The sequence below is a fragment of the Ciconia boyciana genome, chromosome 5, assembly GCF_034638445.1.
Source record: "Ciconia boyciana chromosome 5, ASM3463844v1, whole genome shotgun sequence".
Classification (NCBI taxonomy): Eukaryota; Metazoa; Chordata; class Aves; order Ciconiiformes; family Ciconiidae; genus Ciconia; species Ciconia boyciana.
In genome coordinates, this window is record NC_132938.1 from 49,781,971 (window position 1) to 49,926,149 (window position 144,179).

The 144,179-nt window shown below is 40.9% G+C and overlaps 1 protein-coding gene across 10 annotated transcripts; it reads right to left on the reverse strand.

Annotated features, from left to right (window-relative positions):
* Positions 1 to 387: 387 nt before the first annotated feature.
* On the reverse strand, positions 388 to 97,649 carry TRIM2 (tripartite motif containing 2). Of its 10 annotated transcripts, none has more exons than XM_072861434.1 (13): positions 62,917 to 63,529; positions 61,523 to 61,659; positions 41,310 to 41,491; positions 38,944 to 39,181; positions 32,424 to 32,575; positions 31,564 to 31,744; positions 27,612 to 28,335; positions 18,458 to 18,561; positions 16,983 to 17,150; positions 10,449 to 10,629; positions 8,695 to 8,765; positions 5,880 to 6,020; positions 388 to 4,852 (listed from the first exon to the last, which is right to left on the reverse strand). In XM_072861434.1, the coding sequence occupies exons 3-13, from the start codon at positions 41,441 to 41,443 to the stop codon at positions 4,700 to 4,702; spliced, it is 2,247 nt and encodes a 748-aa protein (XP_072717535.1). In that variant the 5' UTR covers positions 41,444 to 41,491; positions 61,523 to 61,659; positions 62,917 to 63,529; the 3' UTR covers positions 388 to 4,699. The 10 variants fall into 10 exon arrangements, with proteins under 10 accessions (XP_072717535.1, XP_072717534.1, XP_072717539.1 ...); XM_072861433.1 differs by having other exon boundaries at positions 61,523 to 61,663; XM_072861438.1 differs by lacking the exons at positions 61,523 to 61,659; positions 62,917 to 63,529 and adding an exon at positions 97,379 to 97,649.
* Positions 97,650 to 144,179: the final 46,530 nt, after the last annotated feature.

A 144,179-nucleotide genomic window follows, 5' to 3' on the forward strand; every position in this document is an offset into this window, starting at 1 on the left:
GCAGCAGACCCTTGAAAGATTATAGCACAGCATAGCTGAAAGGTACGGTATACTTCCATGATGCAAACGGAAAAGCTTACAACTCATAACCTACTGCCACCAATGAAAACGTTAGTTTTGATTACTGAACTGAAGAAGGAAGGGAGGAGACAAGGAAGCTCCAACTCCCCACCTTCTTCCCAAGAAGCACCCAAGTCCCTCTTTCCTCTGTATCTACATAAAAGCTTAACACCCGTGAAACAATCACAGTTTTCTTGGCTTGTGACCCGTGGCATCAGGGTTTCCTTTTGGAAAAAAATTACCCATCTTCCTGCATTATGGGGCTCTTTTTAGGGACAGTGAGTATGAGACATACGAAAAATAAATCCTCAGCCATGAAAATAACAGAGGAAACAAGCTTTATTTTTATTATTTGAAATTTTTGTGCGTGGTAAAGGTACACATTTGACTCTGGTTTTCCTACATTTCCAAGACAGAGTAATTCTTTTTTAATCGTCGGCTAAAGCATCAAGAATACCGTGGCACACAGGAAGCTAAAACTACACACACACACACAAACACTTTGATGCGCATCTTTCATCCTTGACCTTAAGGAGACAGAGTTTGTATTTAGCCTCACAGGGATTTAACAAAAACCAAAAACAACAACAAAAAAAACAAGTGAGAATAATATTTCATTATGAGTGTCAAGAGAGTGCAAGGCTTACACGTACACAAAACATACAAGATTGACTTACAAAGATGGAATGTGCAAAAACTTTTAAAAAAAAGAAAGAAAAAAGACAGACTCGCTCCTAGAACCGGAGAGCTGCAGCGTATCAACTGGTAGAGATTTCTAACAGGGGCTACTGCCATACACTATGCAGCTTAGGGAACATTCCCATGTCATAAAGCCAAAGCAAAAGTGTCAGGGTTAAGGCTGTGTTGCTCACAAACATCAACTGAAGTGCTGTACATTCAATCAGAAATACCACAACCCGTTAGGAACCTTCCTACTCGGTAGCACAAATACCTTTCGCGCACTCTCCACAAACAGGCCAAAACAATCACTGCTCACAATTCTTGAAGAAAATTTTCAGTGTACATCATGATTTCAGAACTAGCTGTCACCCACAACCAAAAGTCCTTTCTTTATAACAAACAGAACATATTGGGCACTTATAGTTCTCATTATGGCAACACTAGATCCTTAGTTATAAAAAATATTGACATAAAAATCGAAAGCCCTCTAGCTTTTACAGAACAGAAGAGCATTTACTAAGAAATAACTCTCCATCTACATGAGGCAAATGCTTGCCTAAACCATTTTCCTTTTTCAGCTACATTGCTGCTGGTTTAGCCTATGTAAAAATCCCCTACTGTTTATACTGGATTTATCAGAACAGATCCTTTTATTCTATTCACAAAACAATGAAAATACAGTTGGCTAGTTTGTCCTAAAATGCTCCAAATTACACAAGATCTGATAACCTTTTGAGATGACTTTCGAGTTGAAGATTAGTTAAATGAAGCATATACTTTCACCATTCATGCTGTGCTGCTAGTCAATTAGCATTCCAGGGAGGTCAAGGGAACATTTGGTTATACCTGAAATCTGGCAGCAGAATGCCTATAAAGCCTTTAATAAACGCTAACAACTCAGCAAATCAAGTAGTGCAATTTTGACGTTCACTTAATTGGATGAGAAAAAAACCTGCCAGTTTTTTAGAACAGAATTTCTGCTTTGGTTGCTCTTTGTAAGGTTTGTAAGCCAAGCATTTTAGCTAAGTTGGCTTCAGAAGCACACCATAAAAGCCATGTGTTTCTCAGTTTCCCCATGCTAGGCAGATAAGGTCAGACCTTGGAAGGGAATGCCCTGTGCCACTGATTTGAAGTTGTAGTTGGCAGCATTTGCTATCAGAAGGAACTCCAAATGAGTGACATTTTTCAGGTGCAGTAAGTGCTGCTCTGGTGAGAAGGTCTGAAAGCCCAAAAGACTATTCAGTCTTTAGAAAAAAGCCACATCACCCCTAACAGCTGTTAGCTGGGTTGTAAGAGGGTTGTGTGCAGAATTCCGTATTTCATCAGGATGCACTGGGTTGACATAGGTTATATAAAATCCTGGTAAGCAATACGGAGTCAAAGGGACTGAAAAGCTTTTGAAGAAAAGTGTATACATGGAATAGTACAGTCTTAAGTATATGTTTTGATATATAGGTTGGAGTCTGATTTCTGTGCTTCTCAGAGTTCCTGGCAACAGAGGATTTGGCAATGTTTCCTGAGTGGAAAACATGCAAGTTTAGTAAAATGTTATTATAAAAATCCAAATTTGGAACTAGATTTGATTAATATTATCCCTAACTGACAGCAACAGCCCATTTCTCATTTTCTTTTTAAATTTTTATCTCAAAGAACCTGTGCAACCTCTCATCTTTGCTAATAAATACAGTTAAAATGCTACGTACCTTTTCTTCATTGATAAATTCACTGTTTAAGGGCATTCTAATGTCAGAAATTGTTTGTTTGCCAGAAGGTTGCTTATAAGGACACTTAGAAGGAAATTACTTGATCATCAGAAAATTTGATCTACAACTTTGTTAAATTTTGATAGGACAGTTTATTGTGTAATGACTGAGATACCATCTTCAGAATTTTAGGACAAACTCAGTTCAAGCAGAGGATATTTTGTTCTCTTGATAATAACAAACTTGAGTTTTAACATTTCAAAAATGTTACCACCAGTTTATTAGCTGCATTATATAGTCCAAACCTTAAGCCTTATACACAAAATATTTATTCCAATGAAATAAGGAAACTTATCTTTGCACAAGAATTTGTAAATTGGCTCTATGTGCAAAAAAATAAACAAGGGAAAGAAGAGGAAATATCTTTAAGAAACAGTAATTAAAAAACAGACAAACTCCACATTTAAGAACCTTGGGGGTCTGCATTTTTACAAGTGAAATGCATCTTTACAAAAAAACCATTAGTTTTTCTTAAATTCATTGAAACAACAACCTTAACCCTTTAGAAATAAGACAAATACTTATAACGAGTAATTTAACACAGATTTCTTTCCATTTTGCAAACATGCTTAAAATACTCCCTTGTTCCTGACCCAATACCCTTTTGTTTCAAGGCCCTAAAAATGAGAAAAGAAAGACAGTACTTCCCAGGCTATTGTAGGTATTGGCAGCAAGCTCACCAGCTCCTCAAAGGAGGTTTAAGAGTGAGCACCACTCTATCTATATTAGGCTACAGTAGCAATTCATCCTTTGAGCACTGGATTTAGAAATAAGAATAAAGCCAATACTACTTTAAAAAGGACAAGTTCACACTTAAAAAAAACATTAAAAACAGAACCAAGTCATGTGATTGTAAGCATTTCCAATTAAATTAATACTTCAACAAAGAACAGAGTAGAGAGATCCGGCAGGAAGAAGGAGGGACATTTTTCAAAGTACTGCCATTGTCAAATGGCATACCTATGTTCCAGTTTGCTGAAATAACCTACATTTGCTTTTTTTTTATTTTTTGTGTCAATCAGTCATACATACATACATACAAACAAATCGGAACAACTCTCACAGTCCTTATTTTGTCCTCTAACAAAATTCCCTTTGATGAAGGACTTCAGGAATTGGTTCAAATTCATTCTTATTTGTAATGTATTTTTTCTCATGTAAAAACAAATAGCTTTGGTAACCCTTGGCTTTCCTATACAACCTCTGTTTACCACAGTTCCTTTGGTTGTATAATGTAGGTCCTCCATAGGGGTACCTCTCTGGCTTTCTGTCCTGTGTGATGCTGCATTTTATTTTATTGGTTAATACAATGAGTTGCCTTAAGGAAACATGGCAATGAACACATATGAAAGAGTGGCACACATGAGGTTAATTGAGTTGACATTGTAATAACCCTGATCCTAATGAACTAGTTTGGTGTCAAAAGGTCTGTCGTTATACAGAAATTCAGCTCTCGCTAATGTATCACTACAATTAAGTTTTTCCAGAGCTTTAGAAATGTCAGGTCTCTGCAAAGTCCTTCCAGCACATTAAGCAAGAGGAGGAGTGAAAAACAAGCACATGAAACAATCCTTCATTAATCCCACATGAGTAGGGACTTTGCATTGATTCTCATAGTGCTAAACGTTGAGCTGTGTTAGGTCTGATGGTTAGAGCTATACGGATTTTGTGAGACAACCTTATACTAAAAGGACCTACTTTTTATAGATAGTAAGACTGAAGAATGTTAAAAGTGTAATACCTACCATGATAATGAGATCTAGAAGATTCCCAGGATCACCTCTGGGTTAAATAATGCATAACAATGATACTTCTTCAAATTTGGAAGCTCTGAGCAGGAGCTACCCTTCGCAGTCTTCAAAAAGCTTTGGGGACTTTTCCCAAATTTTTCTCATTTTTGCCTGATTAGATAATTCCAGTTCCATAAGTTGCAGTTTGCATTTAATATCACATTGTCTTTATGAATTCAGTTAAAGAGGATTTTGTGTATTAACCCTTACAACAAAAAGTTCAGTGAGAAACGTAAGAGGTGCAAGTCCTATGTAAACAAGGTAAGTTTGGAAATTAACACGAGAAGTCCATAAGAGACTCCTTCATTATTAAAAATGAACTCAAAGTAGGAGATATCCTGCACTGGATCTCTAGGACCAGTCTTTTCTTGAGTGTGGACGATTATCCAGCTCCAGAGCTCATTGCTACTGTAAGTATCGATAGACCTTGAAGCAGTGATTTCCAGAGTCTGCAACTACAACATGGCCATCTGAAGTAAGGGCCAGACCTTGGGGACCATAAAGTGGGTCAGCAGAGGTGTTAATGTAGGATAAAAATGATCCACTTCCATCAAAAACCTTTGAGGGTGAGAAAGCACAGAATAAATGTTATGAATAAAAAAGAAAAATAGCGGACACAAATCTGCTCTTAATTATCCCATTATACTTCTCATTTCTGAAACAGTTGACGTAAACTAGAATAAACAAGGGCAGAATCTGATCTGTTATTCTCATAATACACAAGTTTATAGACAAATGTATTTTCTTATTAAAAAGAACTAATTAAAGCTCCCAGGATCTTTGGCAAGAATTAAACATGCAATGAAATAATAAAAAGAGCACCTCGGCTGTTCGTTGTTCTAAAAATAGCCAACTACAATAAATCAAACTCAATCAGGAACTCAACCAACACCTTGTTTTCCTAACAAATATTAACTGTTGTGGCTAGCATGACTTTTAGGCTCCCACACAGAGAAAACCAGGAATTTGTTTACAGTGTTGACAGTGCTTCCTGAGAACAACTCATAAGCAGCTCCCTCATTTTTATATTCAGTGAAAATAATGCATATCCTTAGTTATTTATTAGATATTCTTTGGCAAATAAGAAGACTTTGTGATTAGCACTTGAAAGATAAAAAGAGTACAACTCTCATAACATAAAAGCAGAATATTTTCTCAACATTTAAAAAAGATGAGAAAAATCTGCTCCATTTGCCTTAGGGTCTATACAGATCATTTGCTTTCTCATATTTTCCACCATGTCTCCAATCTTCTGTTATGGTGATTATAAATTATTATCATCTCAGCAATGCTTGTAAGTCTCGTAAGTCATCAAATAGCTTTTGGGGAACTACTTGGAGACAAGAGCCTTGGTCACAGAAACCATCAGAGTTGCTAGCAGTCACACTGGAAAGTTCATGGTCTGACACCACCACTTCTAAAAGTAGACAGGCCAGCAATGAGGCATATAAAAGGCTGTGTTAGAAACCACATCACTTCTAATGCTGCTATCCTGTTTCTTGGGAAGTCTGAAGAATTCAGTGGCCAGAGTTATCAATCCATTAGTTTTCCTAATCAAGCACCTTTGAAATACACAAATCCCTACCTGTATTCGGCTGTTTCCCCAGTCTGCTACGATAATATTTCCGTTAGAATCTACAGCTACTCCAGTTGGTGCATTAAATTGTCCATTTCCTTCTCCATTTGATCCAAACTTCAGTATGAATTCTCCCTCCTGGTTAAATACCTGTATGGGTTAAAACAAAAGCCTGAATATTGCATCATATCAAATATTAGTCATCTACTACTATCAGTTCACCTGTTAACAAAACTGGGAATTGAAGAGTTCCCAGGAACACACACACCCCTACGCACACACACACACACACACACTGAAGATGGGAGAAAAGGTGCCCATCTCTCCCTCCAGCTCCATTACACCATACAGTATTTCCCTTCTCACTTAAGATCAGATTCATCTCAGACACAGAGGTGGAGGGCCCCAGGAACCCTTCTGCAGCTTGGGCATCTTGAATTAAGAAGAGCTGAGTGCAGATATGGCACTGGGAGTCAGTCGTACAGAAACACAACTGAGCAGATGCACTCTTCTCTGACTTTCATAATCTAACACATATTGAGAATCACAGCATGCTGGTCTCTGTATAGACAGTTCAGCAACTGAATTCTCTGGTGGTGAGTAACACGCTTAGACAGCAGAAAGATGGAACCAATCAATGACTATTCTGTCAGTGACCTGGATGCGCCAATGGGACCAAGTGAGATACAGGATGTGTCATTTACATAGTACCATAGCCATCTCTATTTATTTTGGTCCATCTTGGACCCAGGTCCAGCTGTGCCACAAGGTCCAACAGCATTCTTAGAGACCAGCTGTGGGTTGCACAAGAAAATGCAAAGACCTGACAAATGCCAAGTGCACAATGAAGTGCTAAGAAGCTGGAAGATGAGAGGAAATCATCCTATTCTTGAACACCCACAGTGAACAGAGAAAAAGCATTTGGGGGAGGAAATTAATGAAGTACCAGGTTGGTGCCTCAGATGATGAAAGAAAGTAGAAAAAAGTCAACTAATAAGAAAAAAAATCAGGCAAAGATGTATTGCTCTCTCCCTGGGTTAAAATGGGGATGGTGAGTGACCGAATGAGAGAGAAGCCTACATTGAGTAGGATTTTCCATAGAAGATGCCTGAAGGAAGCAACACGCTTGAAGGTTAATGGGGGAGAGAGGATAATGTTGCTGAGTGAGGATGTTTAATTCAAGAAGGTGGCAGATGGCAGGAAGAGGCTTTGGGACCCATAAGAGTGAAATTTATTTGTTTGTTTATAAATTTATTTATTATTTAAAACAAAATTTACTCTCTGCTCTTTCCCCACCATCTAACAAAAGATAACAGCATCATCCAGATTATAAATTACTTTCCAAAGTGTCAACAATTATCTGTACTGATTTAGAGAACACTACAAAAAAAAGAATCTTTTCCAGTTAGTACCAAATTGTAACAAATAACATTTTTATCCCATTGAGTCACACCAAAGACAGACGGGAACACTCTGTTCTCATTAGGAATGCAGTAATTATAAATTCACTAAGATGCCACACTTCTTACATCTCTTCACTTGCTTTTTTTCGTTTTAGTTTGCCCTTGTTGTTAACTCTCTCCAGGCATTCTTGTTACCACAGCAAGCCCTGCTGGTGGAGGGGTAATTTATGGAGTCATAGGCCTCCTGCTGCTAAACCACATAAACAATCTGCTTTAGGGCTCCTGCAGCAGTCTTGGTTGCTTTGTTGTAATCCAAACCACATGAGTTGCTTCTTCCTCTCTAATTCCAAAAGGATACAAAAGCAAGGTCACTATTCAAAAGCTAGATGATTCAACACCACTCAGGACATGAGGGTGTCTATGCTCAGACAGTGATTTCCTATTTCAGGTGAATATATAAGATTTATCATTTCAGTTATGAACACTGAAGAACTGGACTGAGGGTTTATCTTTGTGTTCAATCAGAACAGGCAGCCATTAGGTGAAATCCCAGGGATTTCACGGGTGCGTGGGACTGGTGCACATGGCCTAAGAACCTGTGTAGGACAGCATTCTGCTGCCTGTGTCCTCCTGCTGCTGCTGCTGCATATTGAGGGAGGGAAAAAGAGCACAGAAAGTGACTGATAGGGAATGTCACAGCCTGAAAACAAACATGCACAGGTGAGTAATTTCTGAAATGGCCTGTAGCTCCTTCGTATACATTTTCTACCACATGACATCCCAACATGTATCCTTGTTTTGGTTTATTATTGGGACAAACAAATATACCACCCTATCTTACCATAACTGTTTAACAGGCTGTAAGTCAGGACTTCCCATGGGTGTAAGGACTGGTGGCCACTTCTGCCCAGTGCAGGAGGTACTGGATGAAAACTGATGGTCTGTGTTACACAGTTGTTAAGAATATCGGGTTGTAAATGGATCCAGTAATCTTAAAGCTTATAGGTATGGAATTAAAGATTGTCAGGTACTTTTACTTTGTTATAATTTTTTTCAACTAGAAATGTAGGAAGCTTTTACTGGGAAATTCAAAAAGCAGTTACCAGACTTACTTAAGATAGGAAAGAACATAGGGTAAATAACAGGTGTGGCAGAGAGCGAATAAAAACAACTAAGTTGATATTATTTATCTCAGGTACAACTTATATTTAAGCAATTGAATTAGAGAACATTATAGTGGTACCGGACTATATCTCCATTAAGCAATGCACTGCAAGCAAAGGTCTCTGAATGTGCAGTCCTTATATCAGACCTCATACATACAGAGTGTGATCTCTTTGTTTTTAACAACACTTTATTTTCCCCAAGAAAGTGCAATGATAAAATAAAAAGCTTCCCAAGTTGCCATTAATTGACAGTACCTTGACAGAATGGTTATGAAAATCTGTAACGATAATTTCATTGTTGCTGTTTACAGCTGCAAAATGAGGACCTGCAACGCAGAGGAAGAAAAAAAAATAAAAATAATAATACCACTAAATCAAAAAGTTTGCTTAAATCAAAAAAATTATTCAGCCTGCCAGAATATTATACTTGGCTTCTGAGCAATAATAGTCAATTTGGGAATATAAATTTCAAATTAAGAGTAATTTCATTTCATGTTTTAAAAAGCTCAGCATGCCTTTTTGAAACACAAATATTTTCTTTTTCAACCATTTGTCAGCTAGTGTTATCAGTAAGCATTGTTCATTCCTTCCTCTCTCATATACAGATGACCATGTAGATATTTATGTGCTTATTAACAAGAGAAAACATATAGTGCTTAGGCATAAAGTTGTGTATAAACCAAAAATAGTTCTCAAAAATGTTCATGTAAAGTCTTAATTGAAATCTTCTATGCTTTGTGTGCTCACTTCTTGCAGGCATTTGAGCAAACAAGTTTTAGGATAAACACAAAAGTTACTTAGAAGAACACTGTCAGGGAAAAAAAGTGCATTTTTTGTTTTACTTTGTGTATTGAACTATGTGCGCAAACTTGAAAAAAAACCCACATGGTAGCTTGAAAACCAGTAAGTACCTGAATCAAAATACTTGTTGCCTTTTTGACTTATTAAACAGATCAGAACTCAGTTTCAATTTTCACAGTAAATCAGTGTAAACTATAAAAAGGGTGAAAACCTTTACACTGAAAACATTCTAGTAATCACAATTCACCTATTTTATGTAGCCTACCACCAGGAAGAGGCGATACATTTCTCAAATGCACTCTTACGGAGTATTTGCACACTGATTTTCAGGAGGTTTTCGTACAAATTTTAAAATGAAAGAAATTGGACATACCCAGAAAATTTTGGTGACACTTAGCTGTGTTAGAGCCAAAGCTCTCATAAATTATATATATGGCACTTGTGCCACAAGACATTGCAAGAGATCTCAAGTAAGATAAAAGCAGTTATACCATTGATGCTATTTCTCTCTTGTGCTGTGAACCAGTCGGAACATCAGACCAATCTAGAACTACTTACTCAGAGTGACCCAACACCTGCAAAATGACCTGCATATGTAATTTGGCACCTTCATTTCAAATTTTGAAAGAACAGCTATTCACTCAAAATATATTAGGTTTTTTTTTTAAACTTAATTGCATGTTCTAATTGAAAGACACCATGTGCAAGCAGTCAGTTGAACGTAAGTGGCAATTTCCCCAAACTGGCATTTTCTGTTTGCATAACTGTGTCTTCCCAATCTCAATCTTAACACTATCCCATTACACTCATTTTCTAAAGAGAAGATACCACTTAGGGCATTGGTTAATGTGTATCTGATCATTGGAAACACAAAGCATGGTGTTTGAGGTGATTATCATGAACAGCTGAGTGTGGGCATTACAAAGCATTCATAAAATGCTAGTTAAGATCAGTCTTTCTTGGGTCACTGATCTGAAATGCTTCCAGGCACAGAGAGGTAGATAAAACAATCTGGTTACAGCTACATTTGCAGAACAGATGTTGCACTCTTCCTGACCAATTAAACAAATGGTGAAGTGAATAGGAGCTGTATGTTCAGTAGAGCGTTTCCACCCCAGGAAAAATGAGTAGGACATAGCGTCTTCAACATGCTCAAACATCATGCAAATGTGAGCAGAAGAGGCAAGAAAAGGCGATTTACATATTACCATCAAGTGTACCTGCAAACTGCTTGTCACCATTTCCTCGACTACCGAACCTGGTGACTATTTTCCCGTTCGGCTGGAAGATGAAAACACAGCATGCTTTATTGTCCACTACAATGATGTGTCCATTACGATCCACAGAAACACCTTTAGGGCCCATGAGCTTTCCAGACCCAATTTTGGCCTAAAAGGGAAAACACAAAACAGGAAAATACGTTAGCATGATAGAAATAAGTTAGTACAGTTCAAAAATTGTATTACAGGCACACAGCAGGACGGAGAGACATTTTTGTCATCAAAAGTTTCCCAGAGGGAAGTGATTGTTATCAGCTCTTATTGTGTACTTCATAATTTTTTCTTCAGCTGAAAATAAAGACTGTTTTCTGCATGTCCTTTCTAGAGTGGAGAATCTGCCACCTCAGCAACTGTGTCCAAATATACAATTCATGAGAAATACAATCATCGCATTTGTATGTCTTGATAAACTACAGCATCTGTCAGAACCCACCACAAATAGCTGTATAGCCAGCACTGGTGTACCAGTAGGACAGGCAGACAGGCATAAAGGACTTCAGCCTCGTACTGCATACTATTCCTGCATCCAACAACCACCTGGTTATGGACGGGGAAACATTCCTTTACCACTGCCTGCTACATATCAAAGCAGTCAGAGCTCACTCTTGGAGCATCAGAGCTGAGTGGAATGTAGGCTATGATGTCCTCTGTTGCCCTTCTTGGGTGAATGAGACACCACGCAGCTTCTGAGTGCTCTTGGAAAGAATTTGAGCAGACCTAAAGCTCAGGCTAACCTCTGTATCTTCCACCAGATCCACATGAGATTGCTTCACTTGCTGCTTAGACACATGAAGTGTCAGCTGAAATCTGCAAAGGAGATAGGATCGTGCTGCCAAACAGCAAATAAAATAATCTTTGAAACACTAAACAAATCAAAGCTTGCTCCTGTCTTAGGTAAATAAAATTATTTCCATCATTTTAAATAGGCCTTGTGACTACCAAAAACATCTGCCAGCATAATCAGCAACAGCAGGGGAACTGTATACAATATTCCATATTGTATCAATGGAAAAACCTTCAGTGGAGATGAGGTGGATCTCACACACAGTGAATTATTTGGAAAGACTAGAGAGCTGTCAAAATAGATCAGAAAATGTTACAGGCATTGTTTAGTAGGATCAAAAAGAAGGGGATCTAAGAAGGGGATCTAAGCAACAGCATCCCATCCAGCCCAGAGCAAGCAGAAATTGAGGCAAAGCCTTCAAAGAACCCATGAGCTACTTGCGCATATACCCAAGAAGATTCTAGGATCACCTCACAACCCATTTCGCATTTTTCACCACCCTGCTCTTTTTTCAGGCAGAGATTCTAGAAACTGGTTTAATCTACATAAAATCAGTTGAGTTTGGACCTTTCAGTTAAAAAAAAGCTATAAAAATACCACCTAATTGGTGGTACGTTTGGAATGCAGCAACTTCCTTTCTGTTTGTTTTTTGGGTTTTGTGTTTTGTTTTGTTTTCTTTTCTTTTCTTTTAAATGATGGACAGAGTTGGAAGCAGTTATCCAGGTTGCTTCTGAAAGTCTGGTCTCCTGCCAGCCTCTTTACTGTGCTGGACAGGCAATCCACTAAACAGGCTGTGTTGAAATTACGGATCCCAGAACTTTCAGATCCTGTAGTAATTTGTGAGATAGACATCCTACAAACTGAAGTCCACCTCTTTGGCGGAGAACATAATTTTCTGTTTCCATAGAAATTTAATGAAATAGGTACTAAGATATTCATCTTTATGAAACAAGACCATTTTTTCACCTCACTGCCTTTGCAGGGTGGGACAGATCAGCACCTAGAACAAGCAATGCTTGACTTCTCTGCCCTTTCCCCTCCCTCTTGCAAGTGGTGAGGAGTAGCTGAAGCTCTGTTAGTCTGTGACTAATTATCAAGGTGGGACAGATTACAGGGCATGGAGAAGATCCATTACCTAACTCATTTCTCTCAATTCCCTAATGTTTTCAAAGCAAACAACCACGTTAGTATCTGAAGGAGCTCAACTATCCTTAGTAAGCCCCATGCTCCTGTTCCACAGAACACTCACATGGGTGGGGATGCAGGAAAAATAGGACCCATCCCAAAATAAAGCCATCTAGGTTCTCTGAGGCTGTCTGGTACAAAGTCACCACTACACAACCTCTTTCAGTCTCAAAATAAAGAAAACTCCAGGAAGTAAATCTTGCAGATTCAAGACTATGCTTAGCCAACATGCAATGATCATGTGTCTGTTTTACATTCAGGTACATATGCTCTTATAAATTGCTAAATATTTAGGCAAAAAACACCTAACTAAATCATGCGAAAATGAAAACGATTAAAAATGACTTTGTGTTCACCAGGGGAAAGATATGAGCAGACCTACAAAATGTATTCAGGTTTGCATAAAGACAAAGCAGCAAAAACATAAACCAAATGCAAATCAGTAGATTTATTTCCTTTGGGGTGATTAAATCATATTCCCTTCTTTCATCTGGAATGCCCGTGTGTTTGTCTGCTTGTACATTGCACCACCTCCTTACCATCGTTCCAGCGTTCCTATGGAAAAATGACTCAGACTCATGAGTACAGTGTCTTCCTGCCCATATAAATACATATGAAAAAAAATCATGAATAAATCACATACTACATTAATGGGCACTCAGTGCTGAGAAGAGTAATAAAAATAACTATTCTTGGGCCAGGATTTAAATTATAATTTGCAGGCAGCAATAAATTATGCCCAGCTAGAGTTTGCAGTGCTTTTTACTAAAAATCTCTGTTTCCAGTTTAGATCAAAATATGCTGATGACACAGTACTGGGTCTGGCTGAACATATGCTTTGTATATTTTTATTTCAGAAGGTTTCTTAGAATTATAGGTTTCATTATTTAGAACAGAACATTATGAAACCCAGTCACCCCTGTTAAGTGTATGAATGGAAGTATTTTCGAACTTTTCTGCCATTAGAAATGAATAAAGTAGAATGAATCATCTGAACCCTTAATACAAATAATGCGTTTAATTTAATTCAGTCAAGGACATTATGTCCCTTTTTTATAGGCTCTTATGAATTTAGACTGGTTTTCAAATGTGTGTTTATAAAGTCACCCTACCCAGGTGGAAAATATTCTACTGTGGGATATTCCTAGAGGTAAAAAAAATCAGCTAGCCTATATAAAAATTTATAAAGGCTTTTCCACTGTAGAAGTAAGTGTGTTAGGGCTTTAAGTTTAACCACCAATCTTGTTGCTGTCTGAAAGGTTTGCAATTGTCAGGAATTAATTTACAGACTTTCAACATACCTTCTTTTCCTGTTTGAGAACTTCCCTAATACGGAGATACAGCTTTGTCACACATTGCAATGTCACACAATAAATGGATTTATCATTCATGTGACTGTCTTAATTCAACTGTGACCACTTAACCACATTCCACTGAACTATTCCTATCTGAACATGCAACCAGCTTCAAGCAGCTGCCTTCTTAATGCTTCTAATGAGACAAGAAAAAATAAGTGTCTGACAGATAAAATGTTTCCTTTCATCTTTTCCCACTCATCTAAACTTGATCTTAACTTGACTTGCAGCCCTGTTTGGCTGATAACAAGGTATCTTAGGTACAACCCTTCAAGACTAGAAATAAAGTAATTCTCTCCTCAGAGGACCAAGAATCATTCTCTTGGCCCTGTTCTCCAGTTCCTTCACTAGGCTTGAAGACTACCACTGGTGCAGAAGCTGATTCTCCTGCTTCAGCATGTATTCTCTCCTTAGCCTAGCAATATGTCTTCTGTAACAGTTTTCTTAAGCAATTTCGGAGTAATTTACAGAGGAAGCCAGCACTGTTATCTGCCTTTTATAGATGAGGAAAATAAAGCACTGGGAAGTGAAATGGAAGATCACTAGTCACCTGTGAGACCCGTGGCATAGCCAGAAACAGAAGCCCCAATTCCCAAGACCCTATTCTGAGGCTTTATCATTCACAGGATAATACAGCCTTTCATTTTAAGAGAATCGTGTTTTGGTGTAACCTTAGATTAGGGTTTGTCCACCTCTGCATTATGCAAGTTTTACAGCCTTGAGAAAGCGGAGCTCTGCCTCTGTTGCTACCAGCGACTGAGGAAGGTGACACTTTTCTGCCTGGCAGTGGAGATTGCTGGGGTGAGTCAGGCCAGTGCTGTAATCAGGGAGATGCCTGGGCCTGGCTCCAGGGGAAATTTGCCTTCTGGCTCACATGACTATTAAAATGCCGCTAAGGGAGAGTAAGTGTAAGTAAATACAGAAGGAAGGGGACAACAACAAAAATAGTTAGATTAAGTTAAAAACATCCCCCTGATAATGCTGAATTAACAACTAGCAGACCACCTGCATCAGAGATCATATACAATGACTTGCAGGCACAGTCCTTTGAAGGGAAACACCATTATCCCTTTATCTGTCTCTCTGTATATCTTAGCAAGCATTGCCCAATGTAATCTGACAAAGCCTCTGTAAGAATTACCATTGCCAACACACAAGAAATTACAAGGCTTTGCCCAGATTCCCCCAGGCTAGATCTGTTATATCCATGTCTTGTGCTTCAACTATACGATTATGCCTTCCCTCCATATATAAAATGCTTCTACAAGCATTTGTATATTTTTCTCTCATAAGTAAAGCCTGTTGCATTCAATCTAAAAATAGTATTTTATATCATTGATGTTTCATCTCTCATTTAATCAGTCTACTCCCAAGAACTATAAAGTCTGATGCATTAACTTCTATTAACCACACAAACATTGCCAACTTTACATAGCTCTTGCAATCCAACAAAAACATTGACTAAAACCAAAGCTAGGCTCCATGTCAGAGGAACTACCTTAATAATTTATTTTTTTCAATACCTGTCTCCCTGCTGGTAGTGTATAGCACATAGGGTCCTGGCTCCTCCAGAGTCATGGCTTTTTCCTCCACAGCTGGCACCATCCGAAATGCTGGATTTACAGCATGTCTTGAGAAGGAAGGATAACAAGCCCTCCATGCTCTGTGTCCAGATCAAGCCAGTTCACATTAAAGATGTTAATAATTATTTAAAACACATTTCGGTTACTCAGAGTATTTGGATTCTTAACTAAATTACACCTTTCTTTGGTTTTGTTTTGGTGTCTTCATTTCATTCAAGGACTTCAGCCAAAATCAAGGTTTTCCTGTGTAGCTGTACATTTTCAAAACTACTTGACAAGGAAAATCACATATTCTGCAAATGCAAGTACTTTATATTTTTTTAAGACTTGCATTGCATGCTAGTATTGTTTTATTTTAGCTTCACGTCTATACAGGATCTGGATACTTTTAAAATACACGTCTGTTTCCCAGATGGAGGTCACTGAGGACTATGCAAGCACAATTGCCTATTTGCTATAGCATTTGTCACTTTGCAAAGGCTACTCAAAGGAAGGCCGTTTCTTGGTACACAAGTGAGCAGCTCAGGACTTGAGTTTTTTGGTCATTAGGCTGCCAGAAAGTTAGCCAAACAGGCAATTTCTCTCCAATGCAGGACTCTAGAACTAAGTAACTATGGTAGAAATTTCCCTGCAGGTCCTTTATCTCACTGACCAGTGTGTACTGCTAACCTCTGTATAGGTGGCTGTTTCTAGCATGCATTACCGGACTTGGTAACATGCATTCAGAGAACAGTAGCAAATGGAGGCAGCCTTTAATTCTCTCTGGAATTGCACCTGAACCCAAGCAAAACAAATATTGCAGGTTGGCAAGCATCAGTGTAGTGTAGCAGCTGCCTTCTTTTTTTACTCTTATTAAAGGGATCAGAGTTGCTATGAAAGTAAGAGGTGTGCTTTTCTCAGAACTTCTGATTTCTGAAACCTAAGATATTATTACTGCCTTTCAGTTTTTCCAGTGCACATCACCCCACCTAAACCACTCCTGTCTATGCTGTGGCACTGGAACAACATCCTAGGTTGCCCTTCCTTGCATTTATTATCAACATGATCATACATGAATTATATACTTGATTTGCTGATATGAATGGAGTAAATAGAAGAAGTCACCATCAGTCTGCTACCTTATTTTTCTCCTCCATATGTTACTGAAGAGCCTCATGTCCTCCTCATAAGTTTTTATTTCTGTCTGCATGTATATGCATATACACCTTTCTGTATAATCAGAATACTAATGATATGAAGGTTGTTGAGCTAGTCAAACTAGACTTGATTACATTAGCTATCCTTGACTATAAGTTATGGAAAGGCATCCAAGCACCTAGTATGTAGAACTGTAAAATGGAACATATTGTCTCTATTTGGTATAACATTAGCATCACAGCTGTGACCTCTTCGTATTAATTATACAACGTGGCTGTGTCATGGGTTTCCACATCACAACAATGGAATTTGGACTGAGTTACAACCAAACTATGTGGTTTCTTGACAAAAAACACATTACTTTGCATTCCTTTGGAAGACAGAGAAAGCTCAGGAGAGTTCACATGGTAATTCGTACCTTAAATTTTCCATCTGATGAGAATATGCTAACCCATTTGTTATCATAATCTGCAATAATGATGTCACCACTGGGATGCACAGCCACTCCTGTTGGCCGCTGCAACTGGCCGGGAGACCTTCCTCGTATGCCAAAACGGCTTTTGAACTGACCATCATTGGAAAATATCTGTAACAGAAAACATTCATTTTAAAATTAAGTCTGCATAATAACATCATCTATTTCTTGGAGCTTAGATTTTAGCAAGTCACTAATGAACACTATAGTCAGGAAGAGAGTTAGAAACGTGAAGCACTTTTACACAGTCCATATTTGAAAGTGATACGCCTAATTTAAGAAGCGGCTTCCACCTGGACCCTTATTTCAAAGTAAAGAAGATCTCTGCACTTACATTGCACTGTTTCTTCAGTGACCTCAAAGTACTTTACAAACATTAGTGAATTAAGCTTCACAATGTCCCTCTTAGCTGGAAGGAAGTGGTATTATTCCCGTATTAGAAATGAGGAAACTGAGGCACTGTCTCGGCCACAGTCAAACACTAAGTCTGTAGAAAAGATAGGAATAGAAGCTAAAAGAGAATTTCAAAATTTAATTATTTGACTTCGGAATAAGTACTAGGCCATTTCCTGAGGGATGCTTTAGCCACACAAAATTCAGTCCACTGGTTGTGTCCCCAAGCCAGGTAATTAGACACTGAAATTCCTCTGAAGTGGCTGCAAATTACAAAGTGTGAGGGTGCTGATGAATATTTGACTCTGTCTCTTTGAAAAGGCCTGGAAACGAGTTCTTAACGGCATGTGGCTTGCTGGTTCTCACATACTGAAGAACAAGCCACACACTGCTGCCTTGTTCATTGCTACCACATGGGCAGCTTGAAGAGTGATGACAAATTGTTAATGGTAAAAAAGATAGATGGCAAGCAAAAGAAAAAACACAGCTTGATTTTCACACAGGTTACAGAAGCCAAGACATCATGTGTGTCAGGGGTGCTACCACAGAAAAGATTTGATCATGATATCAGACAGACAAGTCAATTAAGTAGACTAAAAGCCATTTGAAAATGACATCTACATGTTTATTTTTCTATTTGTATTTGCTTAAGAAATTATATTTGTGGCACCTTGCCCTAGATTTATATTTGGGAACACGGAGTGATAAATTTACAATATAAAATGATATTTACAAAAAGGCATTTTTCCAGATTATTGCACCACTTGTTTTCTTCATTCATTACCAAACATCATAAGGAAGGGAAATAAACTCTGATATACATACTAGATATAGTGTAGATCTGAAAAAGATAGCTGCAGGTCAAGAAGATGGAATGATAATGGATGATAAACAAGTTGAGCTTCCTCTGTATTTTCTATATCTGTTTGAATTGTATAAAATGTGTCTTTCCTGGACTACAAAGAAGGCAGAGGTGTGCAGGTGGGGAGAAAAAGAAAAATACTGGAAGTGGCATATCCTCATACCTGCACACACTGGTTGTTACTGTCTGCTATTAATATTTTTCCATTTGTAGATGCAGCTACACCTTGAAGATTTGTAAATTCCCCTTTGTTTCTTCCTTTGGTGCCTAAAATTGAACACAAAGCACATAAGAAATCAGGTTAGACAGGACTAATCAGTTAGGACCTAAAAGGCAATGCATGCATTTATTACATCCCTGATCTATAGATTTCTATTTTGAAGAGTTCTTATCACTGCTACAACTTCAAAGGACCATCTCAGTAACAGATCCACAATTCCAAGTACAAGAAGGGATTGTTCTTACTCTTTGGCATGTATGCCATCTAAGCCCCCATCAATGTAATTACCTCTTTGGCCTTCACAAATCACCATGTTCACAATTTGCCTCTTGTGTGAGGGAACTAGTAAAATGTTTTCTCATAAGTGATGGACTTTTTTTAAATTGCAGATTTTTATTCAACTGAGAAGGCAATGAATGGGGCAGTACTGTAGGAACATACAGACAGAGGCTAAGATAAGAACCTGGACAGATTACAAGGTTTGCGTACAATTAGCTAAATCTCTTCGGTGAAGTCACAAAGTTGACATAAAACATATTGGTGATCTCTTTGGATGGGGCCATTTCAAGACAGGGAAGTTTCCTATTCATTCATACACAGTTTTCAGTCATAGGTTTTTTAAATTCCCTTAGAAGGGAAACTCAGATGAAGAACTGATTTTGAATGATTGGGACATGTGGGCCAATGAAGACCAACACCTGGAGAATGAATTCTTGCTTCTGCAAAGACCTTAGGTTGTTCTAACAAAGCAGTATACACACACGGACGTCCCATTTTTACCCAGGACAAATGCAATAGTGATTTACATAGAACTGTAAGTGTTTTCCCCGGTGGCCTAAGGGGATAAGGAGCTGTAAAATGTCAAATTTTCACAAAAGTTCATTAAGTTCAGATGCCTCATTACTTGGATGTTTGTTCTGAGACGTTCTGAGGAGAGTCACACAGCAAACTGATGTCTTTAAAAGGTCAGTCCTAAAGTGGCTGGTCCACATTACACCTTGAGCATAGGAACAATATCCAAATTCCTGCTTTGTTTGTAAAGGAGGCTCAGGGGTCTTTACACAAGACTGCAATTATGATCTTGGACCCCAAGGTTATTCATAATGAATGAATGAATTTTGAAACAAAAAGACTCTAAGCTGTTCTTTCCAAGACTTGGATGCAGCACTATTTTTCCTGGTGAAGTATTTTTACAAGCATTCACTGGCTGCATATCAGACATTAATTGGTTTCAATATATGGTTTTAGCTCAAAAACTTATATTTTATTTTAGTCAGTCCAAAATATCCTGCAGCTCAGTGATTAAAACTGACTGTGATGCCCAATATAAGACATACGTATTTAGCTCTAATTTGTATTTAGATTTCATTAGGGATGTGTATGCTCTTAACAACCCTTCTTTCTGCTGTGGTGATGGCTGTGGGTTGCATATTTCCTGTCACTGGCTAACAAGTAACATTTAATTCCTCTGCACTTGGTACTGCGAGCATGTCCCTTTGTTTCAAGGCTTGTTTTCTCGAACTCCATATGCTTACATCCTCTGAACAAGGCAAATACTTCTCAATTTTTGTACTGCAAGGGGAAAATACATATTCAGGGAATAGTGAGTTACACACCAATTACATTACCCACACTTGAGCCATTTCTGTGTATTCTTTTAATGAGCAGTGCCTGAGGGATGCATGCGGTAATTTTTTTCCACCATATGCTAATGATAAGTTTCCTTTTTGCCTTTTAGCCAAAGAGAATGGATGAAAAGGGAGAAACATTCCTTTTACTACTGAGAGTAAAGGGAAAACATTTGCTAGAAAAGAGGAGGCGTAAGCTAGAGCATCTGGAACCAACTAGCACAAACATTATGGAATGTATGCTCTTTACCCTTAGAAAAATGTTCTTGAAAGTCAAGGAATTTAATTTTTAAAGATAAGAGAGACCTATATAAAGAGTTACTCAGAGTGTTCTTCAGTGGGACCTTGTAAACATACATCAAAGGATAAATAGAATAAATTACCCAGGAATGCCACAGTCACATTTCACAGTAAGTTTAAGAAATAGTAATTTATTAGCACAGCGTGCAGATGAAATTCAGCTCCATGCAACGTCCTTGTACATAGCACTTTGCAGCTATTAAACCCATCACATAGGTCCTAATTTGCACACAGCCCTTTTCTACAGTCCCCTCTGCAGTGGCACAAATTTATCTGAAGAAGAAAGCTGAGGTTAGTGAAGCACAGCTTATTTCCTAACTTATGTTCAAGAGGAAAATAGATAACTTTGAACTTTCTGATTTGAATAATTCACTGAATTATTCTGACATTGAACAATGCCAGCAAAGATCTGAATCCAAGCACAAGCAGTGGCAGCAGTTCAGATGATGAGAGGAAAGCCTGTAGTAAAGTATGTCAGCCTCTGGAAAAGCAGGGTCCTGCAACTGACTCTGTAATACCAAAGGATGATAGCTCCTTCCTGTAAAGTAGAGATTCCTGCCTTATAAACATACCTGCCTGACAGAGAGTCTTCAGCAAATCTTTCACTGCAAGATACCACCCCTCTGTATCAAGGCACCCCATGCGTTGTCTTCTCTTCTCTCAGTCACGGGCAGTCACCCATCACTCCTTAGCCTAGGGAGGCACCATTATTTCAAATGCACAGGGCTGGGGCTAGGGAACAGTTGTGGGATCCTCATTCCAGCGTTTCCCAAGCAGGCTGGTTTGGAGATCAAAGCCTGCATCTTTTGTGCCTGTCTTTGCCCAGCCTTACCTCCCTCCTGTTCTGAGCTGCTGCGGGGCACAAAGGAGGAAAAGACAGACAATTTATTGCAACTTCTGCTTGGGATTGGGAGAGGACAGCAGAATGTTCAAAAGAGAGGCTGAAGAGAGTTACTAGGAAGCAGATCTGTGGCCTGTGGAATAGCTCCTTTTAGACCATCTTTGTATACAATTCTCTAAATAAACAATCAGATTTGCCTTAGCCCTATCTAACTCCTTCTGGTATTATTGAGCATAACCTGCACAAAACAATTAATTTAGCTTTGAAGATCTGCTTTCAACAAGAGACTATCCATTTTCAGCTCGAGACAATCTAGCACACATAAAATGCTTCATAACTTCAATCATTTATTCTTACATAATACGGGCCAGATTGAATCTCACCAAAAAGAAGGGAAAAAAAATCTAGAAGCCCATTAACATCACAGGAGATCTTAAAAATTACATCATGTAACTGCAATAAGAATCTGCTCTGTAAGTGCTGGGCATCTGGACAAACCTGTTGTACAATGTACGTTTTTGATGCTCATAGTAATAGAAGGAGCATTTTTTGCTTTCTAAATTTTACTAATATGAATAATAACGTCCCTGCTTGCTAACCTAGATTTACCAGCTTCCTAAAACACAAAGAAAAACCATGTCACTGCCCCCAGCAGGAAGGGAATGGATTCAGAGGGACAAAAACCCTGCAGAAAGATTACAGATTAAAGAGGAGACTTTAGAGGTTGCAAGTAGCTATAATATGTTGTGTAAGTATCATGTCTTTCCTGCCTACAACACTTCAAATACTTCTTCTTGGACTGTTCTCTACGTGGTACTGAAAAAAAGGATAAAAGCAAACAGCATGGAAAAGTCTACGTACATACTGCATAGACAGGTATCAAGGAGTTGTTTTCTTGTTCCCTAGCCTTGCTTCTTTTTTCCTCAGAGTGCCAAAAGATACTTAATGAAATCTTACATGTTATTAGGATGTGATGCCCTCTCCCATAATAGATACAGCTGAAACACAAAAGGCTCTGTAGTAAAACTGCACCGAATCAGATTAACAAGCTATGTGCTTATTGTAAAATAAATGTCAGTAATTCTAATCCAAGTTCCCATGCGAATCTAAGTTTTAAAATCAATCTGTCAGTTGGATGAAGGCACACAATGTTTGTAACCCTTAAAGAGGAATGAATAATTCAGTAGGAACTCTGGCAGATACTCCCACACACTGTTGGTAGTGAAGTTTGGGCTGATTTGTATTAATTTGCTTTACACAGCATCTGCCCCTAAAAGCTCAGCCAAGACCACCTCCAAGCCTTGCTTGTGCAGCAGAGCCCCTGCTGCCACAGCTGGGTATGCACAAACCCTAGGGGTAGGTGCACCTCAGCAGTTCTCTGCCAGTAGAGCAGCAAACCTCCCAATGACATGAGTCGAACCAAGACCAGGTCTCTGTCATCAGGACATCAGACCCACGCTGGGGATTTTGCCAGCAATATGATGTCAGAGTTCTTCAGCCCCCATCCAATATAGGTATGACTGCAAAACTATGCAATGTAGGCCTGGCCAAATTTCACACTGGCCATCACAAACCCGTAAAGAGTTCATGACAAGCCTCAGGGATTTGAGCTAATAAACTGGAAAATGAAATTCTGTTTCCTCTTTAATAGACTTTCCTATTTCTACAGAAATATAAATTCTGTATAGAAAACATCTTGCTATTTCATACTACTTATTAATGGGTTTGTTCCAGAGTTCTGAAATAGAGAATGAAGAGCAACTGATTAAAGTGTGTCAGAGGGGCCTCTGCATTTCATGTATCATAGTTCTGCACTACAGGGAACAACTACACATACCCATCCCTTCCTTCTCCAATGTCCTTAGCCAGGCTGTAATTTGTCCAGAACAGGACCTTGCTGGAAGGGTAGAGAAGGGATGGGGGAACGGGAGGAAGCAGGTGCTGCTTGCTACAGGGGAGAAGGTTCCTCTGGACCATCCATACAAGGAGGCTAACTGCAGTTGGAAAAATACATGGTTTTTTCAGGAAGGCGTGTACCCATATAACCCCCATGTATTTTTGAAAAGCTCAAAAAGTATATATCTACAGGCAGCCCTGTTCCCTTCAAACAGGACAATTCTATACAGAGTTTCAGGCAGAGGCCTTCAGAGAAAATTAAAGAAGAAACACCTGATCAAGAATCCCTTTGCTCCCCCTAAGCCTCCTTTTAAACTGCACTAAAGCTATTATTACACAGGCCTTGTTCATGTGTTTTTATGTGGAGTAAACTCACAATAAGGCTCCTATTTGCTTTCAGTATTGATAACAGGAGAAGATGACATCCGCACCTGGTACGAAGGCTGACAGAAGGTACTGTTAAAAGCACTTTTTTTTTTTTTTAAATCAGAGTCAATTACACACATTAAATGTACCAGCTAAACTTAGATGCTCAGTTGAACTGACAACTAAACACAGTCTGAGAAAAAGGAAAATTGAACTTTCTAGCAGAGAGCCAGCTCTCCATCTGGCTGTATCTGGTGCCAATCCCAAGTATAAATAAATGAAGAGAAAAAGCAGTTAAAGTGGGAAATAGCACCACTACTGCTAAATGGTGTCAAAGAACCCAGTCATGAAAAGTGCCAAAAGAGAAAAAATACCAAGGCATATGGCACAGCATGGCAGAGCTAGAGCACAAGATGGTGTCCTGGACAGAGTAGCTAACTGATGCCACCCATGGCTCTTAACCCTCCTTTGGAGGACATGGGAGAGATTTACCAGGGAAGGTGGAAGTGGCTGACACTGTGAACATCCCTCACTTCCATTTACCTCTGCTCAGCCTGGGTCTAAGGCACAAAAGCAAGGTAACGGAAAAGAACCTTCCCTCTCACTTCAGTGCTTCCTACCACTTGTAGAGGTAGCAAAAACCATTGTGCAACAATTATTTTCTGGGTCTCATAAGCACATTATTGTTTTCGTTTGTATAAACTAAGTACATGCTACAAAGATACTGCATGGACACATTCTTAGAGATCACGGCTGCTTAAAAAAAAATTTTAAAAGGTTGAGGATATAAATTATTGAGAGAGAAGAGGAGGAAGCAAGAAATACTCTGTTCTTGTAAATAATTAATTACACGAATGTATAGTCAATAGCTTGACCTTAAAATGTATGAATAGAACCACATGCCATTTTAGAAGTCATGAATAACACGGAATTGGCAAAAGATACAATGCACAATTCCCCATGAACGAAAGCACTTAACTGTACTAATGTTGTATTAATGCTATCTCTGTTAATACTAGCACAAGAACAATCTCCTGCTAGGAGCTGATCAATTCACTTGTGCATAAAAGCCCATATATCAGCATATATACAATAGCATACTCTGTATGCTTGGATGCCCATAGGAATATTACATTGTGGCTCTCCAACACAGCTGTATGAGCTTCTGGCAGCCCAAATGTAAGATTTATCTTGCCCAGTTTAAAATACAAATCCAGATTTGGCCAGGGCTATCAGAGGAATTCAACAATGGGTTCAAAATAGAGATACGCAGTTGCGTTGGAAAACAGCGATAAACTTTATTTTACATTACCTCATCAACAAATGAACCAAACCTCAACTTTTCGAAGTGAGCTGAAACTGGAACTAAACGAACTCTTAAATCCATGAAGGCAATCCCTGTGAACATGTCAGAAGTTTTACCTGTCTTCATTAATTTTACATATTTTGGAAGAGTGTAAAAAGCTAGAGCATTATGGCTGCAGTGGCTTAAGAGACCTTTCAGACGATGCATACATAAGCCCACAGAAGCCCAGAGGGACATCTCTATGTAGGGTCATTCTGTGAAATGAGTGGCTGAGAACTGAATGTGTAATAGGATGAAGTATTACTCTCAGATCAGTTTTTCAATAAAATAGCAATCCATATATCCCAAATGTGGACACTCCTGAGAGGTTTCATCAAGCAAAAGCTCTGAGACATGCGTAGCTCTTGTTCTAATTATTTTTTCTTCTTTTTTTGGCAGGTAGAGTGGTGAAGAAGGGGAGGAGGCAGAACTCAAAAATAAAGCACGTGGTCATGATTGCATCACAACAGAAAGAAAGGGCACTGCACTTTTTGGAAAAAATTTAAGACTTCTAGAGTTTATGGTGTGTTAGAGAGAATAGTTTAAAAAAAAAAAAAAATCAAACAACCACCACCACCACCACCAAAACCTAACCAGAGCCATGCCACTATTTGGTAGTCAGGCTAGAAACTGCTCACTAAAAGCATGGGATACAGAAGCAGAAATTACAAGCTGAAATCACTTTAATCCATACCAAAAGCTTTGTAATAAGAATATTAACAGCTTTTAAATAATTTCAGGACATGTCTTCCCCCCCCCCAAGTATTTAGATCTATAATTTCCACACCGGGACAAACTAATGCTTGATATATGTGAACAAGAGGGCTTAGCATTCAGTGAAGGTGTCAGCCACAATGGGTAACAGAGCTCCCCTGTTACTCACAGGCACAGTGTACCTGTGCAGGCTTTCCTATCCTGCTCCTACCTGCTACAGACCCACAGACTCTTTCTGCCTGAATCTGTCCAACCAGCCCCTTCTCTGTCTAGCATATAATGTCACAACTGTTCCAGAAGAGATTAGAGAGAGGTTTTATTTCTAGACAGGGTTCAGACATTATTCTTAACTGTTTTGTTTAACCCTGTCTCAAAACAGGGCCCAAAAAAGATCTAGGCTACATTTATACATACCCTCTGCCACTCTTACCAGTACCAGCAGTGAAACTGCATTTGGGAAGAGCCACAGGTCCCTTTCCATTCCAGCAGGACCCTGAGGCTGATCACTCTGCTCTGTGCAAGGGCTTCTCTCCCCATGGGATTGCCAACAGGGGCTCTTCCAGTGGTGACTACAGCAATAGCTTTTGCAACAAGAACACCCTCCTGCTAGAGGAAGGGCTATGTCTGGGTACTAATTTAACAAAGGTCACCTACCAGTTTTGGACGATAAAGCATGGTTACTGCCAAGTAGGGCTGGCTCGACTTCAGTATGAATTGTTCTACATCGTCTTTCTAACTTTTGACTCAGTAGTCACCATAAAACTTAACTTTAGCAACAGTAAAGCTGGGTATCACTGCCTCTGTAAAAAATGCTTTGAGTTGTTATATTTATGGGGTTATTTATCTTACTAGGAAATGCACTGGCCATCTGGGAAAGGCTGGTCATTTTATGAGTAGCTTCATCCAAAGCTTACATTGTACTGTCCTATTCAGGGAGCAAAGCATGCTTGCTGAATACATTTTCTGATATAAAACCATTATGTTATTGCATGTACTCTCTATCAAAGCAAGGAATCTATTAGAAATACTGACAGATGAGAAATCAGATGGACCAGGTTAACCAGCTGACAAATGGTGTCCAGATGAATTTTCAATAGAATTACTAAAAACCCCTCCAGGATTAACCACCATCCATTCTCTGCTACAAAGGGGAAAGCCACCTTGCTAACTGGTTGACAAACTTGGTAAAACATACTGCTGAAATCCTGACTTGTACATATGAAGAATTAACTTGCTTTTTTCTTTAGTCATGCAAAGTGAAAAGTATTTTCTAACTATATAAACAGACATTATATAAATACAATACCCCATGGTACAGACTTTTAAAATGATGAATTATTATTATATAGCTTAAAAGCAGAGTACATCAAAAGACCTGAAAGAAAATCACAGTAAATGACACCAAGATGTTATATTTTTACCAAGCATTAGAAGTCCACAGATTTAGAGATAACATTACACTATATAAAGAGCCAAACATATTTAGATATTGGGGGGAAAAAAGCAAATAAAGGAAATAGTAATTTTGTCCTGTGCTGACATAATGAAATAACTATATATGACCACAGGATTTAGCATGTATAGTTCCAGATTAATTAATTAGATAAAACTTTAGGGCAATAGTTTTAGAGAAGGAGTCCTCCTACTTCCCTTCTTGCCATGCAACTTTTTAAAGAAGTAATTTAATCTAACCTGAAGCATTGATCTTATTATATTTTCATTTTATGATGCCCAATAGAGTACAGGAAAGGTGGTAAAATATTTTATCCTAAATCAAATGTATGCATTTCTCAACCCAAATTCCAATTAAATATTTGCTGCAAACAGAATTTCTGAAGTATGGTCTTGTAAAATTTACATATAAACAAAAGTCAAGAGGCCTACAGGTATTATCAAGTTGCTCTACTTACAGCTTTAACCTTAAAATAATTTAACGTCTAGATTTTTTCATCCAGTTTCCCTGAACTATTTTTAAGTATGTCAATAGGTAGCAGACAAGTCACCTACCTACTCTGAAGATCAAATCATCTTCAATGGGATTCTCTTTTCTTTTACCGGTGCTGTACATGCTCGCAGGTCTTTTCACAGCTTTCTGCTTCACATGACCACTGCCAGGAGATTTAACACGCCTCTTAACCCCTTCAGTGGTAGGGGACACATCTGCTGATCTGACCACTTTAAGTTTGAATGGGCTGCCCTTGATATGTTGATCATAAAGTCGCAGTGACAAAGTGAAGTCCCCTTCTTTCTGAACAGTATATAAAAATTCGTAAGTGCCATTTTTATTGTCAAGTATTTCTCCATCAGCTACACTCCCATCAGGCGTGCTCAGTTCAGCAGTGAGGTAAGCATTCCCAGATTTACAGAGCTCCCCATCTTTGTCCTTAGTTGTGATGGTAACGGACATGGGCTGTCCGATCACTGTCTGCCTCAGTCCCTCACCGGTGGCAACTGTTTCAGAGGCAACAGCATTGGTGGTTAAAATAGTACCCAGATTGTGAATGGACTTCTTCAGGCCTTCTGTTTCCACTATGAAGTCCAACTGATCATTTTCACGTGGCTGCAACGGGAAGTCCCGCTCGGCCAGTTCATTCAGCTTGTCACTCATTTGCTTCTTCACCAGCAGAACTTCGGTTTCAGTGCCGTGGTTGAGGGCTTGGGCTGTAAAGTTGCTGCAACTTTTAATGCTTTCTTGTCCTTCAAGTAAGGTATCCAGCTGTGTCTGGAGGACCTGCATGCATTACCAAACACTAGATTAGCATCATGTTACAAGAATTATCCTAGCAATATGTAGCACGTGTTATATCTGAAGGCCTTTGTAGAAACCCAATTTAGAGTGCTTTATTTTAGAGTTTATTTTAAAGTTTCATTTTAGAAAAGTACCACACTGATTCCTTACACGTTCTTGGAATGTCATGCTGCAACGCAAAAAAGGTACCCTGTTTTGGGTCTTCAAAGCTTCACAGATCCACTGTCACACTACATTGAATTATTGCCCCACCTGTCTGTCTTGTCCTTTTTAAAAAAAAAAAAAAAACAAAAAAAAAGGAAAAAAAAACCCAACCAAAAAAACAAATGTAGAAGTTTGAACCCTGCTCCATCTATCTCTCAGCAGTCACAGTTAATGAGATAGTTACCCGGAACTGAGCTGTGTGCACAGAGATAGAGATATTTTGGAGTCATCAGGCCCATTAATAAGGGAGGCTGCAAGAAAATTCTTGAAAGTATTTCTTCAGAGCCAAGGGAAACCTTGGGTTACTCCTCTATGGAGATGGACAAGAAGGCACTCTCAAGATGTCAAGATCATCCATCCTGAGGAAAACTGTGATTCCTGATCTAAATAAGTAAAGAAAGGAAAAGTCTTCCCAGCAGAAGCTGGTAAGTTGATTCCCCAGTTTCAGCAGGCAGAAAAGCAAAACGTAAAGGATGGGTTGTGGATATTGGGAAAAGTTGGGTTGAGTAGCCTGAAATTTTGGTGGGCAGCAAGTAGCTACTCTATATTTAAGACTGAGAAAGAATTTTTATTATAGGCTCAGTTCTGGCCCTCAGTCTAAAATCCTTAAAACAGTATTGACCTCAAAATTGTTAGGTGTGGGCTGGGAACAAGGCTAACATTTTTTTTTTAAACCAGTTTTGCAATGAATTGAAAAAAGGATCCCTGAATTATAACAACCTAGCAGAGAAATTCATGACAGTCAGGAAAGCCCAAACATTCCAGCTACCCCCCACATGCTCCACTGATGAAATCCCCAAACCAAAGTACCCAGTCACACATGTGGTATGTTTTTCCTACAGAGACGAACTAGGGCACAGACATTGCTGTGGACCAGAGAAGTTATTTTGTTGATGATCACTGTAAAGTAAATATTTTTGAAATATTTCAATTGAGTTGAAAGTAAACTTAGAGACTGGGTGTATTTATTGCTACAAGGTACTCTTCCCTTGCTGAGACACACCATGTAATGACACTGCATTCTAAGGGCATTTTTCTGAATCTTACAAAGCTATCTGCTTTTCACCCACTGGAGAAAATCCAGGCTGATGAGTTACTAATACGGGAAAGTGATAACAACACAACATCTTTTGCAAGCAAAACAGAATGAACAAATTTCAAGACTACACTGAAATTTCAAGTTATCTGTTTTTCTAGGCATCTCTAAACCTCTCAGGATTCAATACAAGGCATTTCTAATCTGCCTTGTCTTTATTCCAGGACATAAGTAGTTAAACAGATAGCATAGCTAATAAAGTCCCAGGATAACAAAACCCCATGTGCTTGGGGTAACAAACCACAAACTGAGGAGGAAGACAATTTGCAGCTACGTTTTAAAACCATTATTTTCTCAATATAGTTTTCTTTCATTACAAAGATGGAAAATATTCAATCCTACCATAACTAATATTTAAAATGTGTTTAGAATATTTTACACAAGGCCTCTTTCAGTCCATTGGACAACTGAAACTGAATTGCCAACTTTCTTTTTGTGAAGTGTAGCCCTTTCATTTTTTCATTTTTGCAAAGTACATGATCAGAATGGTGGAATATTTGGGTTTGAATGATTTTGCAGGACTACTATTCATTCAAAAGCAAAATCCAATTCCAATCACTCTTTTTTATACAAATAGGGGAGATGCCTCTTTTACTGCTTATGTGCAGCTTTGTAAAAATTTGGTTCTCTAATGCCCAAAATAGTTTTTAAACTATTTTAAATCCCTTTAAACAACAATAAGATAATTTTACATCATATTCCATCTTGTGTGAACTTTGTACATACCCTGAGTATATTTGCTTGCTAAGAAAATAAGTTTTTGTGACATCTTGGATACATTTAGATGAACCTGGGATCTAAGTTCAAATTTTTGATGCTAAAAGCTCCTCAGCTGCTACTTAGCTCTGGAGATGACTAAATTCTGTGCCCCAAGGGTTTTGGGCTCCCTGTGTTCCTGAAAGTACACATCTTGTGCACATGTTAGAATTCCTCCATTTTCACAGCCCCAGCAGTTCAATACCTTCCTAATGATCAAGCCTGTTCCAGATCCAGGAATGCAGCATTCCTCCACTTCAGACATCTGGAGATGCTCAAGCTGCTCAGTAATCACAGAGAATGCCCAAAGATGCCAATATTATCAGGCACTCTTGAAACTCCAGTTTTTGATGCTACTTTCTTTTAAAGGCTACTTTGAGGGAAGAGATCTTTCTCTTAAATGAAACAGACAACTGATGCCCAGGAAGAAAAGGACTAAATTATTTCATTTGCCTGATTCAGACTTACTAATCCTCAACAAAAACCCTACCCACCAGGCTACAGGTTTCTCTTTGTAAAAGGGCAGATTTCTGTTTTCTTCCTCTGAAGCTTAGTCTACGATACAGGGGGAAAAACGCAAGATTCAATCATTAAGATAGGAAGTAAAAGAGTGAATACAGCTCGGGAATCTACTGCTCTCTGCATTCCCCTGAGGAAGTGAGATGTCCATCCAATCTTTATGTGTTCCAACCAGTGACATCTAACATGAAATATGTTACCAGGCATTTGAAAGTAAAACAGTGCTTTAAAGCAAAACAGTAAGCCTTGCTCAGTTCTTCAGGAGAAATTATTTGGCCTGTATCTTCATGGGGGAGTTCACAGAATTGCAGCCCAAGGATTTCTGACTTTCCTTTGCTGTTCCCTTATTGTCATCTGCACATCAGCATGTTGGCTTTAAGCAGATGCCTGCTTAGTATGTTGGCCATTTTAGATCCTCACACACCATGCACAAAGAGCTACCTGCCCATACAGGATCTGGATTCCATTTATAAGGCTGGGCACCTACAAGCGAGGCTCTGCAGCACGTGATTTCAGGAAAACAAAGTTCTCCTCTGGATCTCAGACACAATTTGTCAAACTGGCGTCCTGCATAATTTGTAAAAACTGGCTGATTAAATTAATAGCTTTTCATTGAAACAAAACATGCATCTTACTTTGTGTTTAAGGCCATAATTCACTTCCAGTTCCATAAGCAGCACACTCTTTCGCACATTTAAAGTCTTCTGGAGTTCATCAAAAGTGGAATGAATGTCATCTACAATGCTAGCCTTTTGGTTGGTTAACTGGTGTATGATTTCGGATATAAAATGAAGTGCTGAGTCCATCTCTGGAAGCCTGAGGGAGGGATTAAATTACAAAGATTGCTGTTTCAAAAGTCATTAAACATTGGCCCTTGCCCTGATATCTTTTGATGAAACAATCTCATCAGCAGGCTGTCTTTAAACTCGGTCATTTCCCAGAAGTAAGTTCATTCCTTTTATAACCTCATAGTGGTTTTGGTCTGCTAAAATAAGGCTAAGCCAGGGCCCTCCCTTGTGGAAATCCATTAGACTTTAGGCATTTCCAACAAGGAGGCCTTGGATCCTCTGTCCTTTATGCAAATGTATCTACTTGGGAAGATATAACTGGATCTACCCCACTTTTTCTTTTTTTTTTTAGCCTTTCTGGCACCGTAGTGTTTGTACTAATCTTTTAAGCATCCATTATTACTTATTTATCATGAAATTAATGAGTGGCTAGTACTTTTCTCCTTAACATTTTATGCCCCTTCTTTGGAGGACACTTGCATTTCTAATAGCCTCTGTTTTGTGAAAGACAGATAGGAATCTTTTGCTCTTTTCTCTAATCCCTCAGTGCATCACACTCAATGGATTTTTTTCCTTATGCTAGCCTCACTATCTCTGTTTTCTAGGTAAAGGTCCATAGCACCAGCACATTAAAACATCTACCCAAGGTAACACAGGAAGCCAGTGGTAGAACTGAAAATGGAAAATAATCAGTGGAGTCTCCATACCTTTTGTTGACGGCATCCAACTGGACTTGGAGGGAAGCCTTGTGTTGCTCCACCACATCCTTAAGTGGTACTGTGGGATGCTCTGCGTGTTCTCCCTCTGTACACTCCCGGCACATGGCTGTCTCGCAGGACTGGCAGTAAAACTCCATCACCTGGAAAAGTGCACAACTCTAAATTCAAACATGGCAGCAGTAACATCACTCAAAGCACATCTTACCGGGTCTTGAACTCATGTTATTATCCAAGCTCTGAGACAAAGTTTCTCCTTTCTTAGATACCAATAATTTACTGCCTAAAAGATGGCTGTTATTCTTATATATTTCATACCAAAATGCTGGTTTAAATGCATTTTATTCTATCAGAAAGTGTCAGAACAGCAGCCTGGGAAACAGAATGCTGGATTTCAAGGCTGGCCCTAATATCATCTTCATACTGTGTAATAGTAAGTTTTGGCGTCTCTCTCAACTACTCCGTGAAACAACTCAAAAAACCAGGGCATTCAAGTGTCTTCGCTAACTCAATCCTTAGTCTCCACAGAGGGTCTGCCAAAGAAAGTGTAAACTTAGGCTGTTTTTCATAACAGGGCCATCCATGGAACATTAACTCAACGAAGCTCACCAAACAGCATGCTTATTTGCTAGAGAAAAGCACCGTAAATGAACCAATGTGCTGCAGGGAAAAATCTCCATATCCCATTACTAGTCCCTTAAAACCATCAAAACCTCATATCTGAGATTATAATAAGAGTGCTGATCTACACTTGAAAGAGGAGATTGTTTCAACCTGTTACGTACCCAGTAAGATGCTGTCTGGAGATAAAAAAAGATCTTTACATGTAATAAATACCCCAAATTCTGAATATATTCATGAAAGGATAGAAACAGAAAAATGCTGTGCCCAAAATCATACGTTGGTCAAAACAATGCACATATATGCAAATTCAGCATGAGACTTTCTTTTACAGCTAGGAAGTCCTTGAGCACGAAGCATTTTAGGCTTATTAAAAGTATATAAGGAAGCTCATAATATATGCTTCAAAGCAAGACATTGGCAGCTCTCTTGCATTCAGAACAGAGCATCAGAATCTTGAATAACTTGGCTGATGCTTCTGGCACTCAGACCTCTCGCACAAAGATGGTTGTGCTGGAGATGATGGTTGACAAGAAGATGGTTGTATAGAACTGGCTGTTTTCAGGTGGGCAGAGGGACCTGTAACAGCACCATGCAAAGTAGCTGGCTGCTCCAAGACATCTTGAGAATTAGGAGGGAGAAGTAAGAACCATGATTTGCATGTGGCTATTAGCATTAATATAGGGATTTGCCTCTGATAAGCTCCTTTCCATCTTATTCCCATTCTTCCCTCTTATCTCAATTCACAAGATACAGGATTCACATGCGATGAGGGTTTAGTCACTTGTTGGCCGTTCATGTAAGCCACTATAGAGAAAATTTAAAAGCTGCTCCAAATAAACTGTGTAAGATCAAATATATCAGCAAGGAAAAAAAAAAGTAGACCTTCTAAACAATGACAACCCCCATCAACACTACTCCACTCCACAACACTACTGTGAATTTAGCAGTCTCACAGTAGTAGATCCTCTGAGGCCTGACAGTTACTTTGGTAGGCACTAAGATGTGATGCAGTCTTACAGTGCATAGAGGAAATGAGTTCAACAGAGTTTAGGATTTAAATTCTTTTCAAAGGCTTCAAAAATTTGCAACCAGAAACAACCAAAAGGAATATTTCCCAATATTTTATTAGGAAACTCTTAAGTCTTTTTATATGGTCAAAAAATTTCATTTCTTTGTAAAGTCAAAAGTTGTCAAAAGTTCATCTTTCTGCCTCTTCATAAATTCATGCTTAAGTTCAAGATATTTTAACAAGCCCTTTACTTATTCAGTATTTTTATCTTTGGATACAATGATTAGAATAATTTAATATTTCTGTTTCCTATTGAACACCTCATAATAAACATCATTATATTTGCAGCAACATATATAAGAAAGAAAGCATCTCATTGGCATATTAAAGTTTAGCCTAATCAACTTTCTTCCTCTTTATTCCAGCACCAGAGAATCACATAAGCTAGAATGGTAAAAGCAAGCAGACCACAAAGACTTAATATGTATGTCTGCATAGAAATAGTCTTCTTTGCCTGAGTCAAATTCAAAATCTTTTGAGTGAAGCAGCTATCATTTCCCATTAAAATCTTTGGATTGTGCCATAGCTGAAGGAGAAAGAAAACCTAGTATTAATACGATTCAGGCTTCAAGTGCCTAGATAAGCTGATTTCCTAAGATTTTGTCTGACATTTCTTAATCAGGTAAGATTAATTTCTAACTACAGACAGACATGTATTACTGGCTTTTCCTCTCTCCCCTCAGTGCCCAATCATGGGCATCACATTTTGTGACACTCCCAGAGAGCTTTTCATGGGTTTGCTTTCAACAGGTTTGCTTTACAAAACATCTCAGAAAAAAATGTTTGCCTGAACCCCTCCTTTCCAAATTGAAGAGAGCTCTTGGGCAGGATATACTATGGCATCCAACACTGGCTTCAGCTGTATTTCCACTGAAGTCAACGAGAACATTCCCATCAGCTGTAATGAAATGTGAATTAATACCCACTGGTTCTGAAATCCCATCCACTAACTCCCACCTTAAACCAGACCAGCATATTTCAGCACAATGATCTAATTAGAGACGCACACATATCTTCACTCTGTAATTTAACTGAATTTACAGAAGCTTTTTAATTTGCATAATCAAGGATGCAGGTACTTCTGAATTAGATTTCACAAAGCCAAAGCATACTAATTCCAGCCCTTCAAAGTTCAGGTCTCGAGAAAAAGGCTCTCACTAATCACAAGCCCCCCTTTACCTAAAATCACATTCAAATAATCTCATTGTTTATCCTCTGCTTTCTTTTTGTTTGAATAGCAGTCCAGAGAAAAAGAATGAGTCTGCTCTTTGCCAGCCTTCTTCCTCATCTCACATACATGCTTAATTCCTCTGTCCCAGGGCTCGTGTACCTTAGCTTTGTATGTTTTGGCTTTTAGAAGAATGTAAGTTTAGATTACCTGAGGGCACTTCCCAGATATCTGGTAAAATTTAGAATGTGGGCTTTTGTTCTCCCTAGTCACAGCTTTTGCCTTACCCATGCAGTAAACCTGAAAGCTTTAATCAAATTTTTAAAACACTTTTGTAAGACTGTCATGACTTAGACAACATGCTTACATACAAGTGAACCATCCAAATCCCTTGTGTGACTTTCCAATTCAGTCAGATATGATTGTATCAGTCACACTATTGCTTCCTAACTGTATTAAATGTTACTTGTGAGGCAGAACAAAATTTCACTAGCAGTGAGCTCAGTTTATTGGTTCTAATGCTCATTAAAAGTCTAACTGACATTCTGAATTTTGTATTTAGCTTCAATGACACAGTGAATATTGCAGAGTACAGAAAAAATTAGATTACACTTTAATGGGATACACAAGTAAGTCACATGGTGGGAAGCCCAGAAGTGAGGAGAAAAAACAAGGTTTAAAAGGTATGTTATGAAGTCACTTCATCAGAATATCAAGGATATTCTTTATTTTTCTAAGAGAAAGTTCAGGAAATGTTTTTCTAGACAAGATCTTATACCTTTCAAGTTGCCAAGCTATTCCGTGATTTTTTGAGAAAAAACTAGGCAGAGATAAGGCATGCTTTCTTGTTACAAGCGTTTAATTTAATATTGGGTATGCTCTCTTGTTACACTCTATAGGCAGAAAATACACTGCACCTGTAAAAGCATGGATGCTAGACTCTGGGCTGGCTTTCACTTCAAATTCAAATAAGACCCAAGCATGGACTTTTCAGAATGGGTGACTGCAAAGAGGCTACACCACTCATTACATATTACGAAGTAAAGGATGTACAATTTTACAGCCTTCCCTGTCTTGGCTGTTGTACCTGGTCCCTAAATTATTATAGACCAATGTTTCCAAACCGGGATGCTTATATCCAACAAGAGCTGCAGGTGTTTAGCAGCTGAGAATAAAGCCAATTTTATTTTAATGTATAGATAGAAGATAAGAATCTTCTGTTAGGTTCAAAAGTTCCATAACATATGCGCCCTATTGCCCCGATTTAACAAGAACATGTATTTGTGTTCTCTGTTGGGTGAATATGAGGAAGCATTTGTTTATAGTTCAAGCACAGGAAAACATCTCTCGTGTTAAGATACTACAAGCTAAGTTTCATTTTCCGTAAGAACACACACAACAAAGATGCCACAACAGAGGATGAGAGGATGTGTGCAGAAGGAATAGGATACACACACACACATGAAAAATATGAGTAGTGGGAATAAGAAACCAACTGGAAGGGAAAGGATCTAATCTACATGGCCTGAGGAAGGCTAAGTTACAAGCAGACAGGCAAGCCAATGAGAAAGTATCTGCGCATCAGTTTCTATCTGATCTTAATCAGAGAGGTTTAAATCTAGCATGGCTGGAGAGATTGAAAAAACTTGTTTAAACAGAAACTTATTTCCAAGCTAATACAAAGAAAATCTGGTAATATTTAAATTAAATATACTTGATGCAAATTTTTCCCTTGATAGTAAAAAATACAATGAGTCTGACCTTACCCCAAGCAATATGTAAAAATTAATGGAGAGAGGATTCAATGCAGAATGACTGCTGGTTCTGTGAAGGCATTCTTCTCCAGCTACCACCTCAATCCTCTCTCGCTCCCTGAAGCCCCCAGCAAAGCTGCTAGCAGCCAGGCACTTCCCTACAGTGCTCTCGTGCTGTGTACCCATGAAGCCAGCAAAAGCCCATTTCCTCAGTCAGGCCCAAGGTGCCCAGCACGTTGCCCTGTGCACCCTGCCTTTCAGCCAGACCCAGCTGGCCAGCCTCAAGCACCTCTCCCCAGAGCTCATCTCAGCTCCTCCCATCACAAGGACTAATGTATGCACTTCTGCTTTTAATTTCCTAGCTCACACAGCTTTAAATTGGAGTCACCCTCAGCCTGCCCCAACCGTCCCAGATACTTACAGAAGCAAGATGATATTCCAATCACACACTACTCATTATCCTAAAAGGCACTCTATGTTTCAAGGCAAGCCAAGTAAGTTTGGTTTAGAGGACTTACAAACCCACCTTTCCTTAGAAAGGAGTTCTCAGAGAGGTACAAGGTGATGTATTTTTAATTGTAAGCAAACCAGTTTTTTCTAAGCACACCCAAAGGATCATCAGCTGATAATGTAAAATGCAAAACAAGTAACATCTCATTTTGACTTTTTTCTGCATTTCACCATCAAATGTCTCCTATCACAATTGCTATATCAGAAAAGAACTATGATTCATTTTAAGGAGAGCCAATAAAATGCAAATAAAACCTAGGAATGTATTAATCAGTAACCACTACACACACATAGGTATCGCACACATTTAAAAAGTTACACCAGTTATTCATTAATCAGAGTGTACAGCAAATCAGTTCTACAAGTCCACCTAATTCCAGCAGGTCAGTAAAGGAAAGGGAACCGAGCTGTTCCTTTGTAAGAGTAATCACTACCTATCAGCTGAATTATTCCTATACAACCTATATACCTAAACTAAATATCAAATAAAGCATACCCAGAAAGTTGTCTTAAAATACTGGCACATATTTCTTGGCTTGCATAGAAGCACAGTATCCAGCTTACAACACTGTGTTGCTCAGCTTTGCAACATGGTCTACTCACATGTTTGCATAAGCCTGGCTATGAAACAGGAGTTCATATCCCTACCATGAAGCCCACAGGTTAAAATTGAAAACTGTGAAGTAAGCAGAGTTACAGCTGTTCTTGTAATAATCTGGGGATACTTACGCTGTTGGGGGTACTTGCCAATTAATACACTGATATGATTTGAGAGTGTATGTCAGGGGATGCTGTGCAAAAAAACAAAGCAGCCTCCAAGGACTGATACATGAGATGCACAAAACACTGCAGAATAAAGAGAAGCGTTCTGTATCTAGCCTGTGCTGACCCAAAGTATCCTGAGCTAGGACACCCTTTTACTTGGCTCCATGTTAATATGCTCACATAGCTTTTGGTACTGCCTCAGTGTGCAGGTCAGTTAAGCTTATAAGGTCCCTGACACATACTGCCTAAACAAGCCCACATGCTCCCACGGCAATAGTTGAGTCTACAAATAAGAGCACTATGGAAAGCCACCCCAAAGAGGCAAAAGCACAAGGTTCAGTGCTTGCAGGACAACAATTTTGACCACATGTGCTAAAAGACAGTATCATCCAAGATGACTGGTACGATGAAATAATATCCTGACTACTTTAAGACGCTCCACTAAGAACATTTGAGTTAATTTTAAGAATCCCTTGTCTTTTGTTGACATATTATAAAAATCAAAGAACTAGTGTGATTCCAATTCCCCCACTATCTTTTTAGAACGAAATAACCATGACAAACCAGACCAGTCAGTACATATCAGTACCTGTGCATATCACAGGAGTTCATCTCACTTACATTTCCATCGTGATTGGGGCAGGAGAGCGGTTTGCCCGCAGCAACAGCGGTGACAGTCTCCAAGATGGAGGACTCTTCAATGCTGTTGTCCGGTGTTCGTTGCAGGACATCCATCAGGTTGGTGATAAAGAAGTTGTTCTGGAGTGCAGAAACCCCCTTCTCTGGCAGAATAGAGGTCTGGCGGCACACGGGGCAAGAAAGGGTTAAGCTATGGGCTGGAATGTAATTCTGTAAGCACCTACGGGGAAGGGAGGTGGAAGGGGAGAAAGAGAGAGACAAAATATCAAAGAGGAGAAAAACTCCCTTCAGTTTAAGAACTGGTTTGAAATAGTGCTACCCCTACTTAGGAAAGCTACATCACCAGGCTTCAGAAGTAAAAGTGGTTATGGGGATTTTTTTTCCTTTAGATGTTTTTTTCCTCTGACACATGAAAAAAGGTTTGATAAGCTGATATCATTTTAACAGTTATGTGCCTTTCTTTGAGCTATTTATGCAGAGTAGATCCATGCTTCCAGACATGTACTGCATCCTGCTCACAGTATAGTAAAAATTATAAACTATCAGATTTGACAGACATGAAGTTACTGCATCAAGTATTTGAGCCTATGTCTGACTAACCGATGGCTGACCCTGGTATTTCCAATAGAATCTCCTTTATTAGCTTGTATCTGTGGGTTTAGTGTTTCAGAGCTAAAAACTGGTCCCAATGAAAGCAATGGAAATTTTTCCATTTATTTCAATTAGGAAAGTTATTTGGCAGTTAGCCAGAATCAACAGAGCTCTCTTTACTACATAGAGAAGCATGTCCTAGGTTATCACAGTTTATGTTAAGGGGAGTTTTGGGGGAAGATTTTTGTTTGTGTTTGATTGGGGGGGGGCGTGTTTGCTTTAACAGTTTTGTTTTATTTTTAAGAAAAATTGAATTTCACAGAATATAAATCTGACACAAAAGTTCTACGATCAACAATATGCAGCAGACTGGTCTAGGTGATAGTTAGTGCCACTTTTGGCCTTGAAAATCAAGTTAACAGCTGCTGGGCATGCAACATCCAACTGCAATTGGCAATTCAGTATAGTACCATAAGCTTTGCAGAATGCAGTTCTTCAGGAGTCTAAAACTCCTCATGAGATGCCAACCAATAAAGTGTGACCTCGCACAGCTACACAGCTCTCATCCACTTCCAAGGGCTTTGCTTGCACCACTCTATATCCTCCCTTGGCAGCCCTCCTCCTGACCCCCCCAGTAAGGGCTCTGTGAAAGGAGAGCTTAGGCTTTGTACATCAGCAGTACATTGGAGGAGTTCTTCCAACCTCTCTCCATAACCAGATCAGCATAAGAGGATTACAGTGAAAACCAGAAGCTGACCTTAGGATTTACACATGAACTGAAGTCAAGAAACTTAAGACATGGTGGTGAAAATCTTGACTTCACTGACTTCAGTGAGAGTTGCGCTGCTGACTTCAGTAAAGTTGGGGTTTCCTATTCTTCTGCAAAAGACCATTTCATCTGATACACTCAGAGATCCACAATTTTTCTTGCACCCTGTGCAAAATTAGATATGCACACCACAATTCTAACTAAGAGGTGGAAATCTTCTGAACTAACTGTTCATGCAAAATACCATTTATTAAAATTCTCCTGCCATTCAGTATATAATCCAAAGAGTTGCATCCCATCATCAGATAAAGAATTCTAACCAATAATTCTTCAGCTAACTTTTCTGCAGATGCTGTATTTTCCCCACCAGTTGATGGATAATATAACATTAAAGTATCACTATGTATATTCAGTTCATTCAGCTGAATACAGTAGAAGGCAGGTTGCTGTTTTATCACATCTCTTTTCAGAGAGTTTTTCCACTTCAGTCAACCAAGCTGCAGAATAATGAAGACATTTAATCACAGGTTATTAATAATGTATATATCATGTCTAACCCTTGGATATTAAAGGATGGGATAATTATTTCGCTGCTTAGTAAATCAACAAAGAAAGGTTTTTATAGTTTCTAATTTTAGGCTAATCACTATAAATTTGAGGCCATTAATTTGAGGTCCAAATTCTGACTGCCATCACCTTTCACATTGTTGTAACTGTATTCATTAGTTTCATTGGATTTACTTTTTATTTACTCTTGCATAAAGGGAATGTATTCCAAATATTCCACTGCTGTCTCCTCTTCTTGCCTGCCTGCCACAAATAACAGCGTTTTTCTACATCCCTGCCTTTCCAGCATTCCCCAACTTTATCATGCCTTAACATGACCTTTACAAGTAAAGCGAAAAGTCCCTGTCCACTAAAGGATGCATTGTTCTGTGCTTGTTGCATGACACAAATACCTAGTTACCAGCATGAGGAAAGGACTTACCTCTCACAGAAAGTGTGCAGGCAGGGAAGTACTTTGGGGTTCTTGTAACGGTCCAGGCATATGCTGCAAATCAGAAACTGCTTGTCAATCTGACGGACCACAGGACTTGGGATGTTGGAGCCTTCACTGGCCATCCTAGACCACTGACATATGGGTCCTGTTCCCTTCTACCCTGCACACTGCTGGAGTGGGGTGGGGAAAGAACAAAAGAAGAAAAATGGCTTATAAACTCCATGAAACAACAAAATCAACAACTAATTCACTCATGTTTCATCCTTATGTAGGAATTCATATTTCCATATAAAACCAAAACAGTGAAGAATTAAACTTCTAAAATGGTTTATCACAGATGAGAGCCTGGGAAACAGTCAGCCAAGTCTACAACACCACACATAACACCTTTGTCTGAGCAGGCATTCTGGAAAGGCGTGTTGCCTCTGGACTGAAAGAGTTACAGGGCTGTCTGGTTTTCAAGAAATCCCACGATAAAAACGTTCTTGTGCCAGTAGGTTTAGCCAGTGCTAACAAACATAGGATTTCTTACATCTGCAGTACCGCTGGCAAAATGCTTAAACTGGAACTGCACCAGCCAGTCAAATGGCTGCATCACAGACAGAGTTTGAAAATGGTTCACCTAAAATTTTTTCCCTTATCAGTGCTGGTGTTGCCAAAGATATGGTAGGTTTGGACTCCCAGAAGCACCCAAGAAGGAACCTCCAGAACCAGCCAGCCCCTGGGAAGGGAGTGCTCAAATTCTGCATCAGCAACAGGGGTGAGGAAGGTGAAATGAAAAATCCTCATGATAAAAGAAACTGAGCAAAGAAGAGGCAACTGATAGCTTCTAAGAATCAACAAAGGTAGGGTGAAGGATACATGAAGCACATCCAAATAATAAACACAAGAAAAATGGCATTCTAGGCAGAAAGAGTAGTAAGAAACATGTTTCTAGGACTGAAGACTCTTCATAACCCTGGCATATAAAGCCATGAAATAAAAGGGTGAGAAAAAAGCCTACTAACTGACAGAATTAAATTTGCAGGTTAAAGGAACGCCAGCAGGCTTGAAACACCTCCTGTCCTGGAACAAGGCACAGGGAGAGAAAAACTTAGTTTCTTTGCAGCTGGAGGTACAGATTGTAGCCAACAGAATTAATATGTGGAAAGAGAAGACGGGAGGAAAAGGAAGGAGCAACCTCAGAGAAAAGTAAACTGCCTGCTAAAATAGTTTAGGAAAACCTGACAAGCAAAGGCCCTGGCAGAGTGTCCCAGCAAGAACTCCTCTCCATCAGCATTTCTAGTGGGTTGGAGTGCTGGGAGGCACAGGGTCAATCCCCGGGGAGCCGACCGCAGCGTCTCTGTCGCAGCACTTTCTGCCAGTCCTCCTGCACCCACAACAAAACAAGGGCTCCTCTTCCATGTGAGCAGTGAGCCCAGCTGGGCTCCTTCACTGCATGTACACTCCTGAGGCAGTAACTTCTTCCCTAAACATTTTCTACCCCAGTTTTTAGTCATCCATTTCAGATAATTTGATATTTGGCTTGAGGGCAGTTCAGGTTTTCCAAGACAGAAATAACAAGCCCTCTGCCTCAGTGCTGATCACGCTCATTCAAAGGTCACTCAATTCCACAATGATTTGCATGACCCATAGTATTTTATTGGCAGCGTTACATCAGATCTTCTTCCTGTACTGAATGCACGACACACTAATCTGGCAGAGTTGAACTCATGCTGTTCTTCCTGAGCTGTGTATTCAGCCGTACAGGTATGGTTTACTTACTACATTGAGCATTTTCCTACTATTTCTAGGACAATGACAGTGATTATGGAACATGCTATACTGATTTCCCTGATAACAGGTTCCTGGGGACTCACTTCTGTGCTAGCAAGTACAGCAGCATAAAGTTATTCACAGTTAAAATACCCAACAGCAGTAACTGACATGTAATTCGATGCACAACACTTATGGTGGGCCCTTTTGTTTCCTTTTTTTCCAAGAAAGGGGAATCCGCAAGGTTAAAAATTGCTATAATACTTGTAAAATACAATGTTTGTTCATGACCCAAAAATGCATTATTTCAGAACTGATCATTTGTTTCACTTTTTTTCATTTCTTTCCCATAGTAAGATAAAATGTAAATATTACATAAACACAAATTAATTTCCCCTATTTAAATGCCATAAGTCACACACAATAAACCTTAGGAGATCAGTTAGGAACCTGTCTTACTTTTTAAAAGCTTGAGTTAAAAATGGCTTTACAAGAAGTAGAACCAAAATATCTAGCTTTCACAAATGCGAGTAGAAAGAGCAGACTATCAAATATGCATTAATGTATTCATGCATTTGGCAGTATAACATGCAGAATGTCAGTGATGTGTTTCAAAAGAAAATTCATTTCACCACCGATGCAGCTGTGTTTGCCTCCCACTCTCCCTACCCAAAAGTTAGGGGTGGGGACCCAAACAAAACAGGCAAGATAATCAGAAGCAGGAAGACTTCTTTGATAAGAAGGACACCGATGTTATGAATAGTGTAATTTTTTTGTTACAGACTAAGCACAGACTATTTAAAAAAAAGTTGTACTTAAGATATGAAAGTTCTCCAGTGAATGCTGCCTGTCATTTAACAGAAGAAAGTTCTCTAGCACCCAGATATTTTCTGTAATTTCATCTTTTCACCATCAAGTACAGCTACGCCAGCAAATAGTGTTTATACAAGGAAAACTCCTGCTGCCTGAAAAATTTCATATTGATTTCATCCGATCTTCATCTTAGTCTTTTACATTCGCCCAATCTCATTGCAAGATCAGGTGATTCTTAGCATTTAATACACAAAGCTCATTCCAGTCACTTTAATTTTCAGATGTTCACGCTTTAAGCTTTGTCAGTGAAAGAAACCATTAACAATTCAGAAATAAGTGCTTTTAATATTTGATGTTTTGTCTGGAGCCCAGCAGGCCATGATTGTCATTTATCCCCTGTGCTAACATAAATCAGGTTTAAAACATGCACCTGAAAATAGAATTTCAACAGTACATTTCAAGCTTTGGCCACTACCTGGTACAATAACTTCTTACACAAGTTTAAAAAAGTTTTTTGAGTATGGAATTTCCAGGATTCTGCAGCCTCCCTGAGCCAGCTCCACCTTTGATGCTATTTTGATGAATGTGATGTAGCTACGAGAAGGATGGTTTCGCCCATTGACTCACTGAAAGCAACTGTACAATCAAAGACTATTTGAGGAAAGGCTGGAGATTTTAGATGATGCTTTTGAATTTTACCAAAGACAGCATTTATTCTGATTTACTGCAGTACTCACAGCAGTTCCTCAAAGCAGCAACATAAGTTTCAGACATATTAGCAGTGGGAGATTTTGCAATGTAACACTATTTTTACAAGAAAAAACATTCTTTTTTGTAGTAGCATCTTCTGAGCTTGGAAACTGCCAGAGCTCTTTTTGGAGGTTCATTCTGTCTCACAATCTAATAAAGAGCAGCTGAAGCATGAGCTTTGAAAATAAGTCTGAGAATCACTTCTCTATATATTTATACTTCATAATTTAAACATGCAAAGCCAACGGTTGTGAAACATTACACCAAATGACATAAAACCCTACCCATTTATCTATAAGAAGTGCACACTGGAAACCCAGTTCAGCTTTGCTAGATCAAGTGCAGAAACGGGTTCTGAAATGTATAGCCTTTGTGATCCCTTTGAGGCTCAAGGGTTGCTACCTTTCCAGCCACCCCAAAAGTAACATTGTTCTTTTTCCTTCTGCTTGGAGATACGACTATTGATTTTCATTCAAAATACGCTGCACAGCAAAGAGAGGAGAAAACAATGGCTCTCTAAGCTAGTGGAAAGCCTTGCCCTGCTATGCATGCATGCCTTCAGGAACGAAAGTCAGGGTGCGGCCCCACCCATATGAAATGAACTTCCTATAGTATTAGAAAAAGGGAAAAAAAATGTTAGTACAGCAAATAACAGTTCCAGAAGAGTTCTTTCAGATAAATAGAGCCATGTAATAGGAAAGTGCACCCTTTCTACAGGTATCTTCAAATGAACTCTGGAATTCCTCAGCAGTTACCAAATTCTCTATTAGTCTCTGAGGCCTGGCCGAGAAAAAGACATTGGGAAAACTTATAACTGTCTGTTCAGTTCCCAGGATTTATTCCTAAAAGAGCAGAATTCTCTGTTGCTGATACACTGCTATCACCGAACTCCACCCAGCCAGAGCTGCAATGAGCCCGAAAGTACAGCCTGAGGAGAACAAATTGCTTGCAGCTTGTTCATCCTCTTCTTATCAATGGTATTCACAACCCAGAGGGTCTATTCATGTATTATGAATGAATAGGTTTCCAATGGCAACGTTTCCAAAGGAACGGTTAGGCCTTGAGAGCCGTAAGAAAGGGTGGGGAACCTCAATAACGTTACTTCAAGGATTGGGGGAGCTGGGGTTTAAAAGTCCCTAAAACAGACATATCGCCTGTCCACAGTCTTCAGGAATAAAGAACAGATTAAAGCCATTTCTAGCAGCAGCCCCAGGATTAGCCAATACAGAACACACCGAGCAAATTAATAATCATAACCGCCACACGGTCCACTTGTGTAAAAGGCTTGATAAGCTAAATTTGCATTCCTTTCTCTCCCACTCTTGCAATCAGCTTGGTGCCTTGTTTAAAACACAGCAACCCTCTTCATTCTTACAGCATGCAGAAGCATAATGAACGATCGGGGGCCAAAACAGAAGGAACAACCCAGCAGCAGCCACCAGGAATAACACTGAGCAAACTTGAGCATTTCAGACCTACCCATCTTTGTAGAAAAATAGCTTAATCAGTGCAGTGCTGAGGATAAAATCCTTGCAGGGACGGAGCTGCAGTTCCGCAGTAATCCAAACGAACAAACCATCATCTGTTAATATTTCAAGCCTCACAAGTAAAACTGCTTAAGAATCCCTACCACAGCATCGTCATTCTTAGATGCACAACAGATTTTGTGCTCTAAGGAATGATGCTCCATTCCACGAAGAGGACAGGTGGAAAGAAAAATGGAAGAACAAGAGGAGGCCCAGTGAAGTCGTCATGAATTTTTTTTTTCCCCTGGGTCATTTACAAGTGGGAGACCCCTTCAGGATTCAAACCAATCAATCTTTATTTAGCACATCTTTTTCTCACTCAGCCTGTGTAGAAAGACTGCAGCAAATGGTGCAAGGGATTGTGGGATAGGGATGCAGCAGAGAGCTGCAACGAGATTCGCTGGGTTATTTTTTTTTCCTCCCTACTCAGCAATCAGCTGTTTCGAGGCTCCGCGCAGGGCCATTGAATTTGGTCACCAGAATGTTATTACAGGATTAGCAGGCGGAGACAGCTACCACTGTGCATCTGGCATGTCAATGCGGCTAAGAAAGACATATGCAAATATTGCTCGCAAATCGGAAAAAGGATTTAACTCCGAAGGGGAGAGTAAATATTACGTAAGATCCATTACCAGGACATTCGCCACAGATGAAACGAAAGCACTTTCGTTTATAAAGGAGATTAAGCTTAACGCTTAATGATTCCACCCTGATTTTTCCAGGATTCAGAGTATTTCTTGGAACACAATTCTTCCCTGCTCCAACTTTCAGCAACAACAAAAGACCCCACAAGCGCGCTTTGTCTCTCCAGATGTTTAAAGCAGAAGCAAAGAACCTCTTCAGAAAGCTGTGCTACTGACACACAAACCAGCAGCAGTTTCTTCTACTACAGAGCTGCGTATTTGACCTGACTCAGACTCAAGTCAAATATTTAAGGCAGCAAAAACTCATATTCAAGAATGCAAGAATCAAAGCTAACAGTCTGTTCAACTTTAGTACAAACATTAATGCAAAGGTGTATTCTCTTAGTTAATCTATTTACTTGTTTAAAAAACTTTAAAAATCACAGATCAATTCAGATTTTACTAGGCTATTACCAAAGGAAATAAAAAGAAGTTTGGTGTCTGGTATTTTTCAGCTATGCAGAGAAGGTTGTTAAAAAGATGCTTGTGAATACACAGACACTACTGAAGTAAAGCAACAAAGAATTAGCTTTGTCTTCCAGTGTAACAGCTGGTGGTTTTTGCAGACAAGGTAGTATTTGCATCTCTAAATACAGTGACTCTTTTCTTTTGAAAAAACAAATCATATGCAAGTATTTCAGCTAACTGAGGCTAACAAAGCTTCCCACAAATAAAAGGACACAAAGGTCCATTTGCATCAAGAAGAAAAAATGTGAGGTTTAAATACTGTCTGTGCTACTCTGACTTAATTAGGACAGATATAGTTATTTTAGAAGTTTAAAATGTTGTCCTAAGCTCTTTAAGCACAGTTTCCAGAATACAATATTTATTCCATTCCTGGACTGATGAGGTAAATAGTATTAATAATCATTTAGCATGACTGAAATGTAATCTAAATTCCTGTTAAAAACATAGATTCTGCGTGCATCATTTACTTTCCACTTGGCAATCATTTAGCCAGATTGGTTTTATGCATCAGGCAGATCCAGCCTGGTTTCCCTGGGTAATGCCCACAGGGCGAAAGCATGTTGTAATCCAGTTTATAACCTGAAATGAAACATCAGGCAGTGTGTGTGCATGTGCTAGGATTTTGGGTGCTTGTGCCAAAATACTGCTCCTCTGATTCCCTCAACATGTGCTGAACTCTGTCAAAGAGAGAGAACAAGGTATGTTTCGTTTTAGCTTCAACATTCAGCAGGTCAGAAGAAGGAGGCATCTGCACAGCAGGATTCACAGTTTAAAAAAAGGCCAGAGATTTCAGGTACATTTTTGGAGGGGTGTTTTTTTATGTTTGGTTGGGGTTTTTTGTTTTCTTTTTAAACTGTCTAGAGAACCCCCCATTGCAAAGAACAAGCAACATATTTCACTCCCACCACAAGGAAATCCAAGGCCTTTTGTTTCTGCCACTGGAACAAAGACCCACTTAAAACAAAAATCGAGAGAGAAAATTCAGGAGTGGCACTCCCAGAACCGAGGTGGATGACTCTCGGACAGAAGCATGCAGACATCACTTAGCTGCTTGCTTTTCCTTGCTCATTTTAAGCATCAAATTTACATACACTAAAACAGAATGGCAAGTATTGCTCAAATTACTCTTTCCATTTACAATCAGTAGTAAGGACTACATACCCCTCAAATCAGAACCAATCCTGTAACGTACCTCATGGCCAAAGGAGACTGCAGGAGTCACAGCTGCAGCCACTCTCACAGGAATCTGCACCTCCAAATGAGAGATTGCTTCAAAGTGCAGTTATCTTATAATTAACGCTGAGAGGCTGCCTGCTGACAATGAGCTGATATTCTGCAAATAATCCTGCTTCTTCAACAAAACAAAAATGTGGTACTGTGGCAAGGAAAATGAGACAAAAGTCATAGCATTTCCCTTGAGATTTTTGTTCTTACATGTTGAATGTTGATATGTGGGTTTCTTCTCCGTAGTGAAGAGGAAATGGATGCATAGCTCAGTGAAGAGTGTTGCACTTTACCCCCATAGCAGTTACTACCAGCCTGTTTCAAATAGGTTTATTGTATGTGTGTGTCTTTTGAGCTGGGAGCTGGGAGTGGGGGTTGTTGTTACGTGCTTGGTTTTGTGTTGTTGTCTGGGGGGTTTTTTTGTTTGGTTTTTTTTTTTTTAAAAGAACAGGCTACTTTCCCTCAGAAATTTGCTGCACTCATCATTGCTGCTGACTTATCAGTGAAGTAAGTTCTGGAGAAGAAAATATATAGCACGGGCCATCTTCATAGTGCCATGGAAGAGTGGTCTATCCCCTGTTATCATGCCCTGTAATTGCCATGTTTTTGGAATAATTTATTCTTTTCCCTGTTCCAAACACAACCAGAATTCATATTCTTAGGGAGCCCATAAATAGTAAGCTACCAAAAAACCCCACAGCTAATTTACAGACCATAGTTAGATATTGGTATATTCTTCCCTAATATTAAACAAATCATCCAAACACTCCAGGTTAAGATTAATGGTCTGCACTGAAGCCTCTACTATCAATTGACTGAAGAGAGAGTAGTCTAACTCAGTCTGCTGTACAAAAGAGATTTTAAGGTCAGCAGCAAAAAAATTATTGGGTTAGGCCAAACTAAACAGCCAACTAATACAGTCCTGGCAATTAAGACTGACTGGAAAATAAGAGGTGGGAGACACCAGAAATCAATTACCCAAAGCCAACGTGCTGGGAAAGAGGGCTAGTTTGGGAACACAAATATAGGAGAGGATGGGCTGTTACAGCCGTCACCCAACTCCACATCCTTAATTTGACCCTGGCGCCAGGAAAGCAAGTGGGGTGAAACCACCAAGCTCTGTCATTGTGGGACCATGCCCACAGTGGGCATCAAGAGGCCTTAGTCATCCTGACGAGACAGCGGTGATGGAGGTGCCTTCACCTTTCTCCACTGCGGCTGTGCACCCATGCAGACCCAGCAGCTCCCGCAGAGCAAGTGCAACTTCCAGCCCTGACCCCACATTCTCCAATAGCCCAGGCTGTCGCTCACACGGGCTGGGAAGAACCACAGCTTCCTCCCACTGTGGGCTTGTAGCTAGAGGGCACGTTTGCCCTGAAAGGAGCTCTGCTAGGTCCTGGTTCCTCCCCACCAGCCACAGCCTGGAGCCACAATTACTTGTGATCTTGTGATCCAGTGGAGCAGATGCTTTTCCCTGAAGCTTGTGACCCAACACATGGCTTGTCATAGCCTGGGAGGCAAAGAACTTGAAAGGTTTGCCTGCAATGTAATGCTGGGCTGCTGGAGACCTTCCGAGCCCCCCCAGCACCCATCCTCCTATGCCTTTGCCACCTTATTCTATTTCCTTCTACCTTCTGCTTACGCCTAGTTTAGCTTGCCAAGGTTGCAGCTTTTGTAGCACAACTGCAGCCAGGCTGGGACACCTGGCCTCTCTGCTCAGCCAGCCCAAGCTTGGCTGATGTGGCTGCACTCCCTTGCCTGTCTCCAGCACTGATGTTGCAAGTCAGGCAGCACCAAACACAAACTGCTTTTCTCCCCTCTGTGTTATTCCTTCTCTTTCCCCTTTTGGGTATTTGCCATTGAGGTGGCAGGACCAGGCACTATGGTCACCAGAAACAAGCTCTGTATTCTGGCGTTTCTTCTGCATGGCAATGGGCTCACCTTCAGGACCACTGTCAGATGTTCATGTCATGAATCAGGTTTCTTTTAAAAGCTTTCAACTGCTAAAGGCACAGGAATAACAGGAATAGAAGCCACTGCTATAAATGAAAGCCTTGCTTAATAGTTTTACATGTTTAATGCTTTGTTGCTTTTTCCTCCTTCCTTTCCTCAGTCTGTAATCAAAGCTTGTAACAGGGTGAACACCTGAAATACATGGGTGGGCCTCTTAAGACATTAACGTACTAATGCTTTATACTCCGATTTGTAGATGGGGGAAGGGTTATGGCTGGCATGTAATACCCCCTCTTCTTCTCTCCCCCTATCCTCACAACTTCTGCCTCCCTCTGCAGTACCCCTTCTCCACCACCCTTTGATGGTGCAAGAATCCTGCTTCCATCCTCACACAACCCATCTCCCAGCTGTCCTGTCCTTGGATGGAGAGGGGACCTTCTGGTGGCTACCTTGCACATACTGAGGGACAAGACTGGCAGGTTAGAGCTCATGTGATCACCCAGTCATCACTCAACTGAGATATGATACCTACTTTAAGGCTGCCTGTCTTAGGTTTTCAGGACCTCATTTTGGGTCAGGGCCTTGCACAATAAATTCCAGCACACTTGGGGCACACTGGATTTACTGCACATGCAAGAACAATTTGAGTGCTTGCAGTGGAAGTCCAGGAATCCCTAATCAAAGGGCCAATGTTTTCAAAAAGATTTCAGAGAGAAGGGGTAAGAAATGAGGAGAAAAGGGCATGCCAAGGGAAATGATAGGATTAAACTGTCACATACCAGGTTAAATGACAGCCTCAGACCTGTCATTTAGGGCCCTTTCCATGTTTAATAAAATGTCATATTCTCAGGTGAGCTATTAAAAAAAAATATCTGCAGTGAGGTAGGTCCAAGTAATTATTTCAGGGGCTATATGTTGTGCAGGCCTAAGTAAAAGGATTTTAAATTGTACACTTGCCATCCAAAGCAGCAAGTCAGAGCATCTACACTGAAAAAACCCTACCCTGATTAACTACTTAGTGCTGTTAACATCACCCTTACAATTGTACATTTTTGACTCTCTAGGCCCGCCTATTTTGTTAACACTGACAGAAAGGCTCTGTTCAGCCTTTATAGGTACACAGGCTCAAATAAAACGAAGCTGAACTGACAAATAATTAAAACTGCACATCAAATCACTGCTGCTTACATAAACATCTGCTCTGAAATGCTACTTGAAATAAAAGTGCTCCATGGAGACTCCATACTAATCACTGTTAACCCCTCCAGGCACAGGATAACAGGCAGTACAGACAAAAAGCAGGAGGTTGAGCAGGAATCTATTTGGAAAGAGGTCCCTAGCCTTTTCTGCATACTGTTAGATTTAAGGTACATTGAAAAATGCTCTAGGCATTTTCTTCAGAGTTACTGAGCAATGGCAAGAAAAGTTAAAGTAGCAAATGCTCAGTGTTTTTAGTGCTGAGCTGTGTGGTGAAGGTTGAACTGCTCAGAGACCATCCCCTCCTCTCCCTCCTGAGACACTCCTCTGGATCTGCCCCCACGCTGCATCTCCACTTGATCTTACAGTTCTGCAACTCCCCCTTTAGGAGAGGTGATACCCATCAGGTACTGGAGCTTAGTCACATATTCTCTGTTGACCACTGCAAAGTAAAGTTCCTCTACTTCTGTTTCCATTTACTTCAGCAGGATTTTGTTGAACTAGCACGAAGTTCAAATCAGCAAGGGAGAAGGCAGCACCCAGAAATCACCACATGCCATGTAATTTCTTCACAAAATTAACTTAGAGACTGCCAGCCCTTTAGAATTTTTTTCTTGCAACCTTCAAAATCCCATTTCCCAGCAGATACAGCATATGGAAAATAAACTGGGAGAAAAAAAATAGGTGTTTCACAGCAAGAAACAGCAGACGGAAGCTAAGTGTTAAAAAAGCAAACAATGGAGGCAGAAAGCGAAGGAATTCACATCTTCTTAGTGCACAGCACACAGCAGATAGGGTGCCTGAGCAGGTAAGGTTTCTGCCAAAAATACTTCTGGGAGAGGAACTAAGGAGGAGGGGGAAGGAAGAGCCCCTCTCCAGCCTGTGAGCAGGCTGAATTAGGGCTCACATCCTCTGCAGCACTTACGCTGTTTAAAAGATGAAATATTGGTTGCTGCAGCTCCATATTTACCTTAGCTTTTGTACAGTACCCACCTCATTTTCTTGCCCAGAGCCCAGCAGCGATGTTACCTTCTATGTCTGCTAAGTCTTCTTCTGAACTGAAATTTCTTTCAAAAACACAGAGATATGTCTAAACATTTATATTTTCCTTGGGTTTAGAGAAGACCTTGCTCAGGCGTTAAGTGGCAGGCAGAGGTTTACCCAGGCAGGCTTTTTATGTTGGCAGAAACGCAACACTGAACTTTCACAGCAAGTAGGTAAACATGTAGCTGCATACAGCAGGTAGTCTGGCAGCACCAGCAGTAGTGAGAAACAATGTCAGAACAACCTTGGCAAAAGGAGCTCTGTGGGTTTGAGCAATGGTTGTAGGTACAGGAGCTGAACTGCCCAAACAACAGTAACAAAAAGCCATCTACAGCTCCCATGGGGAGCTCCAAGTGTACAGAGCCTGAGCATGCCGTCTGCGATGCTGTGTCCTCCTCCTCCGCACTCACGGGGTCACTCCATTTGACTTAGCAGTAGTCAGCTCCAGTACTTCAAAACTTGGAAACACCCAATGCCTGAACTTCACCCAGTAAACACGTCTTTCCAGTCCTCAGCAAGGACAGTCATTTGCTGATTGCACGCCAGCGCTCCTATTTAAAGAACTGTTGTTATGGGGAAAAGCTGAAACCTTTCTACAGCACAAAGTGCTCCCTGTATCTTGTGCCTTATCTGCAGGAATGCATCAATTCCCAGTATGTGTTTCCACAGCAGAGTTTCACTACAGCCACAATAAGATGCGGTTATCTGACTGCAAAGCCCACCATACCCCTGAGCAGGTTGGATCTCCAGACAATCCTAGTGGCTCTTTCTCAGGGCCTACCAAGAAGCTACTCTGGCTCAGCCCAGGTTTTCCTCAGGCCTTTTCCTTCAGGTACAAGGTTTTATACCTGACACAAGCTGCAAGGAGCAGCAGTAGTAAAAGGTGTCCACCTTTATCCTTCATCTCCAAAAATAACTCTCCTAAGCTTACTCTTAGACATCTCTTCCAAGTTCTCATCACGCAGGGCAGGTTCAGGCTAGATGCCCAAGGTTCCTCCAGGGGCATTGCCAGGCTGCTCGTAAGCAAATGCCCAGCACTGACGTAGGTCAGACTTCTGTAAAAATTACATTCTCAGAAGACCCTCACACATACCTTCCTGCATGAATGTCAGTCTTTTTAACTGACATCACAACTTCTGAAGCAACAGCTGATGAAAGAGGAGGAAAGTAGAACCACTCATATGACACAATTTTAAGACTCTCCCAAGCTGAACTGGGATACACAGTACATTCATTTCTATATGATAATACATTCATTTTACTTTACAGGAAAATCAGTACATTTTTAAGTACATGAAAAGCAAATTAGGAGACAGTCTAGAAAACAATAACCATGTGAATGCAGCTGTATTTTTAAATAAAAAAAGCACTTGGAAAAAACACTGGCATCAGGACAGCTGAGAACAATATTGTCTTAAATCAGCCACATTATCATTTGTATTGTGGTAGCACCTAGAAATCTCTTCCAAGTACCAGAATCCCACTGTGACAGGCACCAGCTACACAGAACACAGATCCTGTGCAAGCATAGGTAGCCCATGTCTTAACACCTCGCACAATTCAACTATTGCCATTTAACTGTATCTGTGACACTAAGTACCTTTCTACACTACAAAATAAGTTTTCATAGCAAGCCATTAATTTGGATAAGGGCTATTCTTGTAAAGAAAGAGGTGCAAGATAGTAGCTTATATAGCGTGAATCTTTTGCAGTCAAGAGAACAGGAGCAGATCTTATCATCCTCTTCCCTTTGCAAACTCTATGAGCAGATAGAACTGCCTGACACTTCAGAAGTAGTCCTTGTGATGACTGTGACAAGATGTACCATGCTGTTATTGATACAGGTTATACGTAGTAAAGGACAAAACCCATCAGAGGTGTATGTAAAGTAACCAGCTCTAGGCACTGCTGTTAAAAGTAGCAGAGAAATCCTAGTGGAAAACCAGTTACAAATAGGCCATACAGACCTTGCACTATCTCAGGTACTGAACTTCTTCTCTCCGTCAGATACCCCAGTGAGGGGCTGTTAGAATGTATTTCAAATAACTTAAATGCTTTTGGAAGCTTGATGAAACAGAAATCACTAGGGGTTTTGGTAGGTGGAGAATGCTGTACTCTGAGTTAAATTATATTCACAATTTATTTTTTATTCACAATTTATATCTATTGCTTTTTACTTTTCCTTTTTATTGGCCACAGATGAGAAACCTCTTTTAAGGCTACCAGTAATGTGCTGGATACTCCTTCACCCTGTGAGCTATGAAACCCATTGCCCCGGGATGCTACAGATGTTAATATTTGACAGGCATTCCAGGAGAGAAGGACAAATTCACGGTGGCTAAAATGATTAAAGATTTTAAAATACAAAGACGCCACCTCTACCAGAAGCAGAACTGGAAGCACAAATCACTGAAGATGCAAAAGCATTCTGGAGAGTACCGTGATATGTCTGATCTATTCTTACGCCCTTCTGTAGGCATCCACTGTCAGCCACCATCCAAATTATAAGGCTAGGCTAGATTTACTTTTGATTTGACCCAGACAAACCTTCAAAATACTCAGTGTAGACATCACAGAAGCTGTCTAAGTAGCCACTCCCTTTTGGCATAATTAATGGACAATAATGGCTCCACAGGGCTGTTTTTATCACTTTGCAGAGCCCTGCCATTTAGGGATGTCAGGTGAAATGAATCCATCAGTCAGCTGCCTTAATACACTACTGGTGCATGAAGAATGCCACTCAGGGCCACAGAGTACCTTTAGCACGTACACCCATTTCTAAGTCATACAAACAAGACACACAACAATGGAGACTGACTAGTCATCACCCCAAGCAGAGAACCCTTTCATAGCAAAGACAATACTAACCTAGCATTTCTCCACAGTTCCTCCTACCTTTTCAAATTTACTTTATCCTTAAGAAAAAAAAAAGAGACTTATAGTGATAGTTCCTTAAGAGTGACATTTGTCTTGTTTCTCTGCAGAGGTACTCTGTATTATTCTAAAAGCAATGCCATAGAGCTTGGGGAAGTCATGCCTTGGTCACTTTCCTGGTTCTCCTCATTTAAAAGTTTAAAAGTTGTCCACCTTCCTCAACAGAGGTCCCTCCAGAGGGTGCACACCTTCAGAGCAGGCCTTCTGTGAGAGCACATCCTAGAGGTGAAACAATGATGGTTGTTCAGAGGGTAAAGGCCACCATTCAGGAGCACAGATAAAAATCCATCCCAAAAGTTAAATATGGGAATAAGTCTTCCTGCTCTTCTACTTACTTGTATTCAAGACTGTGCAATGGGTCAGCTTCTGATAAGACAAACAAAAATTCTGGACTTTGCAAGTGCAGGAAATGGAACTCCTCTCATTTTTTGCAAATTCACCTTATTGTATACAAACATTTTCGCATGCACCAGTCTAGTCTGTTGTTTTGGGGTTTCTCTGTAGGAGGGAATAGTAAAAAAGCTAATTAGAATGAGGAAGCTAAGGGATGAGGGGGTTCTTTGCCTACACAGAACATGTAGTGTAGTTCTTATAAAACAGTCCTCTGTTACATAGTCTTCTGTTTTCTGTGTAATAAAGGATTGCACTTTCTCCACTGACAGATTTTAAGTAAAGGATTGCATTTGCGAATGAATGGAAAATTATTCATCTTTAATTAGTAATGAAGTATCTCAGAACATGTTTGTATTTCACAATAAAAGTTTATTTCCAGCTATTTTAGATGCAAGGCAAAGAAATTACCACTGCATATTTGATAAATAAGATGAAATCTTCATGGTGCAACACTTAATTTTATCTCTTTATTATAAAATGTTTTCTGAGCTGAGATGCAGAAAGATCAGTTGTTCCCAAGACTACACAGAGCAGACTAAGAATTAGGTAATAAGTAAAGAAAAGAGCCTGTTCTTTGCGGAGGGTCCAGCAAGCCATTGAAGCACATTCGGAAGACCACACATGAACCCATATCATAGTATTGTCTCAGAGCAACACTCAGGACAAAAAAACCTCAGAGGGTATGAAATTAGGCTGTGGCTCTATCTGACTTTTGGGCTCTAGGTTTCCCCACCCCAGTAACAGTGCAATTACTTGAGCTCTAAATATCAAATTAAATCTGCTTTCAAGTTAACAACAAAAAAACCACCTGCAGAAGCTTATCTTGTGGGAGTTAATCCCTGAAGTTTACATTAACACTTCCACCAATATAGGGATTACAGCAGAGAAAGTTGTAGAAGGGTATTTCATGAATACTGTTTCCTCACTGGAAAAGGAAGAAAAAATACTGTGCAAATGCAGACAAACTGTGGCATTTTTTCCTCTTGAGCTTTTTATGTATGCTGTAAAAGGCTTGTTACTCAGTCCTGAGTTTTCATTCCTGGGGGTCATTTTAGTTCCAGAGGAATTTGTAAGCAGCCTGATTTACAGTATTTACAACATACAGCTGTTCTCAGAAGAAGCAGGGTGGCCTTGAAGACACCTGACATCATTGAACCCGGTGGCATCTACTCTTTTGGAAGTCCTGTTTCTCACAGAGTATGCAAGTTCTCTAATAATATAGATCATGGGCCAAATATGGCTAAGGCTAAATATGGTACACATACTAAGACTGTCCAAGGACCACTATAGAGATTAATGCATTCAGAGGCACACGAAAACATAACTGTTGGGATCTTTTCAAGAGCATTTTCACATTCAGCAAAATGTTTTGAGTGCAATCTTTTTTGTTGTTGTTCTGTAAGTAATTGCGTCAAGTGTGTTTGCTCAAGTTTCCAAGTTGCTTTGGAGGGCTGTTATTCTGCACAAGGTGCAGGAGCATCTTTGCACATTTATATTTTCATACTAGTCAGAGTTATGTAGCTCGGATGATCTGGCCACTGCTCTTTCCTTGCTAAATCAACTCCTGAGCACTTCACAAAACAGGCGGGTAGATACCACACACCTTCAAGCTCACAAATAACCAAGTTCTACTAAACTTTGATGTAGAAGGAGGCAGGCACAGTATAAATCTTTGCAGAGACTAAAACTTTCATGTTTTCTTTAAGCCATCACTCCACACATGACAATTTTCCAAATTACAAATTCAGTGAAGGGATATCCTCAAACCTAGCATTCAACACCCATAAAAAACAACAGAAAAAGAGGGGATTGTCACTCTACGTTTCCAGAATTGAAATAAAAAAGTAATCAAGAACAGAAGCTCATGGTAGCACAGAACAAATAGCTTTACATGACAAAAGAACAGAAAGTCACCCAGAAATAAACTGATCATACACATGTTTAGGCAGACTAATAACACTAAGACAAATAAATCCATACTGGATTAGGAGCAGGCAGATTGCTTAATGTTCATCTCATGCATTTAAAACCTGATCAAAAGTAATTGCATCTACTCCAATCTTTATGTCTCTTTCACAGAGGGCATCCACCCTGGCACAAGGACTGAAGATCACCATCCACCTAATTAATTGCTCCTAAAATGCATCCAAAACTGATAATATTCAGAAGGTTTTCAAGTGAGAGAGAATGAATAATACTTTTTACACATGAGCAAAAGTGATGACCATAAAAAGCAGAGTTGTCCAGAGTTCTTCCCAGGGAAGATTTAGGGTATACATGATTACAGTACATTTTTAAGTCATTTGTCCTCTCCTAGTGGCAGGGCATATTCTTAAAGTTATTATAGTCTAGATTTAATATCGAACAGTCAACCATTATAGCTATTCCAGCAGCAGTTTTTGTAAACTATTGTAGCAGTCCAGCTATACAGGATATAGTTTGATGCTTGTGTTAACAGGATCACCATGTAATGTAAGAAGTGCCAGAATACATGCTGCTAACATTTTTCACATGTCTATGATTAGTCTCCTTCTTAATTTAGCTGTGCCTCGTTTAACCCTATTGCAACTAACTAGTAGCAAGATGGATGGAGCCAGCCAACATCTACCTGCCACACTATCTGTTCAGCACCTCAAGAACCATATTCCAATTGCTATTTCAGTTCTTCCTTTTGAATGGGATTTGCTTTTGAGTTATTGCCCTGAAGTCCAGCTGGCAAGTGGGAAGGCTGCATGGTTGCCAGCAGACTTCTCAGCTGACTAGATCCTTGGCTGTCCCCACACAGTACATTAGAGTGACATGTTACGTCATTTATCTCACTTTATGCTATTCCAGTTACAAACTGCTATTCCTGTGATCAAACTAAATTACTGACTTCCAGCTAAATTCACCTTTTAAAATAAGCAATGCCCAGTCCAAATATAGCCAACCACCCCAATTATTAGAAGGAATGACATGCAATGCCAAGATATGTCTACAGATTCTGTGACAGAAAATGTCTAGAGAGTCTATGGTAGAAAACAAAGACAAATGTCTTTAATGTTACAATTTATACAATAAATATTTAATTATTTAAACCACAGAGATAAAACCTGGGCTTTATAGAAATAAAACAGTTCAGAAAGTTTGACATGAAATGCCATTTTCATCTCTCCAAAGGTCAACCTGAGTTTTGTTCAGTGGGAGGTGGACTTTATTCCAGTTGATCAAAAATAAAGAGGAAGAGAAAGAAATCTTGCACAATTTCTCACAAAATAGGAGTTCTTCCAAATTGCATTTGCTAAGTGTTTGCAACCAAACAGCTCTTTCCATTACAGGCATATGTTAACATAAACCTTACAGCACACCAAGGGTCTACCTCCAATCCGTTCATGTCACATAACAAATACAAGAGCAGGCCCAATTCTAACAAAAGCAGCAAGTGTGTCTTAAAAAGTAACCTATCGAAAATGGAGGTATAGAGAGGGGAAGTCTATTGATGTGAATGCTAAGCCCGGTTCTTTTCCCTTCAGTATTTTAGAAACCTCCAAACAATCATTATTTCCTTTCCAACATTTATTCCTTTCAATAAATATTGATTTTGTTTCAGAGTCTTGGTTTTTTTAACAACTCATGTCATGCTTCCCCCCCCATTTATTTTTAACCCACAAACATCAGCTATAACATAACCACAACCTGCAGTCTCTGGAAATAGCATATCTAATTTTGGTTGAAGGTGTCAGCCAAGTGTAGGATCTGCAATAGTAGATTTCAGTCTGACAGTCACTGGACTTCTTCAACATGATGGTCCCTGAAAACTGACTAAAAAAAGCAAGTTCATATATATTACCCTGAAAAATATGGATGGGCAAAATTCCAGGAGAAAATTTTTAGGGCTTAAAAAATAAAAAAAGGTAGAAAAACACTGTGTTGGAGTTTTCAGCACATTTGTAGATTCTTTGGAATTAATGACTCTTTGTAATACAGAATATTGCACTGTCCTTAAAACAACTATTTAAATCTGAAGAGCTATTCCCTTCTATAATGCAATTGTATTAAGGGTCATTCTTTATAAACTGAATTTATTATTTGGAGTAATGTATATGTTTGCTGCTGTGTTCAAACTAGCTACACTTGTATCCTCAAGCACATTTAATTTTGATGAGACAATATATTTGCCAGCTGATCAAATCCAATTCTTTTACATTTGGCTCAAGGATTTATCCTAACCTACCGTACACTGTGCCTTTGTTTTTGTGGAAACAGTTCATGTGTCTAGACACAGTATTACATGTTTCTGCAAAACTGTGTATATTTAATACTTTATGCAGATGATTAAATTTCAGCTTCACTATAGTAATGCACAACACTTTGTTCTCTGTATTAGGACACCCAAAACTTTTTCAGTTCATTTAATTCCTCAGTTTTCCTCAAAGGAATCAGGACCATCATTGCATCTATATAAGCTGTCCAAATCCTAGTTTTGTTATGAATTAATGAAATTCCATTATCAGGCAAAGACAGGCCCAGCCTGTTTTCACGATGGCTTCAAGCACCAATTATCTGGGATTTTCCAGTAAACAACCTGACCTTCAAGCTAAAACTGGGATTGCCAGAGAAATAATACTATCATGGGCTGGGGAAATCCCCCAGCAGTATTGTCATCTTTGTGCCGGTAAGGTCTAATTTTCCAAACACTGTGCGTGCTGCTGGACATAGCAGAATTCAGACAGCACTCGCGTGTGCTGTCAGGCCATGGACACTGCTTGTCTCAAACCTAGCCTTGAAACCAAGATTTCACTGAACTCATATATTCCAGTTAGTACATGGAAAATAACTTCTGTGAAAAAGACGAACATTTAAGACCCCCCCAAAAAGGCATTAAACATATATATACTTCTAATTTTAATTCTGTATCTGGCATGATACATTTGCTGTCTCCCTTTACAAATTACACAAAGAAACCAAAAGATTTTTCCCAGTTGGCTGAAATAAATGTTTCCACGATTTTAATTTTTCCCTCTTCCCAGAAACCCTATAATCAAATCTAGAATTGGTTCTGTCATACAACCCACTTCATGTTTACTTCTGGCCCTCAAGCAGCATTTGTTAGTGGCGCTCCTTGCAGCCACAGAGAAGTCCTGTTTAGCCTTCTCCCTGAGGAAAGCCATGGTGTATTAAAGGTGTATCAAAGCCATTTCTCAGGAAAAAGGATGAATCTCAAGGACTGAAATGAGCCCTCAATGAAGAAAAGCCCAAGCTGTTCTTTATAGCCGAACTGTGGGTACTGCAGGTCCAGATCAGACCAGGGAGTTTCTTCACAACTCAAGTTTGTCAAATGCTTTGCTGAGAAGTTTGAGGAAACCTTTGGTTTATGGTAAGCAGTTTTGGATGAGGGCCAAAGCACAGAAGCCTTATTCCATTTTGTCAGCAGCCAACAGAATGATTCCCCCCAAACAACTTCCTGTAAATGGAGACTAACCTCCTCTTTCTGCTGGCTTTGTTTTCTAGCAGGACGATGCAGTCCCAAGACCAGGTACAGTAGCTTCCTGGTACCTTCCCTCTATAACCACTCCAGGCTTTAGATATCATGAGTCCATCTTCCAGAAAATTACGGGACTAGCTTTAAAATAAACAAGTTTATACAGATTTTAACAAACCAAACCTTTTAATGTGGTTTTCAAGCCCTACAGTTTATATTCCCAAGCTTCTTCCAAATATTCACATTGTCTAGAAGTTCTCATTAGTATCGCTAGTCAATTTAATTTAAGTTCTCACATAAGCAGCAATGTGGAATTTTAAGAAAAAAACTTCTGATGATTAAATCACCATAGTTGGCCACAGAACTGTTATCCAGGTAATAAATTAATTGCCCTCAGAGACAAAAAAATCCAACACTGGAACAAAAAGCAACTTTTCTTATGCTCCATCCTTATCTAAGAAATATCTATTTAGTCATTGTACTTTTACCACAATTTTCTTATTTGTCCCCATATAAATGAACATTTATGTAATTGTTTTGGTGTAATGAATGTTTGAGTTCAGGGCGATTTTTGTTGTATTCTTGGTATATTACCTGGTACATTGTCATTATAAACCCTTGTTTTTACTTAAACCTATCAATCTGACTGACAGTCTGCCTAGACTGCATTTTGAAAATAGTAAAATAAACTAAAAGGGCGAAAATCAACCAATGTAAGTAACCTATGGAGAGGTACACACCAGGTAATGGCTCAAGTTACTCTTCACAAAAGTACAAAAACAGAATACGGTAACATTAATGCCAACTTCAAAAAACTGAACACCTGTGAAAAGTAAACTCTCTCTCCTAATTAGACCTTGGCATTGTCCTCTCAGATTTAGAGAGTCATTATTTTGCTTTGAATAAACATCACTATTTCTTTCCTAGGCAAACTCCTTGGCTCCGTTTCCATTATTTCTTTTAAATATTAAAGAGCAGGAAACATTTGTTTTCCCTTGTCACATCCTGTCCTGTTTACACAGCATCACACAATCCCCTTTGAAACGCCTGCTCTTACAGCAAGCCTGACACACGTAGTTCAATCAAAACATTTGCTATTGTCTTTTGCCAACTACAAACGAGTTTCTGCACAAACGCCGAAGAGGTTTAAAGGTTTCGACAGCCATCGAAAGTCGAGCTAGCACGACTGTCAAAGAAAGGTGGTGTCAAACTGCTTGGATTCCCCGCTACCACCCTGACTTAAAGAAGAGAAAGAAAGACAAAGCGATTCACTCATTCACACAGCAGAGCTCCTGGCAAGAGCTCACTTGCTGTAAAACCACTGCTCTCACAAAATACTCGAAAGCAGAAAAAGCACACGGACAGTTAGAGATGAGTGTGAAAGGGTAACTTACATTATTTAGAAAGACAGTGGGAAAGGACTCCTGCAGTTTCTTCGTTACTTTACACTGCTGTTGGCAGAGCAAACAACCAAAAAAGTTCACCTAAAGAAATCTCTCCTTTTAATTCTCTCTCTCCCAGTTCATTTACTCTGGAGTCTCTCAGCCTGAAGAGATCCGACAGTCAAAAGTTTATCCCCTTGTATTTCCGAATGATATGGCCGACTTTCCTTGGACACATACCAATGATGCAGTAAAAATAGACAAAAGGGGGGGAGGGAAAAAGCAATCTAGCTTGAGCCTGAATCTTCTTAACTCAGTGTTTTCTGTAAAAGCTGCTCTTATGTCAGAAGCTCCCATCCCTATACTAACTTGCAGAGCACAGAGTCATCCATCTGGTTTTCATAAACTGCAAATTACAGGCAAACCAGGGAACATATACAGTCCAGTTTTAGCAGAACTCCCCAAGCATCAGCCTTATAAGTAACCTGAGGTACAAAGGCTTTGAAAATAAACAGCCAGCCCCATGCCGGGATGGTCTCCCGCCTGCAGATGGCTGACTGCTCCCCCAGGCAGCCCCCAGCAGCCGAGAGCACCACACACCGCTCGGGAAGGTGGCAGCCGGGTTCCCCCTCCCCGTGGAAACAAACCAACCCTGCAGCCCTCCCTCCCAGCACAAACAGCCTCTCTGGAAGGGGGAGGAGAAGGGGGGGGGATGCGGAAATCCAGTGCATCACTTGAAATAGTTCAACAGTTTAGCAAGTCATTTAGAACAACCTGGTTTTTATAAACAGGGAAGTGAATGCTGATCCACTTACATCCTCTAAATGCTTCCAGGTGGGAAGCAAATCTATTGTGTTGGGAGGTTTTGGTTTGGTTTGATAGGTTTTTTTCTCTAATAAGGCAACTCTCGGAGACAGTGGTCAGTTGCTTTATAGAGAACCTCCGGGGTGATTCGATCCATTAATTACAAGAACGAACATTTTACCAAAAGTATCACAAGCAAAATTTTGAAAGGCACCCAGTGCAAGTCCATGACTTGAAGCTCCTAAGTCACTTTCAGTCCCTATTTTCAGCTATTTAAAAGTCTACTGCCCTGACTAAATTCAGGTACCAGAGGCTTGAGGGGTCACCTATATTTTTGGATACCTCAAGGCTTTTGAGTCAGTACTGAAGAATATGGTTTTCCCAATAAAAAATTGGAAAAACAATTTTATGGTAGATAAAAAAATGTTTTGCCATTGCTTAAAACTAAAGTTGTTGTTATCTTCATGTTCTTTTACTTTAAAATATCAAGTTTTATTTAGTCTTTAGTTTTACCAGGGGACTTTTCCAAGCTTTTCTACTGGGAATAATCTTACTCCATTTGAACAGTGAGAATCTCTAAATGAGGCAGCTTTCACTAAAGCATGGGTGAATCAGTACAGTGAGTCATTAACAAAATAAAAACACCATTGTAAACACTCTGCCTAAAAGTCCTGAGCCTTGTCACTTGCTCAGTTTTTCATCTTTGCACAATTAGGATTGTGATGATTGTCTACTCATCTTGTAGCTGGATCCCTGGATCCAGGACTGACATAACTGGACTGTTAAATGTCAAAAGCAGTTGAATTGTTTATAAAATGAAATCAAATAAAAATCAAGACTCTCTAATCAGTAGAAGCAAAGGAGAAAATGATGAAAATTTTCTTTACATGTATTTTTGCCTGTGCTGTCACAATTACTTCCAGTAGTTGTATAACCCATTGAATAATTTCAGTCAAATGAGGTAGAATGCTAGAGATCTCAAAGGTATGATATCCCTACAGCTTTTGTGAAAACAGGCAGCCTCCAGAGGAGTGAAATACAATCTAGTGATCCAATATAAAAGGCTACACATGAACTCAGTCACATTATTAAACACCAGAGCACCCCACACAAAGAAGAGGTACATGAGAAAAGCTTTCATATGCCCTACTGCTTAGCTGCTACCACAGCTGTGCATCTTTGGCCTGCATTCTAGCATTTTTCCTCTCTTCTGTTGTGTCCTCCCATCAAAGTAGTAAGCAGCGAAACACTTGAAATGCACAGACGTCAGCTGAAGCAAATAATATTTTTTTTGAAACAGCAGTAAACAAGGTTTGTTAACAGTTGAGTTATTCTTCTCCCACTTAGTAAACAAGTAGGGTGAACTGACTACATCTTGTTTTTATCAGGACTGATATTTTCCATGAAATCAAAGGACTTGATCCTGGTAGAGCAGAATTCCAGGTTTGGAACCAGAAATTATTTCATGGGGTACCACAGAGTAGCCCTTGTGTGGTTTTCTAGACATGTAAGGTCTCTTCCCCACTGTACTGTCACAGTACAAGAGAAGTCGAATGACTGTTATCTTTGGAATAAGAACTCTTTTTGGTGAGACATGGTGTGGAGAGTAGGTGGAAATAACCACTTTCAGTTCGTGATGCGCATGCTGAATGAATGTTTTTTCCTCCTGAGGAGTAAATGCATTAATTTACACTGATCTCTCAGGTACTCTTCAACATATCTGTTGTCTCAGAAAAACACTCCAGTCCATTTACATCAAAGGCTGTTTTCACAAATAACAATTGTGCAAGAAAACATCAAGAAAATTCAAAATTCAGAAATAGAAGACTGATTTTAAATGACGTTTCATCTTCCAGCCTCCAGGGATCATTCTTATTTACCATCTTTTTCTCTCTTCTTTTCTGTTCTTCATTTCCTCCTTCATATCATCCACGTGGGCTACCAGCATCCTACTGTTTATAGATGGCTCCTGCCTTCAGGCGGGCTGGCTGTGTGTCCCTTCACTGCTGCATGCACAATTGTTCCCTGGATATTACTAAGGCATCATATGATGCCCAGTTTCTCACACTCCGTGACCTTTGAGGCAGTCAAGCACCACGTTCCTATCTAGCACAGGGATGTTAGTTTTCTGGAGAAACACAGATGGAAGATATTAATCAGTTTGATGGTAAGAGAAAATTTACTGTAGAAAGCTTCATAGAGGAAAGACTGCAACAAAGAACAGATCAGATAGGGAAAACAACGTGCTAGGAGCAATTTGCCTTCTCAGAAAAATGGCAGCTTCCATTTAGGATGCTTTCAAATGCCAGCTACAAAACAACCCTGTTATTTTCCATGTAAGTAGAAAACAACCCTGATTTTTCACCAAGATCAACTATGTTAGCGATGTTAGTAGAACAAGAGTTGAGAAGGATGCACCTTAGATATTGATTATACTGATTATATGCAGCTTTGTACGTAGATTCTTGAAAGGTTTTTTTAAACATCATTGCATGTTCCTTAAAGCAAGGAAAAAGTGCCCCTCCTCAGTCAGTGATGGACAGGATGTCATGCACAGTAGGTGGAAGAAGATGTATCTCTCTTGGCCTGGATTCTGCTCCCATCTAGTCTAGCGTGGTTGTATTAGGATTGCTGAATTGCAAAGGTATAGATGAAAGCAACCTCTTTTCCATCCTGTTCTTTTGCAGTTTAAATACTGAGAAGGTGGCAGGTGAAAGGTCTGGGTTTGGTGGAGGATGCACCTTGCCATTTAATTTGAATCTTTGAAATTGTCTGAATGATAGAAGCTCAGGATGGCAGATTAACAAGCCAGGGATGCACCACAACTATGTGTTCACCCTTCATTTTAGTAGTAGACTACTTGGTGTAGGATTTTAAATATGTTTATGCAGATTTCTAGTTGGTCATAGTTTAAGTCCTAGATGCAAACAATCTGGCAGGCTTTGTACAGACTGAAAAACCACAAGTCTGATAAACTGAGACAAATCTACACTTGGAGGAGTTCAAGGTTCAAGGCGAAGCTTCAGTTCACTTACTGTTGATGAAATAAAATACTGTAGATTTTGGCACTGACAATAACCCATTTTTTAAAGACGAATTAGCTGTGATATTATAACTCATTTTACTGCCAGCATTTTAAAGCCAGTACATGGAATATCTTGGATCTGGGTTCAGATGCTAAGCTTGTATTCAGTTGGTCTGGCCTCACTTACTATGTATTTTATTTTAGTACTTCAGCTTGGTGCCCAGTGACTTGAGTTTGGCAAAAGCCTGTCCCCCTCCAGAAAGGCACATAATTGTCAGGTGATCTTCCAAAGAGATAATACAGTGTGGTAATCCTTTGCAGCCTGCTCCTGCTCCTACTGTTAGATAAGGATTGGGGTGTTTCAGTGCTTTTGGTATCTTGCTTTACAATGTATCACTTCTTTTCCACAGAAAGAAAATACACAGCTCAGACAAAAACATAATGCATTATAACCTTGATGTCATCATTGGAGAAGCCCTACGTCTGCTGCTGTCTTCACTACAGCCTGCAGTAGCCCCTGGCTCTCCGCAGAAAAAAAGGGAGAATAAGCATAGCACTAAGCCACTTTTTCCCATGAACTCTCACTAACATCTGTGACTGCAGGGATCTGGGCTTGCCTGGGGCACATGATCTCATTCTGAGCACTTTGGTGACAGAGAGACATGCAGCCTTTTGCCTTCTAAGTGAGCTGGAATGGTGGTCCATTTTTCCCCACCCTGCAGCACCGGAGTTAATGGCTGGATACTTTGTATTATTTAAGTAACAAGCCAGCAAACAGCATGCAATGCATATGTCCCAGTGGTTTTCATCAGGGAAGGTCAAATATTGGAAGGATGTAATTTCAAAAGACAAATATTAGAGTGTTTTCAAAGGTTCCCTTTGCCCCTCTGGCTGTACACTCTCACTTCTTACCTTGCACTGAGGCACTTGTTGGACTCCCAGTGAACAGGTACAATTCATCGCCTGACAGAAAACTGACCCATGACAAAATGCATCAATTTTCTGCAAGGTGAGTGAGGTGAATTAGCTCACAGGGGTCCACTGAGTGCTGCAGCTGACAAAGACATGGGGCATTATGGACCAGAGCAGGGGAAGAAAGAAGACTGCGAGCCAAACGCTCAAGCTGCTTATGAAAACATACCATGAAACAACAGGTAAGCCCCATACTCCTCCTGAGTGTAATCTTACTTCAAGCTCTAAGTTGCACTTCTGTGGCAAGCATGACCCTTAAACACTGGCATACACTTAGCTTGTGCCAGGCTCACGCTTCTGCTCTGTGCTACCCTGAATCATAGTTTGCTACTCTCAGAAATTAACCACCAGCCCTAGCTGCTATAAAATCACGATGTCTCAGTATTACTGTTTTTCACAAACTTTCATTCACATAAGTAAGCTTTCTTTCAAAAGCAAGTATCCAGGAAACACTGATGTAATACATTTTCATATGGCTGCATTCATGAAAAGTTCTGAACCAAAAGTAATGTGTCCAAATCCCTCTTTTTGTTTGAAAACATCATTCATCCAAGAATCAGAAATGTTACCACATGACCAGTAACACAAAGAAATGAGCACATGAAGAATCACAGCAAACAGTTCAAAAACAGCTCTGGGCCTGAAATTGGTTCACAAGATATGTGTTGAATACTGGACACTTTGTTTGCCAAGAGAAATAGAAAGGGCTACATTTTCTAAAAAATATACCATGCTTATATATTTCTTGGCTTAGTCTTTCTCTGACCTTGCCTGGAGCTATCCATTCTTACAGCATACAAAGGGCTAGTATATGCCCGTCCTACTTTCCTGCCTTCAAGTACAACGAGAAAGAGAAAAAATAAGGTATGCTGAGACCTTTGCACTGAAGAACCTGAGACTCTAGGGGAGAAGAAACTGCCCCCTGTTTCTCAGACTGCAAACACTGGGCCATAGTGAGGAAGACTGAGGGTAGGAGGAGAATATGGCAAAGAGCAAAGGGCTCTGGGGAAGCTTTTAATGACTGTGAGGCAGGGAGAACAAGCATCTTAAATGGTATGGAGCAGAGAGGTTCAGGAGGATGGGATCTGGGACGCCTGGCAAAAAAGGTAGCTCTAGGATGGGAGGAGAGGAGTTGTGGCAGAAAGATGAAGAGGCTGTGAACTATGTGGTTAAGGCAGGGGGACATGGACCACAGGGAGGAGCTAGATGCTCTGGCAGGAGCTGGAGACCAGGTCTAAGGATGAGGGGCCTCAGGCTAGGAGACACTAAAAGCCAGAGTGAAAGGCTGAGAGGCTCAAGGCTGTGCAGGGCTTTGGGGCAGGTGGGAATACAAGACATCTCTACTGAGAACACCCGAATTTAGGTACCTGCACATATATACAAGAATGCTGCCCCTGCTCTTTTGACCCACATGATCATCTCTTCCCAATCCTGTATCCTCTTTTTTGCAGTCAGAGCCATAGTAGCCCTGGCTCACATTTTCCCATCTGTGTATTGGAATATGACAGCATAACATTTTCCATAGCCACTGTGAACCAAGGAAATGTTTTGATGTAGCTCTGGGTCCCAAAGCGTATATGAGTGTCAAGCATAGATTTCAAAGTGATAGAGGAGAGTGGATATCAGGAGAAAATGATGGGGAAAATGGAGAGAAGGAGGCAGCTTTCTTTAGACAGATGGTGTCATGAAGGTGATGGCTGAAAACTGTAATATGCTGAAAGTTCAGCCACTGCAGTGCTGGAGTTATATTAACCTCATCAAATACCTATCAACTTGCTCTTACACTTTCAAAAACTAATTTAAAAGAAGGCCAAAGGTACCACTCTAATGCTAAGCATCCCAATCGGAAGCAGAAATTAAACCACACATAGGAGAAAAGATTGTAATTCTCACAGTCCCATTTCAGCCCTTAAGTAACCAGTCCCCCTATTGCCATTAGTGGGAGTTCTGCCAGAGTAAGACCTGCAGAATTCCATGCCAGGATGTTACTATAACAAACATTAACATCTGACTGTCAGGGTACATTAGGGGCCTATACTATAGCTTAGGGAGCATTAGGTAAAGTGTCAACTGAAGATGCTGTGTAAGGAGAAAAAGGTCAGGAAAAAAATGAGCCCCAGTATGATTTGATTTCATGAGGGAAACTGCAGTGCAATCCTTGAGTCTTAACGGGTAGTATGCTTCTCAGTTTCACATGGTTTGAACCAGCAGTGATAAGAAGGAAAGGCCGATGACAGCCGTGATAATTTTTTTAGACAGCAGCAACCAGGACAGAACACAGCAAGCTTCCCACTCAATTAGGGACATTTTATGCTACAAGCTTAAATTGCTGCTTTCTTAGACCTTTGGCCCAGCTGCACAGGCAAAAAGGAAGGAAACTGAAATATTTAAAAGCTCCGTCATAGATGAAGGAGCAGTGGCATCTATAACATTTCCTGCTTACTTGAGCACACACTGGGATACAATTTGCTTTCTGGGCCTGAGAGGGGTGAGCTAGAGAGGGGAATCTGGGTGGGCCATCTGGAGGCTGCAGTTAGTTTTATACCAGTCCTGTATGTACCCTAGAAGAAGGTACTTTGCAAGACTGTGCCTTTTACACACTATCAAAGCAATGCAGCAATCCAGAGAGCCTGTTCTGTAAGCCAGTGATTCCAGTAAGAATAAAGCTTAGGGCTTGCCTATGGAGTCCAAGGGAACATCTTCCCAGCATAGGAACAGAGCACAGCCAATACAAGTATCTGTGTGCCCCTGATGCTTGTTTCTTTCAGCTTTGCTGGCCAGCTGGGAGACAAGGCATATTGGACAGGAGGGAGAGAAGTCAAAGAAACCAGTGGACTCTGGTAGATGTAGATTTAAGGCAGCACAGACCTTAAGACCACTTAGCCACTGCAATTCATGCTCTGCCACAGGCAAGGAAGGTAGGAAGTGGTCCCTTTTCTTTCTGTTTTGACCTGTGTTTTCTATTATATTTCAGGCAGGCCACCCTACAGAACTGGCCCTGTGGCAAATTCCTGGTTGAGAAACTTCCTCTATTCTCCTGGGGTGAATTTTGCATGTATAACCTGCCTTGCGATCATTTCCTTTCCTAAGTGTGGTGCTGTCTCTGAGTAACACCACCAAAATAAAATGCACACAGTAGGAAGAGACCCTGTGCTCTTGATGTCTGAGTGAGATCTGAGTACTACAACCCTGCTGCTTTTTATTTTTTAATAGAAAAGGCTGCATGCTTAGCATTTTTCATATTTTAGAACCAACCAGTATGTTCCACTTTACTGGGAACAACATCCCTTACCTAGAAAAGGATCTAATACCTAGGAAAATGGACCTGAAAAAAAAAACCACAATGAAAGATTTTAAAAGCTTTCACAAAGCTTTTTAAAAGGTGTGGGTGAAAGTTGAGCCTATTAGCATGGAGGATATTAGTCAGAGGGTTCAGGTTTAAGAGAGGGGACAACTTATCCAAGGAGGCTGAGGAGGAGGGATTGTTTGCAAGTCTCAGCCTCTACCCTATGGAGACCTGAGTACTGCTGGTAAGTGATTTTACAAGGAAGTCTATCCAAACCTAACAGAAGACTGCCACTGCTTCTTTCAGGCACTCAGACTTTTTCCTGTTACCTGGCAGTTCAGTTTTCTGGTCAGACTCAAACAGCTGATGGGAGGGGGGCACATGTGGTATTTTACTCACACGCTCTCTCTTATCATAACCTTAATTGATATGTGTCAAGCATATAGGACACATCAGCAGAGCACCTACTAATAAGCTGAATCTCTGAGATGAAAATCACCCTTAAAGCCTCCTGCTTTCAGTAAGAATTCAAATGCTGAGAGTGTCATGAATTACAGCTCCGGTAACTCAAAACTCTTATTAATCTAGAGAGCTGTTCTTTCCCACGCGATCGATCAGTTCTGGGAGCTGGTGTGACATTCTTAAGGGCAAAGAAGGGGAAATCTAGTAGATCAGATTCCATGTTACAAGCTTTGTAATCTGGTAACTGTAAGTATATTTGGGAAGTACTGGTAAGAGGTTATGGTAAGAGGTCAGGGTTTCAGTCAACCCCAAATTAATACCTTCCATTAACTGCTGAATAACTGAACAATAGCTATATTGCAAATGTGTCTGCCGACTAAAGACTCAACCACAGGAAAATGTTGGCAAGGGATCCCACAGTCAACATACAGTGTTCCTACAAAGCCAGTGGAAGAAAATGAATTGCAGTTAACACACAGCCCTGGAAAGCAGATCTTAGTTCTATTTCCAGCTTTCTTGCAGATTTCATTTCCCTCCTTTGTAGATTGAGGATGATATGCTTATCTGCTTCCCAGGCTATCTGAAAGCTCAGTTAATGAGTATTAGTAAATAATTTTGTTTTCACAAACTGCCTACCATGTCAGAATCAGAAAGTACAATTATAGCATATGCAGTTCAGAGTAGTCAGGTTTTTTTATGAAGTATGTTGATTCAGCCCCCTGTTTTAGCAAGCCCTGTGAATACATCTCAAAAATTATCTCTCTGGGAGGAAGACAAATCAATGTTAATCTTCTGCCTGTTTACCCTGATGTAAATCAAACAGGCACAGTCTGCCCTTACAGAGCAAGCCATGTTGTGCTGAGCTCGTGATGCACAAGGGAGTTCTTTCTTTAGTCAAGAGAGAGACAATGTGGTAAGCATATTGATTATTCCTGACTGTGTACTGAGAGCACAGCAAAAACTCCTAGGTTGTATTTATGCCTGGTGTGTATCTCATGGCTTTCATTGTTACTTAAGTACTGAGATCCTACTTTCTTAATCTATAGACAAAAAACAATTTCATTTTCATCTTTACTAATCAAGGCTAAGTATCTATCTGCTACTTAGAGAGACTGAACCTCTGGCTTGTATTCACAGCCTGGCACAGAAGCAGCTTATTAATGTAATTAGCTTTAGTTCATACACTACCACGCATGCACTGTATTGCTGTAGAGGAGGCTCAGTCTCAGAGCTGAACAACTGTGAGCATCAAGACCCATCTAGTTAAAATGTACTAAGTACAATTGCTGCCTGTAATTTGACCAGTTTTATTTGAAAGTTTCCATCTAACTGTCTCTTAGCCACTGCTTCCCACAGATAATATTGCTTGACTGGCTTTCTGCAATTCAAGACTCATTGAAAGATGCAGTCCTCAAAAGCATTATAGATGATCAGGAGAGTTGAGCCAAAGGTCTCCAGACTGCATCAGAGCTGTCTGCAGAAGCTATGAACAGCCCCAAAACTCAAGCGGCATGGCAGAGATGAGGGCACAACCCCAGTGCATCCCCCTGTTGGGTACATCCATAGAGGGCAAGTTAGACAAGCTGAAAAGAACATGGCATCAGGCCTCCCTTTGGATTTGCTTTTATTTTTTTGGCATGACTCAAGGCTAACAAAGATCTGGTTGAAGCTTAGAAGTAAAGTTATTCCTGTGATTTTAAAAAGAGGCGTAGTGAACATGCTTATTTACAGTGATAGCTTTTTTCCCCCCAGGTATCTTGAACTCAAAGCCTGAGCTGAATTTTCTGGAGATCCTGGCACTTCTGGTTCAGGAGAGAGCTGAAGAAGTACCCTGGAGAAAGGACCATCCTGGCAATATCAAAGTGCTGTCGTCGTGCCATATGGGATATTTCCAGCCATGCCAAGTGAAGGAAGAACTAAAAATATTGCTGCAGCCTACTCTGCTTGAGGCTTCCCACCCAGTTTCGAGCTCAGAGTAGTTTGGATAAGCAGCCAAATCATGAGGTACTGCTCTTAGCCAATCTGAACCCTGTGAGGTGCACACAGTCATCCCTAGAAATTACTATTCACACTGTCCGATAGGATTTTGTAAAATAAATGGAAGGAAGAAAAAGAAATAATATAGTACAGTGACCTCAGTAATGGACTGTTGAGTGCTGACACTTACTTTGCTCTATGGTCATGGCAAAGTCACTTAACCTGTCACATCTTTATTTTCTTCATTTACTAAATGAGATCTACAGATGAGCTATCCTCAGCTGCCACATGAAATCTAGACACAGACTTGCCAAAACTTCATGGGCAGACTAGTTCTGAGATTCTGCATGGTGTCCAGCTCTGACAGGGACATTAAGATTTTCTTTGCTGGTGTAAAGGGTAAAAGAGAAAGTGTGAAAAGTCCATCGATACTTGCAATGCAGGATTAAGTTGAAGAATACTGTCCAAACATGGAATGTTTTATTTAAAATTCTGAACACTAGAAAGGACATATTAAAGACACAAAAAGTCAAGCTCGTTCTATCTCTGCAGTCTTTTGCTCTGTGAAGCTGTGAACATTTCCTAATAGCAGCCAGCAAAGAGGGCTGAAATCTCTGAATATGACTTTGCTTTTTCTACTGCTAGGCATGTATTTTAGAATATGACAGTACCTATCAGCATTTTTGGGAGCATTCATTTTATAGTATCCCGTTTCTAGCCCTTTCACACTTTTCCGAACAACGCTACTTATGACCTTGCAAAAACCACTGCTGTTTGAAACACGACTGGGTGATCAAATACTGGAAATGCAGCGAAAAATGACAACTAGATGCAGATTAATTAAAATCGTAAAAAAAAAACAACCTAGCAAGTTTAAATGGGTTGTGTCCCTATTAACTTCTTCCCTCTTGCTTCCCAGGAAGGTCTTATTTGAGATTGAAATAGTGTAGTCCTTGTAGTCATGACAGTGCATACAAAGTAGCTGCTCTTTTACTTAAGACAGAGGAAAATACTTTAATAGCTGCCTCTCTGAATGACAGCGCCTACCTGCCTTGCTAAAACATGCCCTTAGTCTTATGAGAAAAGCCACAACGAGACAGAAGGTTACTTACTAGTGTTCCATATAGTCCATGCAGGAGTATCAGAGACTGAAATTCACTGTGCCTTTGATCAGAACATTTAGCTTCCTGCAGCAGACAGTTGGTCCCATTATGGCCATCAGGCGGCTGAGTTAAAGGGTGGCTTTGCACAAACATAAACAGCTTGTCAGCACAAGCCAAAGAGGCGGGCCTGCCCTGCCAGCCACAATGCGAGCCAATGATTAGCTTCTTCGCATTCTGGGTGTTCAAGATATTGTGTTTCATTCTTAAGTAGGGGAACAAGAGGGACTGACTAGGAAGGGCTAGTGCTTGACGGTTTACTGCTAGGCAGCAAAATGCTTAAGGCAGAAGGAAAAAAAATCAGTAAGTCACATCAGGAAAAGCACATATTTGCTGCATATTCATACCAACACTTGTAGAAAGCCCACAGGCATCCCCAGTACATTGTTCCTTTTAGGTCAACCAAACAAAAGCAAACAAACAAAAAACCTATGCATTAAGCTTAGCCCATATTCAGCGTAAAGAAGTTTCACTTAAAGTCTCTGATTTTTCTTCTCTCCACCCTTTTTCTTATTCTCATCCTTCCTAACACATTTTGTTTGCTGACACTGGGGTCTCTCACTTTGTCACAACTGTCTTACCCTGACCTTCTTGACCTGACCCCCCAACCTTCATTGATCCTCCTATGATTGCTCCTCTTCACCTCCATCTTAACTGCTTGTTCTTTTGGTCCTGATCTCCCCAAAAGAGCACGGTCACAACATAGGCACCTTAGGGTAAGGTTCTGTGAGACAACCAAGCTGATCTAGCAACTTACTGCTGTCAAAAGTGGAGGTGTTGAGTATCCCCTCTCTTCAGCACCACACCGTGCCCCCCTGTCTGTCCCCCCCAACATTTCAAGGAAAGGTAATGTAGCACAGAAGCAAATACTTCTCTGTCAGTTTAGTGATCTTTACAGACAGAAGAGGTATTGCATGGAGTGAATACTGCCTGAAATTTAAGCTCCTTCTGATCTTGCCTCAGCCATCTATGATCCCACCTGTCTCCCCAAGTTCCTCTCTCCTTTGTTGTTTGAATTGAATTGTTCCTAGTTAATTGAAAACCCTGCTTACAGCTGCTGATCCCATTTCATCCCAGCTCTGTCCTACTTTCTTATGCCTATAGTTTGGCTGTGAGGCCTGTCTGCCACCAAAATCAGTCTCATCAAGTCTCTTATAATAACTCCCTGCATAAATATCATGCTTTGTACTTCAGCCTCAGCCTCTCTAAGCTATTTTCTGCTTTGGAGATAATTAAAATCCTTAAAAACCATGCCATCTTTTTGGCTTTAACTGTTTTTTCTCTGACATTTCTGATTAATTCTTCTCTCAGCGTCTACCTCTTCCTCTCTTACACTCCCAAGGCACCCTACTTGTTATATTCTATCCAGCTTTTACTATTTGTTTGTGCAGGTTCCTGTACCAATTTTATGTCAATGATTTATAAGCATGCATTTCTATCTTTCAGCTTTCTGCTTTTCTCCGGTCCCATATTTTACCCTGTATTTTAGGCATACTGTATTAAATGCCTTGACAGCTCCTAATTTTAAGATTCTTTTCTGGGGGCAAATTAAAGCAGTCCAGTTACACTACATTCATTACTGTATAGTCTTGGCACAAGTCATTTCCCTCCTCCTCTGCTTTGGTAAAGGAGCTGAGCCCCCTGCAGAAGCAGATGCTGAAGTTAGCACCTCGTTCAGATGGGCAGGCATATCACAGCTCTCAGGCTTCTGCTGACAGGCTGCACACGAGTTCTGGCACATATCGCTGCATCACAATGTGCTGGGGTCACGTTTGCAAGTTTTTTCTTCACAGTGAGACATACTAGGCACATTCTTCAATGATATCTGAGATTCTGGTGCAATTGCACAGCTCCATCAGCTGCCACTCAAGTATATAACCTACACTGCCTATACTTTTATCCAGATTTCCTGCTTAGTTAACCCTGTGCTATCCACATTAACAACAGTATTTTAGCAGAGCTCTCTTCTCTTAGTATTTTTAACACATAAATCTCTGCCCAGATCCACCGTATGATCACAGTATTTGATTACTTTAATTATGTTGATTACTGAGCCTGGATCTTATTCCCAATGCACCTACATTGTTCTCCACAGAAAATTCAGCAACTGAGGTCATCTTTTGTTCCATACCCCAGCCACATTGCCTACATCCCCATGAAAGCCATGCTTTCTTGTCCTGAGCTTCAAGGCCTTTTCAGAGTTTCTCCTTTCTTATTGATTGGCTCCCACAGCTCTCTTCATCACAAGGCCTGTCTTTTCAGCCTTCTCTCTTCCTACAAAGCTCTCTTTTTTTACCTTGTCCGCTATGCAGAGAATGCCCTGCTTCATCAAACCAAGTTATCTATTCTTCTTTCTTTTCTACAATCCATGTGTCACAAATATATAGAAATAATATATTTCTATTGCAAAAAATATAGAAATAATGTATCAGAATGTGAGTGAGGAGCAATAAATAGGTGACAAGTCACTCCAGAAAGAGAGATGTTTCATCTGCATATATAAATTATATGTGCTAGAAATTTTCTATCAATCAACCATATACCATATGTTATGCACCTTACACTGTTAGATTTTTTACGGAACAGGATAGGCATCAAAAGCCCTTGATGGATATGGATCAAGTGCCCAAACACTGTACATGAGATTGTGAAAAGACTGCTATGAAAAGACTGTTTGTAGATGCACAAGAGAAAGCAAGCTAGCTATTGCATCTCTGATTCCCATGGCAATTTATTTAAGATGCTAATTCAGTGTAGCCACAAATAAAGAAACAAAAAAAAGAGCAAGAATGAGCTGATTTAGTGGACTATGTTGAAAAGGCACACTTTAGACAAAGTCACCCTGGGTGTAACTCCTGCAACTCCACTTGTAGAATTATGCCAAGGATGAAGCTGCCTCTTTGTCCTTAGGCCTTGTATGACTCAGGAAAATTGTTACCAGCACTGCCAATGGTACCAACCCAGGCACCAGCTAAGTGAGATGGACAAGCTGATGTAACAGCTTACTTTTACCAAAAGGGTCATCCTGCCCCCTCTCTTCATCACCGTTCCCAGCTGCAGGCCTGCCCCCTCCCTTACACATGTTCCAAGAATGGTGTGAAAGCTCACAGACCAAATTTGTCTCACTGGATATGTTTTTCAGACAGGTTAATGATCTGACTCATCTCCCTGCCATATTAAACAGCGCAAGAGCCAGTGCAGGGAAGCAGTAAAAACGTGCGGCTGGAAGCAGGAGAGGGAAAGAGGTAGAGACCAGAATCACCACCTTCTTTTTCATAAGCAGAAATCTGGCTGTCATCCCCAGAAGGTACCATACATTGTGGGGTAAGACCTAAAACTATGAGCCCCAAAACCATGCCAGTCTTAAATACAAGGTCCCAAGAGCTCCTGTAACCCCTTGTTTGATTTCCAGCAAGCACTAAAATGTTTTATTGACATGTATTTTCCAAAGGAAGGTGAGGTTTTATTTTAATTAAATGCAAGTTTCTGAAAACATAGTAATAATTTTATTTCCTAGGAAAAAAATTGGATAAGAGAAAGATTCTGATGGGCAAAAAAAGGAAACACTTAAGTTTTCTGCATCTGAAAACAGAAAGTATTTGGGTTATGAATCACCAGAACTGAACTTTGCCCACTCCCTAGGTTGCAGGCTCCATGGGGTAACATTTTGACTCTGTCCCTTCCATATTACCATCCATGCATCTGGCTCCTACCATTTATTGTTTGCTTGGTAAAACTGTTTTGTTTTCCTTTCCCTTTTTGTGGCCTCAGGCTAGCCTCACTCTGCCCTTTCTTCTCAAAACACAATCCCAGCTGGATGCCATTTTGCCTGTCCTCTGCTTCTCCTTTGGGGGCCAACAAGGAACCTCAGGCCCCCTGAGGCTCAGCCTGACCAGTTCATAGCTACACCTCTCCTAGGAGGAGACCTCTCCTGCTTCTCCAGCAGTAGCTGCAGATGCTGCAGAATGGAGCAGAGTGAGAAGATTTTTGTCATGTTTTACTGGCCTGGTTTCAATTATAAAGTGGGTCACAAGTTATTCCCAGAAAGCACACAAGCTCAAGCAATGAAAGACTTTAGATATTGACAAAAGAAGTGAAACGCTGTAGATGAATTGCTTTATTTTTCTTTAAAAAAGCAAAACTGGCAGAAATGGCAAGGGAAGGAGATCTTGTGCAGATGCAGCACCCTAACATATGAGGCTGCAATCAATGGGAACTTGGGCTTAGTCCCAGCTCAGACCATGTGCATTTTGAACTTTGAGCTCTTGGACCACTTCCTAATTACAGAACGAGCAACGCACTGTGGAACTATTTAACCCTTTGGTGGTGCCTCATGAGGTCTAGCAAATGCCAGAAAAGACTCTGGGGATGTGTCTAACCCCTGGAGGCCACATCTGACTACAGGAAATATCCCTGTGCTCCAAATGGCTTAGTGAAACAACTTTGGGGTTGCTTTAAGATTAACTTCGGGGTTGTAGAGCACAGCAAACCTACAAGCTTAAATTCCATCTCTGTAAGTTTTCTCCCTATTTTCCTTGAGTCCTGTGTCCTGGTAAGAGGTGGTTCACAGGCCCCAGTTGCCACAGAGCTCAGAGGAGAAATTTCAAGTACAAACCACTCTTTGCACATGCCTTTCATTTGCCATTCAGGTGTGCTCTACCTTACCTGCAGACTAAGGCCCTCAATTTCCCATCTCACCTGGCAGTCTGGTAGTCTGAGAGTTTTTGAGCCTCAAGCTTTGTCTAGACTGCACTGAGACAGCAGGGTAGCAAGAAATATCAAAGCTAGCTCTAAAATAGCCGTCTAGTATATGTGCTGCTGAAGTACTAGAGACCTCAGGTCAAGAAGCTAAGCAAATTAGCTTGTCTTGGGCACCATGCTGCCATAACTGGGCTTCTATACCCAAGCTGGCTATAAGCTACTTTGAGCCATGCTATACTACACTACAGGCATTTCTCCATTAAATTCTGTGAATGAATATAGACACAACATTTAAATTCCATTGTTGTTCAGGGGTGATTCATGCACTTCTAGTGGGATTTTTCAAACAGTGCTAAAACATGCCTTAGCTATGATTAGCTTTAGAGTTCACAAAAATATTTCAGAAGGACAAATGTTTTGGCATTGGAGCAGACCTACATTCAGAGTGTCAGGTACTTCCAAAAAGAGCCACTGACACCAGCAGCATGCACATCCACCCTAATTTCAAATTACAAGATGATTTATCTCCAAGGAATGCTTTTCTAGCTAACAGTATAAACATTTCCAGCAGTATCTTTGGAACAGACAAATTTGTATGAGAAAACACGCCATCTCCCTTATTAGGTATGGCCTTTGCAATGTGGGCTTTTTCACAAGGAAAAAGAAATAGCTTCCCCAGTTCCTCACACTTCTCTGTGGGCTGAGATGCCCGTGCTCACACAGAAGAACTCAAGGGAGATATTCAAAAGAACGCTTTTGTGAAGACCTTGCTGTCGTACAACAAATAGATATGATTAATTAGAAGTCTGCCTTCAAAACAGCAGCGGCTCCTGCTCCCATTATAAACCCTATTCATCTTGAACTCAGCAGTAAATATCCCACTTGCTTCTTTGGCACAGAACCAAACCTCTGCATCAACAAGAGCAAAGGATGCTCAGAGACCAGGAGGTATTTGCCCATCACAGGGAAAATGCTCAGATTAGCAATGCAGTGACCTTGGTTCAAAGCAAGCACTTTAATACATGCCTGCCTTTTAAGCATATGAGAACTCCTGCTGATTTCACTGTCACATCAATGAGGTCAGCCCTGGATTTATCCAGGAACTAAAAGGAATTAACTCCCTTCACACACACACACTTACCCTGAATAATGGCCAGAGTGGTCTGCGCCTCACAGTGCAGATGTGACTTGTCCCTCCCCACTCCCAATGTAGATCAGCAGTTTACTTCTCCTTGAATGAGACTACCCATGTGTTTTATGTCATCTGCCTACTTGCTGAATCGGAGTGAGGGGGATACCAAGAAAAATGCTATACCCAGCTTACTTCTACACCGCCTTTCTACCCAGCAAGCCTAGAGAAAGCATGCTAGTTACCTAGCATACGGAGACACTTAAATAATTTAAACACTTGAAATGGAACTGCAGAGGCACAACAAAGGTCAGAATAATTCACTTGAATGAACAAGCACTTTTAAAAGATGGTGATGTGTACTTATAGAAGCCCGCAAGCAAACACGACAGTCCAAATTTTCAGTATCCTCATATAACAGGCTAGTAAGAGGGAATTTTGATGAATTCCAGGTGCTCTGAAGTCAGGTTCCTGGTGATTAGCCGTTCTCCTATAAAAACAGGGCCATGCTAGTTCTCAAGCAAAGCTCTTGTTATAGAGGTATTCTGAACAGTAGGAGAGGGAAAGAAGACGTTAATATCAAAAGACATTACAAACTTTAGCCATGCAGGAGAACCCAATTAAAATATAAAAGTCCCTTGATCCAAGTAGCACATGGCTAAAGCTGTCATGTAACCAGAACCAAACTACCCCCATGTCTGGATTTAATTATGTCATGCCATTTTATAGCAGCCTAAGAAAGCTGAACTGGGGGTCAAAATAATCCCAGAGTAATTCTTCAGTTAATCACACATACAAGAACCTGGGTAAAAATGGGTAACAGAGAATATCAGCAGACTGAGCATACAAATGTTCTTGTTAAAGGCAAGAACAACAAAAAAAGTCTACAGACAAATGGCTCACTACAGAGTGAAAGCATCAATACTATCACAAATTTCTGTATGGCCTATAAAATTCAAGCAAGCCTACTAAACTAAAGCATAATGAAAGAATGGAGTTCTGTTCAACATGCTCTCACTGATTTGAAAAGAAATGGAATTCATGGAATGCTAAAATGCTCCAGAAATATATATTTTGTTACAAGTTCTGCATGTATTTAAAACAATTTCTCCATAAGAAAATAGTTGTATGAGTTTGTATGTTTACAAGGCAACTGTAAGTTATGGGGAAAATCTACATAAGAATATAATTGTAATTAATATGGAAGTACAAAGGGCATGACTGAGAATTAAACATGACATTTAATTTTTTATTCAATACGAGTCTAAAATCAACTAAATTATATCTTTTTATTCGCAAATAAAAATGTCTAGATAGATTTCTTGCAAATGTTAACTGGGGGGAAGGAACTTTAAAGTCTTTTGAAATATTACCTAGCAAGCAAAGAAGTTTGGGGATATTACATATTCTATTTCAAGCAAATAAATAAAGATAGATGTATATGCAAAAGCAATACCAATGCTATCTAAATTAGTAAAGGTTTTCTGAAGATATGCAGAATGAAATAAAATTAAAATCTCTATAACCTGGATCCAGCATCACTATGATATTTTTATAGCAATATGAAATCAGTTCCATATCAGTCTGCTTTTTGTTCTGTTTTTTTAACTGCCATTTAAATAAACCCCACTTCTTTCAGCATTCAGTCTTCTTACTGCTCTAAAAGTAATGAATATGCCTCATTCCTTGAGCAAGGACTCCCTGATTTCTGTTAAAAGTCACAGCTGCCTGACTGCAGCCCAGTGCTCTTCTAGGGCCTTTGCGTTGACCCTGTCTATGACATGGATTAAATTATAGCTTGCACACTGTGATTCTATTTGCATGCAAGGAACAAAATCTGTTGTGAGGCAATATTGCATAGTAGGATGAACAGCAGGCCTTGAAAATTTCTGTGCATTTGCTTGTGCTTTTCTGTGTGCTTGTCAAGATCAGCAATGTGGCATGTTTAAAGGAGGCTTCTTGCTTTGAAAGGATTGTTGTTTGCTCTTGGTTGCTTTCTGACTCAAGCTCAAGCTGAAAGAGACCTCGCAGAAGGAGGCAATGATAATTGCAATATAACTGCTAAAATTAAGCAATTGCTTGGATTAATGCAGTTATTTTAAAGCTATATTTCTTGGTCATTTTAAGGATAGGTTAAAGACAGCAAAAAGCACAAGTCAGTCAGAAAGGAAGCTTATCTTGCAGTCAGTCCCACTGGCATCCCTAGATATGATGATGCCTAAAACAAAACGCATGTGAACCCCTTGATATTCCAGAGGATTCAAGAGGGGTAATGTGCACAGTTCAGAATAACAGGACACAGGCACTCTGTAAAGGAAATACTCTGCAGATTCAAAAATCTGTTTAACTTTTGAATGAAGGGAAAAGTTAGATTTTCCCAGTAGTATTTCAAAAAATGAAACTGAAGATGTATGGACCAATCTTTTTGCCTTTCACTTTCTTCCTCATCCACAGTAATCTCAGCCGCTACAGCAAGTTCCAATACCACTTTTTAGAAGGGGAAGAACCCACAGAGATATTTAATACCATCCTCAACAGAATGAATTACCATTCAGATTTTTTCTAAGAAATCTTGCTACAGCTATACTTAGGAACCTCCTTGCTACATGGAAGTACTGAATGCCATGATGTCTGCCCAAAGCAGCATTTTGTTGTCAATTGTGGGTTTTTACTGCATTTTGATAGTATCATCTGTAAGCACGGTAATTTCATATTTCTCCATTAAGTGACCCTGCTTTCAGCAGTTAATAGACTGACAGTCTTTAATGGCTGGGGTGAAATTGTTCATGCTAGAAGTTTGCCTCATTAAAAAAAAATCAGCCAAAATCATTGAGTTATTTCCGAGAACAAGACTAAGAAAAATCAGATTGCTTTGCATGATAAAAAATCTGGTGCCCTTATTTGAGAACCATTAAAATCCTCTGCTTTGCAGTAGGAGCCTGAACACTAAACAATAGGGAGAGGCTTTATTCCAGAGAATGTCTTTTTTTAAAATCACATGAATATGTACACTAACTTCACTGTGTCCTGATGCATACTCATTTGGGAGATTAATTTTTGATGTGATATAGGCAGCTTTCTTTCTGTCCTTTCATAGTGTTTGTGTAGCACACCACTGATACTCTAATTTATTTTTTTATGCTGAGGATGTATTGATACGAGTACATTTGTAGCTATTTATGTTTAGTCTTATTATTTTACACTCATTAACAGAATTACAGAATCACAGAACTACAGAATTGCTCAGGGGGGAAGGATCCTCTGGAGGTCACCTGGTCCAAACCCCTTGCTCAAGCAGGGCCACCTACAGCTGGTTGCCCAGGACCATGTCCAGTCAGGTTTTGAATATCTCCAAGGATGGAGACTCTACAACCTCTCTGAGCAAACTCTGCCAGTGCTTAGTCACTCTCACAGTGAAAAACTATTTCCTGATGTTCAGATGGCACCTCCTGTGTTTCAGTTTGTGCCTATTGTCTCTTGCCCTGTCACTGGGCACTACTGAAAAGAGCCTGGCTCCATCCTCTTTACACTCTCCCTTCAGGTATTTGTACATGTTGATGAGATCCTCCCCGAGCCTTCTCTTCTCCAAGCTGAACAGTGCTGGCTCTCTTAGCCCCTCCTCATAGTAGAGATGCTCCAGTCCCTTCATCATCTTCATAGCCCTTCGCTGGACTCTCCAATATGTCCATCTCTCATGTACTGGGGAGCCCAGAACTGGACACACTCCAGGTGTGGCCTCACCAGTGCTGAGTAGAGGGGAAGGATCACCTCCCTCGACCTCCTGGCAATACCTCTCCTAATGCAGCCCAGGGTACCATTAGCCTTCTTTGCTGCAAGGGTACTAATATTTGAAGAAAGCCTGTTTTGGCATGCTAGCTTTTGACACCAATTAAAGGCTTGTGTCCTCATTATAAAAACACATAATGGGTCAAATTCCAACTGTTTTTCTTTTCCATCTACAAACCACTATGACATCTACAATTTATAAGCATAACACACACCTGGATTTGGGCACAAAATTTTTGGTCAAAGAGAATGGAACAAACCTCTAGAAGAGGTTAGGTGAGACCAAACAATGCACACATTTCTTTTGTGAAAAGTCCTTTCTTCTCCATTCATAAGACTGATTTCTCCTCTCCTATGTAGCAAGCCTCAATCAACAATTACAAAGAGAACATGATAACATGTAAAGAGATAAAAATAGAAACCCCATTCAGGTAGATATTTTGTTCCAAGAAATAAAAAAATATCAAATACTCTGTAAAGTCCTCTACAGTTATCAGTACTGACAGTCAAATTTACATAAAGGGTTGCACCAGAGATGGCCTTAAGTATAAACCTTGCAGCAGAGGAAGATATTAAACAAGACACATCGAACCCATTTCAACAAAAGAGGACAGATTAAATTCACAAGGGACTGAAGGAAACTCTCTGGTATGAAGATAAGTATTCCCATGGGCAGCTCTCTCAGAAGACAGCACCTTTACATGTTGCCCTACAAAAATTCCCCAACATGAAATACTGCTCTTTTTATTGCATATTGCACTAACGCTATTTTCTCACCATTAGGGCTGTTTCTTCCCTATTTACAGCTATGTTAGCCGCCAGCTCAAGACCTCATGGTGGTCAAGAAGTGAGCTTTGCAGGTGAGCAATAGTGGAAAGTCTTAGTCCAGAGAGAGCCAGTGGAATCTATTCAGTGAATGAAGCCAAGTGAATGGAAAAAAGAGACTCCCTTGTCACTGTATTTCTCCAAGTTGGCTCTTAGTGGCATCATACTTTGTCTATAGCAAATAAAATGGCCAACAATTGTTAGTAGCAACAATTAAGCCATTCATTGTGCCTTTTGGAAAATGATGGATGGAGTTTCTTGTACCATCCACACCCCAGCTGCACTCTTTATCAATTCCTCCTTCATGAAAGTTGTGCTATTTGAGCATCTGTTCTGAATCAGTAGATAAACAAACTACTATGGACTTCTTTGTACACATGCCCATTGACAGACAGTCCTGTAAAGAGACAGCAATCCATTGACCTAGAGAATTGCACTGTCAGTGTGACAGGCAGCCCTACACCTACTTTCAACCTCCATACCTGATTAAACCAATCGGTTGAAGGGCTCTCCTGAGCTCTCTTTATAAACATCTTTATTTAGGTAGTTCACCAGAAGCTCAGAAGATGACATAGTGATGTTGTGCTACTTGTTGCTCTGGCAACACTCAAACTTTCCTCAGTGACAAAGAGAGGGGAAGTATGTTTACAGGAAAAGGCTTTCCAGACAATAGGGTCAGAGTAGTGTGGGGTCTCTGCTGCTGAAGGATCTAAGCAATCTTTTCCCAGCTCCATAAATCAGGGCTGCATAACATTAGCTCTGATTTCTCCTAGGGCTAGCTGGCTGAGGATCAAGGAGCGAAGAGCTTTCTTCCTTCTGCCCTTCATAGCACTTGCAATCAGGTGAGGTCCTCTCTGTCTAACTGCCCTCACATCTTCAAGAATAAAGCAAAGCAAAACCTTTCAGAAGACATTTTAAGGACAGAATCATTTTAAAAAAATCATTACCCTAAGCCAATGATGTGGCCTTTTGTTGCCCCAAGAGGATATACTCATACTTCCTGAGAAATAAAAATAACAGTGTTTTGCATGGTGGTCCTCCCTTACCTACACTCTCTGAGGCTGACCAAGAAATTAACATTTCTGGAAAAAGGAATTAGCTGCAATTATTATTTCAGTGCATGAACAATCAAGGTCAGAACAAAAGCAAACCATCATGAGTCTCCTAATAATTAAAATTAAAATAATGACTTCTTTTCTCATCGATAATTATTGATTTCTAGAAGACCTCCGATGACCATAGCATAGTGTTCATTATAAGCTCTATACAAAGCTAGCCATGTTACAAGCTTCACTCTGTTAACTCTCAACATGCTCTTAAAAACAAAAAAAAGCTGAACAAATTCTCTGTTTCTCATTTTAAATTGCACAATCTTAATTTTATAGAGGAAAAAGTGTACTTTGACTATTTCGCCCTGTAGGAACACTGATGGTTGGAAGCCCCTTTGGGGTAAAATTTTGCCATGAGAATATGCAGTATGGGTTACATTCACTTGTAGGATGGCTGTGTCTTGGCCCAAGGTTAATATGTATATTGCCCTGGGAACTCCAAACATGCTAAAATAATTTGGGTGTTAGTTGATCTAATTCTTTAATCAATTTTCAGCCTCATTGCTTCACTTTTACATAGCAATTACCTAATGCCTCAGCATTAACTAATGCCTAATTTAAAATCTGTCTGAGGGCCACACATACTGTAACAAAGCTATAACAACCTATGGATTCAGATATGTCAGTAGGACAACACTCAGAATGTCAAGGGAGTCGGTGTCAACCTCCTCTCTCAAAAAACTAGCCCTGCCACCTAGGAGGAACTACTTCTTTGCGTTCTGCCAAGACACAGCCAAAGACACATATTTCAGTGAACCTATTTCCATCCAAAGAGAAGCTGGTTCATTACAATGCATTGAACAGAGGTAGCTCACTTTCAGTCTGTAGACTCGGTTCTTAAAAAGGCCCCCTGCATGAGTGAATTCCCACTGAATTGAAGGGGAGGGGGGAAACAGAACAGAAAAAGTATTTAACTTTTTTGAATGACTCCCCTAGATATGTAAAGGAGACTCAAAAGTACTGAAGACTACCCATCTTCCTAAAAGACAAACAAGTTGCAGTGATTTGGTTATTTCTGATTTACTGTCTTTAAAATTAGGTCATTACTTTTAGGAATGCTTTGAAATACATGAATGATAGGGCAGGATTTCAGAATGTTCTTAACAGTAATCCATACCACTCCTGGGGATACATTATTTTGCCTTTGACCTTCTAGCTTATCCATTTGGGAATCATATTATTGTCTCATAAAAAAAAGAGGCACCTGTCTTAATATTCCTGAACTAATGAGTTCTGCAAAATCCTTTCAAAGTACTAGCTAACCAGATTGATAAACTACTCCTTTATCCATCCAGATCAAGCTGGATTTATGATTAATTGCATGCTTGCAAATAATCTTTCAGATGATTTTATTCATTGTTCCCTGTATGCAAAAAAAAAAAAAAAAAAAAAAAAAAAAAAGACGACATTTGATGAGTACAATATCCTTTCATGTTTGTCAGTTTGCTTTCGTTTAGATTCTTTCAACTGCTTTATGGATGGGACAACAGTGCCACTGTCAGAATATATTTAAATTTTGGACACCAATGCTCACTGTTCGTTTTTAATATGTCACCATGGTTATACAAGTTGCAGTGTCAATGCAAAAAAAGGTATTATTGCAAAGTACAGTTTCAAACTGAAATTTAAAAATCCTGGGAAATTCAAGGTATTATATCTTTCCAGCTGTGACTTGGCCCTCCGGGATCCTTTACATTTTTTATTCCTGTATATACAACTAGGTTTATGACCTCATAATAAAAATGGCACTTAGAAATCATAGTGGTTTGCACAATACAATTTTTCAGAAAGAGTAATTATGCAGTTTTGCTCAGTTATGTCACAGTTACATTGCTCAGTTAAGTTATAGCTTGTATTCACATGCTACAGCCTTGCCTCATGAAGGATGATGATCTGAAGGGTGTACAAACTGAATAAATGCCTTCAGAATGGAATAGTATATTATAGTATGGCTTTGTAAACTAGAGAGTTGTTCTGACTGATTTCAGATGGCAGATTCAGTCCTAGTTTACAGTTATAAAAACTACTGTGTACCTTACACCATACCATTCAAACAAAAGGTAGCAGAAAAGGTGATGTTAACAGATGTGTGACTTCTCCTGAAATCTACTTGTAAGATGGGAAAAATTGGTCTTACAGAAAATACAGATGAAGACTCTCATCCCATATTATGATCCCCACTGTTCACCTGCCCAAATCACAGTACATGGTCCATGATGAGTCAATTACTGACTGACAGTCATGTGTCACATTGCTGCTATTTCATGACAATAATTAACACTGAAATTTAGATCCTGTAAATAACCACAGGTAAACATGCTTCATTGAACTTAATAATGAATATTATTACCTTAGTGGTTAAGTTTATCATGAGCCTGACTAACTTAGTAATTTACAATAGTATCTTAATGATTTTAAGGGGAATCTTCACCAGTGGCCCATAACTATTTTGTAATTATTGTCATGTTTTGGTCAGTTGAGTTAATTTCAATTAATATACTTCATTAACTTAATAGCTAAACATGAACAGCCTAAGGGAGATACTCCAAGTGAATCAGTAAGACAGCTTTGAAATAAGGTCACAGTAATTGTATGTCATTTTCTTATTTTAATTACATGCAATTGCAAGCCCATGTCTAGGCAAATGCTGGTATCCTGATGACCAATTCAGTTATAACATACTACTGACATCTGTATTCTGAATTCAGATAAAAAGCCAAACAAGAAAGGTGGTAACTCTATGATAAGGGGGGTTTGCTTTACTTTTAAAATAGCCTGTAAGCAATCTGGGGCCAAGGATTACCTTCTGTTTCTATACAGTACCTAGCTCAGTGACCTTGCAATAAAAGTGTTCCTAGATGCTACAGAAATAGTAAAGAGTAATAATAATATAAATGCAGAATAAAATGATAATGCCATTGGTGCAAGTCAGAATTTCATATCAGGTGTAATCACTGATGTTTGATGAACTGATCTGACACTGCACAGGTTCTTAGAAAACAACCAAGTCCTGTATAATTGGGTGTGAAAGAAATTACAGCTGCTGATTAATATATTCAGTTTCCTGAATATTTTCCTCAGATTTTTTAAATTCACGCAAAGCCCACAGAAAAAAGCAGCATCCCTGTTTTATTTTTTCTTTAACATTATCAGGGATGATTAAATAGATTGTGCCTACATGTGGTTTGCTGTTTGAAGATCAAAATCCAAAACTCAGCCTAGGTATCTGCGTTGTGATAAGTTACATTAATTGGTACCTTAGTTACCTTTTTATTCCTCAACTAGATGAGCGTAATGTTTTTCTTCCAAACAGGTTTTTAAGTCTTAGTAAGTCTCAAATCATAGAAATGCTTGTGGCAAAGCAGACAGAAATGTGAAGACAGGAGGAAGGGAGAAAGGAAGGGAAGGAGGAAGGATTAATTTCTGTAAGATGTTTATGGGCATTTGTCCTTACCTACCTCATTTGCTTCATAATTCTTCTTGTAAGGAATTAGGAGAAAGGAGGAGTGATCACGGAATACTGACTGGAAAGAAAAGACCAACATGGAGACTTAGTCTTTCCTATGACTATAGAAGAGAGAAGGTGGTCATGGAATGCAGTGTTCCCAGTTTTAAAGGGGGGGGGGGGGGGGGGGAGCGGGACACACTTCTTCTAGGAGCAGAAATGAAGAGCACTAAACCACAGTTATAAAAAGTTGCTTGCTTGTAGTAAGAGAGAGAACTTGGAGTGACACAGAACTCCTGTCTTGAAAGGAAAGGAAAAAAGGAAAGAAATACTGGAAAGGACTATATTCCTTTTCAGCATCTTGATAAGTAACAATGGATTTGGCACCATTAAATCTGGCCAGACTGCTTTGCAGGGGTTACCTGTGTTGGCAGCTCACCCTGTGCTTTGCATGGAGAACACTGAGAATTCTCTTGAACTGTGGCCAGTGGCAACCTGGCCAGACAAGACTGGTCTGGTGCAGTCACTGGCCTACCCTTTCTTATTCTCCAAGTGAGGCCAACCACAAGGTGAACAGGTTAGTTCCCTGATCGACCATGCACACTGCCTGGCTTTCCTACAGGCCAAGGTAAAGGATCAGGCAGTTTCACACCTCCCCGAAATATTTATGTGGCAGGGGGAAAACCAACAAGGCAGGCAATCACAGTGTCACTGATCTGTTTACCAGGGGGTAAAGGTATCTGAGAAGCTGACACACCAGCAAGCATGGGAATGCTCACACCTCAGTGCCTTCAAAGAAAGTTACAAAGCATCGATGCATGTAATAGCAAATGCAGTTTCAGCTCAGGGCTGCAGCACCAAGAACTGTAGGGGATTCTTTAATATTCAGTGATCATATGCCTAAAAAGTCAGTGCACACACTATCAGAATTTCAGCATCCTGCTGCGCATCAATGAACTTTGCTTAGGCTTCATCAGGATCCATTTACATTGTGGATAAGAGATTTGGGAGGAAAACTGGTATATGATGCAAAGTGCAAAAGAAAAGGCAAAAAGCTGCTTTTCTGGACATCCGTCAGGAAGATGCCTGAGCAGATTTTAAATAAAATACCTCTGAAATTTTCCATCCATGTCCCAAATCTTCCCAGAAGAACTTCGGAAATTATTCAGGAGACATATGAATAATTTATCTACATTTTAGAGACTTTGGCAGGGGCTTTCAATGTTTAATCCAGGCAAGCAGTGGATTAACTGCCTTCAGCTGCAAGCCTGCCAGCTGACAACCCTTCCTCATGCACACGGCATTTGATGTCTGCCATTTTAATATTTTGACATTTTTGTGAGACATTGTCCTGAAAGGTCACCACTTGTCTCAGCAGCTGGCTGGCTGCCACGCAGGCTTGAGAAGCTTAGCTCCACAGCTGTCATCAAAAATGACCGTTTTCACAGCTAAGTTTCAGGGAAGCTATGAATTTCTGACTGTATATGTGGGAAAAAGGGGACAAGAGGAAGGAAAGAGAAGCTCCAAAATCACCTTTAACTTGCTGCAATGAAGACAGGCATTTCTACATATACATCTGTAAGATGAGGGTGAAGTATTGCAAAAGCAGCTTATAAACAACAGATTGACCAAACATACCTGTGTTATAGCAGCATTATCAAGGGCGTTATACCATGAATATGTTTAGCCCTCTATGTGCAAACAACACAACATATATACTCTCTCCCTAGTCACTTAATGGCAGTCACCTGTTAACTGTGATAATGACATTTTCACATGGCTCATAAAAAGCTTACAGTACCACAACGGTCCCTAAGAAATAACAAAACCTGTAAATAAAGCAAGAAACATGACGTGGCAACACAAACAAACCAGCTACAGCCTGCACTTCTTGTGTAATTATCTGACATTTATACTTGGTACTGATCACCGGCTGTTTTCAATAAGCAGATTTCATTCACAGCACAGTAAGAATTCACTAGTCATAAACTCAATAGGACAATAGCACTACAGAAGCTTTGAATTAGAAAAGAGAATAAAACCCAAGATGCTGTTTTTTCAGTGCTATGAGACCAAAAAACACTAACAAATACCAATTCTCTTCCTTACAGTATCACCATAAGACTGAGAAACCTTCAACTCCACTGCTTCCCAACCGCCTTACTATCCTGCCTTCATGCCACATAGCAGATAAAGATCGTCTTCATGTACAGACAGAGTGAGATTGGTGAAAAACATGCATTGCTCACCGTGCTATGTTCATTGTTCTTATTAGGTCAGATGCAGACTTACTGGTGCCCCTTATGACGACTATTTGTTTGCGCTTCTGATAACAAGGTACTGTCGAGTTTCTTAATGAGAAGTCCTGGTCTACATTTATGGATTTTTAAAGAAAAAATTCCAGGTGAAAAATACCATGGCAGATTTCTCTCCTATGCATTCACAAGGCGTCTATTACTGCTGAAGTATCTTTCTCACTGTATATCTAACATTATCTAACCTAAGCAGAATGCCATCTCTCTAGAAAGTACCTCCTGCATTTGCTTGGTTTCTCTCCTCACAGACAAAGCGGCAAGCAGGCGTCCCAAAAATCAAACACACACAACTGCAAACTATTTGTTCCGGAAAGCTTTCATGCATCCCTTTCTCTCAGTAGCTCTTCCACTGAAAGCCAGAACAATACTGCAGAGCAGCTTTCCCTGTCAGGATGTTTTCAGCTTTCATCTCTCTGCTTTTTCAAGCAGAACACTGAGGTAGAAACCCTAATTAGCAATCTGAAAGCACCACACAGGCAAGGAATACTTACATTTGCAACTGTATTTGTGATATTTGCGCACTGATCCAGAGACTGGTGATTACAAAGAAGGGAAAGAGCTTTTTAGGCTGCCTTTCAAGCCTTGCAGCAGTGAAAAGAAGGCTGTTATCTGAAAGCTACTCATTTTTCTATATGCTGTGCTCTATTTGCTTCCCATGTGCATACAACACAGCTGCCAGATTTAATAACCATGTCAGCCTGCTTTCCCCATAAAGCAGCACAGAGATGACAGGATGAAGATGAAGTAGCCAGCGTGTTAATCTGTAGTTATGGCTGCACTAAGCCTTGAATGAATGTCACGGTTTTATTGCCCTTGAAGAAAAAAATGAAACAAATCAACACTATTTGTGAAAAAAATGCACAAAAGGATTTCAGAAATGTTAATCCATATTTGCCTCAGTGACATTAAAGTACATTAAAGAAATTTCTCCTTTTTTCCCTCAGTTAACAAATCCTAGGACTTGAGTTCATTCCTTTTTACTACATCCTGATCTTTCAGAATACATTTTTCCTAGCAGTGCATGCTTGTACCCCAAAAGAACAAAACCATTAACTGACAAGTTAGACAAGCTTCACTCCTCTCTGGAAGGAAGTATTTCCATGCCTGTCTGTCTTTGCTGACTTCTTTCAGGAAAAAAAAAGGTAATAAAAAAGGGGGAAAATTCTCATTTACCGTTTAAATTCTTCCACGCACAGTGGTTCCTAGAGCTCTGGACTTTAGTATCTGATGTGGTCAGTTCACTGCCAAGGTGGAGCATTGCCGTACCTCCAGTTGCAACACCAGTTCCATGTGAGGGAAGGGTGGCCAGAGTTTACATGACAAGAGAAGGTGCCAGTCATGCAATCAAAACCAACAAACTAAAAATAAACCCAGAAACGTTCAGTTGAATTTGCAACAGTGTGGGGATGCCGCAGAGATCATATGACATCTGTGCGCGTCTTTTTCTCTCTCTCATTTATATTCCCTTCACTTCCCTTGGAGGCACCTGTCTCAGTGGGGAGTGGTTTCTGTGGAAACTATGGACAGTCGGTTTTCCCCTCAGAGAAACTGTTACTATGGCAACCTTACATAATGTATATGGCCTAGATTATTTTTTAAAATAATCTAACACTGAAATTCTCATTATAAAATTAGAGCTGATCTGTCTGGGGGACAAGAAATATAGTTATTTAAAGATTGCATTAGAAATGTAGGATAAAAAACCCCAAATGGTATTACAAATTAAATGAGAGTGTAGGGGTCACTGTCATTGCATCATTCAAAGACAAAATAATTTGTAAATTTCAGTAAACAAGGTCTATTATTTAGCATTTGTGGGAAGCGAGGAGGAAGGGAAGCATTTACTTGACATTATGGCTCAATGTAGCAATCGATGCTACATCTTACAGAGCGGAGTTTTTTTCTGTGTGTTTATTCTTCCAGCAACCAGGACCTCACTTAATGACGTAAACCCAAACACCGCTTACATCTACCCTGTTCAAAACTGAAATATCAGCTTCAAAGTCACTTATTCTACATTATGAAATCGTGCTACATTAAAACTTGAGGAAGTGCCTGAAAGGAGCTGTATGAGTCAGTGAGGCATAGTGTGCAGTGGAGCAGAAGCAGAAAAGGCACACTGCTGTTGATATGACTTTCCTCTCAGCTCAGAGGAGACAAACCTGTCCACAGCCACGGTGGGGAGGGCAGATCTGTCAGATCGTATCGGGGAGATGGGGAGGTTAGGGCCCCAGTAATGGGGCTGGGCAGGGTGAGGGGGCTTTGCCTTCTAAGTCAGCAGCTGAAGTCCTGCCTGGGTTGGCAACAACATGAAGTGGTAGTCATGTCACAGATGTTTTGTGACCCCTGTGAAATGGGTAGGTAGATGTCTCCTCTCCCTCCTCTATCTGCAGCTGCCCTTGCATATAACCCTTTTATCAGTAATACATATCAAAAGTCAAATGGTTAAGAAGGCAAAGCTACCTGTTTAACTCTACACAAAATCAGTGATTTCAGTTTTAAAAATATTGTTGGGGAAACTTTAGTAAAACCCTACCTCTGAGGTATCTGTGTTGTGACTCACTGGATAAAAATATCTCCTGACCTGTCAATCTAGCAACTTTTATTAGCATGAACTACATTAATATACATGGGGACTGATTTTTCTTCTTTACTCCTGTTCAGAAGATGAACAAGAGAGAGCACCCTGCCTACAGAACATTTCCCCCAAACTTACGCAAGGTCCTCCTACACTCCACTGTGCAAAGGGGCTCTCCAGGTGGGACAAAGCAGGCAGGAAGCATTGCTTCAAACCCCACAGCATTTATGTTCCTTTCTTGTGTAGTGGAGACATTTTTACAAAGGAGACTCATGCTGCCTGAAGGTGAGGTGGTGTTTGGGACGTTGCTTCTCCAAGCAGGTGTTCAAGAACCACGACCAGGGTTTCACAAATAACCTGCTGGTGCCAGAAGTGATGGGACATTCTCTAATACAAAATCCCTCAAAGGGGTTTCCCTGTACTGGGAAAAGTTTGGCTTTTAAATTAAAGAAGAAAACTGCTCCATAAATTGCACTGAATACCCAAACTGACCTATACAGGAGATCTACTCTGACAATCACACAGAGCAGTATTTTGTCAGAGGCTGTGCACACACACCTTTTTGTCTGTGAAACTCAAGTGTTATATGAAGATGTGAAAGCATTAAACATTATCTCTCTTTTACACAGAAAAACAAAGGAGATTTGGTGCATGGTGTTAACTTCAATTGGAGTTGAGAAAGTTCAGCACTACCAGGACACACTCTGCTCCTTACATGACTGAAACTTTTATGATTTATCAAGATACCACATTCCTAGTCAAACATTGCACAGGAGTCGGGCCTCACTGACATTTGACTTTTGAACCGCAGGGCTTTCATGTTCTATCCACAGGACATACCAACCACAATGCATTACAATCTTTTGCCTTCTAAAACTGAAAAAATGGAAATTAGAAAATATTTTCAACAAAACACCTACATCCACTTCTGAATTAATCTTATATACAAAATTACACAATAATTAGACAATGTCTAGTGAAACACTTAATTAGTGGCCCCAGAAAAGACAATATATTAAAAAGAGAAGCACTAAAATGAAAAGATTCCTTAAGCAGATTAGAAAGAGCTAAGCTGCCACTTAAACTCATGTAGTTCTGACATTTTTGCTATGTAAAACCTTGAACTTCAAAGAGTACATTGCACAAAGACAGCAACAGGGACAAACTGAGAAATTAATATTATAACAAGGTAAAGCAATGAAGTTAATAGCTTATTTTAAAAAAAGCAGCAAACATCTGACATAGAATGAGAAGGCTCAACTACTTTTCACAGCTGTGGCAACTCCCCCAACATAGAAAAGCATAGCACAGCGAAAGCCAACATGGTTACATGGCTTCTGGACTGAGCTAAGTAACGTCTACCCAGCTCAGCATGGAAGCAGCATGAACTTGGATCCCTCTCCATTTATCTATGTAAATAGTCTGTGCATATCCAATTCATGAACACTTGCGACTTCCTCAAGCATAGGACAGGGTGTTTGGTAACCAGCCTCAGGAGTGGGCATCTCACTAGTACCAATGTACCTCCAGTAAGTTAACCTACATCACTTACATGTCTTACCTTAAACTCTGCCTTTAGCTACCTGGGGATCCTAAGTTACCCAGATTTCTGATCACACTGTAAGAGACTTGGCTGAGATACTGCTGAGAAGGCAGTTAGACTAACAAAAGAAAGATTTGCGTTCGCAGCAGGACTCAGGCACACAGAGATGCAGCTGTAACCTGTGAACTTGCTGTTAGTTTCCTTCCAGCAGGGAGTTAGCTCACTCCAGGAGTCCAAGCTTCTCTTGACAGCCCAGGATCTGCAATAATGGTCTCTCAGTGAACAGACTCAGAAAAAAATGTAATTGAGCTGTTATGACCTGGACATTGTTTGGCACATGTCACTGAACATGATAGCAACCCTACAGCCTACCATACAGCTGAGAAAGGCAGATTTCCAGTGGTTATTTAAAATGGCATCCACCCATTCCAGCAGTGTTTATTACAGATTTCTAACATCTTTTCCTGTGTCATTACATCAAGCCTATGAAAAAATATATTAGCAACACAATATCACATATGGCTTTGCTCAGAGATAGAGAGAAGTGTCAATAGAAACCCTTTGTACAATATTACATTACTTATTCCAAAAGAAATCTCTAGTCGACACACCACCTCACTTAACTCATGCTAGGCTTTTACATAGACAAGCTATTTATATTTCCAGGGTATTGACTGCTCATCAGGTTTATACTGCTTTTGATACTGCAATCTCTTTCCTCCCATGGTCCTATTACAGAGAAAAGGTCCTCCTTTGTAACTACTTGGATTGACACGCTTTGGATGAGGAAAAAAATCTTAACAGTAAACAAAGGGAGAGGCAGATTCACAAAGAGGCACAGGCAGGGGTGTCAGTTCCTAACCACAAGGTGCCTTGCAGTCTGCAGATCCCCCTGCCAAGAGTTCTGTGCTTAAGCAATCCACAGGAATGACACCCACAAAAACCAGCACATTAGGACAGAGCTGCTTAACTTAGCTGCTGCAAAATGCTAAGATCTTAAACTCTCTCCATGAACTTGGTATCCTCATCTGGGCTGCAGGAAAATGCCCATCTCCAACTGGGATTCATACATACCCATTCTCCTGAGTTAACTTCCCTTTCTCACAAAAGCTGACTGGGGAAGAGATGAGAGGCAATAACAGTACTCAAGACATGACAGATCGGGGCTCAAATCTCATAGCAGCCAGATGAAAGTTTAACCAACATTCCCTTATTTAATCCTATCTTTTTAGGTTATTCTAAGATAGAAATCCTTCTGAAGCTGCTGTCCTGATATTACTAAATAACGAAGGGAGTGAGGGAGAGAACAAAGACCACTGTGTAGCCTAGTAGTCAGGCTGCTGTTTAAGGCACTAACCTTGAAAGTTCAATCTCTGCTTCAGTAATTGGCTGTTCATTAGGAGCAGAATCAGGTTTCTGTGTCCCTGATGGCAGGAGCTGTTTTGCTGGGGTTCAACAGGCGCTTTCTGAGCTCTGCCAGACTAACCGCTTCAGAGAAGACAGGCACAGAGTGTCTTCTGTGATGGCCCTGATGTGTCTAGGTATGAGGGAGATGCCCAGTTGCTCAGCCCTTGCTGCTGTTTAGCATCTCCAGACACCTTGGTTACGTGGCAGGTTTCAAAGACGTACATTTCTGCCTGAAGTGTTTAAGGTGGCCATTAGGTACTTAAGGCCATGTCTACAATGTGGGAGCAGGGCCACCTGAGCTTGCAGGGATCTGCATACTGACTCATAAACCAGAAATGCTGGGGAGTTCAGTGCAGAAACACACAGTCTGGCTCTGTGCATAGTCACTAATAAGCCATAGTGCTGTGCACAAGGCTGCACTCCACTGCAACTTTTCCAGATTGAGGGTTCCTGAACTCCAGTCTACCCCAGAGAGCAGGCAGGCCCTACATCTGGCCTCAGTCCCTGCACGGATCTTGCCTAAAGTTCAGCCAAGGAAATAGTCATTATGGGGATTAAAACTAATCTGATTTCATCTAGCCTAGAACACACAGGAAACAGATCAAAGGTGGATTTCTGCCTGGGTTTCTCATGGATTTCAATTTCAGTTAATGCTCCCAACTGCAGGCCTGCCTATTTCTTTCCTTGTTTTAGAAGCAGAAATCATTGCCAAGGCTCTGGCAGCCAGGCCAGAAAATAGTGACAAATAGTGTAAGCTGATCTGGCAGGCTTCATTAAGGGCAGATTAAACATTGACAGTCCCCAAGGTTTTTGTGATATGATTGCATGACATGGCCAATGAACTAGTCACTCCCTAGGGTAAGAAGCAGAGATGATGTTCAACTGCCTGGAGAGTGGAACATAGACTGCTCTGTGAAATTACATGTTATGACAATGTAAGATGCAAAGCACCACCTCTAAACAAGGTGCTTCACCTCAAATAAACCCTCTGAATAGCTAAATACAAGTCTGTCTATTCCTAAGAGGGCTGAGCAATGTAGAAAAAAAATCAAGAGACCTGCAAAAGGCCAATGTAGGAACTCAACAGGCCATCCCAGTCAGGATATCTTGCCTTTTTTCCTATGCAAAGTCCATAGCTCTCATAATTTAAGATTGTTTTTTCAAGAAATATTTGAGAATGGTTCCCCATTTACTGGGTCAAGTATTATTATATCAGAATGTCAAGAACTCTCCGAGTTGTCTGTGCTCGTGGCAAGGTTGTCTTGGGCCTAAAACAGTCTCCTAGTTCTACTATCTACTTGTAACCTGATGATTTTCCTTGCTCTACAGGGTGGTGGATCTGTAAGTTTCTAAACAAAGACCGCATGATAACATTTCTTTTTTCAATCCTAAATACTCCAAATGCTTCCAGATTTTCTCTTACATCACCAGACCAAATAAATTGATCCTACCTGAAATATTGCCACTTAACATTGCGTTACTTGAATCTTTCTGTACCCATTCTATTCAAATAAAATGCATATGAAATTATAAGCTTTTAAACGGAATTAAAAAAACCAAAACAAAACAAAAACAACAAAGCCCCATAAGATCAAAAGAAGAACGTTAGCCAGCAGTCTTGATCTGATTTGTAAGTGCAGAATGGATAGAGTAGAAAGAAGCTGCACTGGGTCTATACAGCTACAGCACAGGAGGCTGCATTGAGATAATAACAAAGAGAAGAGTAAAATTTGTCATTGACCATCTGAAATTATAGAGTGCAGCACAGAAGTGAAAGGTGAAAGCCTCATCTGTGCCTCACTACTTCATCCAGAAAGGCAGGAAATTCAGATACATAACCATTAACATTATAATTAAAAATCAGGAAACAATTCTCAAGCTTCCATAGAACAGAGGGTTTCTAATTCAGGCAGAAAATTATCTGTTTCCACCATATTTCTCTGCTAAGGTCTGGATTGTATCTATTGACATAAGTTTGAAAGAGAAAAAAAGTGCTGTTGAATTTGTCTCATGCCCAGAGAGCACTGCATCCAAGAGGCATAGCACAGCTTCTTAGCTGTCTCATGGATTTAGAGTCACATGGAAGACCTTTTTTCAGTGCTGCAGGTTCTGCCTTTAACAGCCATTAGTGATTTCAACCACATCTGGACACGTTTTAATGACATTATATCTAGCAAAAGCCTCTTGAACACCGTATATGCAGAGTCCTGTTCGCAGGGGTCTACCCTGCCTTTATTATTAAATAAAATTGTTTGGTTTGCTTACAGTTACTACAGGACAGCAGATGGAACTGAGGTGTTGGTATACACATAGGAAGATATATCTGTAAAAGGGAAGTCAAACATAGTTTTCTTTGGAAAATAAATGAGCAGCTGGTGGCACAATTTGGTCCTTGCCTTGTCCACCTTCTCTATTCTTCCTGCATTTTAGTACCTCAACACCATCACCATAACCAGCATTCATGACTTTTCCATTTAGCCCTTTTAGCCTGCAGAGCTCGAAAAAGAACAAGAAAAAAATACTTTTAGCTCTCCTGCTTCATCAAGTCAGTACGGAGACACTTTGTTGCCTGCTGTGACACCATTTGTGCCCTAGAACTTCTGAACCAAAATGGATGTCTCCAGACTCCAGGGACTTCCAGAAACAGCACTACTTACTTGGAATGACTTTATGTTTGTTAAATACAAGGAAACAAGTTAAAACACACAAACCAAAATTATCCACCAGGAGAATTATATTCCAATGTGACTAACACATTCAGCTAGTTAGATCTCTTTATGGCTTTACCTCCAATTTAGAATGAATTGAATAACTTTCTAGGCATGTGGGAGTTCCAAGGGGAATGGAAATGATGAAAGCACTTATTCAAAACACTCATTAGCAATCTTTTCCAGCACTCCAGCCCAAATCAGCTATTTGAGTGGATTACTCGTAATTTAGGAACCACACGCTATGCCATGCCTGAAAAAATGAATTCCCAGAGACAACCAGAATGCTGCAGAAGTCACTGTGAATTAAGATGAAGATTGTTGGTAGAGGGAGGAAAGAGCTGCAGTGATGTACGCTAGCAGTATCTTTTCTCTCCTTCAGATTTTGCAGAAGTCCTTTTCCATGCACAGAGAGTTCCTTGATTTCTAGAAGTGAGAGGGCTCTGGCTTGGTGGGAAGGAATCAAAGGTGTGAGTCTGCTCCTACCATCATTTTCCCTAGATAATACAGATTTATTTAGACAGATCTCAGATAATCCCAGTGTCTGGAACCAATATTTTGACTCTAGGACTTGCAAACTTCCTCCTGCTCCCAGGCTGAGCCTAAAATCAGGGAACAGAAAACAAACCTTTGGTCTTGCAGCATAATGCTCTCATATCCACCCCAGAAACAGGCTTCTGCCTTGACCTGCACAGCTTTTTTTGGCAATATATCTCATTGTACCCTTCAATCTGAAGACAGAGAATTGAAAAATACCACTACATGTTTTGCCTTCTCCAAATACAGTCCTGCTGCAGTAGATGACACCCATAAGGGAATCATCAGTAGAAAAATGTGATTGTGTGGCTTTCAACTGCACCTTGGTTCCTGAAAGCAAGAAAATTTGGACAAAGTCCTGTGCTCACTGTTTTCTTTTGGCTGCCTCTATGCTGTGCCTGAAGGTTCTTCATTGACTCTATAGGGTGCCTAATTCTGGTGCCTAGGCTTAACCTGTTAGGACTAAGCACAATTTTTTTACAGGCACTGCAGTGCAGAACTGGAATTCTTGAAGTAGATATTACCCATCTAAAAGCAGAGTACTTGTATTACAGGATCTCAAGTTATTCGTCTTATTTCTAAGCAGATTCACAGTAGCATCTCAGTGTGTACAGAGGTATTTGCTATATTATTCAAGGATACAAATGTTCCATCACAATCTTTGCACACACTGCGTGCAGCCATGTTCCTGCTTTCTCAGCTCAGATGCAGTATCCTATGCATCTAAATATTTCTGTGCTAGGAACATGAGATCGTAAATGATTCTACTTTGCTGACGAACATCATGTATCCCTTGTGTAAAGTAAGTTTTCCAGGTTCTGCTACAATCAGCAGTATGCCCAAGCAAACAACTGCTCTAACAGGATTCATTACAGACAAAACAGGATTGAAATCCCATTGTTGACTAGTGACAAAACCAGATAATAGTTCCTTTTCTTTAGCATCAACATCTTATTTGCTTTGTATTCCTAGAAAATAAAATGTGATGGGAAGAGCCCACATTTCTCAGGGAACAGCCTGTCTTAAATCTCTGTTTGGGCAGTTAGTGCGTGGTGACTTCTCTCCTTTTTAAATTAAGGAAACTCTAGTACTCTTTTCCACAGAAGCACCATTTTTTGCTATGAACTATTTGCACCTCACTATAAAATACTTTGAGATTAACATTATACTAATCAATAGTTAGGCCTAATTAAACTTGCTGTTTTAATTACATCAATTGTTGCTTTCAGAGACTTTATTGAAAACATCAGAGATGGTGAGAAGGACATTTTCATTTCGTGCTCTCTCACCCCCCTAAGCCTTTCACTACAGGTGTCCATCCTGGCACCAGCTGACTCGATAGCTGCGCTAGAGCCAATTAAACCTGGCCATCATTGCCACATTCAGAATTTCTGACTACTAGAGAAGATCATGGTCACAGCCACTGCCTGACAAACAACTGGTTGTTGTGAGCTCATCTACGGATTCTCACCCTTCTTTTGTTGCCGTATCCCTTCCTATAAATGCAAACAATGGATGCATAGCTATTACTCTGTTGCTAGGCCACTTGGAATAGAAATTGTACTACCATCTTTTGACTGTAAGGAGAACTACACCTTTAGAGAGTCTCCCTTCTGTATTAAGTCACTGCAGGAAGTAATCATCTTTAATTCAGTGAATGAAACACAAAAATCTATATAAATATGGAGACACAAGATGAACAGTGTAGTCTATAAGCAGAGTCCTTTAGAAAAAGCAATTTGGTTTGAACATATCCATAAGAAGGCCCATAATTTTGGGCAATCACAGTATACCCAAGAAAAAAAAAAAACATCAACAGTCTTAAATGTGTCAGCCACAGTGCATCTACATCTATTTCACACGTCCTAGTAAACTGTTTGGAGGCAGCTCCACTATTATAGCTCCATGTTGCCTCTGGCACTTCCAGTCTGTACGACTACCGTGGTGCTCAGTTCTTGGGCAGATCAGTACAGATTGGAGTTGGAATTAATTACAGACTCTTTGATTTGCCATGAGTAGTTTATATCTAGATCAATTCAGAAGCGATGGGCAGTACCACTTTCTGAAATGTACAGTGATCTATACAAAGTTATTTCAGTTCCTAGGGAGAAGGTGTCATACCGAATTAGTTAACTGCCCTTATTGGAAGTCTTAGCACTAAGGATTCTTCTACTTCTATGCCTAGACAAAGTTCTTCTGAAAAAAAGTCAGAAATGCATTGGTGTCCTGGTTTCAGCTGAGATAGAGTTAATTTTCTTTATAGTGGCTGGTGTGGGGCTATGTTTTGGATTTGTGCTGAAAACAGTGTTGATAATACAGAGATGTTTTAGTTGTTGCTGCACTACTCAAGGACTTTTCAGCTTCCCGTGCTCTGCCAGGTGCAGAAGAAGCTGGGAGGGGGCACAGCCAGGACAGCTGACCCAAACTGGCCAAAGGGCTATTCCATACCACATGACATCATGCTCAGTATATAAAGCTGGGGAAGAAGAAGGAAGGGGGGACATTTGGAGCGATGGCGTTTGTCTTCCCAAGTAACCATTATGCGTGATGGAGCCCTGCTTTCCTGGAGATGGCTGAACACCTGCCTGCCCATGGGAAGTAGTGAAGGAATTCCTTGCTTTGCTTCGCTTGCATGCGCGGCTTTTGCTTTACCTATTAAACTGTTTTTATCTCAACCCTCGAGTTTTCTTACTTTTACTCTTCTGATTCTCTTCCCCATCCCACTGTGGGGGGAGTGAGCGAGCAGCTGCGTGGTGCTTAGTCGCCAGCTGGGGCTAAACCACGACAGTGCTTTTTGGCGCCCAACGTGGGGCTCGAAGGGTTTGAGATAATGGCAGATTTGATTGGAATGTGCTAGATCGAATTTATAGCTGTTATTGCTGTTTAGCTATTAATTGGCAGGCTCCTCTGCTTGCCATGGGGCTTGCTTGCCTTACTGTGTATTAGAGTCTAGGGCTCGTTAGTGGCTGCTTTTTGCTTTCACTGCTTGCCGTGCTGCTGTACTGCTGATCACCTTACTCTGCTGTGCCTGGGAACATTTTGATAACAGCAATGGCCTTGCGCCTGGGCTGGCAGATGGCCAGGACATCACTGCTGTTTCTGTGCTGCTGTACTGGACAGGCTGGAACTCCGGTGTGAACTTGAGTCAAAGGGACTGTGACCTGTGGATGAATCCACATGGAAGCAGGACACCCCAAAGCGTCTGTGCTCATGGATTAGCCCATGCCAGAGCAGGTATATCTTCAAACATCTGTGGCCATGGTTATGTCTGTGCCACAGCAGGTATACCTCTGAAGGGATTGTGGCCCAAGGATAAGTCCACGCTGGATAAGGTGCACCTCGAAGCATCTGTGGCTGTGGATGAAGTCCATGCTGCAGCAGGTATACCTCGAAGCATCTGTGGCTGTGGAAAAAGTCCATGCTGCAGCAGGTACACCTTGAAGCATCAGTGGCTGTGCATGAGGCCATGTTGGAACAAGTTTACTTCTGAAGGTACTACATTCTGTGGATAAGTCCAAGCTGGAGCAGGGGCAAGGGGAGGACTTCATTGCAATGTTAAACCTGATGGTCTGGTCCAAAGGGACCGGGGTGGAGATTGTAATGGAAATACCTTTAAATTGTTGTATGCCGGGATTTGAGTTGCATGTTGTGGGAATTACTATAGCAGGAACCCCTTGTTGCTAGCCAGGCTAGGAGCAAGGGGAGGAGTTTGTTGCAATGTTAAACCTGATGGTCTGGTCCAAAGGGACCAGGGGTGGAGATTGTAATGGATATACCTTTAAATTGTTGTAACCCATGATTTGAGTTGCATGTCATAGGAATTACTACAGCCAGAACCACCTCAACAAATGGAGAAGCCTTACAAGAAGCAGTGCAAGTGCAGCAGTGACCTGACCTGAGCTGGATTTGGTGCCCAATAACTCCAAGAAACACACCACCTCTCCTGTCCTGAGTAACAACCATAAGAGATGAAGCCCAAAGTCATGGACTAAATGAACTCAGCGGACATTTTGTGGACATTTATGGACATTTTACAAATATTTTGTAGGGGTGGTCCATAGACTAAGGGAATGATATGTGTGTATTATATCAAAGGATGGGAAGGGTGACAGTGGGTAATGAGAATGTATTGGATAGTGTGAGACCTGAGCATGATGTAAATGGTATGGAATAAGGGGTGGATTAACTCTATCTCAGCTGAAACCAGGACAATGGGAGAAGCTCGTAACAGAGATCTTCAGAGGTTGGTTATCCTACAGCGTGCTCATACACAAAATTGTGATATTTTGAAACCATGCTAAAACACAATACTGACACTTTTAGGCAATTGCAGATGAATCTCATGTATTCATAAAAGGCAAACTCCAAAGCACCGCAAATAGGCAAATATATTTAAAACCCAAAGTAACATGTAAAAATGTACACTGTCCATTTGACATTAAGAACAGTTTTGGGAGTGGAGTGTTTAATAACATTCCTCTGTGTACCAACAAAAGTTCTGCTGGATATCTGACAACAGAAACACTGGTTTAATACCCCATGATCTCACAACAGCATTTTTGCCAATCCCTGAAAAGAAACCACTGGCATTTTGGGTGTGTATTATGGCGTGTGTGGTTTAGTAGTGCTTTACCACTTTATAAATTCAGGGCAAAATCTTGGTTTCAGTGAAGTCAAGGGGATATTTGCTACAGGCCTCAGTGGAGTTGGGTTTTCATCCACAATATTTAAGTGGGTCTATAGTCTGAAGAAGAGCAAAGGAGAAAGTAAAAATTTTTTTTTCCATTGCAAACAAAAAAGTTACAATAAACACTAATGGGTAAAATCCAAGGTTTTCATAAGACTCTTTTCCCTATCAATTATGCTATGCTGTACACAGTTTTTAAGCAGCTCTCAATTAATGTATCTATGTACATATGCAAAGAAATTAGAAAATAGTACAAATATATACACACAGGCTAAAGTCAAGATAGGCGTTATTTTTCATTTTCTTCTCTCATTAGCATATTTCCACTAACATTCAGTCCCTCTGGTATAGCTGAAATTACATATGGTAATAAAGAACAGAGTAGAGCTACTAATTCAAAGAAATCTTTTTGTTCTCACATGTAATGTTATTAAGTGGAGCTATTACAAAGTAGTGGTCAAGGGTCTTCACAGTCACATTTCATTTTGACCTCTGATCTACATCCTCTCTGTAACAGACCATCATATACCACAGTACTACAGTAGCTAACTTTTTCACACTGGAAAACCAGTGCACAGACTTAACTTTTATACCTGCTGGATGAAGAGAACACTTTGCTGCTGAATAATCCAACAAAGTCACATTTTATCCAAAAAAACTTGTATGTTCTCTACTCCTCAGCAGCAATAAAAGCAATCTTCCCCCATCCCCCGACTTCCTTAAATTATGTAGAATCTACTTTTATCCTGGGCATGTTTAAAGAGAGCAAGAAAAACATTTTTTCTGTCACTGGTAACAATGTTTCTGTAGATGTACGCAGCACCTTAAAAATTGATTGCAATAGTAAATCCTTTCCATCTCCTTTTGCCTGCTGGTTCAGAAAATAACTTGTCATTTTATCTCAAGGCCTGGGAATCCTTGACCTCAAATCCACTGTCTCACCAAAGACACTGGTTATTGGCATGATGAGCCTCAAGAATTGGTAATGTACCTAACTTCTGACCTCTTTTTCATGCCTGTACCCTGTATAAGGATATGGCTTTGTGAAGAGCTACACATTTGTGAGGTTTGAGCATCAATCAGCTGAAAATGTTTATCTTGCACTGAGGTAATGATTTGTTTGTAGTCCAGTGAAGCAACTAGCCTGTATGCCATCTGCAAAGGAGATGACTCTGTCTAGCTAACATCTGAAATATATCAGCATTTCTACAGTAAGGTGAACTGTCACTTGTCCTGTATGAGAATATTCCAACTGATCTCTAAGAAAGTGATTAATTACAGGAAAACACGGAGAGAAAGACAGGGAATGCTTGAATCTGAACAGAATTCCAAGAAAAGTTTGGCCAGTTATCGCATACAAGTAACCCCTGAACAGAGGTTTTATAGCGACATTTAAATCCAAAGCAGTAGGTTTTGTCCAAGAACTGGATCCCAGCCATAAAGCACCAAAATATTCTGACTATGTTAGCTGAAGATGAGCTAAAATACAGGTATGTATAAAGATTTACTTTTATTTCTTTTGGCTTGCCTCTGCACCTACTAACTTTGCTGTCTATATTTGGCTTATGTAAATAAATTATCCTTCCACTTTTATCTTATGGGGGATTTTAGGTTAGCTGGCAATAAATAAAACATTCTGCTCTGATGGGTGTGGATGATCATTAAGACATAGGTATTGGACCCATTTTCAAGGTGCCAGTACCCCACCACAAGTAATCATACAGAATAAAGAAAAAGTGAGGAGGACCTCCTTTTTCTAAGCAGTTCTGCTGGGGTGGAAAGCTGGCAGTGCAGAGTGTCACTGTGGAGGAAATGTCATCCCCACTGATTAACATCAGCTGGAGATATCCCAGCATGCAAGAGACCTATGGGGAGAGTGCCAGGACCTTGGTTATCACCCAGACTTCTTCAATGATTCATGTCATAGTACTCCATCTGGGCCAGGCAGCACTGAGCAAGAACCTGATACATACACGTATATTCCTAAAGTGCATCAGGAATGTTTTGAACATCCCCTGGTATTGAATGTTCCTATTCCTTGCCCAGCAATGACAAAAGATACTTCTCCCTCTGAAAAAGTAGTCATCGACCAGAAGTCCAATGTATGACAAGACTGCAATGCAGGCAGCAATTTCCCATGCTTCCTCTCTTTAGGGGGCATTACTAGCTTGCTTATCATCACTGTTCTTTCCTAAGGCTATCAATACAAACACAAACATCCAGATGAATAGAAAAACAAAGGTTTGAAAGGTTATGTATTATGAGGCTCATGAGTTGTAGTTATGTATGTACTCGGTATCATGTTTGAGTAGAGAATTCTTGTCTAACAATTTTGGACTTTCCATTTACAGTACTCAGAAATATTTGTGGTGACATTCCAAATGTTCAGAATGTGGATTCCTTCCTATTTCACTGGGAACTCTGAATTAGACCCCTACTGAAAAGACCAATCCAAACAAAATAAGAACTATTGGCATAGAAAACTGATCCACAAAATGGCACTGTTCACTGCATGGGCAATGCAGTATTTCATGATTTTTCATTTTCACAGAAACAATTTCCATGTGCTTAGTTACCAGCTACAAGTGAATTCTGAGATTTCTCTGCACGCCACAGCATGAAACTGATCATCTACATTTGATCGTAAATGCCCAGCAGGTCTATGTTCTGATATGCCTTTGTCTCTCACCCCACCTTTCTTCAAAAACTCAGGCTTCTTTTTGAAATGTGCCCGCTTTATGCATATGTTTTCAAGCTTTTATTCTATACCAAAAATACCTGGAAAACAAGATGACAGCACAAGAAAAAAAGCTACGAAGTTATTAAAAAAATCAGGGTTGGCAGCATATTCTGGAACATGCCAAAGGTTTTGTGGAATAAATTCCATTTGGCAAGTTTAGAGATAAAAGAATCCAGCTGCTTTCAAACACCAAATGCACCACTAAAAGTCCCTAAAATTGCAGAAACATCTTAAATCAACAAAACATATCATCCTCCCACACAAAACAAGAACAGCAGCAACAAAAGAACCACAAAACATTCCTATTTAGATAGACTTCAATGCTAGCTGAAGTATGTCTGTTCCAGGCAGTTTGTCAAAGAATATGCTTATATACAACAAAGGGCATAGGGTTGAGGGATTTTATGATGCTTCAGGCTATTGCAAAGCTAGCCAAAGAGATGAAAGCAGTCATGCTGCTGAGGGACCTAGGCTAAGGAACCAGCCTGAGCCATATGATGATTGGAATCCTTTACAAAAGCATCTCTATCCACTTGATTAGAGCCTTTCAATGACTATATCACTGAACAGGAGTTATTGGTTTAGGGCTTGATTCAATGTTCACTGAAGTCAGTCGTAACTTTCTACTACCTTTAAAAGGTCTTTGGATCAGATGCTAAAAGAATAAAATCCACCTATTTATATATTCTTTCTTCCAAGTTTAGGTATAACCTGTTCAACTCCTTCATGACATGTAGGGCATGTAAAACATACTTCTAGCAAAACTGGAACGTGGAAGTACCTAAGGCAGGGACTAGCTCCTTCATTGTAATAGGAGAAAATACTCAGAGGAGTCTGCAGAAATGGCAAGAATACTGCCCTTTTAATTCTAAAGGGAATCTGTATTTTCAGACTGTTGTTCCTTGTCATTGTTCCTTCCACAGAATATCCACTGCCACAGGTCCCTAGCTCTGCTCCTCACAGCCACAGCCCCTTGGCAGAAGTTAATACCCTGCACAATCCAACAACTCGTGTGACTGCACTCCAAAACAGACTTGCAAAATGGGTTGGCCCTACTGAAATGTGAACATATTTTATTTCCTTTTTAAATGGACCTTTTCACAGATCTAGGTTTGAAGTCAGTCACACTAGCACAAGTGAAGATAAGCTAGCTTCCAGTAAACGAAGACAAATGAGCCACTGGAAGCTACTGACAGAATACTACCCTGGGACAACAGCCCAGATGTCCAAAAAGCCAAAGAGTCCTTATGGAAAGAGTCCTCCTTGTAGGTAACTAACACTCAAAGGAAATAATTTCATTAACTAAGAACCAAAATGAATAAACATCCTATTGAAAGTTCCTTTCATCTCTCCTTATCTCCTGATAATACTATAGTATCAGTTATGAAGAGCTTTGAAACTCACATTTCAAGCTGGTAATTTCCAGCTAGTCTTTAAAGAGAGAAACATTAAATCTAAGCTAAAGCAGTTCAGTAACTTTGCAGTATGAAAAATAAACATAAACTTTTCCATTTCTAAACAAACACAAAGAATGTAAAAAAGACTTGTGCTGAAATGGTTGGAGATAGAAGGCACAAATTTGGCAGGCAAGATGACTAAATAAGAAGAAATGCCTTCACATTTTCCAATTAAAATGGGATTTGCTTTGACTAATCTGCTGCAAATCAGTCTTTTTGTCCTTTATCAAGTGTTTTCCCTCAGCTTGAAAGGAAGCAGCTAAGGAACATCATGCTGTGCTTGTGTACAATTAACTTAGCCAAGCAATGAAACATTCAGAGAAGAAACAGAACAGCCCTGTCTGTGATATGTAGATTTTTATACTGTGCTTACACAGTGCTGAACATCCAGTATGGTAAAGGCACTGTAGCTCCCAAGATCTGTGTATTTATTATATCCTATTTACGTATCATCTCAACAGTCTCTGTAAAATACCTGAATGAATTACAAAAGCCATAACATCACAGAAAGTTCTTTTCTATCCAGTAATCAATATAGGCACTAGGGCTTCAATCCACCAAGGGATGCCTACATGTCCCTATGGATCAAGCAGTTTATAACTAGGGTGAGAATCACCTCACTACAGAGGGTCTGCGTAATTTCTTACACATTACCTCAGCCCTATGATTTCAGATGTCTGAAGAGCTCCAAAGTGGTCTATTAGAGATCTCATCTTATACCTCCTCCTGCACGACATGTCTTTTTCCAATACTATACTTGGCCTTTAATTTGCCAGCAACTGCTTTGTTCGAAAAAAAAATATTGCTTTTATCACTCTGTCATATCCCATTGCTGAAAGATTATACTGATTCAACATCAAACTGACATGAAGCACGTTGTTCTAACCATACTGAAGTAGCTTTAATGTTTTTCCCTGTAGATTTCTTTAGGTAATCATGAGCTTTACTTTTGATGCTCCCGTCTTTATAGTGCTGGACATTTGTATGCAAATGGACAAGGTGCACAGCAACAGAAAATGAGACTTTGTATTTTTTGATGTTGGTTGGACTGAATCTTCTCAGCATGTCTATATAAGGTTGACTAAAAAAAGGCATTATCTTTATATCAGATACATCCCCTACAGGCGGACTATTTTCTACAGTTCCAGGAATTTAGCTTCTTTGAGATTTTAAGTGCCAGAGTTGGAGCTGGCTGAATGCTATTTGCCAGCTGAAACTAATTTTGATCTTCTCTAATTCACAATCATTCCCAAATATTTCTCACTGTCGAGGAACACATTTTGTCCCTGTATGCTTTTGCCAAACAGTTTGGTGGCCCATTTTGCAGATGCTGACGGCTTATGAACATACCAGCTATTGACTATTTGAGTTATGTGTATGCTTTTTATCCATTGCCTTTTTTGCTGAGTGGGTGGCTGAAACTTTCATGGAAAATAATTGACAGCAAACAACAGAGAATGGATTTCCATGACTAATCTTTTGGGATTTGCAAACATCTCCATGACCATTCCACCATTGTACAAATATTAAAGATGGCAAATAGCAGAGCCACCACAGTCTTCAAGAATGTTGAATTAAAATTATTTAATTGTTATTATATTTACAAGAGTTCCATTTTCCACTATTTTGCCAGCCTTAACCACTATTTTCCATAGCAACAGTGGCTAAAAAGACAGCAGCAGATCCATGCTAATGGCCTGCAGGAAAAATAGTGAGGCTTTTCTTCCACCTTCAGCTAATATGCAATCTGGAGGCTGCACCCCTATTCCTTTCAGATGGGGGGATCATAACCTATGTCTTTAGGTATCTCCAGTTTGGCCTACTGCAAGCATCCGGATTCCTGCTGCTTGCCTTCCAAGCAAGCTATGAGAGCACATTAACTTCAGTACTGTGGAGCTCCTGCTGGCTTCCATCTAGTGGAACTACACACATTTTAAGCTCTTGTTCCTAACCTAAAAGGAACCTTTAATTATTAGGACCTGGCTATATTTTGAAACCATTTAATTTTTTTTTGCAGCACTCCACTGCCATAACAACAGGCCTTGCAGATACTGAAACTATCCGAAGCTTATGAGGAAAAACTGTCAGGAGCTCAGAGCTGAGCATTCTTAGCTGACATACTTGAACTATGGAACAGAATATCAGGAGGGATTGGCATGAATTTAAATATACAAAGGAAGATGCTTATGACCCACCTCTCCTCATATTGCAAGTTCTTCTGTAGCGATGAGTGCAGAATACACAATAATCTCACAGAAGGACAATGGAAACTCTAAAAACACTAAAATAAATAACAAGAGCTAAGCACAATGATGGGTAAGGTGCTCTCAAGAAGGAGGGCACAGACAGGACTTGAACACAGAGTGCATTAGGTATCTGGCACAGCTGATCTAGCTCAGTCTGCTAAGGGTCTTTAGACCTCCAAAGCATTGAGGGTGAACTTGATTTATCAGAACTAGAGAGAAGTGATGGCACAGGGTCGTCAGGAGTACAAATCCTAATTTACGACAACATAAAATGGAGCTTGCTACTGTTATTTCAGCTCAAGAGCTAGAGCTCTGTGCTCCCCGTCCAGTCAGATGATATGTATAAAAATAAAAAGGCATGTGATAGTCCCCTTACTTACAATGTCTATGCCATTCACAGCAGGATGAATTCCTGGCTACAACAAAGTTTTGGGTAAGGTTACTGATCACGGGCCTTTGTGAGAGTGTGCGTTAAAGCTGCTTTTAGTAGTAGGAGACTCCCAGTATGAACATTTGCTACTATCAGGCTCAAGACAAAGCACCTATTCAGACACTTTCATTCATCCATTTTAAAAGGGTTTATAAGGGTGGCTGATAAGAATTGGCTGCGCTTCACTACTGAAGGCAACTGAGGCACTACAGAAATAAGACTTTTTTTTGGTCCAAAATGGCTTCCAAGTGCCCTAATGTTTTTGTTCCAGGGTTAAGCTATTGAAAAGACTGAGTATTAATGGTAGTGGTGTTCCCCTGAACAATCCTGTCATCACAGCAGGCATTTAGCATTTCTGAAAATGTTACCAGAGCCTGAAGATTAACACTTCAAGCTAAATACTCAGATCTGAAGAACACTTTTGAATACATAGTCCCGTGTCTCTAAGACCACAGTCACACAGAAAGTCAGTGGTAGAGTCAAACTCCATAACCCTCAAAGACATTTCTCCTTCAGAGCAAGTGTAAATGAGTAAATGAAACAAGCTATACCACATGGCTAGCTTGTTCAACAAAAGTAGCAAGAATAATTTGTATGTGGAAAACTTCTCAATAGAAAGGCATATGTTGGTATGGCAATACATTAAAGAGCTATTGTGTAGAAATACAACAAGAATAATATACAAGGGGATTATTACGAGGACAGTACTCCAGAGTCTCATCAAATGTGGTTTGTTAGAAACAGGAACGAATAACACTTTCTCTTGGGTTGAACTTGCAGCAATGACCCTTAAAGCTAGTAATAAAATTTTCCAAAGACCTGAAACAAATAAAAGTTGCTTTTGTTGTACTCCTCTCTCTGTAACTTTTAAGGGATATTTTAGGCCTAGCAAATTTACCAATTTCAACTGATGGGTTTTATTTTGCCTGCATTCTTTGTCACCCTGTATATAGATTCTTTCAATCATCTAGTAACTTCTGTTTTGCTCTCTGACCCTTTGGTTTTCTTTTCTTCATCTGGGCTTCAAAAGTAAAAATTAATAAACAAGGTAAGAGGACACAGGCTGATGGTTTTCTACTTTCAAGCACAGGGATAGTGTTTTGAGTTTGATGAATGTTGGGGATGAATTTTGGTTGATTCATCAAATGTTTGATGAATTCTTGGGGATACAAGACTTAACACATACCGAGAAGTTAAAGAACTCAGAATAACAGCTGAAGTTCTCCACTGGCACATATGTAAGCTGCTTTGCATAAATCAGATGCATTACAGAGTTCAGGATAAGACATTCTAAGAAAAAGTTACTTTAAAATGGCAAAACAAATACACACCACTTACTATATTCATGAAGAACTAGGCTGGAGCTTTACCCCTTTTACTTGAAACAATATTAAGTTATATTCCAAGTCTTGTTCTGAACAGATATTTTTAGAATCAATTACGCTAAGAGGTCTGAGCTACCTGAAGATTAATCTTTTGATCTCAGTGAAAACTTTGCTGAATAAAGCAACTCCTCTTCTACAAGAAACATCGTTCTTCAGCTAGAGACAGAGGAAACGATTTCCAAAAACGTCCTTTTTATGACCTTCAACTGTGCTAGAGGATAAGATGATCATCTGACTGTATTCTTGTTTCTGCCAGCAAAAATTAGACTTCCCAGATTATGTTTTCCATTTAAAGTGAATGAAGGCTTTCAGGAGCTCAGGTTTCCCTCAGTAGTCAGCCCTGCTAAAATGGGGTGTTTTCTTTTGGCAAATAGTTTCCTAGCAGTAGCCAGGACTAGTGAGACACAAAGCTGTGTCAGCAGGTGGAAAAGCAGAAGCAACTACACAGAACATTAAATGTGTTGATTAGTGCATTTTTATAAAGGTTGACATTGTTCTTGCATTTATGAAGTTCAATCCTGACACATCTGCACTACAGTCCTGCACCTGACTGCCACTGATGTACACATGAAAGAAGAGTAATGACAACAACATAAGTTTCAGCTCTCAGACTTTACTCAGACACATGCAGGCCACACTGAGGCTTGTGCTGCTTCAACCACAGTGCAACAATAACTACATTCAGCCTGCCTTAGCCATCTGGGGCACCTCTCCTCTCTGTCATGCTGCAGGCATACCCATATTGAGGAAGCTAGACCCACTAAAAATTGAAGTCCTTGGGTGGTAGGCTCTCTGGGTCATTCACCATACCATCCAGTGGTGGTAATGAAAATGTGAGACCTTTTGTAGAAAAGGCTATTAAAAAACTACAGTACTTTAACCTTCTCAGTGATTTTTCTACCCAGGAAAAGGAAATGTAAGTATTTTAGCATAATACCTGATCAACCAACTGTCAATAGCATATGACTTAAAATTAACTCTAAATCTGTGTAGTTTGTATTCTATTTGAAAACCTACTTTTTCCTTCTTCCAAAGAGCTTCATTTCCCTTGTTGCCAGGGCTTGTATTTCACCTCAGGCTTGTCATAATACTCAGTTCTTTATAGTTTTGCATTTTTCTCCTCCAGGGGCATTCTGTCAGCTCAGCAAGACCTTTTTCATGATATATTCTCTTTTTTGCACTCTCGTTTTCCTCTCAGGCCCTCTCTCTTCTACACTCATATTTACTACATATAACCATGTTTTACATTTCCTCACTATTATTTTCCTAGAGTTTCTTTAATCCCATCTATCCCATTTTGTAAGAAATGTATCCCTATTGCTTACTTCTCTCCCTCAGGCATCCTTCCTCATCTCCATGCAGTTGTCAAGTCATTCCCTCTCTTTTTTTCTTTCGGTCTTTTTCCTCTTCAGCCTTGTATCACCTTCCTCTGCTCCTATCACTATCAAACCAGTAAAATGTTTCTGGAGTCCACAGGCTGTGGACAGCTGGGCAGTATTCATTTCTTTGAAGTTAGCATCCATTCAGGAAAGGGGATATCACTGTCCTTCCCTAGTGAGAATCGACTCACATTAAAGCCCAAGAATTGCTGTCTCACAGCTGTTTGAGACCAAGGAGATGCCCCTGTAGATGCGACCTGCTCTTAGGAGATTTAAGAAATCAAGGATTACATTTCATCAATAGTAATCCTGTACCAATCTTTAGAACAGCCGCAGTTAAAAATTTCCATTCTGATTGATATAACTTGGGTGACTACAAATTTTATTTGCTTCAAAAAAACTAACCTCAGCCCTGTGAGGAGTCATTGGCTACGGCACTGTGATAGCAGTCATATCCAGACTAGCTTCTAAACAGGAGAGGGAGCAGCAGGTGTAAAATCCAGTAGGTGTCTCACTTGGCAGAGCAAATCTGTCAGGTCAGTACTCATAATAGGTGAAGGAGAAAAACTGGAAAATCAGCTTCTGCAGATAGAGCTGACTTAAATATTATTGGAACATAAGATATCCATTAGTCCCAGAGAATTTCAAGAACTAGAAGGTGCCATAAACAAACTGTAACTACTAACCCCAACGACAGGCATACATATGTTTTCCTCTACCCATGTTTATCCAAACAAATCAGTACACAAGCACACATTAGATGGGAAATTCTCTCAAGAGCATGCAAGGAGGTTTACAACCTGACTTCCCAGGGCAGGTGCAGAGGGCAGAGTCACCATTAGGTGGGAGCTGCTGGTCTCAGCTTGGCTGAGCAGGAGAGGAAAAGGCAATGCTATCAAGCAGAGGCAGCGCAGATCTTCAGACAACAGTAGCCAGTAGGAGAGGCAGTTTTAAAAACACAGTTCAGGAGCTGGCTGTGATCTAAACATTTGGTCTTAATGAGCTGGACTGAACTTTCTCCAGCACAGTTGTGCTTAAAGCTGTTTTTCTGGACCAAGGCTGCTATCCTTGTCTAATGATTGTAATAATTCCACGTTCCCCTGCCTTGTGTAATTAACTTGGGTTTGTGGTTTTGCAGGGAAGACCGCTATTAAAACAAAATCGAGCTGGTTAGTGGTAGCAGTAGCATTTGTATTACTGCAGCACCTCTAAAACCTAGTCATGGCTCAGGATTCTAGTGTCCTGAGGCTGTGCGAAGGAGGATGAATAAACATCATTGAGCATACACTACACGTCACAAGATGGAAGCACTGCATCTTTCTCCAGCTTGGCAATATGGCTCAGCATTTCATGTTTGGTTCTTTGTGAACATAGGATTTCCTGTTGCCCACTGAATACTAGCCTGGGGACCAACCCACAACACTGGAATATTACTCATCATCTATTCAGATATGAAGCCACCTTCCTCAGGGCAGGGCCTGCTGCAGGGAGAGGGGGTGACTATTATGGGTACTCACATGGTTTCCATCAGAGCAATAGTGAAGCAGGTCACTGTCCCTTACGTACTCATCATTGCAATGCCCCTGTGTAGAAGTAGCCTAGGTCTTGAGAGACCTTACTGACAAAGCATCTTGCCCTAGGTGATACAAAAAAAAAAATAATCTGTGGCAAAGCAAGAACTGAATTCAGATTTTCCTGGTGGCCACAGGGCTTAGAGTCTACTATTCTCTGAGCAACCTTTCCTTACATGACACGAGGTTTGCATGCCATAGTAAAAGCTAAGATGCAAATGTTTACACAGCACATCTAATTTCTTCCTTTTTAAAAATGCAAGTGTAAGGTAGTGGTATGCTACCAAAAAAAATTTTGTAATTTCCCTTTTGTTTTAAAAGAAGCTAAGAAGTTTTAAGCTTTTGGGGAAAAAAAAAAATTCAAAGGCCCTGAATACTACAGGGTTTCATAGCCTTAGAGAAGGACTGAAAACTATCAGTGTAAAGTCTTAAGGCCTTTCCATTTTCTTAATCGTGTTTCATCTCAAATAGTTACACCATTTCCCAAGCAGCTGCTATATAATTGTATTTGCACTTGCACTGCTTTTCCTCCACATTTTTTATATAGCAAGCAAAATTTTATTAACCAAATTTGAGGAGAAGCTGAAACCCAAAGAGAATAAATGAAACTTCACACAGCAAGTGATCTGAGGCTGCAAGAAGGCAACCCAGCATTACAGAAACATCATGTGAGCCCTCTGGTTCCTGTGCCACATTTTTTGCTTGGCATGACAGCAGTGGGGACCATGTGCATGGTCTGCTGGGAGACCAACAGTCACAGCTAGGCAGCAAGTCTGTCAGTGAACACACCAAGAAGCACATTTTTAAGCAGCCAGAAAAACACAGTTTGAAAACCAGAAAGGGAAGAGGTGGTTTGCAAGCCACTGAAATACTCCATTCACAATGATGAGCCCATAACCTGAATTTTCGATTAAATTAAAAGTATCTGTTCCTTTACATTTAGATAGAAGTCATCTGTGAGCTGAGACTCTGTCCACAGAGGAATAAGCATTAAGTGAAGGTGGAGGACTAAGTGGTAGTGAGCTGGCCCATTTAGGTCTTCATTTAAGGGAGTACTTGGTACAAACCAAAGTTTGATTTCTGGGTGCCTCCCGGATTTTGTGGGGGTTTTTTTGTTGTTGTTGTTTGTTTGGGGTCTTTTGGTTTTGTTTTTTTTTGTGATTGGTTTTTGGTTTTTGTTGTCGTTGTTGGTTTTTTTACATTTTTGCTCTCCCTACACACAGTTTTTTCCATTCAACTCAAATAATTTTCTCCTCTTACTTTTCAATTCTATGCTCAAACATTTAACCTCTCTTCTTTGTCCAGTTGCACTGGTCTTTGTGCTCTCACTTTGGCCCCACCCACACTCCCCCCTCCACCATTTTTGTTTGCAGTCTCTAGAAAAGATACATTATAAACTAAAATTTTGGTGAAGACTTCATTCTATGATTCAAGGAAATAATAGTTCTGAATGAAACAGTCTGATGCCTTAGAGCCAGATACAGTGAGCCCTGATCTGAATGCTAGCCCATTTATTTATCTAACAGTTCGCTCCAAAAGACAACCATGCTGATCATATCAGAAATTAGATCTCTGAAAATGTACTGTGGCTGCATATTTAGTGGGAAGCACTTGAAAGTTACTTGCACAATCATGCATCATTGGTTGTGTGTTCAAGATAAAGTTTAAACACTGTTTATACCTTTCAGTTTATATCCTGTTATCTTTGCCTGCATACTAAGAAGATTTAAAATCTCCAGACCATTCTTTAAATCTAATACCAGATTAGCAAAAAAATAAGGCTGTGAGAAAAATATTTAACAGATACATTAACATGAATCCTCCATGCAGTAAAACATAATGAAACCATAAGAATATAAGTTACTATTCAAATATTTTAGTATATCCCTTGTAGGTTTCTAACCAATTATTTTTAAAATATCTGCTCCTTAAAAATGATACGCATGATAACTTAAGTGTAATCTTACTTTTGTATGTTTTCTGCATATAAAATTCTCCTGTGTTTTTGTAAATGAATCCCAGTGATAACGAACAAATGGCATGAAAATAAACACAGAGTAGGTATAAGGTAAAGTAAGGAGTCCTTGCTGAGCCAAGCCATTTCATTGGTGAGCATTGCAAAACCAAGGAAGTGTTATAATATTTTATATGCCCAACATCCAACTTTAAGCAACTCTCCTTTGAAACTGCAGACAAGGAGAGTTCAGACTATGAATTCTCTCATCAATTTATGACCTGTCTCTGGTGCTGTTTCTCTGCCTTCAGACCAAGAGGAGCAGGCAGTTTTACAGACCACATTCAGCTGCAGACAAGAGGTAAATAAGCTCATCTGCTCTATTAACAAGAACGAACGAACTTGTTAAGTACCTACCTTCTCCTCATTTTCTTGGTTCCAGCTCTGCCACAGTCTTCAGCCTTGCAAAACTCCCCCAGCCTGTGTGCCCCCACAACAGACTCCTGAGTGATTCATTGTGGCAAACTTCCTTCTGTTCAGCTTCAGTTTATGTGGCCAGACTGGCTGAGGTGGAAAAAAAAAACAAAAACAAACAAACCAACACACAAAAAGGAAAAATTAAAAAGTGGAGGCATTGACAGCAGAAACTAAAACCATCACCACAGGAGAAACTGTGGGTCTCGTTAAGGCAAACTGTTCTTTCACCATGTCAGAGTTAGTTTAGTGACTATTGACTTTGGCTGTAGGTCACTAGGGTGCTAATGCCAGGCAAGGCAAAAGGCATCTTGTCCTTTGATAGGATTTAAGGGTAATCTTCAGGAGAAAGAGTGAGAACAGTTATTAGCATTTGGGGCTGTGATTGCTAATCCAGCAACGATGCATGACTGATTTATTAACTGTTTCACTCTCAGAAACAAATGGAACAAGGTTCTGCCAAGAATCTGCTGTTCTTTGACGGAGACCACAATGTCTGAATCCCTTTCTTTCAGCAAAGCCCTGGCAAATGCTGAGCCTGTGTGTTTTGCAATGAGGGATTAATTCTGTCTTAATGCATAATCCTATATGCTGACAGAGGAGAGAGTGCTGCAGAGAATTTTTAAAAAGCATGCAGAAATATACCTAGTGTGTTATGAAGAAATACTTTTGCATGCTTTTTTCCCCATTTATCAACATCATCAGTAGCTAAACTAGGTCACATGTCAAAAGTAAGCCATTAGTGCTTCCCCTACTTCTTCCCCTCCATCACCAAATCCTAATTCCATGTGTGGCATTGCCACAAAAGCAACCAAACAGTATGTTGTAGGTTACTCTTCAACAGGACTATGGGACCTTGAAGAACACTGGAGCCTCTTACACAAGAGGACATTCTCTGCCCCAAAAGGCTTACAATCCAACCATTCACCATACTGAAACAGCTGCATTAGCAGCTCAGACAGAAATCATTCCTTTGCAGCATTCTGTCAATTCCCATCGCATAGGCACCTATTTGCACCTTGCAATGATACATCCAGGCAAAGACTTGCTGATCTACACAGTGACCCAAGTACAAGGATCAGAGGCAGAAGTTTCCACTCTGAAGGGCCAGGTGTGCAATGCTTAGCTTTCACATACCCAGGTCCCTTATCACACACAGCACTGAGCCTTTTAAGTTGAATTCATGTCTCACTTTCAGAATTCTTCCCAAGTCTGAGTAACCTACTCAGGTATCCTAAATGATATCTACTCCCTATTATGGCTTAAGACAACACTGCTTTTGAAATAAGAGCTATTAACATTGGCATTATGTCTTTATGCCAGGAGGACTTCTCTATTTGAGTTGTCAGTTCAATTGTTAATTACTTTATGTACCAGATAGCTCATAAAAACAAGTCAAGACGCAGATCTTGGTTCAAACATTCTGCATTCAGCATTATATAACAAGTGAGAATTGTTAGCTGGCAATAAACAAAATAAATAAGAGAGACTGAAACAGAAAGACTGAGGAGGGGAACACAGCCTATAAGAAAGGCAAAAAGTTATCTAGGCCTTCAGCCTGATCCATACAGCTAGAGCTCTCTGCCTGTATGAACCCCGCAACAGCTAAACATCATTACCGAGCCTTCTACATTTTTTTCCTCTTCAACTCCTACCTTCAAATTTAACAGAACATGTTATTAACACCAAAAATGCAACTCACTGCTCTTCACACAGCAAAAAACCTCCATTCAGCAGTCCATTCCCTGGATAACTTGAACAAAGTTGTCCTGAGAGTAGGTAGAGTTGGCCACACCCCATCAGCTGCACAAGGTGTGCAACCAGTATGCCATTTTAAGAGATCTGCATAGAAACATCACTTACAAGCAATCAAAAAGAGGCTAAAGATTAAGATCCCCCAAAGCTGGGTCAAACTTTTTTCTTTTAAATGAAAGTCCTAGAAAAAAAGAGTAAGACTTGAGTAAGAAATTGCAAACTGTGGGCAAGAAGAAAAGCATTTGTATACTGCTGCTTTCTCAGCAAGTCCTCTCACTTGCACTGTGGGCAGTTTCAGTGCTGATGTAAGAGCTCTGCCTAACTCTCTGCACCTCACCTTGCTTTGGCTTGTACTGTGTAATATTATATTGTGCTTCATCTTCACAGTTAATCTCAATGACTTTTTCAGACAGATTTGGACCTGTCCTCTGATAATTTATAATCCTGCAAGCTGATCTGGGTGTCAGAACATCTACTCAATTAATATATTGGCTTATCTTGGTTAAGTAGTGACCTTAAAAAGCAGTACAGAAATGACAAAATGTCTCAAGATGGCCATGGATCATTAAAAACTGGGATAACGGCATAACGTCAAGAGGTTTTCCCTCCACTTTTGGTCAACTTCACAAGTGTGCATTTGTCTAAGGAAGGGAAAGGCCTGGAAATAGCTAGCTATAGCAGACGGAGGTACAAGAGCAGGGCACATTTCAGGTGGAACAAGATGGCAACCCAGTGAGGGAGTCTGGCCTACCTCAGTCTCTAATGACAGGAGCCCCGCAGCGTAATAGCTTAAGCCAAGTGGAAAATTTTGTCCTAATAGTCTGGTTTCCCACAAAGTATATAGCCTCCAAACCCCATTATAATCCCACTTTATTTTCTTTAGTACAACATTATCTGTCAAGAATTAAAGTCATTTAGTAAGTACATAAGGTAAATACTTTGTTGAAATTCACTAAAGTTTAAAGTTCAAGAGTTGCTTCATTTTCTTCTCCAGTACTGATAGTATCTTTTTCCTTACTTAGCTAGTAAATATTCAGCACCAGACTAATTTAAAACACTGAGACCTTATCAACTGTATCTCTCTAGTATCCTAGAAACACAGCACTCTTCTTCCCTTTTTTTCCACATTCACAGAAAGTAAAACAGCCTTTTATTCCATTATCTTTTATTTGAAGGCTCCATACAAATTGTTCCTTCAAAGCCTTTATTGCCTTCAGAAGAGGAAAGCCATAAACATCCCTTAGCTGTAGTGCCTGATACTTGAAAGCTCATGCTGACTATTTGCATCTTTAGATACAATAGTCCCTGGCAGCGCTACTAGGAATCTCAAACACATAGACACAAAACATCAAATTAATCAACACAAACACCGTAATTGCCCAACACCAAAATATTTAAATGTGAGCATTTAAATGGTATAACCCAGGACTCATGTCATATTTATTGCACATGATGATTTTTATCTTCCTGTATCAGTCCAGTCATAGACTTGGACATGTTATTTCCAGGAAAAAAAAAAAAGCATGTAGAAAAAATGGCCTGGTTTATTGCACCAAGTACTGTACTACCCAAGAACTGCAGCTGGCTAATTTGCAGTTTACTCTTAGGTCTGAAACCAGCTTACACTGACAGGAAGAGAAATTGAGGAGGTTATCTCCCACTGACCTCAGTTTCTTCCTTACAAAAAACACTGCATCTTCACGGTTGAACAGTCTTCACACATAAATCTTAACAGCTCTGAAAACATCTGCACAACGGTTCATCAATTGCCCTTCCCTGCCACCTTCTGTCACCAGCAAAGTTTGGGGAGAATTTGTTTGTCTCACTGGAGAGTGACTTTTTCTGGAATAAAAGTCTATGTCTTTTCTTTGTTCCATGCCTAGAAAGAGAATGAAGAAACATGGCCAGGTTGTTAATCTAATCAATTGCCTTACCAGAGACTTTTTTATCCATTTTTAGTGGACTTTGTTTACTTTCACTAGATCCCTAGAGACTTTCAGGTTTGTTGTTGCTCAGTGCTTTGAAGCTGTGGCACAATGCAAAACAGGGCAGAGATATTGGAGTCACCTCAGTATGAGCTGCTTCCACAACCAGCCTAGGTCAGTACCCAGGAACACCCCAGGATGACTCTTCTTAGCAGCTAGGTATACATCATGTCCTAGGGACAAACCCTACATGTTTTCAAAGGGCAACTTTGAGTCTGATTTTAATCTCAGTTCTGTCCATGTAAATGAGAAATTATTTCCATTAGCACTGAAGAAAAACTGAACTAGAGGCTGGATTTAGTGAGATTCACACAAATCAGTCATCAGTCCTTTCAGGCAGGGCCTTTTTTCCTGATTCTGTACAGCAGCTAAGCAGCTATCTCACACCATCCTGACCTGCGACAAGGGTTTCTAGGCACAGGAGAAGAGAGGGGGGAGAAAGGGAGAAACAGAAGTATGCATAGAGAGCTCCATCTGCCAGTCAGGAAGGAAAGATAAATTGCATGAAAAGGATCCATGGCCCAGAGGAGGTTCTCACATTATCATTTACAAAATGTTACAGCTTTGATCTTTAATCCATGTTCTCTTATTCCTCCTCCTCCTTTTACATCCATGAACAATTGTTATCCTTTATCTTACTTGGAGTTAAAGCTGTGAGTCTGGGGAGACCAGATCTTTGTAAAGTGCTTTGCCCTTTTGTGGCAGCATTAAAAAGACAGCTCTCCATGACTGCACTTTTCTGTGGGAGCAGGATTCCTCTCCCAAAGCAGCAGGTATTGCCTACTCACTCTCTATCACTATGGAGCACTTGGAGATCCTGGACTCTGTGCAGGAAAACAAGTGCAGAGTATCAGTACATACATTTTAAAAACCAAGAGACCCTCTTCTCTTATTTTAATGTAGCTGATAGAGTTTCCCAGGCTCTTCAAGGATAACCCAAAACCTCTGACCAGTGCTTTTTGCTTTAAAGTTACCACAGTGTCCCCAAAAGTAAAACAAAACACACCTGCAACCAAAATGTTATACAAAAGTTAACCACTATTTCTTTAGGACTTACAGTGCCAAAGCCTGCTTAATAGGCAACCCAGGCAAATGCTAAGAATCAATGAGTTTGACCCATGGCATTCTATTCTCTGCAACAAACCAGCTAAAGATCATGCTCACAAAGATGTGCCTATTTCATCTGTGATATGGGTGCACATACAAGCATGGGAAAGTGGATGGAAGGATGTAGTCAAGAGAAGAAAATTTTGTGAGAATCTAGGCAAAATCCAGGTAAGATAATTGATAGTGAGGAGAGTTCTTGTCTTAAGAGGGGCTAAAGAAGTTCTCAGTTCAAATACGGAGTTGTAAGATGTTTAATTTCCCCACTGGTTCATAATGTTGTGACATTGAAAGCAAGAGGAGGGATACACACTGGAAAGGGGTAATGTTTCCTCTCCTGTTACACAGGAGCTGTTCAAGAAAGGAGAGGAACTGAGCTCAAATCTATGCTTTGCTGCTCATAGCATTTGCTGAATGGCAAATAGATACTGAGTGAGTGAAAAGGTTTAGGGATTTGACATCCGTTGGCAAGGAGAAAGCTCATCATCTGCATCCCTTGCAGCTGCTGATAGTCAGCCAACACACTCCTACTCTGATGTCAGCGGTCTAAATGAGGGCCATACTCCAACTGATAGTTTAATCCCAGGAAATCTTTGCTGAATTATTAGCTGAGGCTCCAACTTCCACAGCAACTGCACATTGCTCCTCAAGCACAGAGAAGATTCCCTAGCTTCCGATTCAGGCAGGGAAGATTCTGCAACTATTAAACCCTGGTGCAAAGTTCAAACTTACTTTCAAGACAGATCTCTTTACACATGTTCACCACCACCACGAGCCCTCAGTGAACAGAAAAAAAATCACCCAGTCCCTCAAGTGATTAGAGCTGGGCTATGTCAATAATAATTATTAAGTGCAGCAAAATGCCATCTTGGCACTAAATAAACATATTTGGAATATATGAAAATACTGCAACAGCATTTTGTCTTCCCTTCTAGTGGCTGGAAAGCTAAAGTCTGTTCAGCTTTCAGAGTCTCCTGTGGATATAATCATTTTATACATAACTGGAAAACTTGTTCATGACTCATCTGCCTGTATTACGAAGTGGATTTTTTAGTCCAATAGCCAGACATCCATTATGTGGGCTGCTAAATGATTTACATTGATTGAGTATGCACTGTATGCAGCTCTTGCAAGTTTTATATGCTGGCTGTACGGAGAATGAATGCTTGTTGATTATGCTCCAAATAGCAATGAACCCAACTACCTAAGCCACTAACTCCCAGTAAGGAAGCCAGAAATACAGCTGTTGCTTCACTACCTTAAAGAAACATTTACTGTTTGGATCCTGAACTACTGTAAGTTGAAGTAAATGGGAGATTTACATTAGTGAAGAATAAGCCCATGAGTTCAAATCACCTCTTTTAATAACTGTTGTTAATTCCTTATGCTCTAGAGCCTATATTCCAGAGTAAGGCCTCACCCCACACCTGGGAAAGTAGACAAGAATCAGGTTACTTTGGGAATCTGAGTGACTTCTGAGATGGAGCCACCAAGATGAGGAACCTGGAAAAAAAGGAAAATTTGGGGAAGAAACATGAGGACACTTCTGAATCATCTTGTGGTGAAAAACTGACTTTATCATAGACAGCCAGAATGAACTTTGATATGAGGAATGGGTACTAATGACTGCAGAAGATTCATTCAAAAAAAAGATTTTGTCTGAAACCAACATGTGGAGGTCACCTAGTCCAAATGCCTTTTCCACACAGGGCTAACTTCATATTAGATAGTGAGATCCTGGGCCTTATCCACTCAAGGTTCAACATGGATTGAGATATCACGTTGCTGGCATTGGTTCCAGTGCTCTACCACTCTCGTGGGGAATAATTTTTTTCTGTGTCCTACTGGAACCTCCCTTGTTGCAACATATCACTGTTGCCTCTTATCCCTTCATTGTGCACCTCTGGGCACTTTTGAGCACAGCAGCTTTGTACCTGGTGACAGACCAGAACCATCACCACAGGCGCCGCATGCAGAGCAGCGATAGCAGTGGGCCTGTACAGCTGCAAGACCAAAGGGACATCACCACCAGAGGAAACAGCTGCAGTTCTACAGATTGAGAGCAGCTACAAATTTAGCCAAGAGCCTCACTTAATAGCTCATATTGCATTTCAGGGCTCTGACGCACATGTAATGCTCTGACATCACCACACAACCCTGCATCCATAATGCTGCTGAGTTTGTGCTTCAGGGAAGGACTTAAAGCTAGGACTGGAATAACAGGAAAATCAGAGGAGGGTGCAGAACAAGCTTATTCTTTTAAGTTCACAAAGCACCTGTCATACAAAACATTTCTTCCTTTCATAAGCACCAGAGAAAGTCACACAGTGTATCACAGAATTAAATGAAAAAGCCAAAAATTACCAATGTGATTGAAATCAGAACCCTCTGCTCTTATTCACCAAGCACATTATGAAGACCAACGATGAAGTGACTTTCCGTTCCAATCAATCATGAAACTGCTGTCCATTCAGTAAGGTTTTAGCTCCTGTTCCAGACTCTGAGGTATACCCACAAGTACATTCTCCACTAAAAACTATGACGCGGGAGGCACCCCCTCACACACGACACTGGTGCACACCTCAGGAGACTCAGTGTAGATGTATCTCTTCAGTTTAGCAACACAATTGAGCCAATTAAAAAAAAAAGTCTCTTTTTAAAATAAACTTTTGCATGTGAGAATCATCTGTCTTCCAAAACTCTCGACTTATTTTTACAAATATTAATGTATAAGGCTTAACCATACCATGGAACCCAAGATGGCTGCCTGCACCTATCCGTAGGGCTTGGGAATGGGAAACAGTGCACAGCACCAAAATGCAAGTTTCCCAGTTAGCAAAAGGTACAGCTCCAACTGCATAGAATCAGGCAAAGCAGAAAGAAATTAATTATTAAACTCCTCTTTACAAATGCGATTTGAGGATTCAATCCATATCCCTTTCTTGCTGGAAAGAAAGATAAGATGCTTTGGAGGATCATTCTGGAGGCCAGTTTATATGCCCATCTCTCTCCTGCTCTGCATCTTTCAGACTACTTTGTACAGTGGCTAAAAGGGAGGATATGAACAGATGGCTGTTTGCTCTGATAACTGCGTCTGCTCCTAGTCAGATTAATTGGTTACAACCCAGTTAAAGATTACAGCCTGGTAAAATGACACAGACAGTCCTTCGGTTACTCTTCACAGTCCATGTGAAGAGACTGAAATACATTCCTAAGAATGAAAATGGAATTTTAATACATGCTAGGGATTATGCAAAACACATTGCTGTAGAGTACAGCATTTGTCCTTCCAGACTACAGTTTTAAAGAGTATAAAATTTACAGGAACGTGAAGGTCAAATGGAGGTTTAGAGACACAAGGCTTTCATGGGGATCAACAAACCCTAGGATATTTGACAGAATACTATCAGTGACACGACTACTTTTTACTTATGCAGGCCTTTGGCATCAAGCTGCTCATGAGACTTAGGGGCTGCGGTAGTATCTAATTTCATACCTCTTCTGATTATGCTGAGAAGAGATTCCCCCTCAAAAAACTGGGAACATGCCAGAGGACTGGAGCATTGTACTGATACTAAAGAGGAGAATGGGTTGACCTCAGTAATTATAACCCTCAGTGCACGGCACGATAATGGCAAAAACCATGCAATGCAATCAATAAAGAATGAAAGGATGGGAATATAAGTAGGGCTGGTCTACCCAATTATATGGAAAATAGACCCTGATTCACAAACCTGATTGCACTCTCTGAGACTGCAGGATTGATTGCTAATGATAATCATGAACAGTGTAACGACTTTAGTAGAGTACTTGACATAGAGTACCCTGCAGAACTACTTAAAAAGCTAGCTCTTATCCTACAGCAATGAAAGCACAATAAATGGATTAAAAATTGGCTAACTGGCGAACCCACAGAGATAGTGGGGAAACATAATCAGTTGAGGAAGTTTCTAGTGGGGTTCTGCAGGGTTTCATTCTGGGTACACAGCCCATAAAGGTATGGTTTTTCCTCCCTCTTCTATGAAACAGACATGCACATAACATGTATATGTTTGTATGTGTGATACATACACATGTATGTTTATCACACTGAGACTGACAAAGGGTAAAAGGACTTGATCATAAGTAAATTCAGCTCAGTAACACATAGTGCTCAAACAAACACAATGCAATAAATGCGAGAATAGCAAGCACAGGCCTCACAGGACGAGAGTGTATTCTAGAAAACAAAGAACTTGAAAAGAATTTGGTTTTACACAAAATTAAGAGATTACAGACACATCTGAGGAAGCAAAATGAGCGAATACAATCCCTGTGTTTGTACTGTGCTGCAGGGGAGGGGAGAAGCAGTAGAAGAGGAGCTTGTTTCTCAGGTCTTTGATTAAGAACTGGGGAGGAGGCAGAAAGAGCCACAAAGAGGTGAGAGCTCAAGAAAATGCTTTACAGGAGAGGCCTATGAAGCTCCAGCTGTTCAGGCTATCAAAAGAAAGACAAAGAAATGCTTTGGTTACAGTACACAAATCCTTCAAAAGGAGAAAATTAAAATTATTAGAGAGATGTTTAACACAGCAGAGAAAGACACACACACACAAAACCCCAGTGGTTCAAGCCAAGAAAATTAATTTGTGAAATCAGACAAAGTTGTAATCTACAAGGTGATTAACCAGAGCAGCAAAGGACCTGAGGGAAGATTTTTCATCTTTGCTTGGTGTTTCCAAACCAAGACTGGATGTCTTCATGAAGAACAGAAGCTATAGTCTGACGCTTCAGATCAAGGGGAAAACAAAATTGAAACTCTGCCAAAAGCACCAGTTTTCAGCCTGTGGTGCTTGCCCATAGTTTACTTCAGAAGTTGCATGATCCCTCTCACAGTGCTGAGATCCAAGCCTTTTATCAGCCACCTACACTCAGCTAAGATTAATCTTACAGCAGCCTTCCAGTACTTAAAGGGGGCCTATAGGAAAGACGGGGACAGACTTTTTAGCAAGGCCTGTTGTGACAGGACAAGGAGCAATGGTTTTAAACTAAGGGAGGGCAGATTTAGACTGGATTTAAGAAAGAAATTCTTTACAATGAGGGTGATAAGGCACTGGAACAGGTTGCCCAGAGAGGTAATGGAGGCCCCATCCCTGGAAACATTCAAGGTCAGGTTGGATGGGGCTCTGAGCAACCTGATCTAGTTAAAGATGTCCCTGCTCTTGCAGGGGGGGTGGACTAGAGGACCTGTAAAGGCCCCTTCCAATCCAAAGCATTCTATGACTCTATGATCTCCCACTACCAAGTCTCAGGTTTCTTTACACATACTCCAGATAGCTTTAAGCAGCTTGATGAGTAGGCATGACCATTTTTAATGAGTGTAATGAAAGAAAAAGTAACATTTTCAAGCAGATATCTAAAAACCCAGGGAAATACACATCACACGCGACGAAGAGCTGTACACAGACATCCCTAACACAGACTTTTAACTGCTTTCAATCCTGACCTCATGTCTTCCTCTACTACTAAAAGATGCACAGCTTGCGCCAGGCCAATACATGTGTTCCACACTCCCTGCCTCTCAAATAAAATTAGTGAAACAGATTACTTCACTTTTTTCTTTTTTCAATCTGAAGAGAAATCCCAGGACCACACTAAAATGAGCTTTTTTTTTATTAGATCACATCTTCCCCTGTAACTTGGACATTACCTCTGCCCCAGTGGGCAAGAATGCCTTCAGAAACACACCCTGCAAATCCTTCATCTACAGACTGTTTTCTTCCTGTAAAGCAACTTGTGCCTATTTGGAAACATAAGGCCAAAACATGCCTCACGACACACTCTCTCCGCTCTTTGTAGAAACACACAGCCTCCCCCTGACTTTCACCCTACATGAAACAGCTGCAGGATTACAATGCCGTTCACGGATGCAACCCCCCCGCACCCGCCAGAAAGAGGCCCTGTGCTTTAAGCGACGGCTGGGCGTCCCCTCCCGCATCCGAGGCTACACGCAGCGCCGTTCGCATCCCGCAGCACCCCCCCACACGGTACTGCATAGAACAGCAAGGCGCACCGCCGCGCCCGGCCGGCAGGGAAATGGCTACCGGCCCCTCAGGGACCGCGGCGGCCGTTGGAAAGCGGGGGGGCGCGCGCCCGCCGCGAGGCCTCTGGCGCCACCCAGCGGGCGCCGCCGCTGCCGGCACCGGGTGTGAGAGGCAACCTGCCGCCGGGCCGGGCTGCCCCCGAGAGAAAGGCCGTGCTCGGAGAACAGGGCAGAGCCATGGGAAGGATTAAATCCTCCATCTCCTCCCTGAGACCGTGAGTAAAAGAGGAAGTCGGCTTTCCTGTCAGAAGAGTCACTGCTGCTGCCACCCCCCCCAATAAACAGTATTTTCTTTGCAGAGCAGTACCTCCCCAGAGAGCAGACAAGATCCCGTTTAGGGGGATTTATACCACATGAGCAAAGGCCCGCTCACTGCCCAAGGCTAGTGAGGATGGAGCTCAGCTGCAGCCTTTCAGGCCACTGCCACCCACCCCCTTCATTAATTAAACCTCGGCCAGGCTCTCCTCTCCCATTAACGAGCAGGAGGAGAAAAACCTCTCAAGTACTCTAAGGAGCGCTGTAAATGCCATCTGCTAACAGGAAGCGATGCGAAATGGCTGCCTCTGCTGGTTTTTTGTGACCTTTCTCATTGCCGAGGCTACAGTCATCGATTGCAGGCTCTTCAGGGCATCGGTGCCAGGGCTGCAATTAGCATGGCTGCGTCCAGGGCCTCCCCACCCTGCCGTAGCCCAAAACGGCAGCAGTAGTAATGTACATTACTACTACTAAGTAATGCCTTACTCCATCGGGATGGAGCTCTGCTGCACAGCCCATGGCTGTGTTGGGCTGGAGGTCCTTCCTAGCTTTCAGGGACCTATGCAGAGAAGGAGCAAATAATGATGGATATGCATGGTGCACATTTTAATAGAGTTTTTGGGTTTACAGGGGGATTTTTTGCATAAGAAAAACTGCTTGTATTTTTGTGGGGTTATATTTGTGAAGGATGCAAGTTTCAAACTTTGCCCATTGCTAAGCATAAAGTGGCCAACCTGAGTTTTCTCAGATTTTTTCCCTTCTATCAAATCAATCCACAAAGTGAAAATTCACTTAGGGCAAACATTTTTAGTTCTACCAACCCAATTTTGACAAAAATGTCAAAGGCAGCCCCTCCTCTGCCCCCAGCTGTGAGATCTAGGCCTGCAAATTCACTATATAATTTTAAAAAATGCAATTTTATTCTAAGAATTGCTGCCAAGCTTAGTGGTAGGACCACACTGAAGTGGGTGCAACAAAGAGATACAATAATATCTGTCAGATGTCCTTGGATGCATTGCCTCCTTCAACCACTTCATGGATATAATGAGCTAAATGAAAGCATATGTTTTTTTTATATCACAGAGCTGCTGCTTACAGTAGGTGAACTAACTCAGTTTTTAATGTAATGTCTCAACCCCCCTTATCTTGACTCTCAACATCTACAGGAACTAAGCTATAAAATCTAATGATGGCTAACCTGCAGACTTCAAACTTGGTCTGAATTGACTCCTGTTCTCTGTCTTTTCCGCCCAAGAAGTGCAGTCTCCTTCCCCCACCTCTTCCTGGAGTATCCTCAGTCCTCATGCTGCTTCCCCACCTGCAGCACCAGCAAGCCAAACCCTTCCTTCCTCTCCTTGTGTCTTCCCACCACTGTATACTTCTGTCTTCTTATGCTACAGGATCACTTTGGCATAGCTTTGCTTATGTCTTGTTTTGATAGCAATGAACTGATCATTATTCACAGGGAAGACAGCATCTCAGTGTTTCTCAGTTGTTTTGTTTCGTACATCCTGTAATTTTTATGACAGTGGGTTTTTTGGTTACCTGCAAAATGATCTGATAATCTAATTGTATTCTTGGTTTCCTCAGGCCTTCTCAAAGCCTTTTGCTTTGTATAATCCTCTTTCCAAATCCTGAAAATAGCATTTTTCTTAGCATTGCTGTTTGATACTTGTCTTTTGTTCCCTCTGAAGAGGGGAACGCAAATATGTGTTCCAGAACAGCCTGCCCTTCTCCATCTGAAGGGGCACCACCTGGGGTATCTAAGAAGCATTTTTTAGAAAGCTATTTTTCTATTAGCTTATTGTGTCAATGATCCAATGACAGCTGGCAAAGGAGCTATTTATCAGGTCTCTCCCTTGCAAATTGCTGTTAATGGGCACACATACCTTATACCCACACAAAACTTTGCTTGGTGGGGTGCATGGTTGGCCTGGGCCTGCGTTCCTGCAAATACTTGTGGGCACAACCTAGTCACATCCTTACACTTCAGTGTTGTCTTAAGATACACTTAAGATAAGTGTACATTTCCGATGATTTTTTTTGTCTCAATTTTACACCCCTTATAGGGTATGGACCATCTTGTTATCTCTGCTTGTTCAGTGCTTGCCACTTTGGTGTCACAGCATGCTGGAAGGTCTGCCAGATACTCTGCCAATACACATAAGCAATGACAAGTAATAAATTGAGGCATGGAAACCTCCCCGGTAAGGTTTCTGTGGCAGTAGGACACAAAATATCGTATGTCCTACCTACATAAGAGAAGGGCTCAAAAGGGTGGTTTTCAATTATGATTACTTTGGGGAAAACAAAGGTGGGTTTGGGTTTTATACATGTCTGATTTTCAGAATTGCTAAGCATGTATAATCCCCCCAGTAGGCAGAGGGAGCTGAGACTCCTACATATCTGCAAGCCTGTCTTGCAAGAGGAGTAGTAGTAGCACTATACTCCAGCACTGAACTTGTTGTTCTTAGTGCTGGTTTAGAGATGGAAATCAGGACCATGATTTCACTTAATACATGATTGACAGTGCCATTTTAACAGCAAAATCCTCTATCCACACGCTTTTAAGGAATGAGGAGCCAGAGCCTGTCAGGTGGATTAGCCATATGTCAACTCCCCAGTGCACTACAGCAGAGCCATCGTTAATCTGAAAGCTTGATCGCAAGCCAAAGGGAACAATTATATAACCTAGAAATCTGAAAGGCGAATGGTACAAAAACAAACAAGAAAGAACAATCATCCTTACTTACACATGTACACATTTTACTACAACTATTAGGCAATCAAGATTGTCATATAATTGGCGCTTTTAAAATTACAAAAATGATGGAAGGGTTGCAGTAATTAAAAAGTGCAGGCAAGACGTTGAAAGATGATAAATTACATAAAGGCAAAGTACAAAGAAAGCAAAATGTTTACAAGTATTTATTTGCTTCTCCACAATTTAGAGAATTTGTGGATTTGCTGTTTGTCTGTTCCTGACTGCCGTTGACAAGCCAGTGTCAAACTGGTCAGAGGGACAGTTAGCCGTCAGAAGGAACTGAGTCACCAAAGTGGAAGATTACTTTTAAAAAATGGTGTCAAGCCTCAGAAAAGATACAAGCCGTAGGAGTGGGGCTCTTCACCAAGATAGATTGCAGGGGCAAGTTCTACAGCACATGTCTGAATTGCCATGAACATCCAAAGCAAACTTTGGAAAACTGACAACAGAAGAAAAAGGTCCACTAGCATTATTCCTCCCACATGGTTAAAGGAGATGATCATGGAATTAATTCAGCTTATTTATTAGGACAGTGCCTAGGGCCCCTCAAGGTGGGGCCTTATTATGTTAGGCATGTAAAAGAAGAACAAATCTCTGTCCCAAAAATACTGACACTCCCCTTGTACAAGGTAGGAGAGAGGAGGATAAAACATAAGCTGAATGAACTAGCTGTGGAAGTGATGTTAAGATAATGCTCTAAAACACACTGGAAATTATTCTAAGAGGAAAGTGTCTACCTAGGTAGTTTGAAATGCCAGCCTTTCTATACTGCCCCAGAGCCATCCTCCAGAGATCTGCTACAGAACTAGAAGTCAGTGTCAAATCCCATAGGAAGGTCACCAGTCTGTAGTAAACTCCTAGGACCTACCTGATCCTCAGGGCTGATTTTCCACAGAATGGTTCTTGGGAAGCTAATGGGCCCCCTGCTTCAAGGGTCCTGGTAGTAAGTCTCCAAACCTGGCATGCAGTTTAATACCCAACAGCTGGGACATATGGTCTTGTACCTATTGTCTCCTGAGATATTATTTGCAACACATGGGTTGCAACCAACTTACTTGTATTTGCAGCTTCCTTGGGTTTTCTTTTCTTCTTTTTTGGGTTTTTTTATTTCTTTTTTTCTTTTTTCCCCCAAAGATGCCTCAGGTTGCACAGCCCTCTAGCGCTTTACATGCATATTTCTGAATTTACTGTGGATATATGGCACTGCTCCTCACTGGCATGGGCAAATTCTTTATGCTAAGTACTGCTAGTAATAATAACATTTGTTATTTTTCTGTTCTTTCGTATTTTCAAAGCATTGAACAAATTAACTATCTATCTAAGCTGCTAGAAAAGCTTAGATTCAGATTCACCATTTCAGATTTCACAAAACCATCCATTTTCTCTGTGCCCAAGCTCTCAAAACACTGCAGTGCAGATATGACCATAATCTATAGCAGAGAAACGTCAGACCTAACATAATCTCCACTTCAGCACATGTGTATGTATACACAAACCTGTAAGTCAGATGCATGAGTTGTCCAGCTGAGGTCACAGACGGTGGACACTATAACTGAGGGGTTTTTTTTATACATTATTTGTAAAGAGTGATTTCAATGAGAATAACCCTTAGTTTGCATTAAGGGACCAGAAGGAAACAACCCAAGCAAAAGACTAGTAAGAGGGTATCATGTACAATTTTGTCTGTATTAGGCTGTTCTGAGCTGGACACAAAATGGCTGCCAGGCTTTCTTGCCAACTTTGACATTAACAGGAGGCAGGGAAGCCAAGGGATTGCATGCCTGCCTCGAACTCAGAAAGCCTGCGCCCCGCAAGCTGCCAGCTGAGTGACACGAGGTGTACTTCACTTCCCCATGCCTCTCTTTCCTTTCCCACCCATTGCTACTTTTGTAGATCGTGAACTCATCCGGAGAGAAGCCGTTTTCTTATTCCGTCTATGCACAGCAGAGCCCTGAGCTCAGTTGGCCCTCTAGGCACTAGGTTAATATATATAATAATAGTGTGGTACAAAAAAGCAGAGGCATAACAGTTTCATGACGGAACGCATCTCAGATGAGTTAATGTGTGCAAAGCACTTTGAAGTTGAAAGGTTCTGCAGGATGTAAAAGCTGAGCATTACTTTCATATGGATTTGTTGATCTTGAGGACTCACGAAGCCATTCAAAACATGCCTCTACTCAGCGAAGTGCAGAGTGTGAATCCCTGCTACGCACTCCCATCTCCAGATGGAATAGTATGTCCAAGAAATTCCTATTCGGGGACGTCATTAATAAAACCCATGTCATTATAAGCAAATATCCTCACTTTTAGCACCTCTATATTAAAAACAAGCATCCCTGGGGAAAAATGCAAATAGGCTTTTCACAATCCTGCTGATTTTGGCATTATCTCTTCTCCATTGCTTTGAGTCACTCTCGCTTTCTGGTTCTCCTACATTAAGTTGCCATGGGAAATACAAAAATGCAAAGAAAAAGTGTTGCAACCTGCCAACAGGTTGACATGAATCTTATCCATTCTGGCACCTGGAGCTGAACTGACTTTCCAAGGTTCACTGGAGACCAGCTGACCCCCAGCCAGGAATAAAGAGCATTTTGTGACTCCATATCCAGGCTTGTTAGCCGGGTCCTTTCCAGAGCCGGAGCTGAGACCCAGCCCAAATGCTCCCCAGACAGATTCCAGACCCAAACTGCTACTTAGGATCATGCTCGCTTTAGTTGCTTTCACACCTCACCACCTCTTTTGGATTATTATTTACTGTATTTCAGGAGCAGGGAGCACCCTAGCTCAGGATTGAGGACCTGTCTCATGAAGTGCCACCCAGGCACACCCAGTGGTGGTCCTGGAGCTCATCTTCTGACTGAGACAAGAGGCAGGAACCAAGTAAAACATCCTCTAAAGAAAGCAGAAGGGTTACAGGAGAACAAGGGGTTACGTAGAGCAGCTTTGTGCCTAATTTTGGTGGTTCTGCATTATTTCAACTCTTCTGCACCGTTTTGTGTATGTATTACTATAGAGATCCACACCAATATGCACGCTTACGCATGCATCTATCCAAAAGGAGAAAAGCTATAATTAACGGACACCCACCATCCCCACGGGCCGTGTACCCTCCCACGGCCACAGACATCTTTCCAAAGACGGTGCCACTAGGTGGAGCCGAGCAACAGAATTCCTCCCAGGCCATGTGCACAGCTGCAGCATCAGCTGCACTGCCTAAACCACGGGTTTAAACATGTTTCTTGCTTACCGGGCACTAATGTTGTTTCCCTGGCCAGTTGATACAGGGACAAGCTGTGGCGAATTGTCATTAAGAGATTGCAAAACCGTACTCCCCAACCATGCTGATTCACCCTTAGCGGAGGATGATGTCAGTCCGGGTAGATTTGGCAGCCAGAAATGAGTTTGGGAAATGAAAGGAGGGGCTTCTGCATGCCCCACGGTTTATGGGGTGGAAAAGCCTCCTCTGTAATAGCTTCTTTTGGTTATCTAGGGAACAGGGGGTCTGGCAGCTCTTGGCCCTTAAGCGAAACACTTCTGCCCACTGACGGCCTCCCAAGAGGCTGGGAGACAGGCGGGAAACATCTCTGCTTCCCTACGGTTGCCTCCCCAGCCTTTCAAATGATCCAATGACAGCAAACTGGACACAAAACTGCCTGTCTTCCTTGGTGAGGGGTACTGCAACAGAGAGAGAGAAATACAGGGGAAAGCAGTAGTAAAATAAAAACTCACCCTCATGGTCTGGACAGAGCAGAAATCTCAGGGAAACAATCAAAATGCAGGCACATCTGGTAGCAAAACATCTGTCACTCTCATCTTGCACAGGTAGTGGTGCTGAGAGGCTGAAAACTGGCACTGTGGAAACACGCAGCCCTGGGACACCCCACCTGAGAGACGTGACATTGCCAGGTCTTGTTTACACAGAGCGTTGGCAGCAATCTGTCTCCATCTCTTTGGCGGCAGGCAGAGTTAAGTGTACTCAGCTCCCCACAGCGGAAGGGATTATCCCACCATAAAGGTCGTTAAAACCATCCCGTTTATTTTGTAAACTAGTTTACCTATAAACGCTTCCATATCTAAACAAGTATGGTGGTGGGAAATCTGCTTATAACTTCTTAAAGATGTTATAAGCAGAGGAGATAAACGAGTGTGGAAACTAAAGGAGGAAAAGGTAAAAATAAAAGATATTAGCAAATCAGGTAATGGCAACCTCTAAAAATTTTTTAGGATGCAGATTGTCAGGGTGAATTTGAATTATATCCGTTGACAAATACCATGGACTGCAGTGAGCTGGGAGCAGCATGCAAAAAACAACCATAGCTTGTAACATTTAACATTATTTAGGTTCTGTGTTGAAATGGGAATAGGGATTAGCTACATCTGCACTACAGTGGGTCCAATATAAACTTCAAAGAAACTAGTGTGAATACAGAATCAGATCTTAAACTTTGCAATGCACTTATACAAATTACATGTTCATGTGAGAAAAGAAAAATCATTAATAAATCATTGGATGACTCTGCAGATAGATACACTGTTTCTGTCTGAGTCTAAATGTATTATGCAAAATAAGCCTATTTTTGTATTTACCTAATCAAGTGGATGTATCTACAGAGATATAGTATATCATCTCTCACTTTATTCTACGTGTGTGTCATACTGTGGTAACCTCAGTTTTAGATTATTATAAAATGAATTATAAAATGCTTTCTGCATCCCAGCTCTTTAAGCGGCAAATGTCTGCAGGCAAACACCATTAAGATGTTTTAACGGTACATTATGCAAAGCAGGTCATACAGTAGTAGGTTTCTATAATGGTAGCCAAGTGGCTAACCTGTTGGAGGACCACTTTTCTCAAGCCAACAATACTAAGATGCTTTTCAGTCAAGGTGTGTTAAAGCATGCAGGAAAGGGTGTGGTACGCTCACAAAAAGTGTGTCTGTGGCCAAGGTGTTCCCAGGAACGTGGGGTGAGTCACCAGTGTCACATTGCTTAGCTGCCCGTGACAGGTGACATTTGGTAGCCGCATTATTACTAAACAGAAGTATGAGCGAGCCTTGCTCCATGCAGGCACTGAAGTGTGACGAGACCATCCGATGGCTTACAGAAAGCTTCAAGGAGCACACAGGGCTGAAGCTGTAGGATTACAGCCTGAGAAAAACTGGGCCCTCTGCCTGCTGAACAATTTTGAGGAGATCAGTAACTTTCAAGAGCCTAGCCATATATTACCCCACTGTAATGAACAGAAATAGCTTTTTAATGATTTCTAATCTAATTTGATAATTAACTTTGTCTTCAGAAAGCAAATCAGTATCTACTATAGTTGAAATTTGATGTTGGGAAGCTGGAAAATAAAACTCTTTTTTTTCCACCCTATTGGGCTTTGGGCAAACTTAGATGGCATCCTTAGCCAAGGGTAATTCAGCCTTTGACTTCACCTGTGCTACCTGACTTAGGCAAACAGAAGCCCTGATGTGGTGCTGCCACGTTAAAGCCTCCTTGGCCCTCCTCTAAAACGTGCAGAGGTGCTCCATTTCCCAGGTCCCGCGTTGCACCATTGCCCGTGCCACCAAGGAGGCTTGCCTCCAGACCTGCCGAGACTCGTCGGCCACCCAGTGCGCTCGCACACCAGCCTCCAGTCAGGACTTCCAGCTCCCCCGGGGCACCCTTTGGAGAGGGAAAACTCAGGTACCCTCATGCAAGCCCAGCCCATCACCTCTGCGGTGCTGGTGGAGCCGGACACGGGTGGCACCGAGACCCCGCACGCCCCGGCCGGGCAGCCAGCAGCCCACCAATCTCCTGCACATCCACACTGCAGCGGTGATGACGAGCACTTTCAGCTGCTGCCGGCCTGCCTGCTTTCCAGCACCACAGACCCCGTGCCTTTTGACATAAGCCTGAGCTGAATATAGCCTCAGGCTTCAACTCACATTAATCCTACTACAAGTTAATACAGTGTGGTGCAGCCAAGGAGTTTGGTGCAAGAAATGAAGAAGAAGGGGGAGAGAGAGATAAAAAGGGAAGGGGGGTGGGGGGGGTGGCATCTGCGCTAGGGACATGGCAGGGAGCAACTGGAGGATTTCTGACAGCCGGTTTCAGATCACCTTTCGTTTAGAAGGCAATCCTGCCTATGAGCTGCAACACCTTACCGTGACTTTGAATAAAAAAGCAAGCATAAATCAGTTTTGCTGTTTAGGGGTTTTGTCTTGCACCCCTGGTGGGGAATGAAAGAGGAGAGCCGATGAGTCGCAGCATGTGGGGAGAGGCGCAAGGGGAGCTGGTGTCTCTCTTTCCACCCAGAGACCCTCACTAACACAGCACAGCTGAGTACAGGGCATGTCCCTTGCTACGGTAAGCTGAATGGAAGGTACTTTTTTCACTGAAAGGCAGTGGTTTGTACTGGGAGCAGGAGGAAGAGAGGCTCTTTCAGCAGGACTTCTAACACCGCCAAATCTCTATCATGTGGCCATAGTTTGGAGCACCTTCCAGTTAGTTCAGGAATTGGGCAAACCACTCTTCCTCGCTAAAGGGCAGGCTGGATTTGCCCACTGGCTGGTGTGGTGGGAAGAGAGACTAATAAATGCCCTGTCCTCTGGCAGGTTTACACTGGTCCAAACTGATGCCTGGACTCAGGCGGCATCTCTTTAGAGTCCACTCACTGATGGGGATAACCGGGGTACAGTGACCCTATAGCCACTGCCTACACACAGCTCCCTGCCTCCCAGCACAGGCAGCTGGATAGGGAGCTGTAAAAGCAGCCTCTGCCCCATGGTAGTTGCTTGCCAAAACTGTGAGCCCAGCCAGGCGCAGGGGTAGTCATGCTGCCGGTGCCAGGCTGCTGCCAGGCCAGTGCTGTTGGATACCAGGGCTCAGCTGAGAAAAGTACTGCTCCCTGTCTAGGGGAGAGCAAAACCCGGCTAAAAACTGCCGGCACATGAGAAGGGTCACCTGGATGAAGTGGCAAAGGGTTGTTTTGGCTCTGCTGCTCAGCTTGCAGGTGGCACTGAGGAGAGCTGAACAACCTGGGGACAGAATGACCCCTTACTTTTTGAGTCTGACAGAAGCAACATTTTGTGTCTTGGGTTTTCTCTTTGGCCACCAAACTCCAAAATCAATTTTTCAGCCAGCTCTAACAGCAATTTTAACATCCAGCCAGGAAAGATGTGAGGTGAGGTGTCATTTCTCTGTGTGTATATACGCCCATTGACACTGTTCAGCACAGGTTCAGCCCTAAACATGGTGGTGCTGTTTTTTCCTCCCTTCCTCCTCTTCTTCTCTGCTTTGTAACCACCAGGACGGGTTCCTGCACTTAAAAAGAAGTTGCATGTCCTCTCAGGACAGACGAGAGATTGTTTTTAAGTCTAGCATCTGTTACTTATTGTTTACCGTGAAAGCTTCAGCTTTGAGCTGAGATCAATGCAGTTGCTCTAAGTGTTGGAGAAAGTGTTCAGTTATCACAAATCTTCCTGTCATTTGTTCATGTTAGTCTGCTGTGCGCTCAGGCTCCAGGCCACAAGCTCCAGCAAAGCCTCCAGAGCCGGACTGCAAAGGGAGACATGAAACACATACACACACACACACAGAGTTATGCCAAGCTGCTGAAATTAAAACTGGTTAGAGCCATGTGAAATGCCCTGCAGGCAGCACGATAGCGTCTTTTTCCTAGGACCCTTTCGCTGGATAACAACAAAACCACAACAACTGTCAGGGAAGCCTCTTGCTGTCCTGCCTTCACACGCGAAAGCCGTATTTGCTTTGCCAAAATAAAGCTGGTGCCTCTCAACAGCAGAAATGCTCATGCCTAGAAGCGGCCCGCCTTGCCTCTCCCGAGGTGTCTCTTGTGGTCACATCCAAAGACCCCAAATCAAGATCGGAGCAGGGCTGTGGTAGATGCTGCAGAGCGATACGCTGGTGCAAGACGTCCCACACCCTGCCACAAACAATTTCCACCCTGATGTGGAACAGGCCAGGGGAGCCAACAACCGGCGGCGGGGAAGGTCATGGCTAATGGGAATCCAATCAGCCTGGAAAGCATGTTCTGGGAACAATTCAATCCTTCAAAATCACTCATAAAGGAAACCAAACAAACCCTTGTACAAATAGAGCGAGTTCTTTTTGAAAGCTATTGCAGCCAGCTCTCGGTGTCCCTCGCGGGCTGATGCAGACCATCGTCACCTTTGCGGCCCCGCTCTGCATGGCGAGGGTGGCACAGACCCCCCCGAGTGGCAGGGAGGGCTGGGGGGCGCAGGGCAGGCGGCACCGCAGGGCTGCCCCATCCCCTGCCGCAGAGCCCGTGCCGTGTCTGCTGGTACCTCCTGGAGGGCTCCGGGCGAGAGCCACGGCCCCTTACGCCCTCGGTAAGTCTGCCCCTGTCAAAAATTGGGTGGAGGTGGCCCAGCCTCACACAGCTTCGAGGCAGTTACAATGGGAACGCAAATTAAAGCCACCCATTTATGTAAACTACCTCAAAGTACTGAATACAAAAGCAGATGCTCAGGATTGCAATACCAGTTTCAGGCAGGATCCACCGGAGCACAAGATGAATTATATACATATAGGATTTCAAAGGGGATCGTTAGGACAGGCTGAGTTCTGCCCACGTCTTAATGACCTGAATAGATTAGCCTCTCCCACCCCGCCACCTTGTGCTATCTGGCGGGGGATGGAAACTGCAGAGATTTTTCTCTTGGCTTCAGGCTTTAAAGCGCAGCTTCAGCTTCAAGGAGAGGGCAGGGGGGAGATGATGCGGTGCTGCATCCCAAGGAGCTCCCATCGCCCTGCCAGGGGTGGCTTGTTTGCAGAGACAAAACCCAGGGCCACCCTCAAAGCAGAAAACAGGCAAAGGGGGAGGAGAGGGAGCCTAGCTGAGTGCGCTTGGAGCGAGCAAGAAAGGACAAGGGGGAAGAGACTCCTGAAATGAGTGTTTTGCTGGTGTTTCTCAAGCATCACTAGAGGAAAAAGAGAGAAAAAAGAGAATAAACAGAGGAAAGAAACAATGAAGGAAGAAGTATGATATTAACTGGATGGAGAGTTTAAACCAAACAAACCCAAGAGATGAATGAAGGGCATAGGAGATGCCCCTGCACCCTGCAGATCCTTCCAGTATTTCCTTACAACAACTTCTCTCAGTTCTGTGAAATAAGTGCCTACTGTCCCGTGGTGGAAAGGCTGAGCACAGCCTCCCCCCAGCCCGTGCGGGGCTTCCCTGCAAGGCACGCACTGCCCATTGCTGCGCCGAGCAGCTGTGCCCTTCTGGAGCAGTGGTAAGTAATCCCACGCTTGCACACCTTGGGGCGAGTACATTTGTCCTGGGTGAATACAGATTTTTCCAAGTAATCGAGCTAGGTTAACCAGGAGTAAGAGACCAGATTATACAGCACGGCTCATGAATTCCCATGGAAGCCCAGGAATGCTGTGTCACGGGTAAGCACTGCTGTCACCTCTGTTATTTTCCAAGACCAATTTCCAAAGGTAATTTTTGGTTTGCAATAAACAGCCTTGGAGTCGCTCTGGATTTATTCTCCATAGATCACATCCATTGACTGTCCCCGTAGCAGGACAGTTGGTGTCCTTATGACCCCAAGCCTATAGCCCCCGAGGGATGCCTGCTGCAGCCACAGCAACCACCCCACCAGGTTTCCCAGGTCCTGTGTGCAGCACAGTGGGTCTGAATGGCCACATACAAAAGCCCACCCAGAACTGTGACTCCTTGCAAAGCACCAGGAGATCTTTGGGTAGGGCAGACCTAGGGCCAACGTTAGCATTGCTTTAACCCCAGGCAGGTGCAGAAGAGGTGACCTGACACAATCCACGTCCTACCTCTCTCTTTGCTAGGCAAAAAATGCTGCTGTTTGAGTTCCCATGCCATTTATTTTATACCCTTTTATCCTAAAGCTCTGGCTGTGTTCTTTAATATAATAAACAAATCACAGGCCATTTTACGTATCTCCACACATGAAATCTCTTTCTGGCACTTGGTCTTTATGCTTGTCTAAAAAGTGCCCAGCAAACTGCTGCATTAAACAAAAATGAAGCTGAGCTTGGGGCTCCCGTACCCAGAGCCCTGGGGTTTTACAGAACCTTCTTTGTGCAGCTTCTATTTCTGCCTGATTAAGCTATCTAATTCTCAAAGATTAAGCTATCTAAACTGACTGAGTACTGAAGCATTTAAAATGTAAACACACTGAGCTTTAATCACAGCCTGCAGACTACCCCTCTCTCCCTCCATCTGTATATACCTAGGGGCTGTTTCCTCGTAATTTCTTGACGTTACACCTGCATCTACTGGCACTTTCATATCCCACAATTAAATAGAGTGTGCTGGGGTGAAGGACAAGGTGTCCAGGTGTATGGATGCGAGGCTGAGGGTGCAGCTCGAGCAGCTAATGTGATCCTGTCTCCTCTCTCTGTCCTGCTGCCCCCACAGCCTCGGATGCCCCGTGTCAGCACCCACACCGTTGGCTTTCCCGGTGGCTCGGCTTGCCCTTGGTCAGGCAGCACCACTGCTGGCATGAAGTCAAGGAGTGGGTGGAAGGCAAAAACACAGCTCCCCTAAACAGGGCCAATTTATGTTCCCACAGTAATGCATCTCAGAGGAGTGACAGCTGCCAAGTACTCCCCCCTCCCAGTACCTCACTATGATATTCAGATCAAGTCCCTTGATTTTTTACATTTGAGAAAAATCCTTACAGAGGACTATTTCCATTCTGGCGCAGCAAGCCCAGGGAGGAGAAGACACACTACCGCCGATCTGTGGCTCTGGCCCATAGGGGTTATGGGGGGCAGAGTGGGGCGAGCCTGGTGCAGCCCTGCAAGCCCCAGCGCTCGGCAGCCCAGGGACTTCCTGCGCCACAGGCTGCATCTGCAGCAGCCGCTCTAACAGGCCTCCATAGGCTGCTGGCCCATTAATTTGCCTAATTGCTTTTTGAACCAATGTATAGTTTGGGCACCTGAAGCATCCCGTAGCAATGAGTTCCACCAATTAATTATGGTTGTGTGAAAAAAAGACTTCCTCCTCTATGCCTTAAAAAATATCTGCCTGATGATTTCATTTAACATCCCTCAGCTCTTGTCTTATGAGCAACTGCTGCCATTCCTCTTGCTATTCATCACGTTGTAGACTTCTGCCGTAGCTCAGAGTCCTCTCTTTTCTAGGCTGAAGTTGATTCAGTCTCATCTCATACAGATAGCATTGCGCGTCTCCGATCATTCCCGTCATACGTCTGTCTGCCCTTTCCTGTTCAA

Coding starts and splice junctions, on each gene's coding strand:
- TRIM2 (XM_072861438.1), bottom strand. CDS start 41,443: ATGGCCAGTGAAGGCTCCAACATCCCAAGTCCTGTGGTCCGTCAGATT. Junction 39,182..41,309: donor CTGCACACTTTCTGTGAGAG/GTAAGTCCTTTC, acceptor CCTTCCCCGTAG/GTGCTTACAGAATTACATTC. Junction 32,576..38,943: donor GCCCCAATCACGATGGAAAT/GTAAGTGAGATG, acceptor GCACTTTTCCAG/GTGATGGAGTTTTACTGCCA.